At 40.7% G+C, this 141564-nt stretch overlaps 7 protein-coding genes across 10 annotated transcripts; 4 read left to right on the top strand and 3 right to left on the bottom strand.

Annotated features, from left to right (window-relative positions):
• Window positions 1-12294: 12294 nt before the first annotated feature.
• Window positions 12295-32439, bottom strand: elac2 (elaC ribonuclease Z 2). Its single transcript, XM_063472445.1, has 24 exons — window positions 31942-32439; window positions 29482-29532; window positions 29322-29392; window positions 27995-28059; window positions 27833-27890; window positions 27677-27745; window positions 27469-27573; window positions 27122-27177; window positions 26968-27026; window positions 26603-26675; window positions 26410-26522; window positions 25310-25408; window positions 25091-25229; window positions 24773-24858; window positions 24333-24454; window positions 22973-23069; window positions 21188-21326; window positions 21065-21103; window positions 20791-20900; window positions 17070-17169; window positions 16861-16981; window positions 16308-16386; window positions 15831-15975; window positions 12295-12736 (listed from the first exon to the last, which is right to left on the bottom strand). The coding sequence occupies exons 1-24, from the start codon at window positions 32256-32258 to the stop codon at window positions 12494-12496; spliced, it is 2556 nt and encodes an 851-aa protein (XP_063328515.1). The 5' UTR covers window positions 32259-32439; the 3' UTR covers window positions 12295-12493.
• Window positions 32440-33385: 946 nt separating this feature from the next.
• Window positions 33386-46340, bottom strand: map2k4a (mitogen-activated protein kinase kinase 4a). Of its 4 annotated transcripts, XM_063472441.1 has the most exons (13): window positions 45958-46340; window positions 45076-45111; window positions 44134-44166; window positions 40323-40425; window positions 40058-40232; window positions 39841-39960; window positions 39605-39724; window positions 39461-39512; window positions 39252-39379; window positions 35416-35493; window positions 34426-34574; window positions 34238-34283; window positions 33386-34139 (listed from the first exon to the last, which is right to left on the bottom strand). In XM_063472441.1, exons 1-13 carry the CDS (start codon window positions 46088-46090, stop codon window positions 34026-34028), a joined length of 1287 nt encoding a protein of 428 aa, XP_063328511.1. In that variant the 5' UTR covers window positions 46091-46340; the 3' UTR covers window positions 33386-34025. The 4 variants fall into 4 exon arrangements, with proteins under 4 accessions (XP_063328511.1, XP_063328512.1, XP_063328513.1 ...); XM_063472442.1 differs by lacking the exon at window positions 44134-44166; XM_063472443.1 differs by lacking the exon at window positions 44134-44166 and having other exon boundaries at window positions 40323-40413.
• Window positions 46341-49863: 3523 nt separating this feature from the next.
• tmem220 (transmembrane protein 220) lies at window positions 49864-51768 on the top strand. Its single transcript, XM_063470869.1, has 6 exons — window positions 49864-49984; window positions 50062-50091; window positions 50187-50247; window positions 50483-50606; window positions 50834-50893; window positions 51428-51768. The coding sequence occupies exons 1-6, from the start codon at window positions 49883-49885 to the stop codon at window positions 51558-51560; spliced, it is 510 nt and encodes a 169-aa protein (XP_063326939.1). The 5' UTR covers window positions 49864-49882; the 3' UTR covers window positions 51561-51768.
• A 189-nt stretch (window positions 51769-51957) lies between these two features.
• On the top strand, window positions 51958-56609 carry LOC134625618 (protein SCO1 homolog, mitochondrial). The gene is made up of 7 exons (XM_063470868.1): window positions 51958-52198; window positions 53881-54000; window positions 54330-54420; window positions 54577-54774; window positions 54863-54955; window positions 56040-56155; window positions 56238-56609. Exons 1-7 carry the CDS (start codon window positions 52049-52051, stop codon window positions 56370-56372), a joined length of 903 nt encoding a protein of 300 aa, XP_063326938.1. The 5' UTR covers window positions 51958-52048; the 3' UTR covers window positions 56373-56609.
• Window positions 56610-65639: 9030 nt separating this feature from the next.
• On the top strand, window positions 65640-85697 carry LOC134626534 (myosin-1B-like). The gene is made up of 38 exons (XM_063472440.1): window positions 65640-65843; window positions 65949-66092; window positions 66181-66337; window positions 68118-68145; window positions 68230-68344; window positions 68464-68556; window positions 68776-68839; window positions 69755-69853; window positions 69955-70058; window positions 70364-70502; window positions 71710-71828; window positions 72060-72209; window positions 72303-72473; window positions 72560-72866; window positions 72956-73029; window positions 74874-74961; window positions 75050-75167; window positions 75234-75357; window positions 75784-75920; window positions 76303-76558; window positions 77770-78012; window positions 78094-78270; window positions 78368-78513; window positions 79164-79254; window positions 79340-79729; window positions 79804-79930; window positions 80012-80130; window positions 82589-82785; window positions 82867-83050; window positions 83131-83296; window positions 83386-83510; window positions 83587-83895; window positions 83976-84179; window positions 84680-84805; window positions 84907-85077; window positions 85154-85258; window positions 85361-85456; window positions 85545-85697. Exons 1-38 carry the CDS (start codon window positions 65643-65645, stop codon window positions 85695-85697), a joined length of 5817 nt encoding a protein of 1938 aa, XP_063328510.1. The 5' UTR covers window positions 65640-65642.
• An 11593-nt stretch (window positions 85698-97290) lies between these two features.
• LOC134626795 (myosin heavy chain, fast skeletal muscle-like) lies at window positions 97291-118084 on the top strand. Its single transcript, XM_063472718.1, has 38 exons — window positions 97291-97494; window positions 99612-99755; window positions 99828-99984; window positions 100128-100155; window positions 100265-100376; window positions 100466-100558; window positions 100710-100773; window positions 101095-101193; window positions 101272-101375; window positions 101456-101594; window positions 101673-101791; window positions 103878-104027; window positions 104097-104267; window positions 104350-104659; window positions 104768-104859; window positions 105412-105499; window positions 105592-105709; window positions 105804-105927; window positions 106006-106142; window positions 106221-106476; window positions 106560-106802; window positions 107618-107794; window positions 107871-108016; window positions 108092-108182; window positions 108281-108670; window positions 111098-111224; window positions 111305-111423; window positions 111508-111704; window positions 113000-113183; window positions 113264-113429; window positions 113520-113644; window positions 113731-114039; window positions 114929-115132; window positions 115214-115339; window positions 115428-115598; window positions 117544-117648; window positions 117750-117845; window positions 117932-118084. The coding sequence occupies exons 1-38, from the start codon at window positions 97291-97293 to the stop codon at window positions 118082-118084; spliced, it is 5838 nt and encodes a 1945-aa protein (XP_063328788.1).
• A 1961-nt stretch (window positions 118085-120045) lies between these two features.
• LOC134626533 (myosin-1B-like) lies at window positions 120046-134884 on the bottom strand. Its single transcript, XM_063472439.1, has 39 exons — window positions 134681-134884; window positions 134151-134294; window positions 132826-132982; window positions 132710-132737; window positions 132510-132618; window positions 132336-132428; window positions 132185-132248; window positions 132001-132099; window positions 131819-131922; window positions 131599-131737; window positions 131395-131513; window positions 129372-129521; window positions 129115-129285; window positions 128715-129021; window positions 128542-128618; window positions 128062-128149; window positions 127863-127980; window positions 127668-127791; window positions 127447-127583; window positions 127030-127285; window positions 126708-126950; window positions 126455-126631; window positions 126235-126380; window positions 125554-125644; window positions 124223-124612; window positions 124008-124134; window positions 123807-123925; window positions 123533-123729; window positions 123268-123451; window positions 122678-122843; window positions 122469-122593; window positions 122076-122384; window positions 121790-121993; window positions 121031-121156; window positions 120788-120958; window positions 120585-120689; window positions 120399-120494; window positions 120177-120308; window positions 120046-120096 (listed from the first exon to the last, which is right to left on the bottom strand). Exons 1-39 carry the CDS (start codon window positions 134882-134884, stop codon window positions 120076-120078), a joined length of 5817 nt encoding a protein of 1938 aa, XP_063328509.1. The 3' UTR covers window positions 120046-120075.
• Between the last annotated feature and the right edge of the window lie 6680 nt (window positions 134885-141564).

Raw genomic sequence — 141564 nt, 5'->3', positions numbered from 1 at the left:
CAAGCAGCATTTACTTTTTGGCCAAAATATGGAAATCGCTTCTCTAAACAACCTTTGTAGTCATTTTATTTCCACTGACTTTGTGCCCCAGTAAAGTCATTTCGCTCCCCTTTGTGGTCACTCTTTATGGTTTTTTGCTCACTTTGTTTTCCTCATCCCTATCGTTCAGGAATCTTGGCCACGATACAAAAATTCCCTTTTAAGTGTGAATGTTATACAAAAATTTAAACCCTTTCATATTCCCGTTTTCATACTTATCATCTGAAAACTCTGGTATAGTAAATCCCTGTGGTAATCTCTTTTAGTCTGACAAAAGCACAGAACAGCACAGCTTTTATGCTGAAATGGTGTGTCCGATCAGATTTGCAAACACACTCAAAAACAACTTCCCATTAAACTCTGCTGTTTGCACAGTTTGAGAAGAAGAAAAACAAGCATGCAGCTTAATATAAAAAACATATAAAGGTGTGAATGTTCACAATGTGCTCTTTACTGTCTTGTCAGTAGAAAAAGGGGGGCTGACATCAAGATGAGGTCTTAATTATCTCCAGACTTCTTAAATCAACCTTTCACTTATGTCGCTGTTTAAGAAGATAAAGCAAATCTGTCTCTGTCTGCCCACCTTCCCCGAGGGGGCTGTGTTTATCTCCTCACAGCATCTCCACACAGAAGCCACTGCAGAGTGTGATTATGCTTTTCTTCTCTGCACAGCTGGATTGAAATGTTGTCACTCTTTTTCACCCGGCTTTACGGGCAATGGCAGAATTTGAGCAGCTCACTTCACTGCCGATTAGCATTTGTGAGAGAAAAGGGAAATTCTTGCATTCCTCTTTCTGGAGAGCTTATTACCCAAGGACACCCATTCGTGTTCATTCAGCAAAACCGAAAATTTCACAATCACAGCCCTGTTATTTTAAAAAGCGGGGGAAATTTTCTACCACCTCAGGATAACAAGGACACAGTACGACGAGGCGCAGATTTTCCTTCTCCTTATTACATGTGTGAGGTGACATCAAGAAGCGAGGGAAGCCTGCCTCTGAAGCACGAATGCAGCAGGACTGCACGCTGGCCTGCAGGGAAATCAAAGCTGTGGAGGTGGACGTGGAAGCTGAAGGCTAGTGGGTTTGAAAATGAAGAGATGTGCGATGTGGGACTACTCGGGATAATTGGAGCTCCTTAACAGCGTGCCGAAGGAAAGATGGAACAGGACCGGCAACATGGGGCTCCCCGTTCAGTCTGCCTGGTCATAACTTTCAGTTTTATCCCAAAAAGATCTCGTCTTTCATACAAATCACCTTCATAAAATTCCGGCTGTTGTTCTCCTCATCCTACCTGCAGCACCCTGCTGAGGTGAAATGTTTCTTTGTATTTAAAAAATTCTAGCAGTATGCATTTATTTATAACACTGGCTGGTGCACGTTTGATAAATCTAGCATACAATTATGTGTTATTTTTTGCATACAAATGACACTTAATTTGTGCACAGTGCAAGAAGATTTCCATGCACACATTATCATGGAGGCCCTGTATCTTCTTTAAATGTTTGTCATAGCATCACACTGACAAACCACCTACAGATATCCAGCACATGAGGGTTGCTCCAAAGCATATCAGTCTCCATAGACGTCCATTAAAATGTATGTTTACAGCCTGTTTTTAGCCTCTATGGATAGTTTTCTCCTTCATCACAGCTCCACAAGGGTTGATCTTTTATAACTCATCCTTCTTGGATGCTGGACTTAAGACCCCGGCACTTTGGCCAGAGCTGCCTGTAATTGGAATCAATCAGCTGCTGTCTGCTAGGAACTTACCTCCACTAACTTGAATCACAAAACAGAACCTCTCTGCAGTGTTTGTGCCTTTTGGGGCATTTTTAATGCAATTTCCTGACAAATAATATGGCTTCATGTGAGGTACCGCCAGTCTGAGAAGTTTGTGCTTCAGTTTTGGTGAGTGAAATTCGAGGATTTTAATCTAGTTTTTATTTTGTTGTGGCCCCGGGGCCTCTTGCGATGATGCTCTGTCTATTCTGTGTTGCAGGAATTGCTATTTGGAGCTGAGTGCAGAGCACCTATTTAAACTACTCCTTCCTGTGGACCTGCAGCTGACTCTTCCTGTGTCGCTGTCTGTGCCATTTCCACACACTTAGTTTTATATTTGATAGCACGGCCAAACTGGGCTTTACTCCACTAATGACTACTAACTCATGCACTTCATGTTTAGTCTCATTAAGTCAGTTCTGGTCAGTAAACCTACATAACAGTAAGGAGATAGTTTATTAGTCTGTCACAGTCCATACAGCCATAAACTGCATCCATACAAGTTAACAGAGTTTTCAAGCATTGGCTGAAAATGCAGCACTCCACTGTTCATCCATATATGGGGTCGCTCTGTTTGTTACAATACTAAGGTTATCTCCTTTCTATAATTACACAAAGTCAAAACTAGAAAAAAAGCATCAAAAACTGAAGATTCAGAGCACTTTGAAGCGTAAGTTTTGGCCTAAACTCTCAATCTGAAGACATTAAACCTTGAATGCAGGCTTGCTTAAACACATGTGCTTGAATGTCTGAATAAAAAAAAACTTCAGTAGAAGTAAGTGAAGGTTAAAAAGGTGGTACAAGAGTACAGACCATTCACAGTTTAGAAAGAGTCAGTAGGAGAAGGGGTCAATCAGTGGTCACTCACCAGCAGTGCGTCACTACTGAAGTGTAAGAATGTGATACCTGTGTATGTGGTGCCAAAGGGATATGACATGTTTGTGTTTCTTCAAATGTGGAGCTGTGGATTACGGACAAAGGGAACAGATTTCAGGACTACTTTTTGTTCCCAGGTTAGCAGAAAAACCTTCCATGCACAGCATTTCATCTCCCTCCATGAAGTGTGAAACTTGAAAGTGCTGTGTACTCGTGTACAGAGCTAGTACAAATACCTCTTAATGACCTTTAGAAAGGAGTGTGGCTTTCTATCTCTCAAACTCCATTACTGTACTCTATCCGCCTCGACCGAGCTTCATTAAATGCTTCTGCGTAAGACATCTGATTACCTCCTGAGCCTCATTCCAGCACACGATGACCTGGTCCCACAAGCTTTCCTTCACAATAATACTGTATTGACTTTCAAGTAACTTAAAGAAATTACCAGGTCCTCTGTTGACTACAACACATTTTTAACCCCCGATAGGCTCATAAAAGCCTTAAAAAACAATTCAGAAACTGTCTAATTTACAAAAGGCTCTATAAAGTGCTAAAACTAACTCTCTGATTGCTGTTGTGTGTGTATGTGTGGTGGCAGATGTCAAATTTTCCTGTTGTAGCAGAATTTGGTGCTTATAAAGCTGTTAAACATTTGTTCCCCCTGAGAGCTTATCTCTTTTTTATTTACTGTTTTTGCATGCAGGCAGATAACCAGAGGTTTTTAGGACATTTGGAGACCCATGATCAATTTATGCAACCATTATTTTTAACAATTAACCTCACTAACATCCCACAAAATACTGCAAATAGTCACATTTTGTTGTATTTTCAATTTAAACTGCTGAACTCTTTACAGTTGTTGTCCAGTGACAAATCCCCTTTGGTCAGTCCAAGTAAGAGATGATTTGCACAAGTACGAATGGAAAACGAGAAACGTGAACTCAAACAGTAAAAAGACTTAAAACTATTAACTAGCATGAAAACTGTAGTTTAAGATGCTTCATATCACCTGTGATGCACTTTTTTTAGCAAGTGCGAACATCCCTATAAAGGCTGAAACTTCGCCAGTTAGCTGGTGTGGAACATTCAGGTGCGTTAGCACAGTACCACAATCTTACCAGAAGGAAAACAAGGAGCTACATCTTAGGTTTGAATTTTGGAACAACACATAAAAGTGGAGATGTTTGTCCGTAATCCACAGCACCACATTTGAAGAAACACAAACATGTCATATCAGCACAAACACTTCACCGCGATGGTGGAGGAGCGATGATTCGAGTTTGTGTTGCGGCCACGACACCTGGGCACCTTTCAGTCATTGAGTTGACCTTGAACCTCTCTCTGCTGCATTGATCCTTTTATTGTTGCTACATGTTTGAATTAAATTAGAACAGGTCGGCATCAGCTGTGAACAAATTAGAAAGCTCTTCCATCCTGCAGCAGTATTTGATGATGGATCTCTTAAACTATCGTTTGAGCCTGATGGTCGAAATCATTTTGTCACCCACCTTCTTCACACCTATTATCCTGTTATTCCAAAAACAGCACGGCACTAATGACAGCTGTGTTTCCTGTAGTTGTGTCCAGAAATCCAAGATGCACAAAGAAGCAGCTTTTTTTAACTGTGTAAATGTGAATGGAACGAAGCCATCATCACTGTTTTTTAAATACATCCGTACTCTTCTTGCTACAAGTCATAATGTCTCCTGCAGAAAAGGACTCATTCTGAGATAATATGGTTTTGTTCTGCAGATGTGTTCCCTGTTTTCTCTCGACTGCTACCAGCTGCTTCCTCAGAATGGACATCGTGACATCGTCTATGCTCAGAACACCTGGATGGAGAGCACTGAATGGCTGTTTTGATTTGCAATTTGTTATTATTCTTCTCCTGTCTGATTTCAGTTCACAGACACACATCCACAATCCTCCAGATAATTGCTACAAGCCAGTGAGCAGTCGGGCACTGGCAGTCTCTTCATCCAACTGCAGCAACAAAATCCGTCCTGTTTTTTCTATAAGCAGTAACCAAAGCCGTGTTTGAGTCTTTTCCTTGCAGAAGTGTTTTTATGCCACCAGGTATAACAATTTGGTTTTTAGCTTCTTCATAAGCCAAACAGTTATAAAGAAGTGATGCTTCAGCCTTGCGTGTGTATTTTCTCTAATTCTTTTGCAGAAAATAAACCACATTTCTTGTTTTGCTGGCCTTTGTTTTCTCTCCTTTCTTTGCTTAATAACCACGTGGCATTCTCAGCATTTTTCCCCTACCCTCATGGATATATGCCATAGATTAACTCCAGTTCAGCATGCTGTTTGTTTTTTGGAAATGTCCAGTGCAGACTTTGTGCATTTTTAGTGTCACCTGACCTCGTATTCACAGCAAAGAGTCTGTGCTTCAGCTCTAAAGAGTGGAATTGTAGTGTTTTATGTGCATGTCACTAATTAGTAGGTATTTGTGCATTCTCTGCATTGCACTCATACTGCTGGCATTAGCTTATGATATAACACTACAACCATCCATATATCCTATTTCCTTATCCAGTTTAGGGTCATGGGGGTGCTGGAGCTTCTCACAGCTGCTGCAAAAGGCCTAAAATATAGAGACAAACCAAACCATTCACTCTCACATTCACACCAATAAGCAATTTAGAATTACCATTTATCTCAGTATACCTATCTGTGGACTGTGGGAGGAAGATACACGTAACTCTACCCATTCCAGTCGATTCAAACCAATCGTCTGCTGCTGGATCATCTTGGAGTGTGGTGTGAATCCCAATTACTGCACCACCATACTGTCCGCATCCCTACACCTCATCCAGATGTGGTCACTTGTGGCTTTAAAAACCTTTGAAACCTGAAGTTGACGTTTCAAAATGAACGTCATGGTGGCTAAAGCCATCTTTATGTAAATGTTGTAAATACTGTTGATGTCTGTGTGCATGTGGGCTCAGGTCATTGTCTACGTATATTATTCTTGTTACCACTTTAAGTAATTTTATTGTTAAATTTTATATTTTCATGGATGATGCACCAATCGGAGACCACTTTCAATTTCGTTGTACCTGTGACAATGAAAATAAAGACATTCTATTCTATTCTATTCTATTCTATTCCATAATACTGGTTTATATTCAGATAATAGCAATAAACAGAGACAGGGAGATAAAGTGACAAAGGTCCTGGGTTTGTCTTACACAAAAAGAACCTATGGCATTATTACGCTGAAAATTTAAACTGTTTTAGTAAACAAATGAGGTTTAAATAGCTGCTAAATGGGCCTAGTTCATTCACTTTACTAAATGGGATTAAATAGGATTTTATAAGCCACTATGAGGCCATTATAGATTTTCATTAACTGATACAGGCGCATCATTAAAAAGGGAAAAGTTATTAGGGTTTCCTGCAAAAATGGAGACATGCTGTAGGAATGAGTCACTGCGGTCTGATTCAGGCTTAAATGACATTTTACAGCACTTTTCACAGCAGTGGGGTCTGACTGATGCAGGAGAACTTCCAGGTTTAGAATTAACATCAAAGCATTATAATCAATTTATTACTGATGGTCCAATAAATACAAAAAGAGAGAGATTATGACCTGAATATATGATCGCGCTGTGTTGAGTGCAACACAGCAAAAGCCAGCGGGCAGTGCAAACCACTAAAATAAAAGAGTTAATGAGGGGTGTAAGTATGTGTGTTTCAGCAGCTAATGCCAGTGATATAATGACGGCTTATAATCTGTTAAATTATTCTTGTCCTGACTGAAGTGGCCTCTTGTCCTCCATCTGCATGGCACGAGTGGTCTCTGATGGTCATGTTAAAGAAGCTAAAGAGCATCATTAAATTAAAGCCTCGCCTGTTTTGTTTTTTTTTTTGCATCTTATAGGATAGCTAGCAGTTATCTCATCATACTTGAAAACATAAAGCAGCAACTCACCTTGCTGTCCCCTCTGCAGAGGTGTTAAGATGTTGTTATACGTTTTAATGATGAAATTCATCATTATTCCCCACGGACTGGACCATTAACTATATCTTTATCAGTGACCGGGTCTCAAACACTAAGCTGAGTGATTTTTGAGGAGCAAGTAATGTGTTTTTGTGCACAAACAAAGCATGAAAAATAAAGATCCCACATAATCCTCAATTTGATTGATATTTTGCTGAGAATTTCTGTGATTCACATTGAACGCAAGCCCTCATGGGACATCGATTTGAGAAGTGATGAGTAATGCATGTCAAGCATATTTTGCTGTTTCGCTTCAAGCTCCTTAATCCTCAGTGAGTCTTTATCTGAATGTCAAAATAACAAACTAGAAAAATACAGTTCACCTTGTAAAAACAAACATTTTTAATGTCTCCTCGTTCTGCCTGCACCAAGAAGGTGAGATTTGTGAGCCGACTGCTTGTGAATATTACAACGGCTGATTGTTTTCTCAGCTGGGAGAAGATCTTTATTCACATGCAGGACCAGGTGAGAGCCAGTGCTTTCCGAGCCTCCCGAGGTTTCTCCCTCAGACAGTCTGTTAATGCAGAGCAGCCATGCTGGGGCGGTGAGAGACGCTAACCCAGGCAGAACTAGATGGAATATTAATGCTCTGCGTCGCACCACCTCTGCTTTCCTTGCACAAAAGCTGCTCTGCCACTTCTGAAAAAGCCATTTTCACTGTATTCGCAACATTATCAAAGGTCTGGCTTGGATCTTTGATCATAATTTTGTAGCCTTTTTTATGAGAAGGTGGGTTGAGGCTTCGGGATTTGTTCCCTCGGGCTTTAGGCCTGATCTGTAGCGGTGGATAAAGGTATCTGAGCAGAGTGGATGAAGATGAAGATGTGAGATGGCAGCTGATGGACAGTTATGTAGAAATAGCTGGTCTAATCAGCAGGGATAGATCTTCCGCCTATAATTACCGACCTGTCTGTGTGTCTGAGATGTGCCGGCCTGGACTGTGACCTCCAATCTGAGAGGCTCCGCAAACCGGTGCCTCTTTTTTCTTCACAAGTCCCCTCAGATTACCTCACACTTTGATTCCTGCCAGACCAGAACGGGGCCGCTCTCTGAATCAGCAGCCAGGCATTAAATGTGAGGAGAGGCGAGCAGGCTGCATAATTGACTCTGGATTGAAGTGGAGGATTCAGGTGGGGAGGTGTATCTGATTGGTGGTGTCCCGCTCTGTTCAGATCTGTCTCTCCTCATTCCACACCAAATAAAGTATGACAAACACGAGTAGCACAGCTGTCTGTTTGTTAGATGTTATATTTTAATGACTTCCCCTCTCACGCACGAGCCACGCACGATGCAGATCCAGGGATGATAGCGAGGCTTCTACTGTCTTTTATTAGCCTTAATTTCTCACAAGTAATAATAAAAATAATCCCTCAAGGGGCTCACAAATACTTGCAACCACCTGTGCATATGTAGGTTTCCAAGGTAAGAGTTAATTAGCCATAGCATATTATTTGCAGATGCTACAGGCTTGACTCAACCAATTATCAAGAAATATGTTTTCTAAATCACCTCAACTAGTTTGATGCCATCTTGCAGATTGTTTCATTTATTTGTCCAGTTTTTCAAATATCTAGCTTTTTAGATATAAAATGTAACAAAGGTCAACCGAGTTTATCTTGCTGCGTGCTGAATAGAAGAAAAACTACACTCTTTACAACAGCAATGTCTCTCTAGGCTGAAGGAAAAAGTAATCAGTTCTTCTCACAGAGTTTATATAAACATTGGATGTAGTCACTGTGATGTCACCCATCATTGGTTTGTAAAGTCTTTTTTTTTTTAGTTGTTTTTCTGTTTGTTTTAGCAAAATGCATCCATAGTTGTGTGTGCAATATTACAATGCTACAGAGGTTTCTCATGTGACATTATTCACACATTGCTTGAGGAAAAATGTTTATTCCCTGACTGGTTTCGGTTCAATCGCAAAGTGTGTTTAGCATGAGATTTTTTTGGTTCCCAGCTGTTTCTTTCTTTAATATACCTGTACACTTTCTATATATTCAAGTAAAGCTGAGGTACACGAGCCTAAGAATTTCATTACAGGTAAATGTTGCTACACTATTTATTTGTACATGACAATAAAACTTGAAACGTGTTTGTCTGCAAACATTTGCTAGCTACTAGTTGTGTAGTAGCAACACTTGAGAAAGTGTAACACAAACCAGATTTGGTGATTTTTCACCTTCAATGTATAAGCTGTGCTTCAAACAGTCCCCATTTTGGTTTGTGTCACAAGTCAGCGTGTTCAATGTAAACCACAGTCAACCGGGCAATCTGTTAGCAATCTGTTAGCAATCTGTTAGCAACGTTAGCAACAGCAAGGAAGTTTTATCCCCTCACCAATTGATAACGAAATACATGTTTTTCCCTAGCAACTAGTAGTTGCCACGGGTAACTGGCCCGTCTTTAGGTCTTATTCACTTAACCCTACATTGTGACGATGATTGTCACACATCCAAAATGGCAGATACATTAACATCATGTTGTTATTGTGATTATTAAAACCCCAATACTACATATTAATACTAAGTAGTACACAAGTAAAGTGCTAGAATTTCATTTACATATTTGTTGGATATTCTGTTGGTCCAGTTAACTGCACAGGATGACCTGTTATTTGTCAGATTATACCATTAAAAATGCACAACAGCTAAAACACAGCACAGCGCTCTAGTTTAGTTACTCCAATTAGTGGAGGTGAGGTCTAGCAGACTGCCACCCACCTGTCACTCATAGTGGCTAATCACACATAATTTAAAAAGTTTATCTATTTTTCTTTTAAATGCATAACTCAGAAAAATCGGATATTGACATGCTTCCCTTTAATGCTATATTCAGACAGATGATTCAGACAAATGTTCATTCATTCAAGAGAACATGAAAAAATAAGAACTTCCAGGGTAAACTCCAGGCCTTCCGTTTAAAAGTTGCTGAAACTGTAAGAAAAAGAACTGTCCAAAGTCTCGATACATGTGAGTCTCTGAATGAGCTTCCTGCGGAGGATCGTTGTCCAAAGGGGTGCCTAATGAGCCAGAGATGCACATCCTCACAATCTGTGAGTCTTGGTCTCACATGGTCACCATTGTGGGGGAAACTTTGATGCCAGCAGGCTTCATTAGTAACCCACAAAGATTCCTTGATGATCTGGGTCTTTATTTTTGGCAATAGTGAAGCTAGTCCTGAAATCTAGGGGAAGGTGGTGAGGTTTGTAAAAACAAGCCTAATGATCAGAGGAGTTTGAAACAAACTCTGATGTTAAGAAACTGACAGAAAAAAGTCATTTACTTTCTATCTTGTGTATTTCTATGTTGTGTTGATTTCTACTATTAGTCCAATATATTTGGCAAACAAATATTGTACTTTTTAAAGCTTTAGTTTTTTGTTTTTAATTTTGCATATCCTAAAACAAATACTTTCAAGAAGTAAAAGCTTGCAATTCAGTAAGTGCCATCCCATCAGGGCAAGCAGTGAAAGCCCTGCTTGTCTAGTGAAAACTAAAAATAAATATCAATCAAAATCAAAGTGAAAGCAATCTCTCTCATTTCAAGCAGTATTCTTTCCCGTGAGCTTCTCTCATTGCCTGCTTGCATCCATTCTTTAATTTGCTGCAGTTTAAAAAAAAATACAAATAATTGGGAAAGAAAAACGAATGACTGAATACCACTACAGTCACTCACACAGGGTAAAAAGCAAGCCGGCGAAATCTCGGGTAGTCTCCTTAACTGCAGCACAAAAAATCCATTTGAATAATGTCTTCAATATTCATTTGTGGTGGTCCACTGCTGGTCAAGTGATGATTAGGTCCATCAATCCACCATTTTGACTCTGCAATGCTTATGTCAAAAGCCAATTATGAAACCTTTCTGCTTATCACGCGTGCCTCCTCTGATAGAAGCGGCCTCAGTGGTGGCAAAGGCCTCTAAATGGACTCAGAAGGCTCAGGAGCAATGCATCTTCATCTCACTGCTTCACACTCCAGAAAATAGGCTAATCGCAGACCCACCGCTCAAGCCACTAATCTCTGAAAACTCACAATTACTTCATGGTTCTGGCAACTGTCTAATCTAAAGAAAGAGGAGGGGATCCTCTTAGGAAGTTCATCTGTTCTAACTGTTGCCTTGAATTTAGAGAAGAATCACAAGTGATGGAAATGTTGACAATTTTAACCTAGACACAAAGGTAAAACTGTCATACAAGAAAAGGGGTTGCGGGAGAAGAAGGCAGTGGTAAATGTCTTCTCGGAGGGCAAGTTCGCTGTAATTGAAAGGTCAGACCTCTGAAACCAAAGTTCATTCATGCCCGCAGACTGTATGCGCCTCGTGTCATATGTCAAATCAAAAGGCAACTTTTAAAAAAGTCAAACTACAGTTTCATAGTGAGCCAGCACCTTTAATGTAGTTTCTAACAACACACCCGACCCTTCTGGTGTCTCAGTACTTTTCCTCATTTTCCTCTGCTGTGAGCAGAGGAGATTCCTGCAGCCGCCCCTCCCTCCAGTGGCAAAAGATAATAGCTCATCTCTTCATGGGGCTTATTACCATGATTTTTCCTTTAGGCCTCAGTAACAGGTACCTCAAAGCTCTGATGGCTCACTGAAGCCCCCATGTGGACCTGTGTGGAAATATTCAGCATACCCCTCGTAAAGTATCCTGGTATCTTATTAATTTTCAAACATCATCTGATGCTGAAAGAATCCAGCACAGGTTGGATTTCTTTGTTAAAGCCTTTCTAATCATTTCTATTTATTTACATCACATACTGTTCATTGATCCCCAGCTTCTCCAATCAGCCTTTTAAAGTGTTCTTGGGCAAGACACTGAACATCTGCATCTTTTGGCATTTCAGTGTGTGATAAATGACTTCAACAGGAGTAAAAGTGCTGTATGACTGTGGCTTGTTCATAAATCAAATTATTCTGTAAAAGACAAGAAAAAATAAGCTGCTGCAAGATGTGAAAACATTAGAAAAATGAACTTCTTCTGGTGAATTCCTTAAAGCCATAGATTACATAAAGGATGGAAACTGCCACCATGACAGCGTCCACTGTATTTTGGAGGGTTACCATATATGGCTGTCACCATGTTAGTTACTTTGACCATATGCTACCATAAGTAACACAGCACATCAGATGTGATCCAGGAGACACTGATAAACTCCAGGTGCCCACGTCAGCACACCTGTTTATCGACATGGCCACACCCCTCCCTACAGAATCCAGCTGGATGAGTTGTTATGAAGGGGAAACGCTCCACAGAGACTGAGCCTGTTATCGCAGCAGAATGTAAATACAATTTTTAATGCCTGGCATGTTAAACATGGGCATCCATGGGGATTGACTCTCTTTTGGTATCAGCTTCCATTGGACATTAAAGTAACTATAATGTATGCAAATTACACTTTAGCTTCATTTTTCAGCTCTGGATGTTGCCACAAATTAGCTTCAGCTGAACAGACTATATAGATTTGTTGCCATTTTTATACGAATGTAACTAAATTTAAACTCTATTTTTATTTTAAAAGTTTAGAAGGTCTGGATTTAGACGTCAAGTGAAATGGCACCTAGCAGGAAACAGATTACAAATCACTGTTGAAGGACACATGGCGAGCTTTGCTTTATTCCGTTTAACAAAAAAACTACAGTCACAGCTCAGATCTGCACAGTTAATGCAACAACCGCATTTTCTTTAATCAGACCACACAAGTCAAGCTCCAGCTCATTTAAATAAAATAACTCGAGATGCATTCATTTAGTCTCTTTTTTTCAAAACTCATGTTTAAATGAAATACAGAGGAATCAGCTGGTTTTCAGCCTCTTCGTTTCTACATGTGCTGCTGTTTCCTCCTGGTCTCTTTTAGCACCTCTGCCGACATCCGGCGCTCCAGTCTTATGCTCGCTGGTCACTTCAGAGCTGCTTCCTCTTGGACATCTCATCTCCCTCCTCTCCCTCCTCTCCTCCATCTCACCGAGCTCCTCGGCAAACAGGGTTTTCAGTGCAGGAATGAGTTTGGGGATGATTTTGGAATCATCAAAACGAATCTGTGAGTAGACGAAATAAAGGAAATTGCCACAATATTTAAATGAAGGCATTCAGAACCATTCCATTTAGACGGGTTTTTTTTTTTTTTAACCATTTTAGCTCTTTTTATCCTTATTTATACTCTTTACAGTAAATGTTTTCTATACAGTATCATTTCCTTGTTATTCTTGTATAAATGTTTGTTGTTGGTAGTTTATATGTTACAAAAAATGGAAGATCTTGGAAGTTGCAGCAATCCCCATCCAACTACTAGCATTTCTGCTAACATTTAGATTAAGAAACAGCTAAAAAACTGTTTTTAAATGTGCCTTTAACTGGAGATATTTCATCAAACTTAAAATACTCTGTGATAATTTGTCATTTCTCGTGCTTTGGTTTAGTCTTACTGGTAATGTATGGTGTCTTACAATCACTAATGAGCAAGGCTGAGAAGCCAGAAGTTTATCATGTCAGTCATACATAGGGAGAAAGTACTCATCCTCCACTAAGGTCCAGGTTTAGTCCCAGTTACGTTCTAAAAATAACCCGCGAAGTAGTCAGCTTCATTTTTTACAATTATTACAGATGTTTTAAGGCTGTAAAACCCCTCACTACACACTTTATACACTTTTCTCAGACAGGCATGAACATTTTCACACTTTTCTCTCATTTAAACACTCAGTTTGTTTTTTAGGATTTTTTGATCTATAAATAAGCGCCGGTTTTATCATAAAGCCTGCGGCATTTCCACACATAACCAGAGTCACGCAATCTTTTTGGGCCTTGAATCCTGGGGCTTTGGCTTCATCCTGAATTATAAAGGTGCGAGAGGGCATTCGTTTCCAAAATAAGCCTGTCTCAGCCATACTAAAAACTTGTTCAGGCTTATATCTCCCTTCCTTGATGATCGCTTTAAATTTGTTGTTCACCTATGCCTCTGCTCTAGAGGTATCCGCAGAGGCAGCCTCTTCATGCAGTGAAACACTTCTAAGTCCAAAGCATTTCTGAAATTTGTCAAACCAGCCCTTGCTGGCATTAAAAGCACTCGTCGATGGCCTGGACTCCGCAGCATCCTGCTCCTCGCTGTCAGCTAAAGGTTCATAAAGCTTTTTAGCTTTGATGCGGATGATGTTGGTATCCAGCGTAATGTTCTTTTTTTATGTAAATGTGACAAGCTGAACGCATTCTGTACTGTACAGGAGACATGACATGGAGGAGACTGATTGACATGGTCTACAGCCACTTAGGATGCAGAACACAATGCGCTGTTAAAAAAGAAAAAAAAAAAAAGCATGCAAAATTGTGCACAAAAAAATTTGCGAAACTGGGAGGCCGTGAAAGGTGAACCGCGTTATAGTGAGGGACCACCGTACTGAATAAAGAGATTAATCCTGTCTGGACACAATCTTTAATTTTCTTATTTAGACAGACGGGAAAAAATCAGATCAAGCAAAACGTAAAAAACAAGATGTTGATACTTTTGAAAGTATCTAAAGATATTAAAGTTAAATATTAAAGTCACCATGAACTTCAAAGTGGAGTTGAAGGAGGTGCAAAGCAGATGATATAGTAGTTAGTTAGTAGTTAGAGTAGGTAAAGTTAATTAGCAAAGAAAATCAGTCCATGACTGCAGATCTCTGCCAAGCCTGAAAATTCCTTCAACATTAAGGCAGGGCTCATCACAGAGGAAAGCCAAGGAACTAAGCTCCACTGAAATGTAGAGATGTCCTTAAAACCTTAAAAAATGTTATTTTTAAAAGTATTAATATACTGTTGTTTGAAGTAGGGCTGGACTATATCATACCGTTCACGGTAATACCGGTGTAATGTTGGGCAACGATAGGAAAATGAAATATCGCGATAGAATATGGGTAAAACGCGCATGCGCAGTGCCTTTGTTTACATGCGCACATGGTGGCGACGGAGAATGAGAAGAGCGAAAGCGGATCGTTGAGTGAAACGGATGAACCAGAATTGGTTTGTAAAAATGCTGCAACTTCAGTGGTGTGGAACTGGTTTAGCTTTCATCCGTCAGATACACAACAAAGCACTATTTTTGGTAGAGCATGCTAGCGGGCCGTCGTTATTACCGTGTTTTTTAGAAAATACGGCACACTTAAAATCAATCCTTTGATTTTTCTGAAAATCGACAGTGCCCCTTATAATCCTGTGTGCCTTATGTATGAACTCTGGTTGTGTTTACTGAGCTCGAAACGATTTTATGTGCTACACGGCGCTCGAAAATCTGTCAAATGTTTTAGTACGACTTTGCTAAGCTACAAAACCGCACCGCTTGATGGATTGTTGGAGCATTACGGCTATCGTAGGCAGGAGCCTCGCGGAGTGATACGTACTGTGCTTCAACATTATTACGGTATTGTGTGTGCATAACCTCTTTTTAAGTTTTGTGGATATTATACATGGTTATGCTGAGGATATGTCGGCCAATTTCCACTGGAAATGCCTTTCGGTTAAACTGTCAGCAAGGAATTTGCATTTGCACTGTTACATTTTTATATAACTTTAATGCACTTAAAAAAGCTGCTTGTTTAAGTGAAAATAAATTTTTTTGCACAAATAAAGTTGTGGAGTGGTAAAGTATTTTGTCTAGTGTCAATTATATCGTCAGTTATATCGTTATCGCAAATTTTCAAATGTATATCGTGATAAATATTTTTGGTCATATCACCCTGCTCTAGTTTGAAGTTCTTGCTGTTGTTGTATATAAATGTGCAAAACCTTCTCTAGGAACGCATAAATGGACCCTGCTGCTGAAGCTGTGGATGAATTGGAGAAAAGACTGTTCATTTCTGAAAGCAGAGCCGAGAAATTTCAACTGAAGCTCGGCTGAAATGAAACGAGTCAAACTTTCCAAGTTTAACTCTATGGGGACCCCTATCTGCAACACTATAGCATTAAAACTTTCAGGATTGCGTGATCATTAAGAGAGCCTCCATCTGCACATGTCTGTGGACCATGTTTCACAAAGTGTCCCCATGATGCCTTCAAGTGCAACAGTATATCTGGAAACCAGCTGTCAAATCCAGTGAGACATTATTTGTCAAAGAAATCAGACACGGCTGCTCTTACAACCAGGTCTGCACTGGGACTTACTCTCATGTGGTCGAAGGATATTCCCACCCTGTCGTTGAAGTCTTCGCTGAAGAGAGGGATCTTAGCGTAGCGCTGGCTGAAGTGGTTGAGCATGATGAAGTCGGCGTTCATCTTCATGCCAATACCGATGGCCTGGGAGGTTGTACTGTGAGAAAAGATCAGTCATAAAGTCACAGATTTACGTCACTCTTCGATGGGAACGTTGTTTCCTAAAGACATAAAAACGCGCTTTTGTGAAGACAGACGCTCACAGTGGCGCCGTAAAAAAGGAACAAAATCAATGTCAATATGTGCGGAGAATGAAGAGATTTAACAATGCGCTCAGAACATAACGGCTGCCTCAATCAGCGAGTGAAGAGAACTCTTTGCTAGCTGACACGGAGCTCCAACTGCTCTTTTTTCCTCCTCGAACATTTCCTTCATTTCCATTAAATCACCTTAAAGTACCTGCAGAGCCACACAGTTTGTTTTACTCACCTATGCCTTTTCTCTACAGCTTCCTCCTCTAGCTCATCCTCCAGCGTGGCCTCGTGGATTAGTAAGGTCGCATTTTTTCCTGGGTTAAAAAAAAAAAGAGAAAGAATGAGAATGAGAAGCCCAAATCAGAGGGAAGCACTTAGAGCTTCTTCCCGTCCCACAGGAAATCAATCAGGTGGTCAGCGTGATCAAGAATCCGCATGCCCTGTTTGTCCGGTGAGCTGAGCCATCTATAATGAACAGACTTGGGAAACACTGGCTGTCTCTGGGAGGCTTTGCTTGGACAGAATCCAGTCAAGCAATTTAAGAAGAGTCAATGAAGAGGGATCCCAGAGGAACCATTAGAAGAGGCTGCCAGCTACAAGAGTGATTGAGAGCATTAAGAAATATCGGATAAATTATTCAAAACAACCCGTGTAGTCAAGCTAGAGTCAAGATGACCTTATATGAATCACTGTAATATCGAAAGCGGACGCTCAATTTGCTATTATGTGCTTCTGCCTAGATACACTTGGGTGACGTATGGACTTTAATCAGTCTGAGTAGGACTAACCGATGTGTACGAATGCGTCGCAGGGCATGGTGTCTCCAGAAAAGGCCAGCTTCCAGCCTGACTGGTGAGAGAAACTGCAGGCAAAGGCATTCTTGCAGTGACGCACTAAACATGTGTGGAACTGTGAGACACACGGGAATAAAACGATGAGTCACTTTAAAAAGGCTTCAATAAATAAATAAACATGTGACGTTCAAATGGCTGCTGACCCGCTGCAGGTTGTTCTTCTTCAGCATCGCTTGGATGAATGACTTCGTCCTCTGTTTGGGAACCTCGATGTTGTCACACAGAAATTTATTGGGGATGAGGCTGAAAAACAAATCAGACATCCTTCAGAGAAACGACGCACTGAAACTGACTGTTTCACCTTTAAGCACAGACAAGTGCGTGCATGATTAATGTGAAGGGTGTCTTCACTAAATACAAAAACTGATATCACAAGGACCTGGTGTAGGAAATTAACAGAGAGACAACTTACATTAGACCACTGGAATTACCTTAATGTAACATAAAGCCAAAGTGCAGTTCCTGTTTTGGCCACTTGAGACTGCCTTCAAAAGCAAGTCAATCCCCATAGACTCCCATGTTAAAGGCCAACATTTTGCTGGTCATGTTTGCAGTCTGCAAAATAGGGGTGCAACGATACACAAAATTCACAGTTCGGTTCGGTTCGATACTTTGGTGTCACGGTTCGATATCTTTTCGATACAAAAAAATGTTCATGCTTTTTAATTTGTCATTTATTAAAATTATAAATATATATTTTAACTCAAAAGTAGTTTTTAAATTTAATGTTGCTGAAACAACAAAGTAATAAAAAAATAAATCTGATGGAGAAATCCCTCATCTTTGGAAAAGAGAGTTTATTACAGAGAAATGGCTCTTTCCAAAATAAAAGCTATACTATACCCTTCTTCTGGGGTATATTCTCAGCAGCATATTAAACATATCAGGTCCCCATAAGGAGAATCATGTGCTAACGGCTGTCTAAATGACTCGGGTAAAGTTTGTAGCATGCGTGCTTGTTGTTTTTGTCTGCTTCCACTTGTCTTTGCACTAGGATGATGTCGGAGTAAATGTGCAGTCATATTCATTGTGTTCCCACTAGTGCTGTCAGCGTTAATCTGAAATGACGTTAACGCCACAACACGGCAAATCTCCGTTAACAAGCTACCGCGGATCGACCCGTGCGTGGGGCTGGACGGCGTCAACACGTTAACGAGCAAACTGCGCTAACGCACTAGTTCCCACCAATGTAATTGAGCATTGCGGCACATCCGACATACTGTTTTACTTTTGTCCATGACACGCTTACCTTCAGGGTCATACGTCACATGAAGACCAAAATAGTTCCAAAGGCCAGATCTGAATGAGGGTGGGGGAGGTTCAATTTGCCATGTTGCAATCGAGCTTAGCTTCTGTCTTGCTAGCTTGCGCTGCGCTCAGTGGATCTGCGCTCGACAGTGCAGCCTAGGCGGAGTCGAACGCAGATCCACTGAGCTCTCAACACAGACAGCATCGTCAGAAGAAAAGTTGATAAAATAAATTGAAAATGTTGTATTGTTCGATACACATGCATACCGAACCGAAAGCACTGTATCGAACGGTTCAATATCGATACGAGTATCGTTGCACCCCTACTGCAAAAATGTGTTTTTGCTTCTATGGGCGAGTTTCTCCCTTCATAACAAATCTACAAGAGTTTAATTTTTAATCACCAATTCATTTGGATTCTTGAGCCGACTGATCGGTCCCAACACAGGCAGCTATAGACCTCTCCGACATGTTTTTAACTGTTGGTGCCTTTAGGAATTATATGATTAATATTATGACTTGCTACTTGGTTCAGACAAAAAAAAAAAAAAAAAAAAAAAAAAAAAAAACAGGCTTGTATGTTTTTCTGAAGTCTGATCTAACTGGCAAGGATCTCTTACCCAAATATGTAAAATAACTACACGATGACAGCCAAAACACTGCTGATGATGATTCGAAACCAGTGAGTTTCAAATGGCACAGTGTCTATGCTCATCTGTTATCCTGTTCATGGTTTCAGTCAATGCAACTTAAAGGCTGAAAGAGCTCCCGCTGCTATAGTTCAAACAATTTAGTTTACTGAGTTACTCCATAAGCATTTCTCAAAACTGTTATTTTCTATGTCTTATATTTCTATAAAGTAAAAAAACAACATACTTGTAAATTTAATTGTACAAGTGGATTCTTCAATTACAGACCTGCCCTTTTTCATTATACGTTTTACTTCTCGTCCACATTATACAGAGAAATAACCATTGCCACGCCGATGACACACAATTCTATCTTCCAGTAAAACCCACTGAGCCTGTCCAACCTTACAAACTGCCTATATGATAATAAGAAAAGGATGAGTGCAATTTTTAAACTCAAATAAAACAGAAATTCTCATCACTGGTTCAGGGAAGCTCCAGGTATTCAGTCTTCCCTAAGTCCATTCATGAAATCACCTGTTAGAACCCGGGCTGTTCTGAGTTTAGTCTGACCTTTGAGAAACATTTAACGAAGGTCAGACAGTCCTTTGTTTTTTTATCCTGTGTTTCTGGGAAGCACTTTATAATACTGGTTTTGATATGTGCAGCACAAATCATTAATAATAATAATGTTTATATGTTGTTAAGTATTTAATAGTAGTCTATGACAGTGTTTCCCAACCACTGTGCCGCGGCACATAGGTGTGTCGTGGAAGATTATCTGGTTCCGCCTGGTTAGTACTGTAAGCCAGCGGTCCCCAACCTTTATTGCGCCACGGACCGGTTCATGCCCGACAATATTTTCACGGACCGGCAATAAGGTGTCGCGGATAAATACAACAAAATAAAACTAGTGCCGGTACCGAAAAAAAGAAGATTTATTCATAACACACGTGAAAAGACCCAGGAAAACCAAGTTAACGATAAAAACGATAACAAAATAACGCTGAAAACCGATAAAAACCCTGAAAACCATACATTTCACACCTGAGCCTCAACTCTCGCGGCCCGGTACCAAACGACTTACGGACCGGTACCGGTCCGAGGCCCGGGGGTTGGGGACCGCTGCTGTAAGCGACCGACATGAGTAACAGGCAGAGCAGTTACATTCTCTTCCACTAGAGGGCAGTACAACTACCTGCTCTAATTAAATGGGTTGCCAACTGCCAGTAAAACAGAAGAAAACGAAGAAGAAATGACATAATAGTCACGCTGCGAGTGAGACAACGCAGCGCGTAACAGCAATAGATACATATTTGAAAAGAAAAAGTAGCCAGTCTGACCTGGGTCCTGGAGAAAACTCTGACCCAGATGAAGGCCCTAGCATGAGTAGTGGTCAGAAGAAAGCAAAAGAAGTATACTGGGGACAATATACCGCTATACCTGGTGCGCAGGGAAAAATGATCAATATGCTTTTTGTGCCATTTTTGTTTGGTGGTGTGCCGTGTGATTTTTCTGATGTGAAATATGTGCCGTGGCTCCAAAAGGTTGGGAAACACTGGTCTATGAAACATCACCGACAGGAATTAGCTCCCTAAATGTACTGCCTGTTATTACATGATTTATATAGTTTAAGAATCTTTCCAGCCACTCTGAACAGCTCAAACACTTTTCAACCAATCAGAAGAAACAAAATTAAAACCCCTGAAAGTTGCTGATAACATGACGACAACTGTGTTTGTCAAAAATACACCAAACAGACTTCTTTTTTGTCCAGTACACAAAAATAATGTAGTGCAAGTGGTATAATATACATAAATGCAATTGTGCTTTGGTTTTACTATTAATTTCAAATTATTATAAATGCAAAGACACAATGAAATTGTTCAGTAACAGCAAAAACAGTTCAGTTTAACTAATCCAGCACTCATAAAGCATGGAGGTGAAGTGTGTCCTAATGAGTTAAGATGTTTTTGTGTCCACATACTTGATGTGACTGAGAATCTCCTCGCAGTAGTCGTGGTACTGGTTGAGCCAGGTCATGATCTGAACCGGAGCAACCAGGAAGATCGGGCTAAATGGCTTTCCCAAAGTTGCCTGGAGGTATAGATGTGACACAGACCCCTGAATGTCATTATTTGGGAATCCTTACACAAAACAAGGAGGTAGTATATATCAGAGGTTTCTGTTCTTAACCAACCTTTCATGTCTAGAGTTTTCACTTCAATCCAGAAAAAAGAAACAGTATTTCAAATACTCACCAGTGCCCTTTCTCTCTGGTACAGCAGCTTCACCAGCCCCTGAAACAAACAGATCACAACGAGAGTAAGTCGAGCAGTTTAACTTTGTTTTTACAAGTTAAAACCTGATGCACGGCTGCTTACTGTGTGATGGTCAGCATGCAGGTGTGAGATGAAGACCGTGGCGATCTTGGACAAAGCGTCATCAACGTCATCCCCGTAGTGTCTGCAGAGCTGACCAAAGGTTCCCTCTCCACAGTCCAGCAGCAAAGACTGACTCGGGCTTCATGCGAGTACAAACAAAAGAGGCTCATTAAAGCAGAGGGAGACGAGTGAAACATGCCCAGACAAACACTAAACTGCAAACAGTGGGTGAGTACAGCCTTCTCAGTACACACGCATCATTATTCATTACAGGACACCTTTAATCAGTTTTTAAGCCTCTTAAAATTGACTAGAGACAGTGAAGCACTGTTTAAACTGTTTAAACAGTGCTTCACTGAGGATACATGGGGAATACATCATACATACAATGATGAAAACACCCGCCAGGATGCAGCAACAGATTCCTGCAGCTGAATGAGATACTGTCTAAAACTGATTTTTAAAAAATGGAACATTTTAACCTAATTTACATCAGACATAAGACTTTGTTATTCTTATTTGGACCAAATACAGTGGTAACTCAGTGCACTGAAAAATGATGCAATAACAACACGGCTTAAAGATTTAGGTTTTAAATATATTTAATTTAGGCCATTATTCAGGTCTATTCCCTTCATGACCACCAGGGGAAGTAAATAACATTGATTATCTGGCAACTTTCAAGAGAGGGATGTTCTTTACACTGGTGTGCTGGAAGAAGAAGATGCATATGGCGAAAAGCCACTTTGTAAGCTGTTTTAGAGCCTCTTGTAGTTTATGTGCTAATCCTTTCATGTTCTCCGTCACCTCCACCTTTCTACGCTCTCAAAAATCACTTAATTCACACTTTGGACATCAAACATCTTTGATATCTGTGGGAATACCTCCCACCTCTCTGTGTGTTTAAATACCACCACAAATACTGTAAGATGCAATGACCTTTCCTAAGCTAAACACAAAAGAATAATAAAATACTGAGAGATCATCTGAAGTCAGATGTAATGTCTTGAGTATGGATGGTGGAGGAGGTGGATGCACAGATGACTGTCTACGAATCTAAATGTCAGAATAGCAGTGAGTTTTAATGAAAGGATCAGAGTGATGACTACAGAATGACTTTGACAGTGTGGGAAAAGTGGAATTGATTAAAAAAGAAGACCAGAAGTCACCCAAATTCCCCAGGAAAGCAGACAAAAGTGAGAACAAAGAACTGAGGCAACAGCTTCAATTTAAAATTCAGTCCTTTTGTTATCTATGGCAGCATACTATTGCCAATATGAAACAAAAAGAAACTTGTGCAATATCTAGTCTAGGTTTAGGTCATATACTGCATTAGGTGCTTGGAGACACAGTGAATAATATCCTCTGTACTGCAGATAAAAGCTTCAGTCTGTGAAAACAACGAGAGGCTCTCGAGCAGACGGCCGGGCTGTTCGTTGACAACAGATATTTGATTGTACAAGTCAAACTCACTTTTCACTGAGAGTCAAAAGTTTTAAAAATGTGTTTCAGTCACTTTAGCAGTTCCTCTGTAACACAGAGTCAAACATGAACATAAATTAAGGATCTCACAGGATTAAGAGACGATCAAAGCTTCTCTTTGGCTTCCTGTTTTAACCGACCAAAACAAATGCAACATATGCAATCTCATTAAAATGTTGGTTCTTGATAAAAAGATGATTTTCGTCTTTCTTACATAATAGTCTTGAAATCATAAATCAATTTTTATTTTAATGTTGACACCAGCGGTGAGCTACACTATCTACCTGTCCTGAGAGATGTTACCTGATATTAACTAAAGTGCCGCTGACATTCCTGATCTTCATCGGAAGAGCTGACCCAGTTCCCAAGAAAACCACCTCTGGGTATTTTCCTCCTTGACCTGCAACAAAAACAACACAACCACACATGCACAATGAGTGAGGTCGACAAACAAAAACACATTACTAATGCAACTGAGAGAAAGAAACGCACCGGTGGAATACTTCAGGATCTAAAAAAGGTGTTGGATGCTGCTGATCAGACGTTGCTTTTAAGTAAATTAGACAGGTATGGCATCAGAACGCTTGCCCATCACTGGCTAATTCAATATTTGGATGACAGGTATCAGTATGCACATATAAATAATACAGACTCTGGTTTATTAAAAGGTAACTTGTGGGGTGCCACAGGGTTCACTTCTTGGACCACTATTGTTTACATTACATAAGTCAATGGAGTGCATTTTATCTGCTGATAACTTTTTATGTAGTGAAGATCATTTCAAGCAATGTTTGGATACTCTGGAAAGTAAACTACTGACTGGTTTGAGTCTAACAAATGATCTCCTCACCTTGGAAAAACTAAATGTATTAAAATCGGAAAACCGCTCATTAAATAACCAAAGAAAAAGTTAAGTTAAAACTGCCATAATCCTTCAAGCTAAATGTTTCCCAGTTAGTGTTAATAACAAATTAACCTGGAAATTAAATATAAAGTATCAAACCAAAGGTCTAAACTGCAATATCGTTTTAATTTGAAGACTTCTTATGCCAAAAATCACTAAGCATTTTATATTATTGACTTTCTGCTCCATGTATGACTGTATAGAGTTGTGAGGAAACACGAGGCAAACATCAACTCGATGTTTTTACTCCCAAAAAGTAAAACAAAATATGAATGATAACAAAGAAAACCTACTGAGAGTCAACAAATCCATAATTTATTTGATTAAACTCACTGAAATCCAAACAAAATATTTATAAGCTGTTTAAAATGAGGGATAATAAAAGCAAAAAATTAATTTAATTAAAACTTGTTTTTAAATTACAGCATAGAAATAACATGATTACTCAGGATTGTGCTAAATGTTTAGTGTGATGATGGTCTCGACACAGAGTTCATCCAAATCCATGTTTTATTTTCTTTTGTCCCAATTTTCTATTTAAATCAGAAACTAAAATTGCAGTCGATTTAATTTTCCTTACATTCTGACTGTTGTATTACATAAGCTGCAGCTTCAAGCTACACTCTTTCAGTTGTTCATTTAATTTCTTGTGATATTAATGAACTTAATAAAGATAAAGACAAAAATAGGGCACTGTAGATAGACCATGCCTGAGTGAATCCAACAATTTTTGGGCGGGTGCTAGTTTCCATAACTGACCGGAAAGCTCTGCAGAGCCAGCGGAGCAAATCTTCCTGCACTTGTCCACTTCTGCCAGAAAGTTTGGGACCTCAGAAGCTTCTTTCACAAACTCCTCAGAGTTGCAGGAGGGGATGGCATCTCTAACAAATGAGACAAGAGTGAAAAAGACACACACCACTGCCTGCAGAAACACTGCTGGGGAAAAAGCAGTGTTTTTTTTTTTTTTCCTCCCCCCACATCTGACCTTGATGCGCCTCTACAGTACTTGACAGAAACAATGTAGGAAAAAAAAAATAAATAAAACCCTGACACTTGTAAGATGAGGTTAAAAAAAGAGGAGGAGAGAAGAAAGCAGCTGAGAGGGGCTAGTGCAGCGCAGATCGTTTTCTATGACAAGCCGGTGCTCGGAGCTGCAAAGTAATGTTGGCTAAATTGGAGGGATTGAAGGACAAACTAACCTTTGCCACTCCATTACGGGTCTGAGCTGGAACTTGAGCAGACACTCCGCTCTGACGCTCGGGATGTGTAAGGCCGCCTGAGGCTCCTACAGGAAACCAAAAAATAAAAGAGTGTTTTGATGTTTTCTTACATGCAGTTTGGGAGCTGCGCTTTTCACTCTCAGTGTATAAAACAATGTGCTTTTACAGCACAGTACAAGTAGAGTTTAAATGCATGCAGGGATTAGTCTACTGTAAAAGGTGTAAGGTCAAACTTCCCCGTTTGAAAGGGAACGTTTCAGTGAACACCGAAATGTTTCATCTGTCCATCAGCCTTGCCTTTGTTTTGTAAGCTTTCAGTTGTGGGAAGATTTCTGGGTGGATCATGTTGAGCTGGGCCTGAATCTTGTGACTTCTGATGTTGTGGATCGTGCACGCGTGTTCATTAAGGATCAGGTGTTCTGTCGTAGATGGAAACCTGCAGAAACACAGACCACTGAGTGCTCGGTGGACAAAATGCTGTGGCAAAAAGTTTTCAGACAGAGAGAAACTGCAAACCTCTCCATCCACTTCTTGTATTGATCTGTTTTCAAAACAGACTCTGGAGTCATGTGGACCACCAATGCAGCAGGGTCCTCCGTCCCACCTGTCTGGTATCTGGAGGGGGTGACAACCTCAACTTTAGACACTTCTAGAGAATATTTATAAGAACCACACTTCCTGTCACATCATAGAAAGAAGCACAGGGTCAAACTTACACACAATAACTGGTTATTGTTGTCAAGTTAAACACCACACAGGCACTAAATGCACAAAGGCTACAGTAGCACCATTTCATCACGTGTGGCAGTGTTGCTTAGCTAAACTATTTTCATCTATCTAAATGCATCATGTGCACATATGAGGTCTTCCAGTGCAAGAAAACTGCAAAGGCAGACTGATAATCAAATTGTGACTCTTTGACTCTACGTAGCCTGATGTGGGGGAATTAGTTTCTACCAGGATACAGTATCCTTTAATTCAAAAAAAGAAAAGATTCAAGGTCCTACAAGCTCTCATGTTATCAGGTTTTTTGTAGAACCGAGTTAATCTGTACCGAACACTTTTATGACATCATGATAACCAAGAAGGGGGGGGGGGGGGGACATCATATCAAAACTTTATGACCTATTTAAAAGTTTATAACATGAGATAAACAAACAAGACAATGACCTGCAAACTGAAATCTCAGTTTAATGAGTTTGTACCATAGCTCACACTAATACACTGTAACTGATTAATGTATGCATCTCCTGTCAAGTTAAATCTTTATAATAAATATACATCACATATATGAACTGAAGGAACACATCCAATGCTGCTTGGTCTGTATCCAGAAAAACACCATTATGTTGCAAATGAATGAAGAAAAATTAGCACATTTTACTGGAAAAAATAAAGAAATTAATTAAAAAAAATCATAGATCAACTTGTTTTGCACTGGAAAAGACAAATAGTTAAACTATCCACTAGAAAGAAAAACCGCAAACAAAAAAAAAATGTTAAAACCCAAAACATTTTTGATCATTTTTTTGTCTGAGAACAGCATGATTTTATTAAAGAATAATTAAAATAGTGCTGGAAAAAAAAAAAAATGTGACTGGCAGTTAAACTATTACCTTCCCAGCTGCTGATTGGTGCAAAGAGCTCCAAGAAATTCTTCAGACGGACACTCGACTATAATAAAAACTGGTCCTGGATCAGTAGGAGTACAGACCTGCTCGGGTCGGATCTGAAAACCAGCAGCGACAGAAATGTGAGCAAGTCCAGCTTAGAGCTGCAGCCTGAATGAAAAGAAAACAGAGTCTTCACCTCTTTTCCTTCATGCACGATACTTTTCCCGTCTTTCAGAGCTGCAATGATGGGACCAATAGCAGCTGTGCCCCTTAAAGGAGGAAAGATCAGGAAACAGTTCAAATCAGACTGAAAGTGAAGCAAAGCTTCTAAAACTAAAACTAATATTTTGCATCTTTTTTTTACTCCTTTATGATACTGCAAAGCTTTTTATAGACAAGAATTGTTTCATGTAAAGTATAATTTGTGCACACCAGTATCTGCCAAATCCTTAGCCAACTCAGTACAAAGCTTTTAAACATTAGGAAAACAAAAAGTCCACATTGATAAGACAACTGGACCTCATGTTAACTTGGAAAGAACATAACAGTGATTCCACTTACACGGGCAGCCCGAGCTCTTTGGCTTGAGCAACTAAGAAGTTCCCCTTCTTTGGGTGAAGCTGTAAAAGTGTCAGACAGGTAAAAAGCAAACTGTCAGATACAATAAGCTTCAATTTGCACGTCACAGGATGGACGTATTTTCACAGCGTCCTACCTTGCAGGCAAAGGCAACCACCAGAGAGGAATCTCTTGCTGCTGTTCGCCTTTCACCTAAAATTTGAAGCATGCAGCCACAGTCGGCCTATTACACTTTTATTCACACCTCAGTCCTGACAGAAGACGGCATGAAGCCTAAAGCTTAAGATCCCACATTGTAGCTACACTTAAAATAATTTCCAAATTTGATGACGCCGATTTATTTTAAATGATTATTAATAATTTTTAAATTTGATTTTATTTTTGTGCTGGCTTTCTGTTTTATTTGAATGCTACAACCTCAGGTGGTCAAATGAATCTTATCTGTATAATACTGTATGTCTAGTCTAGCCTGCTCTGACTCACCTGGATCGTCTGCACTGCTAACGTCGGCTTTCTGTGGAGTCGCCTGAGTGGGGCTGTTCCTGCCCGACCTGTGGGAGAGTTTTCTGTCATTGTCCCTCAACTGTGCTGCAGAGACGATGGCATAAAAAAAAGATTAGATGACAAACAAACTCCTTCCTGAGTTTAAGGAATAAAAAAAAATAATCAGGAAACAGTGATTCAAACCCACCGAATATCGGCACCTGATAAACCGTCATGGTGTCATCGGAGTACGTCTCCTCAGTGTACGGTCGGACCGCTGGGACGACATGACACAGTGAATATCACACAGACGTAACACAAAAATAATGCATTTGTCTAATTTGTCTCAAGAAGTTCAACATACACAGCTTGATGTCCTCCAGTGGTCCAGAGAAAGACTTGATGGCATTCAGATAATTCTCCTGTGAGTAGGAAAAAAAAAAAGGAAGAGAGCAGATATAAAGTGAATCCTTTCACATTAAAAGCTCCTCAAGGCGTGTTTGCACTGTTTGATCCAGCTTCTCACCAGCTGTGGAGGTCCAGAGAGAACACACTCAGGGACGCCAGTGTCCTTCAAGGTTAATATCATCCCTGCAACGAGACGAGACGCAGATGAATATTATTACAGAACAAAGAGATATAAGAATATTTAATATACTGAAATTAACCAAAATTAAATAAATAGCTATTCTGTGTAATGGTTCTACTTATACAGAATATAGACATATAAATCATCTAAAGGTGCACGAATATTATTTTCATATAAAACTGAAAATAACAAGTTTAAAAAAATAAAAATAAAAATTTGACCTGTATATTCAGAAATTATTTCAAATTTTGTGCAATTAACAATCAAAGTAAAGCAGGTCATGTTTAAAGGGTCATATTCTGCTCTTTTCTATGTTTTATTCTTGAACTATGCATATATAATTCCAACCACCTTAATAAATCTCGGCTACAAGAGCTGTAGTTTATTCCAGGTCGTCGTGTGTGAGTCAGTCAATTTTCAAAGCCTCCACTTCTTAAACCAGCGTGGGTTTAAGGCAAATAATTAAGACACGCAACCAGTGTAAACAAAAGGAGGTCTCTTCATGTTTAAAGGGATTAAGGGTTCATCCCTTTGTCCAGGTGACAAAGGGATGAACCTGCTCTGCTGGAGGTTTCTTCCTGTTAAAAGGGAGTTTTTCCTTCCCACTGTCAAAGTGCTTGCTCATATGGGGTTGTATGATTGTTGGGTTTTTCTCTGCATGTATTATTGCAGGGTCTGCCTTACAATATAAAGTGCCTTGAGGCGAGTACTGTTGTGATTTGGTGCTGTATACATTGAATTGAATCCCACAGTTGCCAAGTACTTGCCCATAAGGGGCCACGACATTGTTGCAGTTCTCCACCTAAAGTTTTCATCTTAAAATATAAAACACCTTGAGATGACTGTTCTTGTGAGCTGTTGCTGCATAAATCAAACTGAGCTGCAACAGTACGAAGCACAAAATTCTGCAGGTTGAGGTGAGAGGCAGACCTCCGCCTGGGTTGGATTATTATTTCAGTGTATTTGGCTCCATCCACAGTTATCAAACTGTCCTCAGCTTCAACTGGCATTTTCATGAATGCATAGATTTTACAAAATATGTTAATAATCAAGTTGTGCTTTAAGAACCTCTCTGTTGTAAATAATGCAGAAAGACACAAACTGATGAATACTGGTGATGAAAACATTTTATTTCCATTAATGCTGAATATTACCGTCATGTATGAACTATGTGACTTCAGCTCTGTAATATATACCTGGTGTTAGTGTGGAGCACCAGTGTGATGACAGGGATTAACATGAACATGAACCTGTGTTCACTGACCTGACAAGCCTCCCACGTTCTCCCAGCTCAGTCTGGTCAGGAAGATGTTGTCCAAGCGAGCAGCTTTCAGCCTGCCACAGGAAAACATGATGATCATGCTCATTTTTTAAACCACCACACAGACTGAAATCTTAACGCTGCTGTGGCATCACCAGCTTACTTGTGTTCCTGCATGAGCCTCTGCGTTCCTTCACCACAGTTGAACAGGTACCTGCAGCAGAGAGAGGTTTGTTTTGCATAGGTGTATTTCAGAAAGCGTTGGGCGAGATGCGATCAGAACCTCTGAATTACACCAGGCGATTGGTCTCAGGATTTTAAGGGCAAGAAAGATTATTATCATGATCATTCCTGTTGCTGCATTATGCTCCACAGATTGTGTCAAAGTTCCTATTTTTCGTTTTATGCCAAACTGTCCAAAAGCATCTTATTATCATGTTGAGAAGCCTCTTCTTCGCCTACTCAGGCGATAACACCACCTGTGTGTGCAGCTGAGGACCTGAGTAAGTGCAGTCAAAGGTTTAAAGTTAGTTTTTGTTATCAGAGTTTACCATAAAGTAACTACAGCCTGCTCCACATACACTCACACTGGGGCACTTACTAATATTACCGTTACCCATACCTGCACCTAACTTTAACCCTCAAACAGGTCTTTGAAAGGGAGTGAAAAGTTCTAAAATATCATCACTGAGCCAGATACTGTATGAGAAATTACAGGAGCTGCGTGAGAAACCAGGGATGCCTCATGCTGATTGGCTAAAGACTTGGCTAACCCTCATCAAGGAGGACACTGTGGAGAAACATCTTTCTGCCTCCAGTAATAACCACAACAGACATGTTTATCCTCAAAACCAGTCAGCAAAATGTGTCCCGAGGTCACCGAACAAAGGGAGCGCCCCACTCCCCCTGCCAAAGGCAGGTTTAATGTTCTATGTTCATCTTTTATCCAGTCTATGAGAAGGTCAGTGATTGACTTTGTGGTTCTAGCGTCTGATCTGAGGTTGTTTTGGACACTTGGATGCTGGATGAGATCTCGAAGAAGTCTGTCAGGCAGACCTGGAAACCCAAATGAGTACTGAGGAGGCACCTGACCACAAGGTCTTTTTTAAGGTTATTTAATAGAAAAACAGACACCTGCCTGCTATGGTGACGCCTCCCCTCCCTCCTGCTCAGAATGATGTGTTGGTGAGGAAATCATCTCGACCTTGGCTGATGTGAGAAAAACCCCTTGCAGAGTTAACCCACGGAAAGCTGCTAGTCCAGATAACATTCCTGGGAGAGTGCTCAGAGAATGTGCAGACCACCCTAGATCTTGCCCTCACCCACCTGGATGATAAAGACACATATGTACAACACCTGATTGGAAAACTGAGCCTACTGGGCCTGAAAACCTCCCTCTGCAAATGGATCCTGGACTTTCTGACGGAGAGACCTCAGACAGTTCAGATCGCTAAAAGCATCTCCAACACCACCACACTGAGCACTGGAGGGCTGTGCGCTAAGCCCACTACTGTTCACTCTGCTGACTCGCGACTGTGCAGTAATGCACAATTCGAACCACATCATCAAGTTCGCAGATGACATGACTGTGGTGGGTCTCATCAGCAAGAACGACAAATCAGCATACAGAGAGGAGGTGCAACAGCTAATGGACTGGTGTAGAGTCAACAACCTGTCTCTGAATGTGGACAAAACAAAAGAGATGATTGTTGACTTCAGGAGAGCACAGAGAGATCGCTGTCCACTTAACATTGATGGATCATCTGTGGAGGTCGTCATTGTTGCACTTTTCTATCGCACTGTTTTGTGTCTTATCGTTCTGTTCTGTCTAGTGTTGCACTGTTTGCTTGGGGGGGGGGGGGGTTGCAAACCCCCCCCCCCCCCCTGTTGATTGTCTGTTCTATGTCATATGTAGCACCACGGTCTTGGAGGAACGGTGTCTCATTTCACTGTGTACTGTACCACTGCACATGGTTAGAATGACAATAAAGCCACTTGACTTGACTTGATAAATATACACTGATTAGTGTGTATTCATGTCTTCCAACAAACTGATGCAATCTCATAAACTTACAATTAATCCATTAAATACAAATATAACTGGGTGCTGGTCTGTGGAAGCCATGTCTGACCTCACAAATGCACTTCAGAAAGACTGGTCAGAAATTCCTATAAACACTCCCAAACCTGTGGAAAGCCTTCCCAGAAGAATTGAAGCTGCTACCGCTGCAAATGTTGGGCCGACATTAGCTTAAACCCTAAGGATTAAGAATGGGATGACACTCAAGTTCATTTAGGTGTGAAGGCGAGTAAAGTTTGAAGTAATGGATGTATCGATTTGTTAAACACCTGTCTTGACTCCTCTCCTGAGCAGAGCTAAGATATGAGGTGAGGACTCGAGGATCCACAACCTGTGAAATACCAGAAGTGAAAACTGTAGCTTTCTCTGCATCACTGCAGTAAAGTGGGTCCCAGGAAAAGCATCGCTTTGACCTGCTGTTAATGCCTGCTATTTTTGCAAGTGTGTTTACAGTTTACAGATACATTAAAAAGTCAAGTTTTTTTCTAACATACAACAGCACAAAAAATGTGCTCCAAAGTGCCTTCAGACGGTTTGAAGTACCTGTTGAACTCGGAGAACACGTAAACTGACGCAGCATTATCTCTGCTTCCAGCTCCGACCACCTGCAGGTACACGGTGGACGGTCCGTGAACGTCTCCTCGCTTGCTGCGGTTCTCTTTGGTTTTCACTCTGCGCAGCGGCTCCTTCTGCTTGGCTTTCTTCGGTAAATTGTTTTTGTTGTTAGTGGTAGTGGTGGCCATGGTCCGAAAAAGCTGAAAAACAGTCCGATGGAGAGAAGAATCACAGCGGACAGGGGCAGAGAGAGTCCTGCCGTTCACAAACAGCGACGTGAAGAGCCTCACATGGAGCCTGTTCATGCTAATCGTCTCCCGCAGTCATTCAAACCACAGCGTACCGATTAATCACATGTAAACGCGCTGAGTTAGTCTTACTTAAACATTACTGTCTTCTTTCTGATCGATTAATTACCCCACAGACGGTCTCCGCTCATTCCACAAGGGCTACCAAGTTGGTTGACACCGTAAATGACACACGTGATACTTTTTTTCCGGCATCTAGTGATGACGTTGTCAGTTCTTTATGCCGATTGGTGTCCGAGATTGTTTGGCAGAGATGTGGACCAATCAGAGCGGGGTTTTCGGAGACAGAGGCGTGAACAGAGCCTCTTCTTGAAGATGTGCTTAACGTAAACAAAGTACTTCAAAATAAAACACCTAAACGTTAAATTACACATTGTTAGCGCTTTAAAAATCGAAAATTATATTTAAAGAAAAAATAGAATTACTAAATTTAGTGCATGTAAGCAATTTTTAGATTATATTGATTTGAGTTTATTATCAGTGTTATTAATACACAATTATTATTAAACTTTTACATGTTACATAATATAAACTACACACAATATGGGTTTCAGGGTTCCTGATACCTTGCTGATATCTGATTATCTGCATGCGACCGGGTTATGTTCCCAAAGTGACCAAGAAAAATCACTGAAACACTTTCAGCCCTGGAGATCTTGCATCAGTTAATCTACCACTGAAATATGAGCAATCCATACTAGTCTCTAAGAAAATAATCCTTCTAAACTGGAAAGACAAAAAGTAGTTTCTTGTGACTCTTTGTTCCGCCCATTGCCTGTTACTGTATGTTTCGCCACTACTTTAGGTTTTGCATACATGTCATTAATATTACTACCACCCCATTAAACTCATAAAGTTAAACTACAGTATGAACCAACACAATTACAAGTAAACAGCTAGAAGTAGTTAACAGTATTTGTACACATCAAAAAGTTGTTTAAATCACAGTCATAGTCTGAGCATCTGAACGTTTTGTGCTTTTCTAGATTCACTAGGAATTGTATGGCACATGGCATAATTTAATATATTACATTTTTCTCCTTAAATAGCTGTCTTTTTGCAGGTGCAGGTCACCTGGATCCAGGCAGAACAGACACTGTAAGAGTAAAGAGGCAGAACACACCTTTAACCTTCTCTCTCTTTATTCATAAATCAGCTTAGAGTCCACTGCACAGCGAGCACTGAGTGGACTGCGGGTCCAACATAACTCTGACTACCAACACTTTTAAACTGCTTTATACCCAGAGAAGCACAGTTCCATTAAGATACCAAACACGATGCTTTCGTTACATGAAGAGGTGGGAACATTTCACAAAGAGCATAATTCCAGTATGTCGAAGAGTCTCCATGATTTTTGGTTCTATAAATACAAGTTCCAGGGTTATTTTTTCCCTCTCTTTAAATCACTGTTACTAAATCACTGAGATGTATCCTGATCAGGATGAGTCATGATTGATTGATTCAGCTGCTATTAATATTTAGGTGACTGTGCGTCTGTGCGTTTGTGAACAAGAAAGAAACAGAAGTGTGTTAATATACAGAAATGACTGAAAGGACACCACTTTTACTGCACGTGGTGCTTTTTTTTCTTCTTTTTTTTAGGCTTTACAATTCTCTTTTTAACACTGCAATAATGGGACCGAGCAAATTTACACAAGGACTTTTTTTTTTTTTTTTTTTTTTAAATTACTTAGTCATCTCTTTTTGATGCTGTCATTGCAGAGTGGTTTATATTTATGGATGAGTTCCTGTTTCATCTTGCTATCAGTCCATATACATGGGGGAGCTGGGAGAGGCCGGCATCTGATCCAGAATCCTGCAGACGTAACCGGCTACGTCGACTGAGCGCTCCTCGTACATCTGAATGAACGGATCTCTCTGAGGTGGATTAAAAAGAAACAAATTATTACATTAACTCAAACTCCTAGAAGAAAAAGAAAAACATGAAAGGTTAGGGTGACTTAACATGAACTCACCAGCAGCTCTTTGTACTTTGGCCTTTTTGATTCATCCTTTGTAAGGCTTGAGACGAAGATGAGAAAGAAAGCAGAGGTGTTAAATTATGGGAGGGTGCAGTTCAGTGATTAATCCACCGGGGGGCAGAAGAGAACACAGCACAGACTACAAAGAGACAGAAATTCTTGTCTATGGAGGTATTTCTTACCACACATTGACAAAGGCGATGAATTTGGGGGAGAAGCGCCTCTCCTCCGAGTTGCTGAGTTGCGGCGGGTCTCCTCTCACCACCTGGGTCAGCTGATCAAACACACTGTTCCACTTTGGGTAAGGAAACCGTCCCGTGGCCAGCTCATACTGAAACACATAGCATTAAAGTTCAAGCACACTGAGAGCGGAAAATTACAAATATGGCGTAAATCTCAACATTTTCTGCAGAGTTTTATCATATTGCTTTATTTATTAATAAACATTTACTGCATAAAGCATCTTTGTTTAGAGAAGAGAGCAGAGGTGCTACTCCACACTATATTTAACTGTGCTAACGGTTTAAAGGTGAACTTCAGACCCTCAAACAATGATTATGGTGCAGGTTTATTGCTCATACTGTATGCACTGTCATCATGGGCCTAATAAAAGAAAGGTCGTGCCGTCTCTGGAAACCATGAGGCTTTCAGTGATTGCCTTTTCTCTCTTTGTTCTGGTCTGTGTGTGCTGAAGGTGCAGTGTGAGGAAGCTGGAGCACCGAGTACAGAGAACCCTGTGCAAGCACAGGGAGAACGTGCAGCCTGCATGTGAATCCAGAACCCTCTTATTGTGAGGTTAGGATGCCAACCACTGTACCACCATACGAGATGTAATCCAAGAAGACTGGTTTTAGAACAAGTCTGCCACATTACCAAAACCAGTCACCACTGTTGTTTTAAACTGTATCTAACAGTTTAATATTCAGTTTGCAAGAAATTTAAGTCTTGTTAAAGTATTTGTTGATTTTTTGGGGGAAAAAACCACCCATAGCTTAAGGCTGACTCTGTTTGCCTTCAATAGGGATTTGTTGCAACGATGCCCTCTGTACACGTTCCTGTGCTTCAGTTTCTAGACCAAAAGAACAACATGCAAAATATGTAATACAATTTCCACAGTCATTTGTCCAGGTTCTTTCAGGACCTGAAGAGACGTAAGAAGAGCTGAAACTCACCAGTGTGATTCCCAAACTCCAGACATCTGAGCGGACATCGTAACCTTGCCGGGACGCGCTGGGGTCTATTCTCTCCGGCTGACAACAGAAACAGGAAGAAGCAAGCACCTTTAAATTGAACACTGGTTTTCATGGAAAAGAAAAGCTCATCAAGGGTTTTTAGTGATGGAAACATACTACAAACCAGCGGTCCCCAACCTTTTTTGCGCCACGGACCAGTTTATGTCCAACAATATTTTCACGGACCGGCCTTTAAGGTGTTGCAGATAAATACAACAAAATAAAACCAGTACCGGGAACCCAAAAAAAGAACATTTATTCATAACACACAGGAAAATACCCAGGGAAACCGAGTTAACGATAAAAACGATTAAAAAACAAGTAATGATAAAAACCCCGAAAACCATAAATTTCACACCCGAGCCTCAACTCTCGCGGCCCGGTACCAAACGGGACCGCTGCTATAAACCAGACGTGTGTTCTTTAAAGATAAAAACAGTCTGAATCACTAACATATTAGCAAGTACATTAGTGAATTAATGTTCTGAGATGATGCATCTATGCTGTTGAACTGCTGAGACAGCCCCTGAGCAGGCTTATGCTCTGACCATAAGAGATAAACAGCGTGTGTCTTGGAGTCTTAGAAAAGGCATTAACGCAGCTTTGAATCACCTCCCAGGTTGGAAAGGTTTGCCCCTATAAACTGTAACTGCTGCAGGTTTAGACACCACCAGAGGTCACTGTGAGTGTTCGGTTTAAAACTGCACACCCTTTCTTCCTCAGCACTAACAGAAAGAAAGCCCACAACCTCCACAGTGCAAGAACAGCACAAAGGATTACTTTAGTTTGGATTTTAAGATCTAACCCAAGTGTTTCTCTTGGATTTTAAGTTGCAGACAAGATGGTAAGAAAGAAATCTGTGCTTCCAAAACCAACAGCTAGCACTAAGAGCACTAAACCAGTTCATCGCCTCTGGGCATGCTTTCGCCTGCACAACGACATGCCATCAGCTCTGAGGTTCATCAGCTCGCTGCCTCCTTCCTGCCTTGTGAGGCTTCTTCTGACATTATCAACCTTCACTTTGTCTCAGAGCCGCAGAACAGACACAGGAGCAAAGTGCGTCAGAGAGCTGCAGAGATCTCCTGCTGCAGCATTGAGAGGAGGAAGCACCTCGCTGGCCCATTTACAGGCCTGAATTAGAGGCTGATGTCACCCAGCTGAGTGGGACGCTCTGCGCTGCAGCAAGAAGCTGCACGCATCTGCCAAGACTTCGTCTACACAACCACTGCACATAACGTTAGTGAGGAAATCATTAGACAGCATTTTTTTTCATATCTGGATTTTCCTCTCCAGTAATCAGATTTGCATCTTTGCCCTGAGAAACCAAACTTTATTAGGCTCTGAGCAAATCTGTAAAAGCAGAATAATTGTGCTGGATACAACCACAACAGCATTCTTAGTCAATCATCCACTACTAAACTACTAAAGTAAAAAGAAATTGGTTCAAATTTAATACTTTAAGTATCTACAGAAAAAATAGAAAATTAGCCAAATTATTACAAACTTTATCATAACCACTAAAAGCTGTGAACAAGAGCTACTGGTCCTCTAAAGTCCAACGTCCACATGCATCCGGTACAGGCTATAGCGTAAGGTAAAGTGTGTGCTCTGTTCCCAGCTGCACCGAGGTCTGTTTTTCTACGTCACTGAGCCTGTAGTAACCAGCAGCAGGGCGGTCACACACCTGGTGTGTGTGCCAGCTGGAAACCAGAAACTGGAGCTGAGATTCCTGCACGCTGAGCTCACAGCCGTGGGAAGCTCCCGGGTGACTTGGTTCAAACAGAGTCATGAATGAAGCGCCCTGCCGCGGCCTTTGGGAGAGCGGAGAGCGTGCAGAGGAGGCGGCGTACCACCGGGTCCTAATATCGCCTAACCAAATTTAGAATGGAAACTGCTGCAGAGAGACAAGGAGGGCTAGGAGGTACGGAGGGTCAGAAGGAGGTGCCCCCCAGCTGACGTAACCCTGCGGCAAAAAATAACCTCAAGCGATGATGTCATGATGAGATCACCTCTTTGAAAGCTTTGGTGTTGCATGCACACACGCAAGTATGTGTACGACACACAGTGTGATTAATGAGAATATTGTCTGAGAAAAAACAATGTGACAGATTATTTATCGTCAGGTGTTTGACCTGTACATTTTAAAAAAAAAATGTTTATCAGCATTTTAAATATTTTTTCCAAATAATAGCAACAGATCTCCAAATATTCTATTTAAAGTCTCATAAAGAACTAAAAATCCTTAGAAACACATATTAGACTGGTTCTTAAACAACTCATTTTTTCTCCTCTAACAGGATTTCAAGTATTGAGGATGGTGTTAAGACCTTCATGTGATATAACAGGCTGAACTGTTGTAACCTCTGACTGTCTGAGGAAGTCGTTTACAGTCAGCACAAAACACAGGAGGAACCTTCTTACTGATAAGTGAAATTATTTAAAATAACCAGTTAATAGTTGATTGGTCCTCATTGTAACTACTCAACAGCTAAGTTCTTGGATTTTACGAGGCACTAGAAACCTTTGAGACTCTGCTTCAAAAATTCTGCAATTTATCAGATTTTTTCAGCTGCACTTTCATGCATCGACTACTCCATTCTACCACATCCCTGTGCTGCTAAATACCAGATCCAATTAAGCAGCACAACACACTCAAAATATGCTGAACACAGGTTACAAAAAAAATTGTGGAAGAAGCAAAACTTCTTATTAGAAAGCAGAAAAAGCTTTTTAAATCCAGTCGGTGCAGTTTTCATGTTCTGGTGATCATTGAAATTAATGCTTCAAATAAGTACCTAGAGGTGCTTCAGCTCATTTCAGGGACTCTGATGTTTATGAAACCTGTTTGAAGCGATCGTTGCCGTGTGACTCGCGTCATTATCCCGTTGGCAGCAGCCATTAGAAGATGGTGAACTGAGTCTATTACGAGATGGGCAATTTGCAGGAAAAACACACAGTGAAGGTTCATTGTCTATCCCATCCCCAATCACCCCAACTATCATTTACCCATAATGCATATTGTAGGGTATATTACAGGTCTTTCTCAACCACTTTAAATTCAACTTTACTGGTGGCACTTTGTTTATTCAGTTATTCATGGTGCTCCAGTCAGGTATACAGAGAGCTTAACAAAAGCCAATTAGTTTTTTTTAACATCCCATTAACCCACCTCTGTCCTGAACTAGACTCTTACTGTGACAATTTCAAGAGATCAGCAGCTTCAGAGATACCAGAGTCTTTATATAAGGAGGAAACTTGAGGAGTCTTGAATATAAATCTTAGCATGTTTCTATTTAGAGCTCTTCTGAGATGAACTGGAACAGGAACAAAGATTTTCAAACCTCATTTAGACCTAATTTTCAGGTAAAATTGCCCCAAAAAATGAGCCAATTTTGTGTTTGTTTTTGTTTTTTAATTGAATTTTTCTAGTGATTATAAACATGTTGTTTTAATGTTTCATTGACCACTGAAATTAATGTTATTGGCTCTTTCCAAGTAGCCACAATTTCTTCCATAAGAATGATGGAAATACACAATGACCAAGATTAGAAGACACATTTTCTCCATCCTAATGTTTAACTCAAGCTGTGGTATTGTAGATGGCACTACTGGAACGTGGCTGGTTCACTGAGTAACAGCATGAATAAGCAGGTGATAAATAAAGTGGACAGTGACTGCACTACTGGTTTGTCAGAGCTGTCATTTTCCATGAAGCTCAATGGACTCGAGCCGATTTGTGGCTAGCTCTACTTCGGTAACCTCATCCTGTTACTCACCGCCATGTATGGTCTGCAACCGGCATCTCTGGTTTTGGCGATGGAGTCCACTAGCTGACCACTGATGCCAAAGTCACACAGCTTTATGTTGCCGTTCCTGTCCAGGAGGATGTTTGACGGCTTAATGTCTGAGTTAAGAGACACGGCTGGTGAAAAGACACGCAATGATCCAAATGCATTACAATGGAGAAAGTCTGGTATCCTCTTACCTCTGTGTATAATTTTCAAGTTTTCTTTTAAGTGGTTAAGCGCCTTCACAGTCTGTAATATGCAAAAACAGAGTTTAGCACAACAAGACGATAATCGGGCTTCTTATATGGATAAAATGAGGAAGACAAGTCCAAAAAACTTACAGCTAAAGTTATTTTTCCTAATATTTCTTCTGGAATCACATCATCTAATGAGCCATATACAAACTTGTAAAATTTGTCTAACGAGGTAGCCATAAGTTCCATACAAATCCAGCAGTCCCCCTGAAAAAAAAACAAACAAAAAAAAAAAAAACACAACAACAAGGAATATTCAGTCACTTGTTTCCTTTGAGGTGAGACATTATCGTTCATTCTGTAGCAAAGTGACTTTATTTCACCTCTCTGAACAGAGCACCGTAAAACTGCACGATGTAAGGACAATCACTACTTCTCATAACCACGTCCAAGTCCATCAGCAGCTGCTTCTGTTCTCTCTCGTCAACTGTTGATCGAATCCTCTGAAAATGACAAAATGCTTCCATACGTATCAAACAGACTCACAGACATCGCTCCCGTGTTCAGTTTTAGCTCAGACAGACAAAGGGCAATGATCACCTTGACCGCCATGATCTGGTTACTCGGCTTGTGCACCATCTTGTTGACGGAGCCGTAAGCTCCTCGGCCGATCTCGCCCAGATCTTTGAGATCTTCGGCTGTGAAGTCCCAGTGCTGCTCTGGGGAGATCTTCAATTTTCCCGAGGACTCGATGCTGTGTGTCCTCAGCCTCTCTCTGAGGGGGAAGAAAGAAAGAGCCAGCAAAATAACGAGAAACTGGATGAACTACATTAACAGACACAAGCCTGGGGGAAGGCTCACTCACATGTGAGGGTTCTGGAAGGGCGGCCCGGCCGTGTTCAGTGTGAATCTAGTCATGGGTTTGATGGGAGGATTGGCAAAGTTCAGCTTCAGGGCTTTACGTTTACCTGAGCGAGAGAAATGTGAATCAAACGCAGAGGAAACGACCAAACTCATCCCACATGACAGCTCCGAATGATCAGCGATTGAAAACGATACCAACCATGAAATGAGGCGACACAAGGACTGGGCAGATGATTAAATGCATCCCAACCTCCTGAAATCTATAGATGACATGCTTTTTATAGATTATTGGGATCGGAACTGGCAACCTCTGCATCACCTGCGTATTTACAAAAATACTCATCTGCAAGCCTTTGAACATATTGTTGGTAATTTAGCCAATTTTTCTAAACTCAGCTACCCCATGAAAAGACCAAAGAGATGAGTTTGTGAGCGGTGTAGCATTTCTGTTTCATGATATTCTTTACCAGAGATTGAGCCAACTTAGAAATTATTACTTTCTGGATTCAGTCCATTCATCCATTTTCTTCCATTTATCCAAGTCAGGGACGTTCTTGCAGTGAGGTTCGAACCACTGCGCTATGGATTCAATCCACATTCAGAAACTTTTGAAAGGGTTCTTTATGATTGCCTAAATGCACATCTCAATATTATAAGAAAACCTATTCCATTCAATTTTCTTTATGTAGCTTTAAATCACAACAACGGTCTTCAGACGACCCCCTATGAGCAAACACTTGGTGACAGTGAGAAGGAAAAACTCCCTTTTAAAAGGAAGAACTCTCCGGCAGAACAAGGCTTCTTTAGGTAGAAGGGAAAAAAAGGAAAATAAATATTAATGATAATTTGGAAAAAGTCTAATGTTTAATGTCTAATGTCACCATCATGAACTGCAGGGCCCCAGTTTTACAGATTTATTGCAGTCATCTTCATCAGACAACAATCCAAATAGCACCACCTGAGGTCACATGCTTATAGTCACATGGATGTTGTTACCAACTGGAACATGAAGACAGAGGTAAACAAATCTGTCTTCGATATCCTTCTGGATCCAGGGATTCAATTCATGCATGCTGCAGAGAGCATTTTCATCCCCAGTGGAGGTATACAGTTTCAAACTGCACAACAGCATTAGCATGAACACACATATTGGGGTTTATTGGATTAAAATGGGATTAATCCACCAATGAAAACAGTCCCCAACAAACGTACAACTTTTCCAGTTTAAATAATGTCTGCTTAAAACCACACTGGCTGTAGCTTTTGGGAAATCGATAAAAACACAGGCCGTTTTTATTTCTATTCAGGTTTACATTAGGAAGAACTAATGCTGACAGCTCAGATACTTTGGTCTTTTCATGGGAACAATACAACCCTCACCCAACCACATTTGTCATAAAGCTCATAATAATGGAATTTTAAAAAAAACAAAACAAAAAAAAAAAAACATGGTGGGTCTGATAACATGCAATCTAAAGTCAGAAGTTTTATACGTTTGCAGTACTAGATTGTCTTTGTACGGTAAGCAGACAATCCTGTAATATTTCCATGTTGCAATACAGACAGGGTTTTTCCTGGCTGACTAGGCGCGTAAGCATGACTGAGCAACAAACACAAGGCAATGAGTTACCTTGATTAAAAGGTCAGCGCACTTTTCTAATGTTTGTATTTTTTGCGATTTTTGAGGAAATGGACAAAAAAAATCTGATAACAACATTAAAAAGTTTACTTGGAAAACCAAGTGAATGAATCTCTTTTTGAATAAATCTACTTTAATCAAAAAATGCAAATAAATAAATAAGTGAGTGGAGCAACCTCACTGACTCAACTGCAAATTTTAAAAGCAGGCTGATACTGGTGTACAGTCAGTTGCCAGTTTAGTATCATTAGCTAAAACTGAAATGGTCTACTTGAGCAGTCCTGCAAAAAAACCTCCCTCGTGACGGTCGTTCAGACAGCTGTTCTAAGCACTCAATGCTGGCTCATCTAAACAATCAGGGTACATCAAAAAACAGAAAAACCAATCAGTCCCCTCCATTATGTCCTGGAGAACGTAATATAATGGGTATGTATCTTTATAATTTACAACTCATACATAGTAAAGAGGCGGGGCTTTTCAAAGTAAATCCGACATCTCCATTATGACACTTGATGATGTATAATAATCGTAAAAAAAAAAAAAAAAAAAAACACACCTTAAAAGTGAAAGAATGAAGATGATGAAGTTTACTTTCAGGGAAATCTATGTTATTGCTTCACACGGGTGTTTGACCTGCAGGTACTGATATAAATGTGGTGGCCTAAATACTAGAAAAATCTGTCAGTATAATGCATCCTTGAGTTAAATCCAGTCATCTGGTCCTCTGTTACCTACGACATTCTGCAGAGACCAAAGACACAAAATAACCAAGCTCCATTGGATGACGGCACCTTTCAACTCTGGGTTTAGGGGGCCACAACAGCAGAACATGGCCTAAGAATAAGTTTTCCCCAACTGGAGACTCTGCCAGACACTCCCAGACGACCCTCAATCTGCAGTTGGATGTGACAGACCTCAGACACAAGCTCTAGCTTCTTTCTTCACGAGAGGGGTGGCGTTCCATGTCCCTAACACCTGTCAGGGCAGCCGTGGACCAGACGACAAGGGCCCCCACTCAATCCGCAAGTAACCAAAACCCTACAGCTCCTCACGCAGTTGGTAGGAGTCGTAGCGGGCACTATAAAGAGGAGGATTTACTGCAGGACTGCCAGGTTAGACCGTTTGGGTGTACAGACCAAATAAAATAGCAAATGAATGCAAACTAGGCACAAAAACCAGTGAGAAATGATCATGTCACTGTTTATGTTTCTCATAATCATAACTTGCATTACCATCTGGCTTTGTGCAAAACTGAGAATTTAAAGACTCAAATTTCCAAAGCATGTCAACAGTAGATGAAAAAATACCCAGACACTGATGTTGATGCAGAGACAGAAATCCAGCATGCTGCTTAAACCACCTCCACTTACAATGCAAACAGACCAACCCAAAGATAAACATGAAGGGAGGGGGTGGGGGGGTTAAGAAAGAAAAAAATAAAATGAAATATATATTGGGAAACATGCTCCTCAGGCCAACTGCTCTGATTTCACCTTGAATCGAAGGACAGCTCACTCCACCCAAAATACCACAGGAATGCGAGTGCTGAAATTCCACTAGGTTTCAATGGAAGAAGTTGTGTGAAATGACAACTTCACAGTGTGCGTACCTTGTCTCAACAAGAAAGGGCTATGCTGGAGTGCACCAATGCCAAGGGGAGGAAAAAAAGTAACACACACACTTATACAGGCACTAGTTATGCTGGTTAGTTGCACACTAAAAACCAGCCAGATAGAGCTTCCATTGCACTTTTTAAACTGGTGTTTCTTTGGTTGGCAGAAGGGGGAGGGGGGTCCGTTGAGAGATCTCGTGCCAAAATATCAATGGAAGCTCTGAATTTTAGGCTTGTGCCGACGAGAACAGACACGCTTTTCCTGGAAGTGTGTCTGACAAAAAAATAAAAATAAAAGTCTTTTTGCACAGCACAAAAATCCTGACGTGGACAAAACAAACAACATTTCTATAACTGCATGCGTCTGTAGCCTGATATATCCTGATATCTGAAAATGTCATATTAAAAGCATCAGGTACCGGCACAAGCCTACTTGAACCCATCAGATGTTTTGACTCAGATTAGTGAAGAACAGCAGGACAGACTCCCCCATACCAGACTGTCAGGCAGAAACAAAGGGATGAGAACTGTTGATGCTGAAGCAAAAGAGATTTGGCTTACTTGGGGGAGCTCCAGACAGGTTTATCTGAAACCCTAGAGGTGAGAAGACAGCTTTTTATTTTTATTATATTTCACCTTCCATATGCCAGCCTGTGTTATATACCTCAAGAGATAGACTACTACTTTGTCAGTTTTGACTTTAACATCCCAACAACTCAAAAGCCCGAGAAGCAATTTACAAAAACTGCCCTGGCTTTAGTTTCGGAGCTGTCAAACATTCGGGTGCATCTATCGCAGGTTAAATGCATTTCCTGGATGGCAATGCACTGGCATGCACGCATGTTTATGAGCCAAGCACTTGGAGCAGGATGAGGTGTCAGTCAGTGAAGGAGGAAAAATGGCCTGCAGGTAAAACTAAAAAGGAGCGAGCATGACTTACAATCATGAAATTATTTGAACTTAAAAAAAAAAAAAACACAACAACAACAACTGTGTACATAAATAAAAAACTTTTGTTTTTCCTCTTAGGACAGCTCACCATCCATCAGCATCACGGGAGGAGTTAGGAATCGTTAGTTAGCAGCATTAAAATGAAAGATGAAATACAGTCAGGGAAAAGTAAACAGAGACAGGATTACGTGACGTAAATGTAAATATAAAAATTAAACAATCAAAGCACTTGAAGGTTATGTTATCGCTAACGTTAGGCTTAATTAAAGTGGCATCAAGTTTATTATTGTGACATCTACGAGGGCTGAAAAATGAGCATGCATCTCATTTACACTGATTACATTAAAGTGAAATACACCTAATTCCAATCAAGCAATATTCACCTTCATGATTCAGGGATTCTTACATCAGTATATTGTGAGATTTATTTTCTAAATCAGAGTATGTAATAGCTGTTTCATTTTCCCAAGAATTTACTATCCAGATTAAACACTGTATTTTTAAAGTCATCTGCTTATCTGACTCTACTAAGTCAAGGAAGTGTGTAGCTACCTGTTTCACTCTGACATCTCCAGCAGGTGTTGGACTCTGAAAGTTAAAATGAGAGACTGTTTGTACAAAAACCACAGCATAGGTGAAGAGCATTTTCGTGTGGTGGTGCTGAGAAAGCCTTCACTACTGCCTGCACAAGCAAGTATGGAGATGTGCTGCACTGAGCTGCATAAACCTGCTGCTTAATAGATCTGCAAATAATTCATCCAATATAACTAAACTCCAATAACGAATCCAGCTATTTAACTTGCGTTATTTCCATCAACGTACAGCAAATATTTCTGATAAAATCTTAATCGTTGGGCGTTTTGATAAAGTCAGCCTACGTAACACTAACATAACTGAGGTGCATGCCACCATGTACGTGTGGAAGATCATCTTCAATGTCAAGAGTGCTGCAACCCAAGTGCATTCAGAAACACTGCTCTAATCTAAGCTGAACAATGTCCCTCCACTGTCTGTGTTATTTACCAACATAAATATTTTAATAGGTTTATGTGCGATAAAGAAATATCACCGCTAGCTAAAATCGCCTGTTTTTGTAATGGGACTTGGCGAGATTATGTCCAGGCAATAGAAAAACAGGATGCAACGGAGCAATAAAACACCAAAAAAAAAATGGTAACAAGGACATTTAACTCGTTAGCAAAGAAATAATAAATTGATGATTTTTCCAATTGGTGAACTCGGAAATAACAGCTCTCCTGTCTGGGGGGGGGGGGGGATGCTAGTCCGCTCCCTTGGGAATGTTTTTCAGTCCTGGGAGTAGCCTGAGCCTCCCACGGCTAGCCTTGCTAACATTAACCTTCACTGCAGCAGAATATGAGCCCTCCCCTCCTCCTCCAGCTTCACCAGAATATTTTCCCACCGCCTCCCACTTACCCTGCATGCTGCTCATGGTGGTAATGTGCTGGGACTGGGACTGGTGCTGCTGGTGTGCTCCTGCGTTGTTGCTGCTGGGTGTTGTTGGGTTGTTAGGGCTGGGAGTCGCCATTGTTGTGTGTTTGAATTCCATCAGCAGCACCCGGAGCTGCAATGCAGAGACTCGGAGAGCAACTTCACTCCCTTCCCCACGGCCACCCTAACCGTTGCTAGGCTAACAGCCGCAAAAAAAAGGCAGGCAGCGGCGCTTGAAATGCCGTAAATTGCTACAGCTTTTTAAAACGTCAGGGCTACGTTAAAGGCCACCTTTGTACCAACGTTAAAAAAAACAAACATCCAGCCAAGCTAGGCTAACTAAACTGGCTATCCCAGAGGCTTTACGACCCGCAATCAGCTGACCAAATGACACTGACATGTCAACACCCACTGTAGGGAGGGCTAACAGTGCCAACACGAAATGCGTCGATAAATAATTCATTATCCCTGACGTTCTAAGTGAACGGACATAAACACTGGACTCATTTGGAAGACGGTGGTGAAAAACGGTACACCAGTATATTAGATATAATATGATAATTAATCAACAGACTGTTCTGTAGATCTCTCTTAAAAATACTATAAATGTGTACATAACTCTCAATTCTCATTGAAAAAGCCCTCTTCATATGTGTTTGTTTTTTGTAGACTTTCAATACTTATAACAGACAGCTGGTGTTTAGAATACAGTTGACTAAATTTTGATAACAAATATTTTTTTAATCTAGCATGATATCACTCTTCAGCACCTGCTGGTCCAGATGTTTCTGCCCCCAGTGAAAAGGTTCTGAGTTCTTTCCCTGCATTAAAATATTTTCAGTGTCAGTTAATTGATGTTAATTAATTAATTTAAAAAAATAAAACACTATAAAGAAGTATAATACAATCTGAACATCAGGTATAAAGACAAGCAAGTGATACAATTTAAAATATACTGACAGTGCTCCACTGAAACTGTCCAGTCCAAGCTTAACTTTGATATCAGCCAAACTGATTTGTTGCTGAAGAAATAAAACACTGAAATGAAGAAAACATGACCTGTTTGATATCACCTAAGAGGAGTAAATCCAGTTTTTCCATCCATTTAGAGATTAGGGTCAGTGCTTTGAAAACAGAGTGCTGGGAATAGGCTTGTTTTCAGGTGTGCCAATTAGGTGAGCTCTGACAGCCTGGGCAGCTCATAGCTGCTAAGGCAAACTGGCTGTTAGGCTAACCTCAGATTTCCAAAAACAATGGAGCACTTCTCCAAGTAGACTCTACATTGACAAATCATTTAGACATTTGAAGATTGTGTCACTACATTCGCAACTAAAAAAAAATAAAAATAAGAAAAAAAAACTTAAAGTATATTTGGTGAATGTAACAACAGAAACAGCATTTGACTTGCACTTTGTCCCATGATCCTCCATCAATACCAGTTGTGATTTTAGTCAAAATCCGTAATGGGATACCTGGCAGCCAAGTGGACACCAACACTAACTGATTGTGGCAGTCATCCATTCTCTGTCTTGACTTGCTGTGCAGGGTAACCAATCATATGCTAGAGTCTGTTGGCGATTGACAGCTTAAATTATTCCATGATGCACTGCAGCACAGGAAATACAAAATAATAAAACAGTGAAATAACTCAGTATGTTTTCAAATAAAATGAATGGATATTAATCAGATCAATTATATTGTATTTATTTATTTATTTACTGCTTGATTTCATTCATGTAACTTTATTTATTTAGTTAGTTAGTTATGTCATTTTGGCACCTTTGTCCCTCCATACATATATATTAGCGGCCGACACGCGAGCAGCAGACAGAACCGACGTTCAACAGAGTTTGTTTCAAAATAAAACACAGCAGTGCTTGGCTAAAATGTATTAGGAGTCACATCAATGTCCTTAAGAGATATTATAAGCAGGAGATATGACACAGAATCCTGAATTACATTTTATTGAATAAGAGAAATTTAATTGAAATTAAACTGAAATTGAGGTAAATTGAATATATTAGATTAAAAAAAGAAGTATCTAGTGGAGTTTCACCTCATTTTAGCTCACTGCCACATTGATTAAACCTGTTTGTGAGTCAGTGTGCTTTCAGTGTAGTATCCTGCAGAATGGGTAAAAGCGTGCCAAGAATTATCCCTCACACCTGTACATGTAAACATCCAAATTACCAAAAAGCTTTTGAACATGTTGCCCTTCTTCCTGGAATAATCTACAAGCTTCAGGCTGGATACATGTTAAAATAATAGTGCCTAAGGTTGCACTGAAGTTCATCTGAGGTGAAACCTTTTTGCTTCTTGTTATGAGCTGGATGCTGTGTTCACTCCTTATACTTCTTATAGATCACAGTTAATTTAGATAATTCTCGAAATAACTGCACGGGACATTTAAATTAATATTCAGGGCACACTTGATCGTCACAGTATAAGACAAAAAAGCAAAACGTAAAACAAGCGAAAAATCAGTGAGAAGTGAGAGAGCAGTGACCCATGACCAGCACCTGCTAAACTGTCTTGTGTTGCTGCTTCGCTGCACCTGCTGTCACTTTGATTTGCACCAACGTAATAAATTCCCAATGGTGTGTGCACACGTGTAAATCAAGTTATTATTTATTTTAATGCCATATTTACCACATACAAGCAATGTCAAAGCTACAGTTAAATTTTGTGGGCTTGAAACATCTAAACAAATGAAACTTTACTGGTATAATATAAGAGTCTGAGTCTGTTGATTTAATACAAAAGTGTTAAAGTAGTGTTTACACATTTATATTTAACAAAAGAAGAAGAATGAAAAAAAATTAAAAATCTAAGCAGCTTTGTTCGCTTTAGTTTAGATTTTCAGACATTTTTCTTTCTTTTCTGGTCTTTGTTCTGACCAGTGACAAGGTTTATACTCATGGTACTTTTATTTTGTAAAGAAATCATTGCCGCAACACCTCCGCCCGACCACCATATTGGTGCGGGGAACTATTGTAATTCCTAGTGCACTACTAAGGCATATAAATATATATCATAATCGGGATCTCCATTATTAAAATGAAAATATTTCATATGTCAGAAACGTCAGACACTGGAGAAAAATAAATGCAAACCTTCAAGTTTTCATATTAAAACACACAGAGAGAAGGAGCTTCTGTAAAATGATATTTAACTGCATGCTTTGTGTAAGTAATGTCGAAACATAGCCTGTTCCTTTTTGCGGTTTTATTTTGAACATGTTAAAATAACACAACAACAACAATGACAGCAAAGAAAAGAAAAGACAAAATTACAATAAATCAAACCTAACATGAAGAAAAACAAAACAATCCTCATCCTGATAAAGCATTTAAAGGATTTAGATCATATTTCCCTGCTGTGGAGAACTTTATCAGCATCGTTACAGTAGCAGAATATGGAAAAATTTTCCCCGATTCCATCTTTAACTGGTCTCAGAACCCCGCTGCAAGATGGCGGCGGCAAGGCGTGTCTTCTAGCAGACTAACGTCATTGCGGACTTTTGAAATGTGTGCTCGATTTATCGATCAAGGTGTCCAGGAATAAAAGGGTCCCAGGTTTATTTGATGCTTACGTACACGTTTGTTTGTTTTAGGAGATGCTTGCGGGATATGACATATTAAATTAACAATTTTAATTACTTTTTTGTGCAAATTATGGAAAATTATATAAAATAAAAGGTAAATATATAAATAAAATAAAGAAACAACTTAACAACGCGATAGTGAGTGTCGTTTACACCGCCTGTGGTCGGTGCATCTGTCAGCAGACGTGGTAGATATCGAACAAACCCCTCACGGTTTTGACAGCCTTGCGGAACTGCAGGTGCGCCTGCTTTCTCACGTGTGCACGTCCCGTTGGCCCGGGCGGGGAAGTGAAACAATAAGCAGCTATGGGAGAAGTTTGTAAGGAGAGGAAGCCGTGGCTTCGTGTTGTTTGGCAAATCTGCAACGTTTTCATGTGTTTGTTCTTCGCTCTGGCGTCGTACGTCCAGGTGAGAGTTTGATTTTTTGTCCCCTCAGCACTTCTTTGAACTGTGATCAATAACTATGTCCTGACTTCCCGCTGCAGATCAATGATCCAGATGCAGGTTTATGGATGGTAAGATTACACAAGAGTACACTTTTTTTGGTCCATGTTTTCAGACATTTTGATCTTTTTGCACAGTTTATTATAAACACCACCCTCTTTTTCAGGCTGGTTACGGCGTCCCTGCAGTCCTGTGTGCGTGTATTGTTGTGAAGCCTCATGTGACAGGTACAGGGATGAGTTTGGAGTCATTTACCAGTAGATGCTTCGCTTATTAACAATCAAGTCCTCATATGAAAGTGCATGAAGCTGGTATCTTACGTTGCTGCTGAACTTTACTCCAGTGCATTTCCCCAGTGCACGTAGCGCCACCCTGCGGCTGTATCCTGACTGTGCAGCTCGTTGCAGAGTTTGGGTTGTGATTTAAATTGTTTTGCGTTCATTATTTTTGTTTCCTTTTCAGAGACTTTGCCCTGGAGGCGTGTTGCTGACCTTCATGTGATGATTTCCAGTGCGATCAGTGCCATGTTGGGATGGACGCTGTACAAAGAGCAAATCACACAGATCTTCCAGAAGGAGGAGGGCAGGTACGCCACACCTCACCTGATCTGAGAAAAACAAACCGTTTAAGCATTTTTAGGCTCTCCATTCAAAAAAATGTGCTGCCTATCAGACGGTATAACTATAATGAAGCTTCACTTCATTAAAGGCATTCTGCTATGTCATTATAGTTTCTGTATAAAACACTAATGTAACATATTTTGCAGATTATTATTTTTATACATGGATATTTAATATAGTTTTATCCCTTTAGAGAATTTTCAGGTCTAGTTTTGACTGCATTTTGGCTCCTCCTGTGTCGCCACTCTGGAAGGTAACAGATTTAGTTTTAATCTCATTTCCATCTTATACTGGGAACTTTACAAAATATTGTTGTCTTTTGTTGTTTTGTTTTTTCTTAACTTTTTGATTTTTTTTAAACTTTTAAAAAACTTAACTTTGTATAGTTTTTTTTGTCTGTGTGTGTGTGTGTATGTATATATAATATATTATAATAATTAGCATAATTAATGTGAGATTTTTTTAGAAAAACAATTTAATCCTAGTGATTTTTCTGGTCATTTTTTTTTGTTCCTTTTTCTAAGGTAAACTCAGAGAATATCCAAATGTTACCTCATATTTTTGTGTCAAAAAATATCCTCTTCATGTTTTTTAATTTTAATCTCAGCTAATAAATTTAGCATTGTTAATTAATTTCTTTTTTCTTTTTGTTTGTTTGTTGTTTTTGTTGTTCTTCTTCTTTTTTCTGCCTACATTGGGCCTATAACTCAAACATACTTTTTTGTCCTTTATATTTCATCTGCTCTCTGTTTTCCTTTCCTCCCGCCTCATTTCCTCATTTTGTCAGAGCTCCTGTCGGGATACTCCGAGTCTCCACAGCTGCTGCCATCACAGTCTTCCCATTTGTGGCCTGGCTTTACTACCACATCAACAAGGATCTGAGATCAGACTGGCCTTCACACTGTACGACTGCCATTTAGACATCAGCCTGTTTTGGCTGATGAAACATGATTAAACACAAATCTATGACAGCTAAAATGCACTGATCCGTTTGAGTTTTTATTGAACAGTTTTGTAAAATAATTAATAAAAATAAAAAAAGTTTATTATTTAAACTTTATCTTCTGTTAAATCAAATGTAATTTTCAAGTGAAATAAAATAAATTTAAGACCAGTCTAGTCTAAAAGTAAACTTTTTCCATTCTTCGGGTGGCAGCATAGACACGGCCAAAAGAGACAGTAGAAGAAGAAGGTTGTGACGTATTTTCCTGTGTTTAGTAACCGTTCCCTGGCTACGGATCTGAGATCAGCCACTTTAGCGCCTTGTGGCCTATTTTAAACTAGCACCGCTGCAGTATAACTGATCTGAGAACGGAAGCCAGTCCGCAGAGTTCCTGTTCACTTCTCATGCTTTACCAAAGCTGTAGCGGCTTCCTGCTTGTTGTAGCGGTTCTGTTCAGGTCCAACCATGGCTCTGAGTGTGCTGTATCACAGCCTGGGCTGCCGGCTGCTTCACAGCAGAGTCTTACAGAGTCCGGCGAAGCTCACACTCGGCGTTTTACCGAGGCAGTCGGCCCTGAAACACACGCTGTCCCCGCGGAGAACTCACTGCTACCTGGTAGGTCAAACCTGCCTGTGTCCGCGGAGCTAGCACACTTCATTGAAACATTTAACAGAGTCATGTGGCAAACAGTCAGATGATCCGGTCTTTCTTTATAGTTTAACCAGGTTTTGTTTAGTGACAACAATTTCAAATAGTTTTAAAATAATTATTGGCAAATAATTTTGGTGTATGTATGGGGGGCACTCATTAATTTAGAACCATCTCCATTTACACCTGCTTCACCTCCTAACAGCACCGCCTTAACCTAGTTTGGAAACTAGATGAGCCACAGACACGGGGCCAAGACCTGGATTAAACCCAGTGCTGGACGAAGATCCATTTTCAGTCCCGTGTCAGGGAAACTGGTTGTTCAAGCTTTATTTGCCTTATACTGGGCCCTGAAATAAGCAGTTTGAGCTCTAACGAACTTTGAGCCATCTTTTTTCCTGATTGGCTGCCCCTGGTTACATTGCTCTTTGACATAATAAACATGCAGAAGTAGAAACTATGTGAGAAACGTGAGTGTTTGGAGCAGTTCATCTCCACTGTTGCCATCCTTGTGAACATTGATGCTTGGTGACATTGATGTCACAGCTGTGGGCGGTCACAGTATTTGATAAAATATTAGCTCTTGATTTCCGTGACCTGGGAAAGACAACGTGACTGGTGTGATCAGCCCATCAGGAACTTTAAGATTAAACCTCTTTGTGTCCTGTAGGGACCTCATAGTATTTTTATGTGTGTGTGTCCGGTGTGAGTTGAATTGTGTGTCATTTGTGTCAAAGTAGGCAACAAGGAGGGATTCCACACAAGATGTTTACTTTAATAAAAGATGATTTATTAAACATAAACTAACCAAGACACAAACATCAAGGAGAGTTGATACCTGGTGGAATGGAAGAGACTGAGCAGGTCACCTGGGCCGGCTTTTATAATCTGGAGAGCACAGGTCAGCTGTGTTAGCTGACGATCCTTCCTCATCAACCAGTTATTAATAACAGCAGGCCAGGACGTCTTTGATTACTTTTTATATTGACTGTATAAATGTGTCTTTTTCTAAATGTGACAACCCACCCACTGTCAAACACCACTAAATATAAAAAGTACATACAAGTAAGATGGTAATAATAATAAGGTAGCAGCTTTGGTAATGCTAATAGGGGAGTGTAGCTAATGAAGCATTAAGCAGTGTAATTATTACGCTGGTGCATATGTAATGCCTATTGTATGTAAAGCTTACTGTCACAAACCTGGGTTTTAGATTGAACCTTCAGGGCAGCAGCGAAATCCAGCGTCTTTCAGCTGAGACAAGAGGAGAAGATAAAAGACATTCTGTCGAAAGGTCACTTTAAAGCAGTAACCTATGCCTCATTTATGAGCGCTGAGCTGTTAGAGGTCCAAGAGTAGAGATCACTCTCAGTGCAGTTATCATTGCTGCAGAGGGGGGCGCTGCTCTTCCTGAAATCAGAGATAAATGCCTTTGTTTTCAAGACTTACAGCAGTGACTTTAAGTAGTTAAGAGACTGCTTTAACATTACTGCCCATCTTAGCAAGGAGAAACACATCAGCCACATTGATGACACCACCCCTATATCCACTGACCTCATCATTTAAAACTCTGGCCATATTTAACTCCAGCATTTTTATATTTTATGACTTAAATCAACTCACAGCTTCCTGTGCTTGCTCATTAACAGGTGAACGTGAGTCAGCAGCACACCTGCAGAGCAACGCAATGGCAGAATCAACACAGCTTAAGAACATTTTCCTCGATGCCTCCTCCACCCTCATCAGGAGATAAGCCAAAGAAGTCTGGGGTAAGAGTTAAACGTTTATGTTACAGCTGATCCCCAACGTGATCAAGTCCATTTGTTCTCAATTGAAATTTTCGGACATTAACTAAGTTTTAAAGGTTTCTTTTGTCATATAGGCCAGGGACATGACTGACATTAGGGCCTGTAGTAGCAGTCTGTAGCAGTCTTCTCCCAAACTCAGCTATAACTGATTTATTTAAGGTGACCCAAAGGATATGGAGCTGTTAAAATAAGCTTACCAAGAGTTTATTTGCAGGTAGAGAATGTCAAGACAAATATCTGTATAACTATACCTGTTCAGTCCTTTTGCTTCCTTTGTGCTCTCTTTGAAGCCTGTGACGTGGAAATCTTTAGCAGTAACGTTTGCCATCGGTGGTGCACTGCTCGGAGGGATGAAATATTTTAAGAAAGAAAAGGAAGAAAGTAAGTATTTCACTGGTTAATGCGCTCTAAGACTAAACTTCAATGCCTGTATGAAAAGAAACAGCAGACAGACCGTGTATTTTATAGATATAAAGGTTAAATAAAGTGATAGGGGTCCTACATGCCCCTCCTCTGTGACTTTGTTGTAATTGGCAGTGATTGAAAAAGAGAGGAACAAGTCGATAGGGAAGCCGGCGCTGGGAGGCCCGTTCTCACTCATCGATCACAACAACAAGCCCACCAAGAGCGAGGACTTCCTCGGCCAGTGGATCCTCATCTACTTCGGGTTCACTCACTGCCCCGACATCTGCCCCGATGAACTGGAGAAGATGATCGAAGTGGTGGATGAAATAGGTATTTAAACCGTTTTTTTATTTGCAGCGAGAAGTCAAAGTCCTGATTTTACTCAACATCTGGCTTTTTTTTTGTTGTTGTTTTGCAGACAAAATAAAAACTTTGCCAAACTTGACGCCGATCCTCATCACCATCGACCCCGACAGGGACACACCAGAGGCCTTAGCTACATATGTGAAAGGTAAAAACGCAACGTGATCAAACTGTGCCTCAATACACGCACATGACAATATTTTCCACTATGATATCACGGCTCCATCTTAGTTTTCTGTAATTGATCTTCTCAGAAGAAAAGCAGAGGTATCAACTGAAGCCCTGCTTTCATAGAACTATTAGACTTCTGCTGTAGTGATGTGGTTGAATATGACAAATAGAATATTTTTAATTTTCATAACAAAGACCACCTTAGTGCTCCTGTGTGTGTATTTATATGTACAAACACTCTTTTATAGCTAAATACTAAGTCTGATAAACTGATGCTAGAACCTAACAGCATGTCTTTTATCCTGTCTTCCTTCCCTCACCCCAACCAGACTGCCGCCCTCCCTGAGCCTGGTTCTGCCAAAGGTTTCTTCCTGTTAAAAGGGAGTTTTTCCTTCTCACTGTCGCCAAAGTGCTTGCTGATAGGGGGTCATATGATGGTTGTGTTTTTCTGTGTATATATTATCATAGGGTCTACTTTACAATATAAAGCGCCTTGAGATGGAAGGAAAATCAACACATTTCAGTTCATCCAGTGGTCAAAAATAACAGCAGACAGACACGTGCAGACATTTCTGTCAAGTAACATAACACAAAACCTTTACTGTACACAGATCGATCGCCCTAAAAAGCACTCTGAGCCAGGATCACCTGATGGTCAGACTGTGAGAGGACAAGAATTAATTCTGTTTGGTCTGTTTGTGCTTTTTATGGTTAATGATTGAGGAAAATAAGAAATAATGTGACTTATGTGAGCAGTGTTGCAGTGGTTAGCACTGATGCCTGACAGTGAGGTGGTCCTGGCTTCTGTGTGGCCTCGAGCTCCAATGACACTGAATGGGATAAGTGTTGAAAGCAAAAACAATGCAGGTGTGCACAGATTCAGATCAGGGACAAAAAGTTGCAAATAAATAAAGTTTTTGTTTTTGTGGTTGCAGGTCTGCAGGTGACAGTGGTTTGTGTTGATTAGAGCTTCTTGATAAAATCTGATTATTATGCCTTCATTTAGCTGCTTTAATCCTATGTTTTTAGGTGTTAAACTTTCTTACTGTCTCATCTTTCAGAGTTTTCCCCAAAGCTGATCGGTCTGACGGGAACGACGGCTCAGATCAATGAAGTTTCCAGAGCGTACAGAGTGTACTTCAGTCAGGGGCCAAAGGATGAAGACAACGACTACATTGTGAGTTGCCGTCTGCTCTGAATCAGCCCCCAGAACTCGTGATTTCCTTCAGTTACTAAGTTTATGTGTCTGTCTTCTGTAGGTCGATCACACAATCATCATGTACCTCGTGGGACCCGACGGAGAGTTCATGGATTATTTCGGACAGAACAAAAGAAGTGTGGAGATCACCAACTCTATAGCGGCACACATGAGGAGGTTCAAGAAGGGAAAATGAGCAGCAGCCCATTAAAGCGGACTCATCCTCAGGCGTGTCTTTGCACCACTGCTGTCTTATCTGGGCTTTTATTTATTGTGGATACACTACTCCATAAAGATACATATCTGCAGTGACACTCGGTGGTGTGCAGTATGCCTGATATTTGCATTTTACTTTCTATGATTCTGTGATCATTTTGCAAACTGTGGAATAAAAAACAAACAAACCCTACACACAGCCAAATGAGCTCGATATAGATTTTTTATTTCAAGCTTGAATGACAAACATTTAGCTTCATGTTTTTAATGTTTAATTTTTAAATTAAAAGTGGACCTATTTTTTTTCTCTTAATATTAAACATGGCTAAAGTTTCAAATAATGTGTCAACATGCATGTGCGTCACACAAGGCTTCAGACTCGGAAGACTAAGGCTACGTTCACACTGCAGGCGAAAGCGCAGCAAATCTGACTTTTTTGACCCTATGCGACCCATATCCGATCACGGTATGACAGTGTGAACGGCACAAATCCGATATTTTCAAATCCGATCTGGGCCACTTTCACATGTGGTACTGAATCCGATACATATCTGAAGTTTTAGAAAGCGACTGCTGTTTGAATGGTCATGTCGCATTAAATACATCTTTTACGTCACTGACACAAGACAGACGCCAATTATCAGCGCCCGAGAAGACATCGTGAAACTGATGGGAAGACAACGTTAGAGAAACGTGAACATTTTATTTGTACTGTATAATCTGCAACTATCCTTTGAAGCACCGCTTCTCTCTGAAACAGCAATAAGGATCATTATTAGGCCATATGTAAATAACAAAATAACTTTATAACTTAAAGCAAAATTGGGAAAAGTAAAGTCCGAAACAAGTCTTTATATTGGTCTGGGTCTAAACAGCGCGTTGTGTGTGACGTCTTCTTTTGCGCATACGGGCCTGTTTTCTTTACCACTGTTTCCTCTGTAACATGCCACAGACCACGTATATCTATAATGTGTTCACCTTGAGTAGCCAATCAGAAGAACTTGGCCTTAAAAGGAGAGTGATGTGGGCTAAAACAGCTTGTTTCAATGAGAGGATTGGAGGAACTGCACCAAGGCCCAGTATAGGCTAAATAAAGATTGTTATTGAACAGAGAATCATGCAAAGCTGCTCTAGTTGGGTACAAGCTGTAGGATCATGAATGACACCACAGCAGGCTAAAAAATATTAACTTTGTTCACTTACTTTTAAAAAACATGATGTTTAATGTCTTAACATATAGAAAAGAAAAAGATTGTGGGTGATTATGGATTTATTTTTTAAAGCTCACTTTGAAACACTTAACATTGAAAAAGAATACTGTAAACAAAGATGTTTAATATGTTTAGAAAAAGCCAGGAGATGAGATGTAAAGGAGGACACGGAAGTTGCTTGTTTGGGAGGGACAGCGGACGGGGAGGAATTGAAGCAGCAGAGGGAGTCTGCAGGTCACACGTGAGCTTTGAAAACAAGCAGTAAAATCTTAGGCTCTGTTCTAAAACCCACAAGTAAGCAGTTAAAAGCTATGAGACAGCTCGACGTGCTCACATCTCTTACACCACTATTTTTCCTGCTAATACCAGAAAAAAAGCACAAGTTGAGTCGGAAGAAAATAAAAGCATGCATGACCTTTTCTATGACTGCAGGTGAAAGGAATGACCTATCCTAGTCAGACAAAGCTGGACTGACTAACCCTGTCAAAGGACAACTCCCGTACGAGCCTTTTGTTGCTGGATTGCTGTAAAAAGAAAAGCCAGCGTCTGCACACACATACTCATTCCTCTGGGGATCCTTTTTTCCTATTTTGAACAGTGCACGACAAAAATGAAGCAATAAAACGATGAAATAACACTTAGTGAAAAAAATATAGACAGAGCAAAATGTGTTGATGACTCTGTGCCTGCAGTTTTATAGACTGCAATTAAAATTAACTTTAGGTAACATTTTTTTAAAAAACTGCAAGCAGGTGTTTCTTTAAGTGCAGCTGCAAAAATCTACAATGAGACCGGCTCTCATAAGAACCACCCCAGGAAAAGAAGAGCAGCAGTTACCCTGCAGCAGAAGATCAGCTTCCAAAAGCACAGCAGTTACCAGTACCTCGGGTCAGAGCTCACCTCAGTACTTTTTGCAGTTCAACAGGAGACACATCACAAGGTCTGTACATGTGAAAATGCTGCAAAGAAATTAATGAGGGACCATTAAACTGATAAAAACTGCTGAGATAAAGAAACAAAATAATGTGTCTAACAGATGTTAGACTCGTGGAAACCTGGACTTTGGTCTGACGTCAGATCACCTGTTTTAATTAGATGCTGAGAAGGTGAACAGATGGTGTCTGCATTAATCGTTACCATCATAAAGCATGGAGGAGACACTGGTAGTGTAGGGATGAATTATCTACTGAAACTGTTGGACATCTTTTCAGAATTTGAAATCACCATGGCTACCACAACATCCTGCGGCGATGTCCCGTCCCAGCTTAGCGGGATCAGTTTTTTAAGAAGGAGGAAGGAGATAAAATACCCCCAGGCTCTGTGAGGAGCTCACTGAGCAATGGCCTCAGCAATCACATGACCTAAATCCAGGTGAGTTTAGGAGTGAATTACAAGCAGCCACGAGGAGTGTGCAAAGGCAGTATGAAAGCACAGGTGTTTGTGATGTTTTATAGCTTGGGAGACTTCAGTATCATTCTACACTGTAAAGAAAATGAGTGAATAAAGGTGGCAGAGAGAGAAAAGAAACACTCCAGCAAATAGACAGAGACGGAGAAGGACAAACTCTTGACCTTTCATTCTGGAGGCAGCTGCTCAGACTATTGAGCCTCCAGTATTTGGACTGATTAATTAGGTGACAGGAAGAAACTGTGTGGATGGATGGAAACTGTTTTCATAGGCTGGCAAGAAGTCTAATTCACCAAACACCAGCAGTGGGAGTAATTTTTCCACTACAAATGAATGTTCAAATACCAGAATTTCAGATTAAACCATGTAATCTGTCTTTCAAGTAATCTATTATTTGGTGATTATTTTCTAAGGCAGGGAGATAGAGTGTTTAAAGGAAAAATCAATGGGTTAAATCAATGGGTAGGAGAGGTGCACTCAGCAGTGTATAGACTGGTGTGTTCTACTGTAGCAGGAGCTGGATGTTTATGTTGACAAAACTTTATCAAATCTATTTTTTGTAGATATTGTATTACCTGGTCTTTCCAATATTCTTTATTTATTTCTCATTTCTCCTAAATTGCTATACTTTTGTCTCTCTTTGCCGTCACTGATGTTGCGTATGATAGTCTTTTATGTTTTGAGAGAGGTTTAACATATCAAAAATATTTAGTCTTTGTCAACTTGTGGGGCTTTATGCCCAAAAATCATAGCTATCTGTATCAGTCTGTGAAATATTCCTTCAAGATAGACTCGTCTGATCATCTGCTGATGAAAATTTAATTCAAAACACTTTCACCTTATTGGTATTGTCAGCGAGTCCATGAAGACTGAGCTCAGCCATAATGCATAAATGTTTTTAGACAGCCCTTATCCACAGGCTGATTGTATCATTAAAAACCGCACAGTTCACCGTTTGCTGGATAATTTCCACCGTCCTTTCCTTTGGAAGAAATTCTCAGCCATTATGTAATCATGTCTAACAGACAACAAAGAGGGACTGCGATCTTACCACCAGCCAGTATTGATTTATTAATATCCTTTCCGCCTGTGCACCTGTTGTAGTTCCTCCTTTGGAAATCAGATTAGAAAAGCAAACACAGCAGTCGCTTGGCCCTCCGAGGCCAGACACCACGCTCATTCCTGGAGGAGAGGAGCCTCTCAGCGCTGACCGCTCTGTGGACCATTCACAGGGGGACACATTGATTTCTGGATTAAAAGGCTCTTACACAGAATATATATATATATATATATATATATATATATATAGCATCAGCTTCTCTTTTGTGTTTTTATTTATGATATTATTTTGGTCAGCTGATTTGATTTTTGTGCTTTAAATACACTTGAAAACTCGTTAATACAGACAAACTATACATTTTTACACAATTCAAACCTCATGTTAGACCTCTTTGATATGCACCAGACTGAGGAGGAGGATTATGAACACTAGGGTGCAGATTACAGTAGTTGCTTTTCTTTTTGTTTTGGGGGGATTTTCTCCACAATCAAAAAGTTATCAACAGTTTGTAAATGATCATATCTTGCATAACTGTGGCACAAAGTTTTTGAGGTTTGGTTTGGGCTTCTTGAAGTACATTAGGGATGCAATATATCAGGAAGTAATATTTTCCTTTTCTCTTACTGTTTTTAAAATTTTCATTCTTTGTCAGCACTTTGTTTGTTGCTTTTTGTTGATTTTGTTGTTTCTTTTGAATGTATTCTCATGTTTCGCACTGATTTACTGTCACAACAGTGCTTCACTCTGTTGTACATCTGTTGGCAGAAGTGTAGTGTAATAATAAAAATAAAGAAATATAATAGAAAATCTGCTTCTGTGCTTTCTTTTTACTTTCTTTTTACTTCTAACCGAAGAGGAGTGAAAGCTAAAACTAAGCTTCATTCAGACTGACAGCACGGTTGATCTGCGATGCTTTCAGGCTCCATCAACACCTTCCACTATTGCTCATTGTGTGCAGATCAATCATGTTGTCAATCTAAATGCAGTGGAGTGCTTTCTTTCTTTGCTGCAGCAGCTTTGGCTCAGAAATGACACAAATCTGTGCAGGGCTTAATCCTAGTCCAACAAAGCTGACTATGAGCTCAACAGAAAGCTTCTTGCACATGTTTTGTGGCAACATGATTAGATTTTTAAAGCATTTATTGGACGTGTGCTTTGCAGTAGTTGTACTTTGATGAGGATCCTCTTCTTTCCCATTGATCTCCTCACCCTGTGTATGTGCGCTCATCGTCAGATCTGTTTTCCGTCGGGTCAAAGCTTCGGTCTCTGCACCGCACAAGCAGCTGATGGGGATTTTCTCCCTGCTTCTTCTTTTTCATCCCGCAACCCTTAAATTCATATCTCATGGCCTTTTCACAGTCAGACTTCCACATGCACATTTGCTGCCGTGTTGAGACATGACAGAGGGGTCGGGGTAGTGTAAGTCCCTTTGCCTGTTAGGCCCTCGCTTGTCTTCCCAAAACCAATTATAATCACAGCTGTTGCCAGACCTTCAAGTGACATTAGGAGGCTATTAAATCAGCGCCAATTAGACTGTCTGTGATGCACTCCCAGACAAAATGCCCATATCATACGGATATTCTTTCTCAGTATTACCATATCATTTCCTCTGCTGTGAGAAGGAGTAATTATAAAAAGTCAAAGTTCAATCCATCAGGCGGTATTTACCCTCAAATGGAATGCAAGAGTTGAGAGGGCCATTTGTTTATGAAGCATGTGTTACAGTTCGCTGTTGTCATAATGCTTAAAATGTATGTTTATTACAAGAGGAAACTAGCTAGTACATCACTATTATTTGTCTGTAAATGCATTATTAATCTATGAAATTACAGTGAACATTCTTTTATCATTTCTAAGGTGTCTTAATCAAATATTGACCTACAGTCTAAAGTTTAAAAAATGTCCCAGTTTTATTTGTATGAAATCGTGGGCTGTAGTTCTATTTTGGAGCCTGAGATTTGCATTTTTCCATCTCCATCTTGTTTTCTTGAAACTGGACATGATAAACTGGACACCTCATGCTCATCAGCTAATGACTTCTGATTGATCTATTGTTAGCTAACTGGCATATCCTGATTTATCCCGCTTTCTGACATAATAATAACTGTAATTTACTAAATGACTTTCATATTATATTTAGCATCAGCTCCATGGTATCATCACATTCACTTTAAATGTGAAAGCTACCCGGAGCCAGCATCAGAGGGTCACAAGCCTGTCTATTCCTAGTGCCAGTCCTGATCCCTGATAAACGGAGGGCTGTGTCAGGAAGGGCATTCTCCATCAAACTGGTGCCAAATCAAACATGCAGATCCAACCCCTGGGAAATAAGGGAGCAGCTGAAAGTACCATCTTCATATTGTATTCATTATGACTTTAAACAAGTGAGTGGGCCCATAAACTTTGGGGGAAAATGTTGACTCAGATCTTAAATCAGTTGACTATTATACAGGCAGAGGAGCCTCCTCTTGCTGATCATTAAAAAAATGCAGGTTTAAGGCACTTCTGCTTTGACTTCACTTTGCAGACCGAGAAGATATGTCCAGCAAGTTTATCATGAAAGATAAAGATCCAAAAGTATAAGAGAGAAGGCAGTAGCAATCAATCAACACACACACACACACACACACACACACACACACACACACACACACACACACACACACACACACACACACACACACACACACACACACATGTCTGGTTTGCTATCCTCGTGGGGACATCCCATTGACATAATGCTTTCCCTAGCCCCTTACCCTAACCCTAACCATTAAAAATGAATGCCTAACCCTTACCCTTACCCTAAACCTAACCATAACCTAATTGTAACCCTGACAGTAAAACCGCATTTTGAGTGTGAAAATTGCTTTCAACCCCGAGGGGACCTGGATTTTGGTCCCCACGGTGCAGAAAGTCCCCACCAGGATAGTAAAAGTCAGATTTTGGTCCCCACCAGGATAGTACGAACCCGTACACACATACACACACACACACACACACACACACACACACACACACACACACACACACACACACACACACACACACACACACACACCTAATAAACAAGCACTTGGCGACAGTGGGAAGAAAAAACTCCCTTTTAACAGGAAGAAACCTCCAGCAGAAACAGTTAGGGGTGACAGAGACAAGACAAAACACATACTCTGGAGCAGAGCCAGAGATTAATAATAACTAATCATTAAATGCAGAGTTGTGTATAAACAGTTAAAAAGGTGAGTGAAGATGAAACACATATCCAGCCCTAACTACATGCTTTATCTAAAAGGAAAGTTTTAAGCCTAATCTTAAAGTAGAGAGAGTGACTGTCTCCTGAATGCAAACTGGGAACGAAAACGACTCGAAGATTCCTCACAGTGTTACTGGATGCCAAGGTAATGCCATCCAGACTATTATTCTGGTTGGACACCATGTTATTAATATTTTTAGTGGTAAATACAATAACCTCAGTTTTATCTGACTTTAGAAGCAGGTGTTTACGTGTTTAAGGCATTCCTGCAGTCAAGCTAATTGGTATGTGCCATCTGGCTTCAGAGGTAGATAAAGTCGGGTGTCATCTGCATAGCAGTGAAAAACTATGCTTTGTCTTCTAATGCTACTGCCTAATGGGATGCATGTATAATGTAAACAGAATTGGTCCTAGAACAGGACCGTGTGGAACTCCATAATTTACTGCAGTGTGTGTAGAAGATTCCCCATTTACATGATTAAATTGGAGTCTATTAGGTAGATATGACTCAAAACACTGCAGAGCAGTACCTTTAATACATGCTCTAATCTCTGTAATAAAATATTATGGCCAAAAGTATTGAACACTGAGATCTAGCAGGAGAAGCACAGAGATGAGTCCACTTTGTTACTTCACTAATCCTGTTTCTGTACTTTGATGAATTCTGAAACCCGACTGAAACTCTTCAAATCAGAATTAGTTGTCAGTTAAATGTTTCTCAGTAAATTATCCGAGCTTCCGTCCTTCTTCAACACATGATTTAACTAAAGTTATGTTTACAGCATTTTTTGCTTTATTTGACTCTTTAAGTTAAATTTATTGAGATCATAATCAAAGTTTCTAAAAGTTAAAATTGTAAGACTCAAGCAAATTAAGGAAATCTCAACATTATCCTGACTTTGCTGTGGGGAAGTCTGAATAACACTGGATCCGAAGATAAAACAGTCAGCTAAGCTTCCAGTAAGTCCTGCCTTAACACTGCAGTCATATCCTATAAATGCAAACACACATATCTGCACCATATTATCTTTGGGGATGGAGACACATTAATAGAAACTTGCTCAAAGGATTTTAAATGGATTTATGGTAAATCATGTTAGCCAGGACGCAGCTTCTCACTGATTCTGTGTCAGATGCACTAAAGCATCTCATCCCATGCAATACTCCATTAACTCTTCTACTGATTTTTAATAGAATTCAGAAATCCTGAAAATATATTCCTCCCTAAATGCTTAAAGTTATAACCTCAAATAAAATATACGTAATAAGTAAATGTTGTGCATTTAAAATATAAATTGAGGAAAGTAGATTATTTAAATGATATCATATCATCACCACAGTAGTCCAACCTGGATGTGGCATTGAGTTCTGACAACTCCTAGAAGACTAAACTTCCATATTTAGCTTTTCTTGTGTCATATCAGTTCGATAAAGTGTTCAGTGACTAACTGATACACCGTGTTAGTCTCATGATGATTCTTAAAACGTCTGGGAGTTGTTGTAATTTCATGCGTTATTAAACACTTTAAATTGACATTTGAGGGAGATAATTGTCTACATTTCTTTTTTTTTAAGTAAAAGAGAACAAATGTAGTGCTCTAAATACTTTCTGCATGCATTGTATTACTTTACTTGATGTTAAAACACTAGAGACTCAAGAGCTTTGTTAATTAATCAATATGTTGGTTAATATGAATAAAAAGCAAATACCTATTGTTTTCTTTTAAATAAATGTGGTTAAATGCTCGATGTGCTAATGTTGCCCACCTATCCCAGCTGCCTGTGTGTGACAGGCTCTGCTCTCCAGAGTTTTAGCGAAGCCCCAACAGAGCTAATCTTCCCTGATCCCAGAAAATTAGGCCTGCCATGTTGGGACAGTAAGCTTCCAAAGCTGTTGTCCATGCCATTCATTGCTTTTTAATGAAAGTCTGAAGGATTACAATTGAAACAGTTTAAAAGTGACACAATACACCTATATATAGACAGTTTGAAATACAAAATGGACATACTTGCTCATCCAAGGTGGCATGAGAGCCAGATCTCCAAATATAGGTGAAGCAGAACCCCCGACCATCTCTTATAAAAGCTGTCAAAGTCTGGTGAGGGTGTCTAGTCAGGTGTCTGTGGTCACCATTGGAAAATTAACAACAGTACAGACAGTACAGTAATTTTTTTTATGATTTAAAGGCTCTAAAACTTCTGGGATTCAAGCATTCTTTGGAAATTCTGACTCAGGTAAGCAACATATTTTTTTAATTTCTCGTCATCTTCAGTTCACTTTTAAACTATTTTTTCATCCTTATCGCTCAGCTCAACAAAATGAGTGACACGGACATGGAAGTATTTGGGGTAGCCGCCCCATACCTCCGTAAATCTGAGCGGGAGAGAATTGCAGCTCAGAATGTGCCGTTTGATGCCAAAAGTGCCGTTTTTGTGCCTCACCCGAAGCAGGAGTATGTCAAAGGAAAAATCAGAAGCCAGGATGGCACTAAGGTCAATGTGGAGATTGAGGATGGAAAGGTGAAAGATTCCAGCTATTATTTGACTATTTCTGACATCTTATATCTGTTTTTCTGTCTTTATCTGTCATTTTTTACAATGTATCTTTTTGAAATCGTACTTCAGGTTGTCACAGTGCATGTGGATGACATTCGGCCAATGAACCCACCCAAGTTTGACAAGATAGAGGACATGGCCCTGCTGACGCATCTGCACGAACCCGCCGTGCTTTTTAACCTCAAGGAACGCTACGCTGCCTGGATGATTTATGTAAGGACAACTGTGACTCACAATGTCTTTAACTTTAATTCAATACCAACAGTCTGTATTCTGGGGGTTTTTTTTCTTGTTAATTCAGACCTATTCTGGGCTCTTCTGTGTGACTGTGAACCCTTACAAGTGGCTGCCAGTCTACAACCCAGAGGTGGTGGCCGGGTACAGAGGAAAGAAACGCCAGGAGGCCCCCCCACACATCTTCTCCATCTCTGACAATGCTTACCAGTACATGCTTACAGGTCTGGGCCCATAGTATTGTTATTGGCATGACTAGCGTCATGTTTGTATGCATTTTTTGAGTTATATTAACAGTTCAATTAAAATTGTGTATAGTTTTAGATAATTAAAAGCATAATTACTTTAAAATGTTTGATGTACTATCCAATATTTACAAAATGCAAATTAAACATCCTAAAAAAAATCACAACAAAATGCAATGAAATGCAAAAGATCAGTATTAAATAACCGAAATTATAGGCATATATGCAAAAAAAAAAAAAGCAATACTCATACAGCTTTTAAGAAATACATAAAAAGTCCTGTTAACATGATTTTTTTCTTACTTTTTACCAGGTCCAACATGTAATTACAATTTTGCACTGACATAAGCCAAAATAATTTGTATTTACTTATTTCTTTAGTTATACTTTTATTGTGAAAAACAAATATTAGTCCTGATGTGAAAGGTGGTGTAAGCTGTTTCTGTGTCGTGCACATTGGATAAATCTAATTATCAGAAGTGCACAAGTTAATTATATTGTGAGAAAAAGTTATTTATCTTGTACACACAGGATAATTAAATAGTAGAGCAACTTAATTAACATGCTTCTCCAACAACTGCAGATGAAAGCAGTCACCTTATAATAGAGACTTTAGTGATTCAGCTTTAGTTTCACTTCAGACATAAAATAGATAAACAGGAATCACTGACAGCTCAGGCTTCATGTTACACAGTCCTCCATGGAGACCTTCAGCATGTGAAGCAAACGGTGTGTATGCGGAAGAACAGAAGAAGTTCTTATGCTTCTTATGACCTTCTCAGGTGGAACTACAGTCCTGTGCTAAAGTCTTGAGCCACCCCTTATTTCTTTAAATCAGGGATTTGGAACATCAGGCCTCAAGGGAGAGTGTCCTGCAGGTTTTAGATGTTACTCTGGATCGACACGCCTGAATCAAATGATGAGTTCATTATCAGGCCTCTGGAGAACTTCAAGACATGTTGAGGAGGTAATTTAGCCATTTAAATCAGCTGTGTTGGATCAAGGACACATCTAAAACCTGCAGGACACCGGCCCTCGAGGCCTGGAGTTGCCCACCCCTGGTTTAACTGGTCAGTGTTCAATGCCTTAAACCAGAGGTGGGGAACTCCAGGCCTCAAGGGCCGGAGTCCTGCAGGTTTTAGATCTCACCCTGGGTCAACACACCTGAATTAAACGATTAGTTCATTACCAGGCCTCTGGAGAAAACATGTTGAGGAAGTAATTAAGCCATTTAAATCAGCTGTGTTGGACCAAGGACATGTCTAAAACCTGCAGGATCTGCAAACCTGACACACACAAAACAAACAAACAAACAAACAAAAAAAACACCCTCTGAAAATGGTCAGGTACAAGGACTGGACTGAAAATGGGTGTAAAGGCATCCAGTCTCCAAAGACAAACTGTGAAAGACCTTTAGAAAGCTAGGAGAACTGTTGCTCGAGACCACTTTAAAAAAGTCTGGCTCCTTGGAAGTAAGATATAAAGAAATGAAGGCTGGCTGGCTCAAGAATTTTGCACAGATTTGTATGTTGCATGACTTGAAGCACTTTTTATCTCTCACTCATACATTCCTTTCCTAAATAGATGCACAGGGGACAATTTATTATGTAACTAAACCATATTGTTTTTTAAAAATTAGAATAAAAAATTATAGTGAAATGAAACTCTAAAGACTAAAAAAAGTTCAAAGCTTAAAACCCCACAGACATGCATCAGCCCCTCAAACTCCGATATCATCCACTTTCTTTCTTCTCTTCAGATCGAGAGAATCAGTCTATCCTGATCACGTAAGTATGACTTTATTAGCTGTTTACTTTTGCGTTCTGCATATATTTCATTCCCATCGTTTGTCTGATGTCACATTTTATCAGTGGAGAATCTGGTGCTGGGAAAACAGTCAACACAAAGCGAGTAATCCAGTACTTTGCAACAATCACAGCAATGGGAGAGTCAAGCAAGAAGGAACAACCGGGCAGTAAAATGCAGGTTCAGTCCAATTAATTCGTCTTCTAATTATCTAGAGATGAAACATGAGCAGAAAATTTGAGAGCTTTTACCTTAATTTAAATGAAAAGAACTTGAAATGTCTTTTTATTCTTCTGAAGGGGACTCTGGAGGATCAAATCATCCAGGCTAACCCTCTGCTGGAAGCTTTCGGGAACGCCAAGACTGTGAGGAATGACAACTCGTCTCGATTTGTGAGTTAAGACCAGCCGAGGCTGACATGAGAAAATTCAGCTGTTATAATGACAAAAAAAACCCCAACTGATTATATCAGGTGATGTGAGCTTTAAGAATAACTTCAGAGTTTTGTTTTGTTTTTTTCTTTAAATGTAGTTTATTTAGCTTAGAGCTTGATTACCAGAGACGTCCAATGGTCAAAATAGTATCCCAGCTCATATGTTAAACTTTTCCAGGGAAAATTCATCCGCATCCACTTCGGAACAAAGGGGAAGTTGGCATCAGCTGATATTGAAACTTGTAAGTGCCCATTTTAACAGTTAATAATAATGATAATTAACTGCAACTTTTCTATCACGAATTTTGGGACAGACTTTATACAAAAGATAGGTATAGCCACAGTGAAATCACGCTCTGGTTTAAGGCTTTGGCTTTCACTGTCTACCCAAAGAATATGATAGGTGATTATTCACAGACATCTATGTTTTCCACACAGTGTGCCCAGCTGTTTGCCAGGAGTGTGCCGGTGCAGAGGAGAGGTGATAGGAATGCCCTCCTCATCCAAAATCACTCAACGTCACAGCGAAATCAGAAGCACAGGAGACATTTTCTAAATCAACTAATGTTCTACCTGCAGTAGACACCTGTCCAATCTAGCTGTATAAACTGCTCAGTTAGAAGCCTAAGTTGGTTGAAAACTGATGAAAAATCTAGTAAAATTGAAATCAGTCATTATAATAACATTAAGGTATTGGCCTGATAACAGTGAAATGTACAAAATGAACATCATGTAGTTTTAAATATGACTTGAAACCAGTGACTGACATCATAAGCTCACATTCAAGGTACTGAAGTCATACATCAAGTAATCATTAGACTCCTTCTCCCCATAGACTTCCATATAATCTGACTGCTTTCTAGAAGCAGAGAAGTCGCCCCCTGGTGGTCATTAGAAAGAACGCAGGATTAATGCGCCTCATTGCCTTTATTTTTCAGACCAGAGCCCTTTTTTAATATATTTTGTTTTATGCCTGAGGTCAATTAATGAAGGTCTTCTTATACATTTTCGATCAAAATCTAAACTTTATAGCTGCAAAACGTCCGACAGAGAGTGAGGCCTGAATGTGAAGTGACTGTGAATATTTTTTTGAATAATTAATATTCTGCTGTCTGTCCAAGTTTTGTGATTTGTGTTTTATTTCTGGTTATTGTCAGACCTTTTGGAAAAATCCAGAGTGACTTTCCAGCTGCTTGCAGAGAGGAGCTATCACATCTTCTATCAGATCTTGTCAAACAAGAAGCCTGATTTAATCGGTGAATATACCAATCAATGAGCTCTAAATGGTTGTGACACAGTTTCCATGGCGTCTGGTCCTGCACAGAGCTGTGAGCTATTTTTCTGTGCCTCATTTCAGAGATGCTGCTGATAACCAGCAATCCTTATGATTACCCTTTTATCAGCCAGGGGGAAATCACTGTGCTGAGCATCAACGATGCAGAGGAGCTGATGGCCACAGATGTAAGTGCAAAATATGCACAGAAATGTGGAATACAGGCTGAAGCCATGCACTTAATTACAGTATTTTTTACTGATATATTTTGACATCAGATGAAAGACTTGAAATACCTGATTTTTGTTGGTTTTTAATTTTATTAATTAAGTTATATGTGTAAATAATTATGCATAAATGTATTACTATTAATTTGAAAAATAAATCAATGCACAACATCAACATATCATTACATTTAAATGCTTAAAATCATGACATTGGCACTAAACTCAGAGAAGTGATCACAGTTCCCATGTCTGTGTCTGTTCTTCAGAGAGCCATTGACATCCTGGGCTTTAGCACTGAGGAAAAGGTCGGCATCTACAAGCTGACGGGTGCCGTCATGCACAACGGGAACATGAAGTTCAAGCAGAAGCAGCGGGAGGAGCAGGCCGAGCCCGATGGCACTGAGGGTGAGACGTCTGAGGTGGTGCTTCCACCCTAATTTAAAAACAAAGCAGGCATCAGCGGGACAACTTTACAGCTTCACTGTGAATTTTGTTCCAGCTTTTACTTTTGGGCCCCACAGCTGACCAAAAATAGGACGGCAATCTCTGTTTAACCAGGAAGAAAAAAGGTGTTTGGCGAGTGATTCCATTCAATGTTTTTGCTGTCTGGGACCAGTTGCAAGTAGCTGCAGCCACCAACTGGTCACCAAGAAGTTTAGCTACACCACCTTCAACCAGCTTTGGTCGCCCCGTATGAAGCACCTTGTCTCAGTCCAACTGAACTGACTGCGGTCAATTTCAAGGTTTGCAATTAACCGCCATCCTATTAATAAACGCAGACCGCAAAGATCTAAATATTCAGTCAGTCTGTGCTCATGAGCACAACTCGGCTGCTCCATCAAATAATGAAACACACATGGACTGTCTGATGCATGTAGGTGCCAACTTGATCCCCAAAACTGAAACAGTCTGACTCTTGTTGCCATTTTATTGCTGTCTTGACAAGTTGACTTCACATGGTCACTGCAGTCTCCAACCACTGTTTCCCCCAATGTGACTGTAGCCTTAGATTTCCACATTATACCTCTGCTAAATACACTGAAACAGATGTATATGTGACACAGAGGGGCCTCTGTATGATTTTGGTCAGTTCAAAATATTTTTAGTTGGTGAATCATCAGTTTCCACAAAGTGTTTCAGAGGTCTATGCATTTCCTGCTTTGAAAGCTTCATGTAGGCGTGATGTGACACTTGAATTTGCCCCCTTTGTTCAGAATAGGCCTTTGATCTCAGGCACTTCCACTTATTTCTTTCACTCTTATGATACTGCTTACTTTGCAATGTTCTGCTGGCAGCATGAGGCACTGCCATATCTCGAACAAATGAACAAGGCTGCCATTTCCACCCGAGAGTCATCTGAACACAGCACACAAAAAGTGAATTTGCTGAAATAGAGGTTATTTTTAAATTTTGCTTCGTTTGTTTTTGATTCCTCATATTTTTATGATTATTTTCAGTTTTAATATGAAATTTTGCTGACCTGCATTATCCATCTGTCTTGTTTCTTAACCATTTATCCAGGCTAAGGTCATAAGGGGCTACAGCGAGTTTCATCTAAAATGCAGGGTACACTCTCCCACTGACCTTCCCCTCTGTGTTATCTCTCCTGCAGTGGCGGACAAAGTTGCCTATCTGATGGGTCTGAACTCTGCTGATTTGCTGAAAGCTCTGTGTTGCCCTCGAGTGAAGGTTGGGAATGAATATGTCACCAAAGGCCAGACTCCACAGCAGGTACATGATGTTTCCACAGCTAAAAACGCCCACTAACCACAGCCCATCTGTAAGCATCCAGTTTTTTTAAACCTACTTTGAATCAGTACAGACAGAAAGCATTGTAAAACCTCCCTCAAGCTGGAGTTGAACCAGCAACCTAACGATTCCTGTTATTACACCCCTACAGTCCGCTGTACAAGCTGAGCTATTAAAGGGAACACAATGTGAAAATGATGTCTGATTTTTCAGGTGAACAATGCTGTGGGCGCCTTATCGAAGGCCGTGTACGAGAAGCTGTTCCTCTGGATGGTCACGAGGGTCAACCAGCAGCTCGACACCAAACTTCCCAGACAGCACTTCATTGGCGTCCTGGATATCGCAGGGTTTGAAATTTTTGAGGTGAAGGGGATTCCTGCAGAGATGAAAAAACATCAAATCCCTTTAAAAATATTTCTGATTGTTTGATGGGTGAAACGTTTCTGTTTGACGCAGATAAACAGCCTGGAGCAGCTGTGCATCAACTTTACCAACGAGAAGCTCCAACAGTTTTTCAACCACCACATGTTTGTGCTGGAGCAGGAGGAATACAAAAAGGAAGGGATCGAGTGGGAGTTTATTGACTTTGGCATGGACTTGGCTGCGTGCATTGAGCTCATTGAGAAGGTTTGTTTGCTTTTTTGTTACCTTAAATATTCAAATCAAGAGTAGAAGACAGGAATGAAACACTAATCACCTTTTCCGCCTCTCAGCCGATGGGCATTTTCTCCATTCTGGAAGAGGAGTGTATGTTCCCGAAGGCCACAGACGGGTCTTTCAAAAACAAGCTGTACGACCAGCACTTGGGGAAGAACAGCATCTTTCAGAAGCCCAAACCATCCAAAGGAAAGACAGAGGCCCACTTCTCCCTCATGCACTACGCCGGCACTGTCGACTACAACATCAGCGGCTGGCTGGAAAAAAACAAGGACCCGCTGAACGACACCGTGGTGCAGCTTTACCAGAAAGCTTCCCTAAAACTGCTATGCCAGCTCTTTGCCACATATGCATCAGCTGATGGTATGCCAGCTCTTTAGACATCAAACACAGATGAGAGATTGAGATTAGATTAAGATTTCACCATTTATCTCATGTGGGTTTTTTTTTAGCTGCTGCTGATAGGAACAAGAAAAACTACAAGAAAAAGGGGTCCTCCTTCCAGACAGTTTCTGCACTCTTTAGGGTAAGACATAGACACAGTATGTTCAGTTATTATTTACCTGTAAATCTTTTAAAGTTTTTTAAAATAAACTTACATGACACAGTTTTTCTGTATTAAGAACTGGAGCAGTGGTAGTTGTAGTAGTTTCTTCTTTGTCCATCAAAAATTGATAAAAATAATACAACTGGTTGATATTTGTGATGAGGGACTACAAGCTTAAAAGCTTGTCTGGCCTTCTATACATTCCCTGAATAAATCATTTGTTTTTGTTGTTTTGCATAAATTTATAAAAATGTAACATTTAAGGACACGTAGAAGAAGACTCACCAGATAATAGAATTTCAAGTCATTCCTCCTTCTTTTTTCGTCTGCTCCATTTAGAGGTCACCACAGCAGATCGTCTCTGTTCACCTCACCCTATCTTCCTCCTCCACACCAACCCTCTGCATGTTCTCCTTAACTACATCCATGAATCTTCTCTGTGGTCTTCCTCTTCTGGCAGCTCCATCATCAACATCCCGTCTCCAACACATCCACTAATCTTCTAATCCTGTCCATCCTGCTCATTCCTAATCCAGATCTGAACATCTTCAGCTCCACCTCCTGTCTTTTTGTCAGTGCCACCGTCTCTAAATCATTCATCACAGCAGGTCTCACCATCTTTTAAACTTTTCTTTTCACTCTTGCTGCTCTCACAAAGGCACCCCTGACACTCATCTCCACCCACCCTGCCTGTCCTCTCTTCCTTACCTGTTTTGTGTACTCTCCAGTGCTTTGACTCTACTTTCACTGCATCTTCACCTTTCCACCTGCCTCCCTCTCATTCAGACACATGTATTTTATCTTGTTTCTACTGACTCTCATTCCTCTTCTTTCCAGAGTTTACCTCCACCTCACCAGGCTCTCTGTCACTACAGATTAGTGGTCTGAAGTTTCCCAAATTCCCAGACAGCTCTGGATAAATGGGACTAATTAACTGCTCATGTTTGAACCATAAAATAGATTATAGCACAAAAATTAATAGAAAAAAAAAAGAAAGCCAAGAAGCTATAGTTGTTGTTTTTTTTCGACGAGCCATCGTGACATGAGACCTCAGTTCATCCAATTTATTTTTCTTGGATAAACTAGGGGTCCAAGAAATTAATAAAACAGTTCCTCGTGATAATGTTTATTTGGAAACTTGCCTCAGAGTTTTGCTCCTCCATGAAAGAAATATCTGCTTTAATGCGTAACCTTAGCTACTGTCTGTTTATATTGAAATTAACTGAGTGTTAAAAGCAGTTTGACACTTTGTGAATCACACATTTGTGTTGTGTCAAGTTAACTGACAAAACTGTGTCTGTACAATAAATATTAATCTACTGCCAGCAGTTTATAAGCTCAACACAAAGAATTTTTGGAGTTTCTTTTTATCAGACATTAAAATATAAAGATGAAAAAATCTTACTTAGTGCCATTCAGAGAGTGTGGCTTATTATACTAATATTATAATAGCCTATCCCGGGAACTCTGTGATCCAGATTCAGTGACTTTTAGTGTTTCTCACTCAAGAGCATCTGCATCTCTGCATTGCACTCACACAGTTTATGGAAGCGACCGGCCAACCAAGCTTGCTAGCATTGTCTTGAGCGCTAAATCATGCAATCTAAAAATTGTCATATCTAGTAACAATGCTACAGTCAAAGCTCAAGAATAATGATTCCAAAAACCAGCAGGTAACATCTACTGTTAATGTGATTTCTGTGGTATGGGTGTTATAATGTTAACAAATCAAATCACTTTTATTGTCACATCGCATGTGCTGGTACACTGGTGCAGCACATGTTATCATCAGTCCATCTGACTGAAAGCCTGATGTGTTGCAGGAGAACCTGAACAAACTAATGGCCAACCTCAGGTCAACACATCCACACTTTGTCAGATGCATCATCCCAAATGAGACCAAGATACCAGGTAAAACAAACAGGAATAGACAACAAATAAAGAAAAACATTTGAACTGAAGTTACCCTGTGGGGAAAAGTTACCTCTGTCTGTTGTAGGAATCATGGATCACCATCTGGTCCTTCATCAGCTGCGATGTAACGGAGTGCTGGAAGGTATCCGGATCTGCAGGAAGGGATTCCCCAGCAGGATTCTGTATGGAGATTTCAGGCAAAGGTAACATGTAATTTGTTTGAAGAACTGCCTCGAGTTTGAGACTAAACCTCCACACGTGTGTGACAGATACAGGATTCTGAATGCCAGCGCGATCCCCGAGGGGCAGTTTATTGACAGCAAGAAGGCCTCCGAGAAGCTGCTGTCGTCCATTGACGTGGACCACACCCAGTATAGATTCGGATACACAAAGGTATGTTTAAAAATATATATATATTATATAATATTTCAGCTAAAATAATTTGAAATTGCTAGCAGGCAGCACAATGATGCCTCACAGAAGGTCCTGAGTTCAATTCCACCATCAGGCAGGGGCCTATCTGTGTTTGCGTGGGTTCTCTCTGGGTAATCCGGCTTCCTCCCACATTCCAAAGACATGCAGTTAGTGGGGTTAGGTTAATTGGAAACGCTAAATTTCCCATAGGTGCAAATGGTTGTCTGTCTCTCTGTGTTAGCCCTGCGACAGACTGGCAACCTGTCCAGGGTGTACCCTGCCTCTCGCCCTAAGACAGCTGGGTGGGCTCCAGCCCCCACGTCATCCTGACAAGGATAAGCAGAAGAGAATGGATGGATAATTTGAAATTGAAGAAAAATTTGACTTATCTTTCTCAACTTGCAGGTGTTTTTCAAAGCCGGCCTTTTGGGTCTTCTGGAGGAGATGCGGGATGAACGTCTAGCTGTGCTGATGACTCGAATCCAGGCTGTAGCCAGAGGTTACGTCACCAGGCTGAGGTTAAAGGAGATGATGAAGAAAAGGTCTGGCACATTTTTTTTTCTTTTGGATTAGTGGATGTAAACTTTATGGAAAATTAGTCGAATGAAAGACAGAGAAAGTTAGATGGAGTTGAACACAGGCAATTTCATAACTGCGTCCTTTATGGTAACAAATGAGACTATTTCTTCTAAACTGACATTAATTATGATTGTAATTGCAGTCGTGGTCTTTGTCCCACATTAAAAATGGCAAGATGATTTCTAATTTTTACTCTGCTTTCCTTCATTTTTTAAGCTACTCTGACATTGTAGCTAGTGAAAAAGTCAGGAATAACCTAGATAAACCTTTAAAAGATCAGAAGATTTTCTCATCACCTTCACATCTATAACAAATTCTTCATTGTTTTGCTTTTTCACTCTGTAGAGAGGCCGTTTACATCATCCAGTACAACATTCGTTCATTCATGAATGTGAAGAACTGGCCTTGGATGAAGCTCTTCTTCAAGATAAAGCCTCTGTTACGAAGTGCAGAGGCTGAGAAGGAGATGCAGACCATGAAGGAGGAGTTTTCTCGACTCAGAGAGGAGTTGGCAAAGTCGGAGGCCAGGAGGAAGGAGCTGGAAGAGAAGATGGTCATGCTCGTGCAGGAGAAGAATGACCTTTACCTTCAAATACAAGCAGTATGTAAACACTCAGCCCTGAGTGGGACAAAGTGGTCTGTTTGTATTGCTTTTGTTCTGCCTGATTTAAAGATCAGATTAAATTAAAAGATGATCAATAATGAGGTAAGATAAGAACTAGTATAATTGATCACTGCAAGGAAACTGGAGGAAAACAAAGTTAAAATAAGAAGAAAGCAGACTGACCATGATGTTAAACTTAAAGGAAATAATGCTTATAACAGCGTTACGACATATTAAGGTTTGAGTCAAAGGTTTCTGGTGTTGGTACACAGAAAAAAGCCCACTACTACTACTGTGGTAATCTCTATTAATGCAAGAACAAGTGATGTAAAGAAAATGCTGGCCTATCTTTTATTCAGACATGAAGGTCAGTCAGTACATGATTTATTTAAGTACTGTGAGTTTACCTATGCAGGCTGTGATGCTCGAGGAAATGAAGAGCAAGAGGTCTCTCTGCTGTGCAGAATAACGCCATTAGAATCACCATCCTCTGAAATTAGAGCTCATGTCAGCACTTCCTAGAGTTCGAGGAGCTGTTGAAGGAAGCGTGAATGTTTCCTCCATGCTGTTAAGAAACCACTAAAGAGAAAAACGAGAAAAAGAGCTGCTGGGAGCAACAGTGAATGGATGATGTGGTAAAACGAGACTGACCCCTGTGCAGAAATAATCTTCAGTTTATTAAGGAAGTGTTAAATAAGAAGAAAATGACCTGACAGGATGTTAATCTGAGCGCTTTGAAGAAACGAAATGTGGAGGGACTGCACAAACACATCACTGGAACATTTCTGCGGCCTGATTATTGACTGCCAGCTGCTTCCATATAACTTTCTGAGGGAATTCATCGTTGATTTGAATCCAGTTTGAATCAACACACAGTTTGGATCTGACTCAGAGCTCATCCAGATCACTGTGACTGAGCGTCTGCTTCAGCTCCGCCGACATGAAGACAGACACAGGAAATAGCTTGTAGTATTCCATTTAAAAGTTTTCTTTATACCATCACAGAGAAAGGGAAATGGTTGGCTTCTGCACCATCAGCAGGCAGCTCAGCTATCCTTAAAGGAAAATAGAAGATTCCAAACAGATCCCTGTGCAAAAAACATGAAATACGAATATGTGTCCAAACTTTAGAAAAAAGAATAACTATTAACCGAGGTTAAATTAAAAATTTACTGCACTATAACAGTCATTGTGTCCCGGTTCCTCAGGAGAGAGAGAACCTGTGCGATGCTGAGGAAAGATGTGAAGGCTTGATAAAGAGCAAGATCCACCTGGAGGCCAAAGCCAAAGAATTCTCCGAGAGGCTGGAGGAAGAGGAGGAGGTCAACGCTGAAATCACCGCCCAGAAGAGGAAGCTGGAGGACGAATGTTCTGAGCTCAAACGGGACATAGACGACCTGGAACTTACCATCGCCAAAGTGGAGAAGGAGAAATATTCCACTGAAAATAAGGTGCCTCTGATGATTTCTGTTGTCTGAACTTTTAAAGCTTTTGTTTTTAACAAAGTTGCAAATAAAGGTTTCTCTCCTTAGGTTAAGAATTTGATCGAGGAGTTAACGACTCTTGAGGAAAACCTGTTGAAGTCCTCAAAGGAGATGAAAGCTTTGCAGGAGGTGCACCAGCAGACTTTAGACGACCTCCAGGCAGAGGAGGACAGAGTCAATTCTCTAATAAAGACAAAGACTAAGCTGGAGCAACAAATTGATGATGTAAGTATAAAAAGGCTCAGTGCTTCTTAAGCTGAAGCCAGCACGTAAACTTGTAATGTTAGCTGCAGACTTAGTGATTGATGTAAACATCCTGCAGTTGGAGGGGCTGGTGGAGCAGGAGAAGAAGTTGCGTGCCGACTTGGAGAGATCCAGAAGGAAACTGGAGGGAGATCTGAAGCTGTCCCAGGAAACCATCATGGACCTGGAGAATGAAAGGCAGCAGGCGGAGGAACAACTGAAAAAGTGAGTTAATAAATAGATTACTAAAAAAAAGATTTCTCCAAGCAATGAATCCGAGCTTTTACCTCCTAAACTCAAGAACATTCTGTTCAGCAGTGCACGTCCAGACAAAAGCTTTTTATTCCTTTTTATCTAAAGTTGACCTTTTGCTGTTTTACCTCCTAAACCACAGAGTGAATCCTCATCCAACTATCCCTGTTTCCTATTTGAAATGTCAGCTAATCGTACCACCTTGTTGTATTGAGCCCACGCAGCAGGTAGCAAAGCAGCAGATGTAATAATGAACAAAAGTCTTTTCAATATAAGCAGGAAGAGTTCAAAAGGACAAAAATCCAGACAATCGACAAGATCACAGAATCATCACAGAGGCACAAAGTGAAGGAAAACAGACACAGGTGGAAACAACAGGACTTTATGGTGACACAACAAGGTTTAAATACTAATAAAATAATTTTTAAAAAACTAATAACAATACTCTTTAAATTTACATTAAATTACATTAATATTCAGCACCATCCCACACTTACCAAGGTTTTGAAAAAACAACATGCTCCATCCATCTTTTATATACAGTCTGTGGTTTGTATCAGTGGAACTTTGATCTTATAAATGGAGTTAAATATTATCTGAACCTGAAATCATTCTCTTCTCAGGAAGGACTTTGAAATCAGCAGCCTGCAGAGCAAAATTGATGATGAACAAGCTCTTAGCACTCAGCTTCAAAAGAAGATTAAAGAGCTTCAGGTGTTTATGTAATTGTAGCAGTCTCAAAGTATCGAGCACTTGATGTTCAGTGTTATGATACCAGTTTCATGTGTTCAAATTGTAGGCTCGCACTGAAGAATTGGAAGAGGAAATTGAAGCTGAGCGTGCAGCTCGGGCCAAAGTGGAGAAGCAGAGGTCTGACCTGTCCAGAGAGCTGGAGGAGATCACCGAGAGGCTGGAAGAGGCCGGAGGAGCCTCCGCCGCTCAGGCCGAGCTCAACAGGAAGCGCGAGGCTGAGATTCAGAGACTGCGCCACGAACTGGAAGAGTCCACCCTGCAGCATGAATCCATCGCTGTTGCTTTACGCAAGAAGCAGGCGGACAGCGTCGTGGAGCTCGGTGATCAGATAGAAAACCTTCAAAGGGTCAAGCAGAAACTGGAGAAAGAAAAGAGCGAGATGAAGATGGAAATCGATGACATGGCAAGGAGTATGGAGACTGTTCTGAAAAGCAAGGTAAACATCTGTCTGCAGAGGGGACTTTTTTCTAAAATCTTCTCTTCTATTGTAACCAGAGCTCTATGTTTCAGGCTAACGTGGAGAAACAGTGCAGGAGCCTTGAAGATCAAATGAATGAATACAAGACCAAAGCAGATGAAGCCCAGAGGTCTCTTAGTGATTACACTACCCTGAGTGCTCGACTGCAGACAGAAAATGGTAGGTGTTTAATTAAAAAGGGATAAAAAGAACATTTTAGATCTCAGATAGGTGAGCTTTTATTCTTTTTGTCCTGGACAGGTGAACTTAACCGTCTGCTGGAAGAAAAAGAGTCCATTCTGTCCCAGGTGAACAGAGGGAAGACTGCAGCCAGTCACAAAATTGAAGAGATGAAGAGACTTTTGGATGAAGAAATCAAGGTCTGAAAGGCACAACAAAGACTGATATCAAGTCACAGCAATGATTTAGAGTTCTTAATAATCTCTTGTGAACGGATATGAGAAATTCAATCTCAAAACCATCAGCTATGATGGTTTAGCTGTTTATTAGCTTTTTTTATATATCTATCTGCATTAGGAAACAATGACTGACTGAACTGGATGTTTTGGCCACAGATATCAAAAATTTTAGGAATCATTTAGTTCATTGGAGCCAAACCATGTGACGGTAAATAAACGTGGCTCTGATACCAAGTTTGATGCATGCAGACTAATTTTGCAGTCCATGACTGCAATACCTCGACTGACTCTTTCCAAGACAGGTCAGTAATTTATCAAACAGACATTTATCACTGTCTTCTCTGTGTACAATATAGAAAGCTGTAAAGCTGTGATTAACATATTTGTCTAACATGTAAAAGCCAGAAGAAAAAATTTGTAATTGGAAATTACAAATTTACAAATAGGTTTATTAATATGTTCTGAATGTGTAAAGAAGGTGCATTTTTACATTTAGCCCAAAGGGGGCAGCATTCAGTATATTCTGAATGATAAGAAATAGCCATGATTGATCTGAATGATTTTTAATGACCAGCAGGGGGCGACTCCTCATGGCAGGAAGAAATATTTTCACGCCCCATCTAAACAAAACAATGACAGAAAAGCCGAGCTGTGACTTTATTTAGATAACAAACTCATTCTCAATGAATCCTTAAGTAATTGTTGTTTTAAACAAACAACTTTCATTTCAAACAACTATTTGTAACTTTTGTCACTAGCCTGCTTCATTAGTCTGCACCACTTCTTCAAAAAAGCAACAAGTTAAACAGAATGTCAACATTGCCAAACATGGAAAAATAAAGTTCAGTCTTAGTCTTATAAAAAAAAATTCAGAAACTTTTGAAGAGAGATGAAAAATATATAATTTAGTGAGCGTTTAATACTATTCACTCTTATTGGCTGCAGTGAGCCTGTTTTTGACTGCAGAGCTGTGGCGGGGCATGGTCTGGGGCGTGGCTGCAGGGGAGGAGAGCACACCTGAGCAGCATCTGCAATCTCGCCTCGCTGGCTTAAAACAGAATGAACTAGGTCCTGTTTTTGTTGATGATGTGTGTAGGCTGTAGCTGAAAAGCTGCAGCAAAGAAGTGTACTGAAAAGTGTGAACATGTGGGTCGGTCTCTGGTGTCCCAATCCTGGGTTTCAGCACCACTGTAAACGATGCACGACAGACCCGACCATATGTTCACACTTTTCAGTCAACCCGTTCTCACTCCCAAATCGTAACATTTTACGCTAGGTGACAAATCGTCAAATCGCTTTAGAAAACACTATTTCACCTCATTAAAGTGCTGGTTAAGGTTAGGAATAAGGTTATGGTTAGGTTTAGCGATAAGGTTAGGTTTAGGCTTAGGTATACGGTTATGGTTAGGTTTAGGCATAAGGTTATGGTTAGGTTTAGGGATAAGGTTAGGTTTAGGCGTAGGGATACAGTTATGGTTAAGGTTAGGAATAAGGTTATGGTTAGGCATAAGGTTATGGTTAAGGTTAGGCATAAGGTTATGGTTAGGCTTAGTGATAAGGTTAAGTTTAGGGCTGCAGTACAGGGCTGGAAACCGCCGCGTACCATAACAACGTGGAAGGTCACCTTTCGCGTTCCTCAGGAACGCCGCAGGACGTGACAAAACGTCGGGATGTTACGCCTCGGGAGTGAGAACGGGCTGTTTCAGTACACTTCTTTATTGCAGCTGTCGACTTGCACACGCGCCTGCAGCTTTTCAGCGGATGCGCATATTATTAACGTAACTGCCGCAAATTTCTTTGTTCCGCCGTAAAAGTGATTCCGATGTTAAACATTACTTCTGTATGACTTTTCTGCCAGGTAACTTGCACCCCACCTGTCAGAACTCTGCGCCCCACCCACTTTGAGAAGCACTGGTTTAGAGTAAAATCTAGCAGCTGTTCTGTCACATTATTGTGTCCCCAACTTTGTGAGATCTTTGTGGGTGACTTCATAATTGGATCTGAGAAACAACAGAATCTGAAGTCAGCTTGATAAAGCTTCACAGCCAGTTTCCGCTCCTCGTTTAGTTGTTTCTGTCTTGCCTGTTTCTCACGGCTCCTTTCAGAGAGAAACCTTTAAAAAAGCATCTGTACCGCATCTGCTCAGGATGAAAAATAGAGCCATGTTAGAGATTAGCTGGTGAACATTTAGCAGCTAGAGTCGGGAGACCAAAATCAGACTTCAAAGGAATTCAAATGTTGCTCCATAAATATTAAATGTAAAAGTTGCCTGCAGTCATGACTCAGTGTGATTCACAGCTGTAGTCACAGCTTGTTCCTTCTGTTCCCAGAGGGCAAAAAAATTTGTTACTGCGTCTCGGTGAAGCAGTTTTAAAAGGCATGAAGTAGTTTTTTTGTGTATGTTTTTAAATTTCTTTAGACAAAAAACGCCTTGGCTCACAGTTTGCAGTCATCTCGTCACGACTGTGAGCTCTTAAGAGAGCAGTATGAGGAGGAGCAAGAGGCCAAAGCTGAGCTGCAGCGCTGCCTGTCCAAGGTGAACAGTGACGTGGCTCAGTGGAGAAATAAATACGAGACAGACGCCATCCAGCGCACCGAGGAGCTCGAGGAGGCAAAGTAAAAAACCTCACAGTGTGTTTCTTGGGTCAGCGCTGATGGGCTTCTTCTGCTTTAACGCAGTTTATGTTCGGTTCAAAGGAAGAAGCTGGTCCAGCGGCTGCAGGAGTCCGAGGAGATGACAGAAGCAGCAAATGTCAAGTGTGCATCGCTGGAGAAGACCAAGCAGAGGCTGCAGGCAGAGTTCGAGGATCTCATGGTTGAGCTAGAAAGGTCAAATGCAGCAAATGCCACCTTAGACAAGAAACAGAAGAATTTCGACAAGGTGGGTCTTTCTGTTTTGAAACATGTCCTCATTTGTATCATCATAAGGCTACACTGATTACACGTGCTGCTTCCTGCCAGGTTTTGGCTGAATGGAAACAGAAGTATGAGGAGAGTCAATCAGATCTGGAAGTCTTCCAGAGAGAGTCCAGAGCGCTGAACACAGAACTCTTCAAGCTGAAAAATTCATACGAAGAAGTCTTGGATCACCTTGAGAGCATGAAAAGAGACAATAAAAATCTTCAACGTAAGGCTTCTGCAGGAAATAAACTGCTGTTTGGGTTCTGAGAGGCTGCAGTCAATGTTTTACATAAAGTGTGTTGATGTGTCTTTTAGAGGAAATCACAGATATCACCGAGCAAGTTGGACAGTCCACCAAAATGCTCCGTGAGCTGGAAAAAGCCACAAAGCACGCCGAACAAGAGAAGAGAGACACCCAGGCAGCTCTTGAGGAAGCTGAGGTATTTTTTCGCCCCAACAAACTTTAGCATTTTATAAAATAACAACAACATTAACTGCTGTTTTCTCTCTCTGAAGTCTTCCTTGGAACAAGAGGAGGCCAAAATCCTGCAACTTGAGCTGGAGCTGAACCAGATCAAGTCAGAGGTGGAGAGGAAGGTGGCAGAGAAAGACGAAGAAATCGACCAGCTAAAAAGGAATTGCCAGAGAACAGTGGACTATCTGCAGATCACGCTGGATGCAGAGACGCGCAGCAGGAACGACGCTGTCCGGATGAAGAAAAAGATGGAAGGGGATCTAAACGAGATGGAAATACAGCTGGGTCATGCCAACAGGCAGGCAGCCGAGGCAACCAAACAACTGAGAAATCTGCAGACTCAGCTGAAGGTGCGTGGGAACTTTTTCTGTTCTGGTTAAAAATTCTGGGATGATATTTAAAATCCCAGAACTACTGCCTCCATCCTCAGGACACCCAGGTCCATCTGGATGAAGCCCTCCAACGTCAGGAGGACCTAAAAGAAGAGCTAGCTATCATAGAACGCCGCAACAATCTTATGATGGCGGAGAACGAGGAGCTGAGGGCGTCGCTGGAGCAGTCTGACAGAAGTCGAAAGCTCGCTGAGCAGGAGCTGATGGAGGTCAGCGAGCGTGTTCAGCTGCTGCACTCTCAGGTGAGAGCGCAAAATACAGAGTCCATTTTTTAGTGTATGTGCAGCTTCTGAATATTGTGTGTTTGGTTTTCACATCTGAGAAGGTCCTCAGATGATAAGATAATGACAAAATATATGGCTCTTTATTTATGAAATCTTAAGTCTAGATGATTTGTGGGATTTTCAGAGAACTGGACTTAATCAATAGTAAAAATAATTTTTATTTGCAGTCTTTCTGTGTGTAAATAGTTGAAAATAAGCTCTATTTAAACCAACTGCCCAATAAAATCTGGTTTTATATCAGCGATGTGTAACAAACACACGAAACATCTGCAGTTTGATTTAGGAAATTATGGATCGAACTACCTCCTCTGTGTTTTACAGATGATGCGTTAAAGTTCAGATTTTCAGCTACTTCAAGCTTTTCTCTTCATTTCTCTCTTTAATTTTGACACTTTCACTAATGTAAGGGACCCAAAGACTTCTTTCAATGTCATATTTCAATGTTGTTTAATGACCAGAACACCAGTCTCGTGCACTCTAAGAAGAAAATGGAGGCTGATTTGACTCAGCTGCAGTCAGAGATGGAGGAGACCGCGCAGGAGGCGAGGAGCGCAGACGAGAAGGCCAAGAAAGCCATCACGGATGTGAGTCTCCTCCTCAAATCAATTAACTGCGCTGTCACTTGAATGAGGGCTGCTGGACTTTGAGGCTGGATTAAAATTTCACAGTTCACATTTGCATGCAGGCTGCCATGATGGCTGAGGAGCTGAAGAAGGAGCAGGACACCAGCGCTCACTTGGAGAGGATGAAAAAGAACCTGGAGGCCACGGTGAAAGACCTGCAGCAGCGTCTGGATGAGGCCGAGCAGGTGGCGCTTAAAGGAGGGAAGAAGGAGATTCAGAAGCTGGAAGCCAAAGTACGATCTGACAGAGAGCAGGGGCACACGCCGAGAAATTAAAGCACAAATCTAAACTAAATGTATTTCTATTAAGGTCCATGAGCTGGAAAATGAGTTGGAGGCAGAACAGAAACACAGTGGAGAGGCCGCAAAAGGTGTGAGGAAATATGAAAGGAAGATTAAAGAGCTCACTTATCAGGTAACAAGTCTGTTACGTAACAAAGCAAATTTCACAAGCTGCTCAGAGAAGGAGAGAAAATGTTCAAAGAGATGTGAGAGAAGCACTTCTGTTTGATTTCAGGGTGAGGAGGAGAAGAAGAACTCGGCGAGGCTGCAGGATCTGGTCAACAAGCTGCAGCTCAAAGTGAAAGCATATAAGCGGCAGTGTGAGGAGGCGGTGAGAGAAAGTCCTTAAACACTGTGAGAAATGCAGGCGTGTTATGTAGACAAAATACTCTTCTTTACTGTGGCTCTCTGAAACACAGGAGGAACAAAGCAGCATCCATTTGGCTAAGTTTCGGAAAGCGCAACATGAACTGGAGGAGGCAGAGGAGCGAGCTGATGTCGCAGAGTCCCAGCTGAATAAATTAAGAGCGAGGAGTCGTGACGTTGCTGGTAAAGGGGAATCGAAGTCTTAGGAAATAGAAATCATCACAACTTCCAAAAAGTCCCTGAACAAATGGTTGTTTTCAGCTTTGTGACAGTACATTGTTGCATTTTTTTGTATTACTTTGAAGTGTTTTTATTGTGATTAAGAATTAACGTTTACATTTCTCTGAACAAAAAAAGAACAAATTGGTTCTGCAAAATCTTATGATACAAATAAGCTGAAGTCAAAAAGTCAATTTTCCACAGGAATGTTTGTAGCTGAGTGAAGTGACCTGAAAGTATGTGCGTGGGAGCAATAATATGAGCTGGAACAGTTCTCCAGTGCTTTGAAAGAGGATACACTGGACCACATATTATGAAAGGAAAGGTGGTAATGCGTCCCATCCCATCAGACATGCTTACAAAATGTGTTTTCCATTTCATACCATAACCCGTTGATGTGTTTTGAACCTTTGCTGACAGACTGATAAACCCGCTGACGGTTATGCTGCTGTGATAAAATCAGCTTCTTATGAAGTTGTCTCGTGTTATTTAAAAATAAAGATTATGAGACATTAAGTTTCTGTTAGTGCTGTCTCCTGCTGTTTTAAAATCATAATTACTTAATTTGAGCTCAGTCATAGAAGGCCTTAATAAAGGCAGGAGTCACACTGGATCGGCTCTCCGGCAGGAACAGAAAATATAAATGAACAGAACAAACACTTCAGTCCAGTTTACAAAATTAATTTCCTTTTTTAATTTAAAAATTACAATCTTGGTAATGAAGAACTGATGGTTCTCTCTTTTATGATCTGCATGTGATAACACCGAGCACATGGTATCTGAAATGAGCTCTTTATGGTCTATCGTCAGGATGCTGTAGTTTGAGCACAGCAAACGCACATCTCGACATCTGTCGTGGCATTAAAGCTGTTCTCTTGGTTCTCGTTCCCTGAGTCCTCATTAAGTGCTTTCATGTGGTGGTTAGGGAAAGAAATACACAGTTAGGCCCATAAGTATTTGGACAATGACAGATTTAATTTTTTTTTTACCAAAACAGTGTACCTTAAATCAAATAATAACTGCAGTTTTTCAGTGAGATGAAAAACCAGGATGTTTAATACTCGGATGAAAATCTTTTAGTCTTCTGCGCTCTCTCGGGCCACTTGGTATTCCCGAACTGGACAGTGCATTCCTGGATGTGGACTGTTTGAGTGAACAGTTACTAATTGCGAATTAAACACTTGGAATCAACTCTGTATTTTTGTTTGTTTGTTTTTAATCTGCTTCATCTGGCCAAGAAATGGCTAATATTTGTTTTACAAATGGTTGCAATTTCAAAAGAATTAATGCAACACTTCTGTTGAATTGCGTTAAAGTGGACTATCTTCAATCAGATCTCACTCTAATATCTGCAGTACAGTGTCACTTCCTGTTCCTGTTAAAAAGCACGGTAGTGTTTTGTGTAGCTCAGGGGTGTCCGACTTCAAGCCTCGAGGGCCAGATTACCTCCTCAGCATGTCTTGGGCTGTGTCCCAATTCAGGGTCTGCACGCTTGAAGTACGCACACTACGCGTACTACGGACGGTGCGTACTATAAGTACGGGAAGTGCGGAAGTGAGAGGCTTGTGAAATGGGACGGTCTAGCCTTCGTCGCGCTGTTCAGGTTGCCTAGCAACCATGATACTAACCGCGAGAAACGTGTCATACAGCAGTGTGTGACAGAAATGAAGGAGAAAAAATGTTCTGTTGGTCCTTCATTTTTGTTATGACATCACTTTGATTAGTTGAGTATCTGAGGCTGAGACCACAGGACTGTAAAACATGATAGTTGGGCTTCATTTCTGTACTTAACAGTCATTTCAATATTAGTTAGTAAATAACAATTAGCTAATGTTGTTCATGAGACTAAAATCATCTCACTGTGGTAATGTAAATATAATATGGCCAACATTATATGTATTGTCAGATTATTATGGTACATATATATATATACATATATATATATATATATATATATATATATATATATATATATATATATAAAAGATAAGATAAGATAACCTTTATTAGTCCCACACGTGGGAAATTTGTTTTGTCACAGCAGGAAGTGGACAGTGCAAAAGTTATGAAGGACACTTAGAATAAAATAAAATAAGAATAAATACAGTACACAACTGTACAGAATAGAATAAAAATAGAATACTATATACAGTAGAATAAAATAGAATAAAATATACAATAGGATAAAAATAGAATACAAATGCTATATACAACAGAGTGAAAAATACAACGGTGCCAGAAAGATTATTGCACATTTGTGTTATTGCACATTTGTGGATGTGTGTGTTTGATCAGTTAAAGTCTTTGTTGTGGAGTCTGACAGCAGTGGGGAGGAAAGACCTGCGAAATCTCTCCGTCCCACACCGTGGGTGCCGCAGTCTCCCACTGAAGGAGCTGCTCAGTGCTGTCACAGTCTCATGCATGGGGTGGGAGATGTTGTCCAACAGGGATGACAGCTTAGCCACCATTCTCCTGTCACTCACCACCTCCACTGGGTCCAGAGGGCATCCTAGAACAGAGCTGGCCCTCCGGATCAACCTGTTCAGTCTCTTCCTGTCCCCAGAAGAGATGCTGCCGCCCCAGCAGACCACACCATAAAAGATGGCTGAGGCCACCACAGAGTCATAGAAGGTCTTCAGGAGTGGGCCCTCCACTCCAAACGACCTGAGTCTCCGCAGCAGGTACAGTCTGCTCTGCCCTTTCCTGTAGAGGGCGTCTGAGTTATGAGTCCAGTCCAGTTTATTGTTCAGATGAACACCAAGGTACCTGTAGCTGTCCACAGTCTCAATGTCCATACCTTGGATGTTCAGTGGTTGCAGTGGAGGATGTTTGTGCCTGCGGAAGTCTACCATCAGCTCCTTGGTTTTACTGGCATTGATCTGGAGGTAGTTCAGCTGGCACCAGTCCACAAAGTCCTGAGTCAGTCCTCTGTACTCCTTGTCGTCCCCATCAGTGATGAGGCCGACTATAGCAGAGTCATCAGAGAACTTCTGCAGGAAGCACTGGGTGGAGTTGTGGGAGAAGTCTGCAGTGTAGATGGTGAAGAGGAACGGAGCCAGAACCGTTCCCTGTGGGGCCCCCGTACTGCAGACGACCCTGTCCGACACACAGCCCTGAGTCCTCACATACTGTGGTCGGTCGGTGAGGTAGTCCAAAATCCAGGTAGTGAGGTGATGGTCCACTCCAGAGTTCTCCAGCTTGTCCTTCAGAACCGAGGGAAGAATAGTGTTGAAGGCACTGGAGAAATCAAAGAACATGATTCTCACAGTGCTCCCAGCGGTCTCCAGGTGAGCGAGGGAGCGATGTAGGAGGTGAATGACGGCATCATCCGCTCCAATGCCAGGCTGGTAGGCAAACTGAAGTGGGTCCAGTGATGAGCTCACAAGGCGACGAAGCTGAGCCAGGACCAGCCGCTCCAGGGTCTTCATCAGGTGGGATGTCAGAGCCACCGGCCTGTAGCTGTTGAGGTCCTTGGGGCGTGAAGTCTTTGGCACTGGTACAACACAGGAGGTTTTCCAGAGCTGTGGGACTCTTCCCAGCCTCAGGCTCAGGTTGAAGAGGTGCTCCATCACCCCACACAGTTGGTCTGCGCAGGACCTGACGACCCTCGAGCTGATGCCATCTGGACCCGCTGCCTTCTTGCCATTAATCCTCCTCAGTTCCCTCCTAACCTGGGTGGTTGAGAGAGACAGGCTGGAGCCTTGTGTTGATTGTGTATTGGATGCTGTTGTTGGGGGTGGGGAGGAGTGAGCAGGGTGAATAGAGGAGGTGTGAAGTGTCTGAGGTGTCAGAGGTGGAACAGCAGCAGTGGGGGTGGGTGAGTCTGCAGCCGATGTTGGAGACTGCCTCATGGCTGAATCAAATCTGTTGAAGAAATGATTCAGTTCATTTGCCCACCTCACATCCCTCCCAGGCAGAGAGTTCTGATGTTTGTGGCCCGAGATGGTTCTGAGGCCTCTCCAGACTTCACCAACGTTATTTTGCTGAAGCTGGTTCTCCATCTTCAGCCTGTAGCTATCCTTCCCATTCCTTATCAGTCCCCTCAACTCTCTCTGCACCCTTTTCAACTCCTCTTTGTCTTTGGATTTGAAGGCCCTCCTCTTCTGCTTGAGGACAGCTTTAATTTCCGGGGTAATCCAAGGTTTGTTGTTGGAGAAACACCGTACAGTCCTGGTAGGTACGGTGTTATCCACACAGAAATTAATATAGTCAGTAATGCATGTGGTAAGGCTGTCGATGTCCTCTCCGTGGTCGTCACAGATCACCTCCCACACAGTTGACTCAAAACAGTCCTTAAGAGCTTCCTCGCTCTCCTCCGACCATCTCTGCACTGTGCGGGTGGCTGGTGGCTCCCTGCGCACTAAGGGCTCATACACAGGGACAAGGTGCACCAGGTTGTGATCAGATCTGCCCAGGGGAGGGAGAGGTGATGAACTGTATGCCTCTTCAGCATTGGCATACAGTAAGTCCAGTGTTTTATTGTCTCTGGTTAGGCAGGTCACATACTGGGTGAAGGTGGGCAGTGTGGAGTCCAGTGAGGCATGATTGAAGTCCCCTGATATTATGAGGAGGGCTCTCGGAGATTGTGTTTGCAGTCTGCTGACCACTGAGTGGAGAGTGTCACAGGCTGCATCCGCGTTGGCCGAGGGGGGGACATACGCTGTTATCGCGATAACATGCGAGAATTCCCGGGGCAGGTAGTACAGACGCATGCTAACGGCTAATATAATATATATGTATATATATATATATATATATATATATATATATATATATATTACAGGATATATTACAGCAGTGAGCTTGATCTCTGGGTCAAAGATTAAAGTTGCAGTTATTTATATTTCCTATCACCTTAAATCTTCACTCAAAGACAAGTACCTTTGACAGTGTATATATAGATGTATTATACATAAGAGACAAATATTGTTCGTCTGATATGTTGGCATTTGGCTCAATGCTTACATATATGTGTAAAAACAAAATGTACGAGCTGTGATAACTGTTGCTGATAGAATGAAGAGTAGACTGATATATTAAATATTCCTTTATTGGGTGAGAAAATCAGACCATGTCATAACTGCTTTAAGTCACACAGAATAGATATCAGAGCCTTAAACAGGCTGACTTCTGCTAAATGGGTCAAACTGGGCAGAAAGTCTACAAACACATAACATCCTTATAGAATATCATGTAACACTATAGATCAACTTACCTCAAAATATATAAAGCATATAAACAATTACAGCAATATGATGCAACAAACACAGCAGTGCTACTAATCCAAAATACTCAAAGCTTCATAAACTGAAACAAACATTTATTTTTAGCTCCATTCTGCTGCTGATACATACTTTAGGTTTCTGAATATTAAACTTGTTGCTGCCTTTCATAGTGTGTAACTTGAAGGCCCTGAGTACTTTCTCCCACACTGAAACACTGGAATGATAACATTATTTGAACATTACCTAATAAGACTGATTCAGGACAGACAATTAGTTATTTTAAACTTTTCTAGCAGTCCTTCACAAACAGGGAACAGTCTGTCTATTCTCTCCATCTGTCAGCTGCCGCTGGCTCTTCCTCCTCCTCTTCCTCACACACTGCTGAGTTTGTCCTGGTGGATCATCAGGGGTGCAAAGCCTCACAGATGATGTGCAGCAGTGGGTCCCTCAGTCTGTCCTCACTCTGGACACTTGCAGTTGTCACACATGGAAATCAAATGTGTGATAAGCTGCAGGATTCAAACACAAGTGTAACTTATAAATACATGTTCATACTTTTATTCCACAATCAGAGAGAAAGAAACAGAGAGAGAGTGCAGGACAGACAGACAGGTGACAGTCTCAGGTGTATACACTGCTACAAAACAGCACAAGAGAAGGAGGATTTAGTGTTTGTGTTATTACGAGTGCTAAACAAGAAGAGTTCCCAGATGGTACAGTGGACACATGTGTGACTCCTGTGATTAAAGCATCTTTCTTTCAGCTTAACAAGTAAACCGTCAGCTCGTTCAAACACATGTTAAAGTCCGTTTGGCTCGACACCACCGAACAGAGGCAGCAATATAACATAGCTAACATTAACAGTGCAGTGAATCCTGCTTGTGCCGTGATATTCAGGACTGCAAATCGAGCAGCATCACTGACTTTCAGCTTGTTGTGTTTGTGGATATATGACTGACTTTAATTATCCATAAAATCATCACATTCTCTGTAAGATTAAGGTCGACTATTGAACGGCGTATATTTGAAAGTAAAGACTTTAAAACCAAGTTAGTACAAACATCACTAATGTCACATAACTTTGCCAACATGTGGCCAACAGTAATGTTTTAATGTTCTTCATTATTCAACAGTCGCACATAAATAAGTGACATAATATTCAGTACTTACTTTTGCCAGTTCACTCTTCAGCCACTCCCTTCTGCCGTATTTTGCGGCAAAATTATCCACACCCACCGCTGCGCTATGAATTGTGGGATATATGGGACCACGAAGCATGCACCGGACCACGCTTGATATTTGGGGAAATCGACGGCGCATTTGGAGTATGCATTTGAAGTACACTTTGAATTGGGACAGCCGTCGTCGCGTGGCGGTGACGTATTCGCACTTGAAATGCGTACTTCAAGCGTGCATACCCTGAATTGGGACACAGCCTTGAAGCTCTCCAGAGGCCTGAACTAATCGTTTGATTCAGGTGTGTTGTCCCAGGGTGAGATCTAAAACCTGCAGGATCTCACCTTGAGGCCTGGAGTTGGACACCCCAACTCACTGTGTCTTCAGGGAGTCGCTAGCTTAGCTCAGGTTGTAGTTGACTCGCTAGCAGTATGGCCTCTTCACCTGTCCCTCCTACAACTTCCTGCTCTGTGTGTAAGAAGTTTATTACAAGTACAATGATACTTGTAATAAATGTCACCTGTTTACAGCTTTGGAGGCCAGACTCACTGAATTGGAGACCCGGCTCCACACCCTTGAAAATCCAGTAGCAAGCCAGGCCCCTGTACTCGGTGCAGGCAAAGGTAGCTTAGCCAACGTTAGCTCTCTCCCAGCTGATTGTCCGGAGCAGCTGGGAAAACAAGATGACTGGGTCAGGAGGAAGTCTAAACCAGAAGTCCCTGGAACAGCACTGACACGTTCACGTCTCGTCTCTTCAGCAGCTTAAAACCGAGTTCTTCCTTCCCACTTTGCCAAGTGCTGCTTATAGTAGGTCTTACCTTACAATAAGCACCTTAAAACAGGACCTTAATAAAATTTTATATAAATAAAATTTAATTGAACTGAATTTAATCAACCATAAAATACTTTTTTTTTTTAAGGGGTGAACTTTTAGACTATTTTTCTTGCACGTTTTATCTTTAGTTTACACATTTCTGCTTTGTGTAGGGTGTGGAGCAGGATCCACATGCATGCACAGTCAGGGTGAGGCTGTTGTGGAAAATGACTAAACTGCATAGCAACAGGGAGTTTCCTTTTGCAGAAAGAAGACATCTGATTGGAGCAGAGATGAAACATTTGCAAGACACAAACTGCGGCTCCTCCTCAACTTTTTAACCAATCACATTCATGTATTGTTTTTATTGTATTAAAAAACATTGGCACACTTTTGTCCATCCAGCCTGTGACAGTGCAGAGGGACGTTCATGGTGCTGTGAGATTTTAACCTTCAACCGTTTAAAACATTTTGAAAACGTATCTTTCGAGTTTGCTCATCTTCTCCCAGAAACGAACACGACAGTCCCCAATTTTAAAAATGGAAAGTTTTAAAATGGAAGTTATTAACAATATGTGGGAATAAAACTGGTACAGATAAACTTCTGCAGTGGCCAGATTTGTGCTGATTGTGCCTCTCTCTTGGCTTTGCCCCAGCTATGAGCAAAAAAATGAAAATAAAATATTCTCTTGTAAAATTATATTAATGAACTGTTGCTTAGTCCATTAAAATAATAATAAATAATAAAAGTAATGCATTGTTTATTTCTGTTTTTCTTACTAACAACAATCAGGAAAACATTACTGGGTTCAAAACTAAACTTAAAAACAAGACTTACACGTTACAACAAAATAGAAGAAAATATGCAAATAGCTCACAGTAAAACATACAGAGTGATTGGACAAAATGAATGCAGTAAAACAGCCTGTTCCCACTCAGCTGCTGCTACCACGCTAAGGATTTCAACAAAAAAACGATGCACACAGCCAGCATTGAAAAGCTGCTCATTAGCACTGCAGACACTCACCAGTTCAACTGTAACATTATTATCGGCTCACAGCTACAGCAGAAAAGCAGAGGGCTGAGATAAAAGCCCTGAACGCCACAGGCCTGAAAATCAGTCATTGCAGAAAAGCAGCTAATTTGGCCACATGAAAATCCACCTTTTTCCCCTCCTGTCAGCACCGCAGTGACCAGCAGCAGCTGCTATGGTCATGACATTTGTAGAAATCCGTGTGAAGCAGGGCTGGAATTACCGCTGCACATGTGTGACTTTGAGCACAGGAGGGTTACATACAAGTGCTGAAGGTAACCTCCAAGAGAGGAGGAGGAGGAGGAGAACTTGAAGAGCTGACAACTTGTTTCCACTGACAGAAACAGGATGCTAAGTGGACATACGGGGCAAAGAGTGTCCACCAGCTCATCAATATTTTAGTCACACTGTGGGGTTGTTCATTCACCTCGAGCACAGGAGCAGCAGTTTAAAACTGCTGCTGGATACTCAGTCAGAGGTTTATACAGATATTTAAAACAAGAACATAAAGAGACAAAAACTAATCATTAAAAACTTGTTCAGTTTGTGGTCTAAGCGTTGAGAGGCCTTATGACTGTCATAATAAACTTTATATAGAGAGCGAGTTTTCAAAATCCATATTTTTAAGACAGTGATAATCAACATTTAATAACAGTGATTTTTCTTTCAGGGTCTGAGAAACAGTGGGATACTTTTCATTAAAATTCACAGAGATGAGAAATTTGACCAAAATATATACTGCTTAAAAGAAATTAAAGAAAGCCATTTTGTGTAGCATCGGGTCAGTTACATAGCTGAGGGGGGTGTTAATTAGTTTCAGCTGCTTTGGTGTTAATGAAATTAGCAACATGTGTTCTAAAGGGAAAGAGACAAGCCCTAAAACAGGAATGGTGTTACAGGTGGAGGCCACTGACGTTTATTCCCTCATGATCTTTTCTGATTGTTTTTTCAGTGGTTTCCTGTCAATGTCACTACTGGTAGCATGAGGCAATACCTAGACCTTACAAAGGTTGCACAGATAATTCAACTCCTGCACGTGACATTGCCAGAAGGTTTGCTGTGTCTTCCAGCACAGTCCTGAGAGCACGGAGGAGATTCCAGGAAACTGGCAGCTACTTTAGCTGGACAGGATCATAGAAGGCCCTTAACCCTCCAGCAGGCCACAGTGGGAAAGTCTCTGACCAGACAATCAGAGGCAGACTTCATGAGGGTGGCCTGAGGGTCTGACATCCTGTATTGGGTTTGTGTTAACTGCCTGGCACTTGGAGTCTGATTGGCATTTACCATAGAATACCAGAATTGGCAGGTCCACAACTGGTGCCTCTGCTGGGTCTGGAGAACATTGTTGGGCACGACTGGTTTGGTGGTGGGTCAATGTCGGTCGGGGAAGTAAATCCATGGAGGGACTCTGCAGGCCTTCCAACAGCACCTTCACTGCCATCAGGTATCAGGATGAGATCCTTGGACCCACTGTTAGGTCCTATTATGTATTAAAAATCAAAATGGGCTCTTTCTGGAGAGTAAAATGCAACATCTCACCATAAATATGAATCAAGAAAAATGTCTCATTTAAATTATATAAGACAAAGCTGACTGTTTATCAGATTTATGTGTTCATATTTGACACTTCAGTTAATTTAATTTGCTATTATTGTTATTATTACAAAGCCTGTAAACATACATTCTTCTGGACCGTAAGAGTAGATGTGATATATTTTCAAGCTGACAAGCTGCTGTTCACACCTGCTCCCGTGCACTTCTCCCTCTAATATGATGACATATTAAATTACAGACACTCTCCCATGCTTAGTCTAAATGTGGCACAAAGCGGTCACCGTGTATTTCCATACGCCTGTGATGTTCACACGGCCTTCAGTGAGGCACTAGCTGAACTCTGTTATGTGTTAACTTGTAATCAAAGCAGACAAACCAGACACGTTCCCCCAAGGTGGCTGACTGTCACCAACTTTAGGAGTCATCTAGGCCAAGAAGCATCTAAATGTGAATAATTTAAGCATAAAGCACAGTGCCAATGAGTTAGACCCAGAAACCAATGCCTGCCAATATGTTTGTATTAAGGTATATACAAAAATAATTTAAATGTAGAACTCATGTGATAATTATTATTAATTATTAATCAATAATAATTGTCTCTGGGTTATTAATTGCATTTTTGTTTGACTTTTTCTTTAATTATAAGCTGTTTTTTTCTATCAGGTGATGCTCGATAAACTTATATTTAGTGCATAAAAAATAACAAGCATTAACCCGCCTAGCTCTGCAGTTCTCTAGTATGCAAAAGCACACTGGTATAAATAAAACGTTTTTGGAATGCAAAGTGACAACATTGAACAGGCATGACAAGAATGACATGATAACCTTTGAAAAGTATTTTCTATGTATTAATGGCACATGTAAATTTGATAGAGTGCAAAAGATTGGAAAATAGATAATATACCATTTAGAAAGCCATATTTTTGACCTTTTGCTAGAATATATCAGTATTTGCTAGTCTTACACTGAAGATATAGTGATGTGATGGTCAATGCTACTGAGATCATAGATTACACTTCTTTGATGCACATGCATGGACTGTACTTTAAAAGAATTGAATGTGAGGAAATATGATAAAAGGAGAAATAACGGTGTTCTTTAATCTCTCTTGACTTTAAGCAAGTTAATCCAAACAAGGTGCTTTGGAGGTGAATGAGCAGCTGGTCCTTGAGTCCAGTATGAACGTGAAAGTCACAATCATGCAGACAATGTTTATGTCCGGTTTATGCCCATTAATAAATACAATGACAAATTCTCCCACTCCAAATCAAAGCTGTCACGCTGAATAACCCGATTAATAGATTCATCATGCGTTAAATGTGACGCGCGTCCTGCAGATGGAGCCGAGACAGGCCTCGACAGTATGGAAGGCATGTAAAAATAGTTCTTGAGGATCATCACCTGCTGCTGCTGCTGACATGTTCTTCTTACCACAGCGAGATCCTGTGCCATATTTAAGTGTCAAGCAGAGATCGATAATGCAGAGAGATTGACATTTGGACAGAGTGACATTGCCAAGTTTGGAGCATCCGGTTTGCTTCAGCAGCATCTCGATAAAAGGAGTTTCAACCTCCTGCTGGAACACCATCCATCTACTCTTCTGGTCCCTGTCAACAGTGCTGACTCAGGACTGCGTTTGTTTTTTTAATCACTTGTAGCCCTGTCATTTTTAACTGGGTCTAGATAGCTGGTGGGTAGAGAAAATACAGTCATTCTCCCGCAAACTATTTTTAATTTCCTGACGTTCCTTTTTTTTTTTTTAAAATTCAGATATCATCATGAGCAGCGATGCTGAGATGGCCCAGTACGGGCCGGCAGCCATCTATCTCCGGAAACCTGAGAAAGAGCGAATTGAGGCTCAGAACCGTCCGTTTGATGCCAGAACAGCCTGCTTCGTGCCCGAACCCAAGGAGCTGTACATCAAAGGTGTCGTCCAGAGCAGAGAAGGTGGCCAAGTCACCGTGAAGACCGAAGCTGATGAGGTGAATATCTGTGCAAGCGGCGTCATCGTACGTAGCAACTCTAACATTAATCCATGAAGTCTTTTTTTTGGAAAAGGCCAAAATTAGTCTTTGTGTGTCAGCAATAAATACTGTTTTCCTTGTTTCCTGATTGCCAAGACTTTGGAGAACAACTGAGTAAGAAGAGAAATTACATAGTCTGGTAGTCCAGGGCCAGGGTTAGGGTTTTAAGATAAGATAAACCTTTATTAGTCGCACTCGTGCAAAGTTTTTTGGTCACGGCAGAAAGTGGAGAGTACAAAGTTAAGAGCAGCAAAAATTAAGAATCTATAGAATAGAATGAGATAAAATAGAATAACATACTGTACAAAACAGAATCAAATACTATGTTGTATCAGAAAAATTGCACTTGGTAATATTGCACATCAGCGAGACTAGGCGAAGGCTACCATGGTGTATTGGATGTGTGTGTGTGTCTGTCTGCGCATGTGTGGTCATCTGTAAAGTCTTTATTGTGGCGTCTGACAGAAGTTAGAAGGAAAGACCTCCAAAATCTCTCCGTCCCACATCGTGGGTGCCGCAGCCTGCCACTAAAGGAGCTGCTCAGTGCTGTCACAGTCTCCTGCATGGGGTGGGAGATGTTGTCCAACAGGGATGACAACTTAGCCACCATTCTCCTGTCACTCACCACCTCCACTGGGTCCAGAGGGCATCCTAGAACAGGGCTGGCCCTCCAGATCAGCCTGTTCAGTCTCTTCCTGTCTCAGGAAGGGTCACTGAAGTTATTTCAATGACCCTCCCAACAGTCCATCAGACAATTTGTTTTGGAGCACAAAGACCAAGTCAATGCACGGGCCAGCGTGCATGTCACTTATCAAGCCCTCTGCGCCATGTGTTGCTCCACCAAAGCAGTTAGAGGAGAGAGAAAGCGAGAAGAAGGAAAAGAAATAACAGAAGAGAGAAAAGGGTGCACGGATAGACGTGGGCAATGCAACTGCACTGACATCTACAACTGTGCCAGATTCAGTGTATCACGCATCCTCATCTCCCTCCATCACTCCTGCAGGGGAAGGAGGGAGACAATAGTAAAGAAAGGTCAAAACTTCTAGAGATAGAGCAAAGATGGAGGGGTAAGGGTAGCGAAAGGGTTGGAGTGAGGAGGTTCCCAAAGGTCAGTACCACTTAGCCCAATTCTGAAAAAGGTTAAGATCAAAGATGAACAAACCAGCAACATGTAAATCCAAATGTGCCAATATGTATACTTCTACTACATAAACATACATATACGTAAAGCTAAAGAAATGTCATTTTTTTTAGTGGAGAGTTTGAAATTATTTGTCTTATCCAGTGTGTAACATTTTGTCTATGAGCATTTTCCCCAAAATAGTGTCATTATCTTTTTGGCACTTAAAAAACATTGAAGGTTCCTTAATGTTTGTTGATTTTTATGCTGTGTCCTTCTGTCCTTCAGTTTTGTTAGATCTTCTTTAAAAATGTTTTCATCTTTCAGCAACTATCGCCATCTGATTTCCAATCTTCTGCTGAGACTTTAGTTTGAACTGTCCTTTGTTGTCATTGCAAACACAAAACGGGGTCTTCCAAGTTCATTTTGTGCTTCTACAAAACTTCTCAGCTGCAGATATTTAAAGAAATAATGTCCTGTTCAGAGTGAAAAGGAAAACGCGCATTTAGATGATAAACCTAAAGCAGAAATGCTCTTCTGCTCTTCCAGGTTATAAGAGAATCTTTTTCTTTGAAGTTTTTTCTCACATGATACCAAATTTTAATCACATTTAACAAATGATCTAGCCGTCTCCTTTGGGTGGTTTTTCCACTGTGTCAGAGCATAAACACACCAGGCAGAGGTAGTTTATGCCATGTGTGCCCACTGAGAGATATCATTTGTTAAAAATTAGAACATAATGAACCTTACAGACTAATAGCACAAGAATAACTTTGGAGATTTTTCCGGATATAATCACATACAATCAAAACACAACTACAACAGAAGCAAACGAAGTCCAGCTCAGTAGCAGCTAATAAAATAAAATATTTTGCTTTTCTGATTCTTTGAGTTTTATATTGTGCTGAATCTCATCACTCCTCTTTCCTTTTCTCTTCTCCATCCACTCTTACAGATTGTAACAGTTAAGGACGAAGATTGTCTTCCCATGAATCCCCCAAAGTACGACAAGATCGAGGACATGGCCATGATGACGCACCTCAACGAGCCCTCTGTGCTGTTTAACCTCAAAGATCGTTATGCAGCGTGGATGATTTATGTAAGTAATAAACGACATTCTCGTCTCTCTATATGACTCGCTGATTTGTCCCACTTATATTCTCCTCTGCAGACCTACTCTGGGCTCTTCTGTGTCACTGTGAACCCTTACAAGTGGCTGCCAGTTTATGACCCACAGGTGGTGGCAGCCTACAGGGGGAAAAAGCGCATGGAGGCCCCGCCACACATTTTCTCGGTTTCTGATAATGCATATCAAAATATGCTTACAGGTGAGAAAGAGAAAGACTTTTTGTGAGCTTTTAGAAGAATATTAAAGACAAACCAGCAGTTCACATGGCTGTTTTGTACAAATTTGTACTGAAGTACAACTATATTTATTTATTTTCTACTATATCCATGTTCTCCCCAACAGATCGTGAGAACCAGTCTGTCCTGATTACGTGAGTCTGAGCATGGAAGCTAAAAACGAGCCTCATATTCCAAAATATTACAAAATGAAGTGCTTTTATTGACCGACTTCAAGTATTGTATTATATTCTGTCTTCACAGTGGAGAATCTGGTGCAGGAAAGACCGTCAACACCAAGCGTGTCATCCAGTACTTTGCGACAATCGCAGTGTCCAGTGGTGACAAGAAGGATCACTCTACTGGAAAAATCCAGGTAGTGATAGTGAGACAAGAATCCAGCTCATGATCCGAAGCCTGGATTTAATACCAAATCCCAAACGTGGTGCTGGTCTTGTTTTTCAGGGGACGCTGGAAGATCAAATCATTTCAGCGAATCCCCTGCTGGAAGCCTTTGGGAATGCCAAGACTGTGAGGAACGATAACTCCTCAAGATTTGTACGTTTTTAAATCAGAAAACAAATTGTTAACCAAATAGTGAAAGATGTGTAATTTAATTGTTTGGTGGGTTTTGGTGGGTATAAATCCAATGGGTGACATTTGTATTATGTTTTCCTTGAGGGTTTTCACAGACTTTATATTTTTACAGGGCAAATTTATCAGAATTCACTTCGGAACTACAGGAAAACTGTCTTCTGCTGATATAGAAACTTGTAAGTTTGCTTTTACGTAATTGATTCATCCTCATGTAATGGCAATTTTACTTATATAGCACATTTAATTACATGCAATCTCAATGTGCGTAACACAATAGACAAAACCATAAAAACCTGCATAGGTTTACAATGACTTAAGGTCGTTTAAAGAAGTCAAAATATAATAAAACAAAGGAAAAACCCCCAAAAAAGATTTCATTTGAGGAACAGTTAAATGATCTGCAACAGTTAAATGAGTTGCAAACATATGTACATGCTATCTAAACAACATATACTAGATGGTTGGGATTGTTAATTATTTCCTGTAAATCCATGTAGATCTGCTGGAAAAGTCAAGAGTGACTTTCCAGCTGTCTGAAGAGAGGAGCTACCACATCTTCTATCAGATACTGACCGGGCACAAGCCAGAGCTTATAGGTAATGTGAGCATATTAGGTCTTAAAGCATGATTTAACTTTAGGACATTTTTATAAGAAATGTTCTGTTTCTCCTCAGAAATGCTCCTCATAACAACAAACCCGTATGACTTCCCCATGATCAGTCAGGGGCAGATTTCTGTGGCCAGCATCAATGACAAAGAAGAGCTGGTGGCCACGGACGTGAGTCAGCTCTGCAGTTCTAATCATTTGCAATGACATACAAATTTAAACTTTAGCTCATTATTTGTCATGTTTCACAGACTGCCATTGACATCCTGGGCTTCAGCAGTGAAGAAAAAGTCTCCATCTACAAACTGACTGGCGCTGTGATGCATTATGGGAACATGAAGTTCAAGCAGAAGCAGCGTGAGGAGCAGGCCGAGCCCGATGGCACTGAGGGTGAGTCCTTCTGCCTTTTCATTATCAATAAACACACCATGGATGTCTTTATGTCAAAGAAGTCCTTTTGTCTCTCAGTGGCAGACAAAGTCGCCTTCCTCATGGGGCTGAACTCTGCTGACCTGCTGAAAGGACTCTGCTACCCCAGAGTGAAGGTGGGGAATGAATATGTCACCAAAGGTCAGACAGTCCCTCAGGTACAGTAACAGCATAAAGACTCTTAAAGCGCGATAGCTTGGACTGATAGTTTAAATTATTGCACCAGAGGGGAGGGAATGATGCAAAGAGAAGTGTTGTCGCTATCCTTCTCACATCAGCAGGAAAACAAATCCTGTGATCAGAGTCAGATCTGTGTGAAGGGCATGAATGTTTCATAAGAACTGTCATCTCCAAGGACTCCAAGATAAAACCCAATGACAAAAATAAAATAGAAAATTAAAAGTATGTAAAGCTCACAGTACAAAGATTTCTAATGGACTTTAATTTGATGAATCCTGTTAGGTGCTGGTAACATGTTCACTGGTTCCCATTATTCCACCTAATCAGGGAGATTTGGTGTTTGATCATCCCTGTGAAGTTCATTTCCACTACTTTGCTGAATCAGGGATAAGCTTCAGAGCTTAATAAAATCTCTTTGGATTTTACATTTGTTTTGGCAGATAGAGTTGTCTGCCTCACTTGTTAGGCCCCCAGGTGGAATTAAAAATACTGATAACTTTTTCCAGTCTAAGATAAATAGCAACTAATAATTGCAACAGTTGTACTAACTAGGCTGTCAAGGACTCACATTTCTCTGTGTAAGAAATACATAATGCGGATTCAAGGGCTTAGACAAAATACAGCTTTTTTGTAGGCATAATCTTCCTGCATTTGTTTGCTTGGGCACCTTTCTATATACATGCAAAATAGCAAGAAAAGAAGAGAAGCGCAGGTGAGATGGACTGTAGTTGGATGCCAATTTACTAAAGTAAAAAGTCTCAAAGTCCCATCAAAAACAACATTAATTGGTCTTTGCTCCAGCAGAACTGCTTTCCGAGTCTGACATTTAAGTCAATCAGCACCTGTTAAAGACTGAGTCCTTATAAAGGAACTCAAAATAAGCTTCTTTCAGACCATATAAACAATTCCTTTAAAGTCCAGCCACAATGATGTCATTGCCATGTATTAAAATGTCATAAAGTGATGTTGTGTAATGTTCTCCCCAATCATACAGTTTTGCTAAAAGGTGGCTGGAGACTGCTGCACAAAATTATTGCAACCTTGTATAATGAATTTAAAATGGCAGTAAGACAAATCAGTGTGTGATTGAATATCAGCTTGTAATTTTTATGCAAGCTGTTTGTGGTAATTTGATAATTAACTATGATAAATGTGCAAAAATATCAAATCTGTTGTTGTCTACATACACATAAACTATTATTTATAGTCAAGCCAGAACATCATAGTCCTGAAACAGAAGCTCTTCCATACACAGTGACACAGTTGCTGCAGGACAGATATGTAACTGCAAATGGGAATATAACCATAATACAGTCAGTTGGTCCAATATTGCTTTTAAGAGACACATTGAAGACGAGTTGCACTCATTGGTGCACATTGACTCAGACTGATTGAAACATTTGCCAGCCTGTCTGCTTTTATGAATTTGTCAACCATTTCCAAACTTTCACCAATACAGTCACTGGGCAACTACTGACGTTTCCTAGTCAACAGGAGGTTGCCCACCTATTTGGTTTCCTCTAGTGTGACAGAGCTAACAGCTCTTAGACTATGTTCTTGTGTAATTAGCAGACAAAGAAAAATGTATCATCTGGCAAAAACTACACTCAAAAAATTTTGGGGGGGATTTACTTTAAAAAGTGGTTCCACACAAATGTATTAAGGAACTCTAAAGAAACAGTTTGGGTTTACTTAAGTCATTTGTGTTATTTCAGTGAAATATTGTATTTTTGCAGGTTAACTCAACTGATTTTCATTGAGTCGGGTCAAATTAATACTAACACTAATTTAGTGGGTTTATTATGAGTTAGGAGTACAAGAGGATTCCTTAAAACCAACAATAGTGATGTTTCTTTTTTGTGTGTGTACAAAATCACCCTGCACTGATGTCAGTGTCACCTTAATGAACTGGCTAACTAGCCTGAACAGTATTGTAGACTGGATAAAGTGCAAGAAGCCCAGATTACCTTGGTATACTTTCCTTTACAGCCTTTAGCTATCTGTAATTGTATTTTTTGTTTTTCCCACACAGTATTTTCTTACCTACTTTGTATCATTAAAAAGGTCGCCAATGCAGTCAGTGCTCTGGCCAAATCTGTCTATGAGAAGATGTTCTTATGGATGGTCATTCGGATCAATGAGATGTTGGACACAAAGCAGCCAAGGCAGTTCTTCATTGGCGTGTTGGACATCGCTGGATTTGAGATATTTGATGTAAGTTTCGACTCTCGCAGTCAAATATACTCTCTTTCCTATTTGTTGAATTCTGGGTTCTTGTTGTAGTTCAACAGCATGGAGCAACTCTGCATTAACTTCACCAACGAGAAGCTGCAACAGTTTTTCAACCATCACATGTTCGTGCTGGAACAAGAAGAATACAAAAAGGAGGGAATCGACTGGGAGTTTATTGACTTTGGTATGGACCTGGCAGCCTGCATTGAGCTCATTGAAAAGGTGGGATAAACATTCTGATATAAATGCATCAGATCTCATTTTGGACACCGTATCTCATTTGTTTCCATTATGTATTCAACAGCCAATGGGCATCTTCTCTATCCTTGAAGAGGAGTGCATGTTCCCCAAGGCCTCAGATGCTTCTTTTAAGAACAAACTCTATGACCAGCATCTTGGCAAAACAAGTGCTTTCCAGAAACCAAAGGTTGTCAAAGGCAAACCTGAGGCGCACTTTTCCTTGGTGCACTATGCCGGCACCGTGGATTACAACATTAGCGGCTGGTTGGAGAAGAACAAAGACCCACTGAACGAGTCAGTGGTGCAGCTGTACCAGAAGTCGTCAATGAAACTGTTGTCGTACTTGTATGCCTCTTTTTCCAGTGCAGAAGCAGGTGCATTATATCTATCTCACACACAGAAATAAACTTCCTGAATCTGAAAATCAGTGGGAACTTCAAACCTTAGACATGCAAACTAATATTTCTGTTCCTTCTTTGCAGAATCAGGTGGTGATGCTGGAGGAGGCAAAGGTGGAAAGAAGGGAGGAAAGAAGAAGGGAGGCTCATTTCAGACAGTGTCTGCTGTTTTCAGGGTACAGAAGTGATCTGTGGAAAGTTAACTTTCACTGTTTTGATTTTTAGGGGTGGTGATCCTCCAGTAAGCAACACAATTTGAATACTAATGACTTGTTGGGTTGGTCTTAGAGAAATTTGTGTCCATAATCGTGGCAAAGCCTCCTCGTGTTTACTTCAGTTGTTGTTTTTGAAGTTGTTGGTCTAATGGATGGGGTATCCCTAACCTTTGTTTTCAGTAAAACCAAAAAATAAAAACTGCTCATTGATCAAATCTGCTCAAAAAGATGTTGCACATTTATGTTCAGGTCAGATCAGGTCAGGTCGCTGACATCACTCCACTTGACAAATGTTGGCCTTTTGACAAGTTTTATAGTCTCTTTTTGGATGTCAAGGACCTTCAAATTTGACCTCATTTCCCAAGAGGACGAGTCTGCGATTCCTTTTGATAGTCTAATTTTCCAAGTTATGTGTGCCCGGTGTGAATGCTAAACTGAACTGATTTTGGATTATTTGCACCTTTATTCTAAATGTGTGATAACATCAGAGATCTGGTAATTGTTCTTCTGCAGGAAAATCTCGGAAAGCTAATGACCAACTTGAGGAGCACACATCCTCACTTTGTCAGATGCTTGATTCCAAATGAGATTAAAAAACCAGGTACACATGAAAGAAAACACTTATTTAAGACAAAAATAATACAAATTATTACCTGATTATTATTATAATCTGTTGTGTCAACTTCACTGCAGGTGTCATGGACAACCACTTGGTCATTCACCAGCTGCGCTGTAACGGTGTACTGGAGGGCATCAGGATCTGCAGGAAAGGATTCCCCAGCAGGATCCTTTATGCCGATTTTAAGCAGCGGTTGGCACTGATTACAATTCAAAAACAGCTAATAATGAGCATTTAACTAAATCATTAGCGTTTATGATTGCTCCCATTTATCCACATCCAACAGATACAGAATCCTGAATGCCAGTGCCATCCCAGAGGGACAGTTCATCGATGGAAAGAAGGCTTCTGAGAAGCTTCTTGGTTCGATTGACATTGACCACACACAGTACCGGTTTGGTATCACAAAGGTATTTGTCCAGAGTGTTGTGACGTTCTAAAAGCTTTTAGGTACAAACTGATCTGTTCATACGCCATATTGTTTGCAGGTGTTCTTTAAAGCTGGCTTACTCGGCACTCTAGAGGAGCTGCGAGATGAAAAGCTGGCCTCTCTTGTGACCCAGACTCAAGCTCTGTGTCGTGGCTATCTGATGAGAAAAGAATTCTCCAATTTAATCGCACAAAGGTGGCCCATCATTACAAATACTCCTCAGTAATCCTAAAAAACAACCACTGCAGGGAATAAAAACTGTATGTTTTTCAGAGACTGCATTTGGATTCTCCAGTATAACCTGCGCTCGTTCATGAATGTCAAACACTGGCCATGGATGAAGCTGTTCTTTAAAATAAAGCCACTTCTAAAAAGCGCAGCAACTGAAAAGGAGATGGCAACAATGAAAGAAGACTTCATCAAGTGTAAAGACGATCTGGCAAAGTCAGAGGCCAAGAGAAAGGAGCTCGAAGAGAAAATGGTTTCTCTGATGCAGGAGAAAAATAACCTCCTCCTGCAAGTACAAGCTGTAAGTGTCAAATAACATTCAGTCAGTCAAATCAGAGTTCACGCACTCGTTATTAATGCTGGTATATCATTTCATTTTCTCAGGACTCTGAAAATCTTTGTGATGCAGAGGAGAGATGCGAAGGTTTGATCAAAAGCAAAATTCAGCTGGAGGCCAAACTCAAAGAGGTGTCAGAGAGGCTGGAGGACGAAGAGGAGATGAACGCAGAGTTGACCGCCAAGAAGCGGAAACTCGAAGACGAATGTTCTGAGCTTAAAAAAGACATAGATGACCTGGAGCTTACGCTGGCTAAAATTGAGAAGGAGAAACATGCTACCGAAAACAAGGTTTGTGATTTTTAATGGACATTTTAGTTTTGGTGATAGGCAGGAAAAATCTTCTGTGAATTATTCTACATGAAGCATTGTCATTTTTTATGTTGAACACTTTCACGTGAAATATGAAAACCTGATCAAACTTAATGGCAGTTCATGTAGAAACACCCTCAAGTTTGTGGATTTATTTTGAACAATCTGTACAAATACATGAGTGGTATCAGTAAAATGCTTTTTACCTTGCCTTTTCTGCTTTTATATAGATCAAGATTACCAAAAACAATAAGGGGCTGCCTTGTTGCAGCTCTGTGCACTTAGACACCATGATTGCTAAGAGCTAAATGATAATATTTGCATGTTTGCAGCCGGATTCAGTCCAAAACGGCAGAATGGGAACAGAGACATAACTTTAATTTCGTGAGACATATTTACCTTTATTCATAAAATGACTACTCAGACAATAAGAAAAAAACATGTTCTGATAAAATGGGTTTTAAAAAGTTTGCATACAATGACCCAAATTATATATATTTGACTTTTATTCAATATAACTCAAAGTGCAAGACTGAACATAGGAACTCATCAGGAAAGTACAGAGCTGAAGTGTAGTTTCACAGATATCGCCCCCTGGTGGCCATTTAAAAGAATGCAGGTTTAAGGCACCTGTGACGGCTTCACTTTTTAGACCAAGAAGTTAATGTCCGTCCTTCACCCTCTATGAGTCATGTGACAAAAATCCATCTACTGTTTCAGTCTCATTGTGTGTTCTAGGATTCTTTTCTGTTTGTACTCTGATGTTCATAGCGGTGACCTATGACCTATTGCAGGTTAAAAACCTAATGGAGGAGCTGGCTGGTCAGGATGAAAACATGACCAAACTCAGCAAGGAGAGGAAAGCTCTCCAAGAGGCTCATCAGCAAACACTGGATGACCTTCAAGCAGAGGAGGACAAAGTCAACACTCTGACCAAAGCCAAGTCTAAGCTGGAGCAGCAAGTGGATGACGTGAGCTGGTGTGACTACTTTCAGACCCCGGTGTCGCTAAATATCTCAATTAATTTTGTGCAATTTGCTTGTAAAGCTTGAAGGTTCACTGGAGCAAGAAAAGAAGATCCGCATGGACCTGGAAAGGGCTAAACGGAAGTTCGAGGGGGATCTGAAGCTGACGCAGGAATCCCTCATGGACCTGGAAAATGACAAACAACAAGCTGAGGAGAAAATTAAGAAGTAAGCTTTTGCAGTGGTTTTGTGTTCAAGTGGAAATGAATTGATTAAATACTTGATATCTTCTTGTCTTCACAGAAAGGAATTTGAAAACAGCCAGCTGCTCAGCAAAATTTCGGACGAGCAAGCTATAAACAACCAGCTCCAGAAGAAAATCAAGGAGCTCCAGGTAATAAAGTTCACAGTTAGACCATAAATTAATAACACTGCTAGAAATGACCTGTTTAACTCTTGGTGATGCCGTGTGTTGTGTTTTTCTGCTTTCAGGCTCGCATCGAAGAATTGGAGGAAGAAGTTGAGGCCGAGCGGGCGGTCAGAGCCAAGATCGAGAAGCAGAGGTCTGACCTCGCCAGGGAGCTCGATGAGATCAGTGAGAGGCTGGAGGAGGCCGGAGGAGCCACCGCCGCCCAGATCGAGATGAACAAGAAGCATGAGGCTGAGTTCCTCAAATTGCGGCGCGACCTGGAGGAGTCCACGCTGCACCATGAGGCCACGACGGCAGCTTTACGCAAGAAGCAGGCGGACAGCATGGCCGAGCTGGGTGAGCAGATCGACAACCTCCAACGAATCAAACAGAAGCTGGAGAAGGAGAAGAGTGAACTGAAGATGGAGATTGATGATCTGGCCAGCAATATGGAAACTGTTGCAAAAGCAAAGGTGATGTTGCTGAACTCCACTTTTTCATCCTTAGGCTTTGCTCAAGTAGTTCAGCCACAGTTTTGACGATATTTTGCTTATTCTTCTTATTCTTATGCTTCACTCTGATGGATGGCAGGTGGGTGGAGCTTCTGAGAATATCATGTTAGGTATATTCAGTCTTGTCGACGTCATATGGAGAAGAAAAGTAGAAAAAACCTCCCTGAAACAGAACATTTAGGGCACGCTGAAGCCTGACCTTGATTTAAAACTGTGCTTTTAAGAATATTTATGAAGAAGATAATAAAGCACATTATAAGTCCATCTTAATTTGGGACGACCGTGGTTCAGGGGGTTGGGAAGCTCATCTTCCCAGGAGGTGGACAGGACCACTGGGGAAACTGAACCACTGGGGATCGAAGGTTGCCGGTTGCCAGCTCTGTCTGTCCTGGTCGTTGTGTCCTTGGGCAAGACACTTCACCTACCGCCTACTGGTGTTTGCCAGAGGGGCCGATGGCGTGATATGGCAGCCTCGCTTCTGTCAGTCTGCCCCAGGGCAGCTGTGGCTACAACCAGTGTTGGGCAAGTTACTTTGAAAAAGTAATTAATTATAGTTACTAGTTACTTCTTCAAAAAAGTAACTGAGTTACAAATTTCTAAAAGTAATTAATTACTTGAAAAGTAACTATTGCGTTACTTTAAAAAAAAAAAATGTTTAACCCTCTGGGCTCCAGGTAATAATTGGCCATTTTTAACCACTTCTGATTAGACCTCTACATTTCACCTTCACCTTTCAAACTATTTACTTTGCCTTGTTTGGTATCATTCTTTTCAGCACAACCGCACGTTTCTGAATTTACAGTTACGTTTTCATTTTGACATACTGTATTAACACAATTGATCTAAAATCAGACAGAAAACATCCGAGTAGAAAAAGTTATATTTTTAACAATCACAAACATGTTTATTGAATCATATTTCATAACTTTAAATGCAAATATAAATTGTCAATTTTAAAATCATATGCACAACAAACAAAGTTACTTGCAGCTATTTACCTTTTACCCTCTTTTTTTTTCAATAACTATTTCAAACTATTTATATAACAATCAGCTGTTCTGCATTCAATATGTACATACTCGCTCTCTCTCTTTTTCTGCTGTCTTTCTCTCTCTCTCTCTCGTGCCACTCCTAAAACTTCCCCCTCTTCCTAAACAACCAAATGTCATGTTGACATATCATTTTTTGATTGGTGGACATGGTGCATTTTTCCACCAACACGAAAGGGCGTTTTTTTGTTTTGTTTTTTTATTTTTTTGGTCATAAGCAGAGAGTGCTTGCTAGCGCTGTCCTTAGACGTTAAACGAGACGAAACTATTGAGGAAAAAACGCCAGGTATATATTGTTTATCATCTACATCAGCTGTCCCCAACCTTTTTTGCGCCACAGACCGGTTTATGCCCGACAATATTTTCACGGACCGGCCTTTAAGGTGTCGCGGATAAATACAACAAAATAAAACTAGTACCGGTACCGAAAAAAGAAGATTTATTCATAACACACGTGAAAGGACCCAGGAAAACCGTGTTAACGATAAAAACGATAACAAAATAACGCTGAAAACCGATAAAAACCCTGAAAACCATACATTTCACACCCGAGCCTCAACTCTCGCGGCCCGGTACCAAACGACTCACGGACCGGTACTGGTCCGAGGCCCGGGGTTGGGGACCGCTGATCTACATCATGGTTTTACGTGGTCTATCAACACAATTTAAAAAACTGGTATATATCACCTTTTTGCTTTGTCATCTTGAAGTGGTCATGTGATTGGCTTACCACGACTACTTTATTCTTCCTCAGTCAAACAGCAGCACTCGTGCGATTGTTTTGCCCCTTTAGCTCCACGTGTTGTGCCAAAAAGTGATCGTGATTGCCGTCCGCGGGAGCGCGCGCAGCTGTTTAAAGCTGTAGCGCGCAGCTGCTTAAAGCTGTAGCGCCCAGATTACTTACAGCTACTTCCGTGCAACATATATAATGAGCGGTAAGCTGAACACAGCTTCAACCGTCTGTTTGCTGAAAAATAGTAACGCGACCGCACCGCATTTTCTTGTTAGTAACGGTAACGGCGTTGTAACGATAGAAATAGTAATTAGTTAGATTACTCGTTACTGAGAAAAAGTAACGCCGTTAATAACGCCGTTACTTGTAACGCCGTTATTCCCATCACTGGCTACAACTGTGGTTTGCCTCCACCAGTGTGTGAATGTGAGAGTGAATTAATAGTGGAATTGTAAAGCGCTTTGAGTGTCTCGAAAAGCGCTATATAAATGCAATCCATTAATATTATTATTATTATTATTATTATTATTAATTAGTTTTAGTGTGAGAAGAGGAACAGATTTAACAGCTTGAATATCTCATTTGTGTTCATTTATATTCTTACAGGTAAACCTGGAGAAGATGTGTCGCTCACTCGAAGATCAACTCATGGAGCTGAAAACTAAAAACGATGAAAACATGCGGCAAATCTCCGACCTTAGCAATCAGAGAGCCCGCTTTCAGACTGAGAACGGTAATTCCTCCTTTTTTTAGAGTCAATAAAATGACAGATCCTTGATTAAAAAGCGTTCTTCTCTTCTTTGGCTGCTGTAGCTGAATTATCCCGACAAATGGAAGAGAGAGAAAGTCTCATCTCCCAACTGACAAGAGGCAAACAGGGATTCACAACACAGATTGATGAGTTGAAACGACTGATTGAAGAGGAAACGAAGGTAATCAGCATCCACACCTGCAAACAGCTGGTTTACTTCACTCTTTTCACGCATGGTGTTTCATATTGATGTGTTCCTCTGCAGGCAAAAAACGCCCTGGCTCACAGTCTGCAGTCAGCTCGTCACGACTGCGATCTCCTTCGGGAGCAGTACGAGGAGGAGCAGGAGGCCAAAGCCGAGCTGCAGCGCTGTTTGTCTAAGGCGAACTCGGAGGTAGCCCTCTGGAGGAACAAATATGAGACTGATGCCATCCAACGCACCGAAGAGCTCGAGGAGGCAAAGTAATTAAACAACGAGAACGGATCAGTGCATCAGGCTTTGACTAAATATCGCTCAGTTTTAAGCACTTTGATATAATAATGAGTAAACAAGTAATTGCACATTACTATTCATAATTTATTTTTGCTTCCAACAAAGCACAACACTTAATTTTCCACATCTGTGATTTCCTAATAATCTTCTAATGCATCTTTATAACAAGAAAGGAAAAAACTGGGTTGAGTTAGTGCATCTACAGTCAGCTACAATCAGCGTAACTAAATCTACAAAAATATGACTGTTAGACTGCTGCAAGAGGATGATGTAGGGGGCACAAGCTTCCAAAGCTCCGGGTTGTCAACCCAAAGAAAAACATGAACCCTGCGTTAATCTGGACTCAGGTCCTAGCTGGCACTTCTGACCTCACGGGACCTTATCTGGTAAGACCAGTTATTTAAAAAGACAGAAAGATTTGAACTAATTTAGAAACCTAAATTACTTCACTTACTGTAACGTTTCCTCCATCTATGACAGATTTTCTAAAATGTTCTCATGTGATTAATTGTGGTTTTCAATCATTTTTCAGGCAAAAGGCTGAAAGACCTGTTAGATGTGTTTCACTGTAAAATATTACAATTAGAAATGGAAAATTACAATAAAATCAAAACGTTAAAAAAATCATACATGACCCCATAAAACTTTCCATTATCCTCACCAAGCCGATGGGCCAATTCCTGTAGAAATACGAGGCTAGGATTAATATTTGACTTCGCTCCTTCACTTGAGGTAAAGGATTAGAAAGATTAAAAAATAGTTAAAAGAAAAAAAAAGAAGAAAACCTATTTTAATACAAAGGGTGAGAAGTGAGTGAGACTAAAACTGGAGCTTTAAGGTAAAGTATGGGCTGCAGCATTTTGGAACAGCTGCAAATATTTGATTGGTTGCAGTAAAGTTAGTGAGTCTAGTCTACATGAGACAAAAGTATGGAGGTGTTAAAAGTGCTGAGGAAGAATTATATCGTGCTCATGACTGGATGGCCTCTCCCCATCTTTATCTGTGAGTTCAACTTTCTGCCACCTCACAGAGGAGGGTCCTGGATTTGAACCCGGAGTTTCTCTGGGAGCTTTGGTTTCTTAGTTAATGCTGCCTAACCTTGTGATATCTAGGACACTCTCACAGATGACACTCATAATCTCCAGTAGTTTGCTTCCTTGTTAAATAAAGGCTGAAAAAATGCGTCCTAAAACACCAACACAACACACAAAAGAAAAACTAAGACTCTTTTTGATTTGAAGTGAAGTGGTTTTACTTCTGACAGGAAAAAGCTTGCCCAGCGTCTGCAAGAGGCTGAAGAACAAATCGAGGCGGTGAACTCAAAGTGCGCCTCTCTGGAGAAAACTAAACAACGGCTTCAGAATGAAATGGAGGACCTGATGGTGGATGTGGAACGATCCAACAGCTTAGCTGCTACACTAGACAAGAAGCAGAGAAACTTTGACAAGGTATTATGTATTTATTATATTAATTATCACACACATATTACAGCATTAATTCTGACCAGCGAATGTCTCCCTGAGCTCAGATTCTAGCTGAGTGGAAGCAGAAGTACGAGGAGTCTCAGGCTGAGCTCGAGGGAACTCAGAAAGAGAGTCGATCTCTGAGCACCGAGCTCTTCAAACTGAAGAACTCCTATGAGGAAGCATTGGATCATCTGGAGACGGTGAAGAGGGAGAATAAAAACCTGCAGCGTGAGTCAGATCAGAATGTTTTGTGTGGCTCAACAACTTTAAAAAAGTTTTTTTGAAAATTTCTTGCAATTCTGATTTTCCAACACACAGAGGAGATCTCAGACTTAACAGAACAACTTGGGGAGAGCGGAAAGACGATTCACGAGCTCGACAAATTCAAGAAGCATGTGGAAACGGAGAAATATGACATGCAGGCTGCGCTGGAAGAAGCTGAGGTATAACTCAAAAGGAAGTGAGGAAAATCAGAAAAATACTGCATTCTTACCATTACAGTGTGAAACGCAACCGAAATGTTTTTAAGGCTTCCCTGGAGCAGGAGGAGTCGAAGATCCTGCATGTACAAATGGAGCTGAACCAGATGAAGGCTGAAGTCGACCGGAAATCAGCAGAGAAAGACGAGGAGATCGACCAGATGAAGAGGAACTATCAGAGAGTGTTGGAGTCCATGCAAGCCACTCTGGACGCCGAGGTCCGCAGCAGGAACGACGCTCTGAGGGTGAAGAAGAAGATGGAGGGAGACCTGAACGAGATGGAGATCCAGCTGAACCATGCTAACAGGCAGGCAGCCGAGGCTCAGAAACACCTGAGGAACATACAGGGGCAACTCAAGGTACAACCACACATTAATACTTTTATAACATTCACAAAAGGGGTGTTTTTTTTTCACCCAAAACTTTAAGAATACTTGAAAGCGTGTTTGTATAAGCAAAATAGAGACAGGTTTGGAAGATAAGAGTGGAGTAACAAGATCAGAGTTTAGAGAGTAAATGGCGAGTCTTTGCATATAAGTTCCATGCAAACTACAGGCAGCCGCAGCAATCAGAAGGACATTTTTGCTGCAGCATCCTCTTAGCAACCAGTTTCACCTCAAGCAGCCACTCACCAACCAGTCTGAGAATGAACATTTATCCCTAGCAACCGGAGGTTTCCAGAAGGTTGCCGACGGGTCTCTAGGCCTGTGTGGCTGAAGCTTGAAGAGCCAAAAATTAGACCAGGGCACAATTTTAGCTCAACAGTGGAGCAGGCCAAATGAAGAAACCCAGATTCGATTCGAGACCCTTTGCGTGAATCTTCATTGCCCTCTCTCTCTGTCACCTTTTAATACAAACAAAACCTAATAAAAGTGACAAAAGTCCAAAATAATTCTTTCTCAGATTAACATGAAATACAAATGTTAACATGAAATGTCTCTCCATCTTGTTTGTTTCCTACGGTTTCACTCGAGCTCCTTTGGTTATCGCTTTTTTGATTTAAAGACACCTGCTGCTGCCACTAAATGTTTATGTTACCGAACCTGAATTTCAGTTTAGTTCACATAGGAACCTGCCTCATATGAATAGGAAGCTAAATTAGCTTAAGTTATAACCAAGCTGATGACCAAGCTGTTCCATACACTGTAAATTGTGACCTGATGCTCAAGTTAGACAAGTGTTGGTCAGTGAGATCTCACAGGTGGGCAAAGACAAATTAACTGGACGCTCACCTGAATGCATTTCCAGGATGCCCAAATCCACCTGGATGAATCTGTGAGAGGACAGGAGGATATGAAGGAACAAGTAGCCATGATGGAGCGCAGAACGGCCTTGATGCAGGCCGAGATCGAAGAGCTTCGAGCTGCTGTGGAGCAGACGGAGCGCAGTCGAAAAGTGGCTGAACAGGAACTGATCGATGCCAGCGAGCGCGCGGGACTTCTGCATTCTCAGGTAGGCTGCTCACCAGTTCAACAACCCATTCTGACCTGCAGAATTTACAGGTCACAGTCTTTTTTTAATTATCTTTTGCAGAACACAAGCCTTCTAAACACCAAGAAGAAGCTTGAGGCGGATGTAACTCAGCTTCACTGTGAAATAGAAGAAGCCGTTCAAGAGGCCAGGAACGCCGAGGAGAAGGCTAAGAAAGCCATTACTGATGTATGACACTCTTACAGGGCTTTTATTTTAGTTATCACACGTCTGATTATAATAAAGATGTGATGTGCTCATGGTTCGGTGTCTCTAGGCTGCCATGATGGCGGAGGAGCTGAAAAAAGAGCAGGACACCAGCGCTCACCTGGAGAGGATGAAGAAGAACCTGGAGGTGACGGTGAAAGACCTTCAGCACCGATTGGATGAGGCCGAAAACTTGGCCATGAAGGGTGGAAAGAAGCAGCTTCAGAAATTGGAGGCCAGGGTGTGTATGGCTATGAAATTACATTTTAACAGTGGGAATAAAAATTCCATTAACATGCTTTATTTTTAGAATTCCAAAGTTAATTTATAAGAATCTGCATCAAAATATGCAAGTTACTAAATGTCAAGCCACTTGTATTCTTATAACAAAATTAAACTGAAACAGGTTTGTGGTACAGTAGGTGGTCTAACAACCCTTTTTTCATTTTAAAGAGTGTGTAAGATAATCTTCGCTAAGTCCTTAGCAAGTCTTAAAATGACACAAATACAACCACAGATGAACAACAACAGATTATGTAATGCATGTACAGTGGAACCCCGACTTATGAAATGAATTCGTTTCCAAGGGTCTTTCGTAAGTCGAAAATTTTCTTAAGTCGAAGCACCCATCGCGCCTTTTGAGTGAACGATAGGCTATAGGCTAATTGCTAACTGCAACAACAATACGTCGTTCAAGTGGAACAGCGAAGCGCAGGTACGAAAGCCAAGGGGGTTGTCACATGATTCCTACAATGCCCACACATTGATTGTGGGCATTGTAGGCATTCTGGGCTCAGCCAATCAGAGCCAGCGGATTTCGTTACGTGGGCATTTTGCCGTAACACGGGCAGAAATATTGCCGTTAAGTGCCTTCGTAACTTGAATTTTTCGTTAAATGGGGTATTCGTAAGTCGGGGTTCCACTGTATTTATTTAAAAATTAATTAAATAATCTAAAATGCAGAAGCAGTATGTGAAAAACTAAATACGCCCTTACTGTTTCCATAGGAATTAAGGGGGAAAGTAGCAGCCAGGTGCTGGTAATCAAATGTACGTCATTTATTGGTCATCAGTAAAAAAAATAAGCACCTCTGTGAAAGCTGAAGTTTTGGCATTTTGCTGGTCTGTAGGATTCAGATGTGTTAACAAGGTTCCAAGGAGGAAAGACATCAGTAATGATTTTAGAGAAGTAACTGTTGTTGCCCATGAGTCTGAAAAGAGTCATAACACCATTTCCAAACAAAGAAAATATTATTCACCAGTGGAAAACATTTAAGACAGAGCTGCCAGCCTTCCCAACAAATTTACCCCAAAGTCAGACTTTGCAATCCACGAGCTTTATTGCAGACTCTATGGGCATCAGTTAGCATGCTACATTTTCGTTACTGTATTTGTCTGGAAGGGCTCCCACGGGAAACCCTCATCTGTCTAAAAAGAGCAGGGCAGCATGGTTTTGGTTTACAAACGTGCAGCTGAACAAACGAGAAGACTTCTGGAACAATGTCCTTTGGACAGGTGAAAAAATTGAGATGTTTGACCATAGTGCACAAAACCAAACACCTCATAGCAGCTTTCAGCACGGGAGTGGAAGGCTGTTGATTTGGGCACCTTGCAGTCATTGAGGTGACCATGAACTCCTCTTTATACCAAAGTGTTCTAGAGTCAACACGTTTGTATAAACAGAAGTTTGTTGCCCTAATGAAACAGGGCAATGATCCAAGCACAGCAGCAGCAAATCTCCAACAGAACAGCTGAAAAAGAAAAGAATCAAAATGGTGCAATGACCGAAGTCCAGACCTCAACCTGAACAAGATGCAGACAGCTGTGCATGAACCAGTGCTGCAAAATTCAATGAACTGAAGCAACATTTTAAAGAAGAGTGGGCGAAAAAGCTGCTGAATCATGTGAATTATTGTGTCTTTGTTTTCATTAGATAGCTATGACACGGTGTAATATTTTACGTGCTGCTGTGCACCTGAGGTTGTATTTAATTCATTTACATTTTTTATGCCCTGACATGAAAAACCAAATGTGGAAACACTTTCGCGTTTTCACATGAAAACTGTGCTGTAAAAGTTGGTTGTAAACATGTTTACACATTTTCAGTTAAATCAAAGCCCTACAGAAAACTGTACAGAAAACTGAAACCTCACTGTAACATTAAAATCTACTTCCTGACATCCCCAGGTCCGCGAGCTGGAGAACGAGCTTGAAGCCGAGCAAAAACGTTCCACTGAGGCCATCAAAGGGGTTCGAAAATATGAGAGGAAAATCAAAGAGTTAACCTATCAGGTAAAGTTAGCTGGTGTTTTTAGCACTTACAGGGATGAGAATGGATATTTGTCTTTTCTTGTCTCTCCTGTTTGTAAGAGATGTTCATCTTGTGTTTTCAGTCCGAGGAAGACAAGAAAAACAACATTCGGCTGCAGGATTTGGTGGACAAACTCCAGAGCAAGATGAAAGCCTACAAGCGACAAGCTGAAGAAGCTGTGAGTGAATCACTGTCGGCACAAATATATTCAGAGATACAGTGAAGTGTCAGAGTGCCATCACACTGAAAACAATTGTTCCCCAGGAGGAGCAGGCCAATGTGCACATGGCCAGATTCAGGAAGGTTCAGCATGAGCTGGAAGAGGCTGAGGAGAGAGCTGACATGGCCGAATCTCTGGCCAACAAGATGAGAGCCAAGAGCCGTGAAATAGGCTCGAAGGTACTGCATTCGATGTAGACTGTAGCTACGAGTATTTAGCTGTTCCTCTGAAAGAATAACAGGCATGCACTCCCCACCATATTAGGTTTAGGGCAGAAATATGACACAAGCAAGCACTCTGGAAAGTAACAGCTATGTGTTTTCTTATAAATGGTTGAAAAATTAATTGTTTTTTGCATCAATTTGCTTGTTTTCCAGGCCCAGGAGGGACAGGGCGAGTAGCAGAGTGCACTTCACCAGTGCAGATATATAAAAGTTCATCGATTCTTACATTAATATCATAGCATGTTAACACCTATTAAAATAAACAAGGCTTAACGAGTGGCATAAATTCTCTAGATGCTTTAGCTTGAAGTATTTATGTCTCAGAGTAATTAAGCGACTTATTTAACACATAACTTCTCACACAACCACAGCTCCAAAGTTAATGACTTTAATTGAAGGGGACACCTGTGGGATTGATTATATAACATCAACATCACTTCATTTAATTGCTGGCATGAAAATACAAGACGCTGGTCTCCTGTTTTCTAAAGGTCAGCAGATGCTTTCATTAATTATAAATCAACACTAACACTTATACACTTCTAACTTTACACATTTGATGCTTATAAGATGCCACTTAGAGACATTTAGGATAATAAATTTGTGTCAAAATAAAAGAAAAAAGGGGAAAGGTGTTGATGCTGTTTTGCTCCATGTACCAATTTCATTCTTAAAACATTTACACACCAGCGTTTTTTCTCTGGCAGTAACTGCAGATCAGAAACTTAAAAGCAAACTAGTCCGCAGATGTTTCCCGGTTTTGTAGGAACATATCGTTTCTTTGGTCTAGCACATAAATAGAGTTTGCTTGGATGTGCGCACATTTGCTCTTGTCTTTGAAATGCCTGTAAGTAACTATTAATATTGAAAGTGTGCAGAATGGAGGCTGGAAGATGCATTTATGAATTACAAAGCATTTGGTTACAATTTTCCCACCTTTCTATCAGTGATCAAGATTTTGCTCCTGGGTCACTTTTCAGTTTCATAATTTTTGGTGAGAAAAGTGAACCAGAGTGCAATGATTTAATTTATATATAAGTTATTTTATAACTTCTCAGGATGGCAAATGATAACATGCAATAAATGTTTCTGTAAAATTCTGAACAGAAATAGAAATATTGAACAAAATTAGATTTTTCTTTTTGTTATTTTGACACAAATAGCATCCTGTAGAATTTCAGCAGCATGATGCTAATCTGCACCAAGCAGCTCATTTTAACAGAACATCTAAATGTTTAGTATCCAGAACTTCCAGCACGTCTAGTCTTTCCTTTTTGTCCCAGTGACAGCCTCTTTTTTTTCTTCTTCTCTGGTCTTACCTTTTGTCTGTCTTCAGTTTTAGAGCAGCATTAAACAATTTTAAAATCAAACCTACTTCGTCTCATGTTTGCTCCGACCCATTCAATCACAAGGTCTCAGTTTTTATTCCATATGCATCAATAGCCATTTGTATTAATGGACACTCTTTTTTAAGATTAAGGATTTTATTATAATTGAGGCAACACACATTCAATAACACAACACAAATACATTTAAGCAAATACAGAAGATAACTGCCTCGCTTAAGGTTTAAAGTCACTGTGTGCATGACGTGAAAATTTGTTAACCTAACCTTACTAAATGTGTGTCTTTGGACTGTGGGAGGAAGCCAAAGACAGAATTTTTATTTTTCAGTTATTAAAATATGAGCTGCTGGCAGGATGCTGCTGCTCGTTGTCATGTTATCATGGCGGTACTGCTCTGTAACTGAGCACCGCTTCATCTTTTTATCTCTGATTTTGTTCTCCACCAACTTTAGGTCTTTATCTGAGAATTAAGTCTTCTTTTCTTCATACATAAATTATACCCACAGTGGCTTTAAATGGAAGAAAAACACACATTTGATTAAGAATATGTTGTAAATGAGCTCAAATGAGTTTCAGAGACTCAGCTTTCGATATCTTCTTAATGCCCTTTAATCGCCGCTACTCCCCGCTATCTTTTACCTGAAAATGAGAAGAACAAGAAGTCATTAGCGTTTATTACAGCGTGTTTAAGGTGCATTAGCTTTGGCTGATTCGATCACCTTGCTCGTGTCTCGACTCTTCACTTTCATCTTGTTGATCTGGGACTCTGCGATGTCGGCTCGCTCTTCGGCCTCCTCCAGCTCATGCTGCACCTTCCTCAGCTTAGTCAGGTAAGTGTTGGCTTGCTCTTCCTGTTAACAACCAAAAAAAAAAAACTAAATGAAATTCTCCAAATTTTCCAAACATCTAACTACAATATGTTTGACAGAAAAAAAACTCACAGCTTCTTCAGCCTGCCTCTTGTACGCTTTCACCTTCAGCTGGAGTTTGTCTACCAGCTCCTGCAGTCTCATCATGTTCTTCTTGTCCTCCTCGGACTAGTTTTTGGTGACAGAAAAGAAACGGTCTCCATTTTTTGTAACATTTGTAAAAACTTTGCATTGTGAAAGTGAACAGGGTTTTTCTACCTGATAGGTGAGCTCCTTAATCCTGCGCTCAAGTTTACGCACACCTTTCACAGACTCAGAGCCGTGTCTTTGCTCCGCTTCGAGCTCATTCTCGAGTTCTCGCACCTGGAAGGGCGAAAATGTTTGGTCATCAGTCTCGCGTGTTTTTGAGCAACACCCTCCAGTCCCTAAAGCCGATGAAAGATTTTATTTGGTCAGATTACCCTGGCTTCCAGTTTTTGGAGTTGCTTCTTTCCGCCTTTCATGGCCAGGTTCTCGGCCTCATCGAGGCGCTGCTGCAGGTCTTTGACAGTCGCTTCCAGGTTCTTCTTCATCCTCTCCAGATGAGCGCTGGTGTCCTGCTCTTTCTTCAACTCCTCCGCCATCATGGCTGCCTGAAAAAAAGGAATAAAATGGCTAGCATACTGCTGCATCTTCTAGGCTTACACTGAGAAAAATCGACTTACATCAGTGATGGCTTTCTTGGCTTTCTCCTCAGCGTTCCGGGCTGCTTGGACACTATCATCCATCTCACTCTGAATCTGAGACAGATCCGCCTCCAGCTTCTTCCGACTGTTGAGCAGGCTGGTGTTCTGCAGGCGAGGATTTGAATTAACATAAGAGGGACAAATAATGATGATGGTTTCCAAATGAGTCGTGATACCTTCACAGGACATTGAAAATATTTAAATAGATGTCGTTTCAGAGAAAAAGTGGATGCTAACTGGACGAATTTACCACCTGTAGAGCTACGACTGCTTCGATCTGAGAAAATTAAAAATCTGGTTTGAAAAGGTTGCCAAATATATTTTTATTTGTTCTACTAAATCTACTGAAAACTTATAAGTAAGAAAAAACAAAGTACTGGAATACTTTTGAGGTTTGTACCCATTACTGACAGACACTGACACAGATTTTCGTCAACAAATTTATGACCTGACATCGATTAGCTAAATTAGATAAATTATTTGCAGGTTGCAGGTTTCACTGATCTCACCTCAGGGAGAGCAGCCTGATCATTTAATATCATTTACTGAATCATTTAGTCTGCAGGATGCCTTTCATCTGATTGCACATTCTTCATAAATATAACTCCAGTTCCTGGCCTGACCCCCAACATTTCTCAACCCTACCACCAACTCATGGTCAATCCGCTGTCCGTTGTGGTCATGCCATCTACTGCTAATAAAAAAATGTGCGCACATGTAAAACTGGTGGATCTGAACCTGTGAGTGTAGCAGCTGCACTCTCTCGCTGGCATCCAGCAGCTCCTGCTCCGCTAGCTTGCGGCTCCTCTCGGTCTGTTCCAGAGCTGCTCGGATCTCCTCCATTTCAGCCTGCACGAGGTTGCTCCTGCGCTCCGACATGGCCACCTGCTCTTTCATGTCATCTGTGTTTCTCAGGGCATCATCGAGTTGAATCTGGACCTCCTAAACAGAAATGTTATAAATAGAAGCATGTTCTTAAGCTGAGGTAATAACAAACTTTTCTCGGTGTCTACACGCGGCCCACCTTGAGCTGAACTTGAATGTTCCTCAGCTGTTTCTGGGCCTCGGCCGCCTGCCTGTTAGCGTGGCTCAGCTGGACCTCCATCTCGTTCAGGTCTCCCTCCATCTTCTTCTTCACTCTGAGGGCGTCGTTCCTGCTCCGGACCTCAGCATCCAGATTGCTTTGCATTGTGTCGATAATTCTTTGGCTGTTCCTCTTCAGCTGTTCGATCTCCTCGTCCCTCTCAGCTAGCTTCTTGTCCACCTCAGACTTCACCTGGTTTAGCTCCAGCTGGACTCGGAGGATCTTGGATTCCTCGTGCTCCAGTGAGCCCTGAACAAGGAGATGCAGTAATAATACCCAGAGACAGCAGAGTTTGTTTAAATACATATGATGTCATATTGTTCTTCTACTCACTTCTGCCTCCTCCAGAGCCGTCTGAGCCTCTAACTTCTCCTGCTCAGCCTGTTTCTTTGATTTCTCGAGCTCGTGGATGGTTTTCCCCATCTCTCCCAACTGCTCCGTGAGATCCATGATTTCCTCTGCAGTGAGAAGGAAATCATGATAACGATCGACATTTTTCTGCATTATTAGAGATTAATATAAAAAGGGGGACCTTGACATACGTTGCAGATTTTTATTTTCCCGTTTGAGTGTCTCCACTTGTTCCAGGCATTCCTCAAAGGCATTCTTCATCTTGAAGTTCTCCGTGCCCAAAGAGCGAACATCTTTTAGAGCTGACTCCAGCTCTGCTTGACCCTCCTCGTATTTCTGCTTCCACTCAGCAACAACCTTTACAATAAAAGGCTCATATATCAGTAAATGGTTTCAGATAAATATATCACTTTATTGTCAAAACATGATGCTGCTTGCATATGGACACTCAACAAGACATCAGGTATCATACAATCTTTATCCTTCCTTTGGGTCTTTGACACCAGATATCCTCTAAAATGCTGCTAAACAACTGAGCAGTGTTAGCAGATTGCTGACAAATAGTTATGGCTTGAACTGAAGTCAGTACTTTAATTATCCTACGAGTTTTGTCTCGTTAACAGCTGCGTAAAGAGAGGTTTGGGAGTGTTGACCACTATTAAAGTAATTCTCACCTGTTCCACTCTACCTTCCTCCTGCAGGATATTCTTCTTACTGAACCTCTTAACGAAGGCATCAGTCACATCAGCATGCAATTTAGGATATCTCATGAAAACCAAACCTTGTCAAAGTTTCTCTGCTTCTTGTCCAAAGTGGCAGCAGCAGCGTTAGACCTCGCCACATCCATCATTAGGTCCTCCACCTCTCCCTGCAGCCGCTGCTTCGTCTTCTCGAGAGAGGAACACTTGGAGTTAACGGCCTCCACAGCTTCTTCTGCATCCTGCAGACGGAGGGCTAACTTCTTCCTGTAGGAGAAATTCGGGTCATCATTAGCACAACATTTAAAGACTCTCTGGGTTTTGAAGTGAAATGAAGATTGTTCTTACTTTGCCTCCTCGAGCTCTTCGGTTCGTTGGATGGCGTCTGTCTCGTATTTAGTTCTCCATTGAGCCACCTCGCTGTTCGCCTTGGACAGACAGCGGTGCAGCTCGGCTTTGGCCTCCTGCTCCTCCTCATACTGCTCCCTTAGCAGCTCGCAGTCATGCCGTGATGACTGCAAACTGTGAGCTAAGACGTTTTTAGCCTGAGCAGAATGAAAGCGACACCATGAACACACTAAACTGCCAAACATTCAGGCTAGTGTGTTTCGGCACAGCTTACCTTCACCTCCTCCTCGTGAAGCCGTTTCAGTTCCTCGATCTGCTGAATGAAGGCTTGCTTGCCGCGGGTTAACTGTGACATCAGGGACTCCTTTTCTTCCTGCTGCCGAGACATCTCAGCTGGATGGGAGGTGTAAAGAGAATTAAAGCAGGTGTATCTGTGACTTTATTTGACTTCCAGCTTGTTTACTTTACTCCTTACCGTTTTCTGTCTGAAGCCGAGCTTTCTGGCTCGAAAGGTCGTTAATGAGCCTCAGATGCTCCTCCTCTTTGGTTTTCACCTCGTTCAGTTGATCTTCAAGTGATCGGCACATTTTCTCTAAATTGATCTTCAAATTTAAGAAAGCAAAAACATAAACCTTGTAATGTTTTTACATTGAAGTGAGCGTAAAGACAAAGACAAGTTTAATGACCAACCTTTGTTTTTGCCACGGATTCCATATTGCTTGACATGTCATCCAACTCCAGCCTTAACTCACTCTTCTCTTTCTCCAGCTTCTGCCGGACTCTCTGCATGTTATCCAGCTGTTCTCCCATTTCGGCCACACTGTCTGCGTGTTTCTTGCGCAGAGCAGCAGAGGTAGCGTCATGCTGCAGCATGCACTCCTCCAGCTCCCTGCGAAGTTTGAGGAACTCAGCTTCACGCTTCTTGTTCATCTCCACCTGAGCGGCGGAGGCTCCTCCGGCCTCCTCCAGCCTCTCGCTGATCTCCTCGAGTTCCCTGGACAGATCAGACCTCTGCTTCTCCACTTTGGCTCGAGCCGAACGCTCGGCCTCGATTTCCTCCTCCAGCTCCTCAATTCGGGCCTGCGTTGCAAATGTGATTCAGGAATTTTATTTGTTATTTAAAAATGGTTGCGCCATTTAAATTGAAAGCTTTTAGTGCATGTGTGGTATTTATTAACCTGGGACACAGACATCCAGTTCATGTGGCTAACATTTTAGTTGTGGGAAAAACACCTGACCCACTTTTCTAAAAGTGGGTCAGAGCAACTTGTACCTCCTTTTTTGTCAGCTTGGTTCTTTTCCCAAAGATCATGTGAAGCCAGTTCTTCTTGTTGCTTTTGTTAAAACCAGCTCACATTTTGCCAGTTTTGATAATGAAACATTACACAGAAGAAACTGAAGTCATGTCTTTGTCAGATTTTTTGGGATACGGCCCCTCCTGTAGCCACTGACGTCAGTCTTGTGGAGCCTTCTTTATTTATTCGCTTGCAGAGGTTTAAACCTGACTTATTTTCATCTTCTGCCTTCCTGCCTATTTTATTTACAATCTATGACCTCAGTAAACACTTTCCTGATTATTTTAAAGTTTCAATCACTAGTTTTAGGTCTTATTGAACACAAGACGTTTATTTTGTAAACTATGGTCCCAGTTAGTGTCACTATCAGGATGCAATGTCCAGTGATGCTACAGCCAGTGTCCATCTTTTGTGTACAGGCTATAGGCGCTCCAGTCTAAGGAAATGTTATTGGCCATAATGTTTTGGACATCATCGGAAATCAGTTGAATGCTATTGTTGAAAACCGCTACAGAAAAGCACAGAATCAGCTTCATATTAGTGACGTTGCAGTGATGTGCAACCTGGAGATAAAATGTACTGTATCTGTTATGTTATGTTTCTACTCAAAGCAGAATAAGTAGATATACAGTAGATGAACCTTTCTCATCTGTATCATTATATTATCTGCCAATAATGTAAATCCTGAAGTGGACACCAGCTCAGGTAATTCAAAACAATTCTCACATGGAGTTCTTTGATTTTCTTCTGCAGCTGACCACTGAGTGCTTGTTCGTCTTCTATCTTTGACTGCAGTTGTGACAACTCAAAGTCTTTCCTGTAAAAAAAAAAGGAAAACTCGCTGAATGCTTGAAAATTGTCATTTTTGAAGCCTGAAGGGTTAAAAAGAAATATGTTACTCTGAGGGAGCTGTCATTATTTCATGTTGACCACGTTCAAGAACAAAAAGGGGTCCAACCCAGTAATAGCAAGCAACCTAATAAAGTAACCAGTGAGTGCACAGTGCCACATAAATGAATATATAACACACATTAAATAGTGCAATAAGCTGTAAGCAGTGAGATTAAAGAGCTGGTTTGAAGAATGTGTTTGCATAAAGCTGCCTGTGTACAAACTTTATCATCTCCACCAGCTCTGGTCCTTTTGGTCTCTTATGTTTGGGAGCATGAATGTCAAACAGAAACCAAAACAGTGAGCTGGGAGATGATAAAACTTTGCACAGAGGGAAACTACAGATTCTAGCGATAATTCTTTGTGGGTTTGTGACTCACAGCCCCTCCATTCACAGCTAACACCTTTATTTGCCCATAAACTGTTAACTGTATCTTACAAACTCAGTTTCCTATATGTATAAAGAAAATAACATTTTTAAACACTCTTTTCACCACCAAAACATTGAGTCCTTACTTTTTCAGCTTTTCTTCCAGCTGTTGCTTGTCGTTCTCCAGATCCATGATTGACTCCTGAGCAAGTTTCAGGTCACCCTCCAGCTTCCTCTTGGCTCTTTCCAGATCCATACGGACCTTCTTCTCTTGCTCCAGTGAACCTTCCAGCTAAAGATAAAGCCATCTTACACATCTTAACAACAGCTGTACACTTCAGTACTTCTGCATGCAGGGTAACTCACATCATCCACCTGCTGCTCCAGTTTGGTCTTGGCTTTGGTAAGCGCGTTTACTTTGTCTTCCTCAGACTGCAGGTCGTCCAGTGTTTGCTGATGAGCCTCCTGCAGGGCTTTCTTCTCTTTGGACAGTTTGGTGATGTTTTCATCTTGGCTCATGATTTCTTCTACTAGGTTTTTTACCTACAGCGATGATTAAGAAGGAAGATATAACAATTCTCCTCTACTGAGATGATACAGCAGTTGATTGGAGACTCACCTTGTTTTCTACTGCATGTTTTTCCATCTCCACTTTAGCTAAGGTCAACTCCAAGTCGTCGATGTCCTTCTTCAGTTCAGAGCACTCGTCTTCGAGCTTCCTCTTCTTGGCGGTCAGCTCAGCGTTGATCTCCTCCTCATCTTCAAGTCTCTCGGTCACCTCCTTGAGTTTCGCTTCCAGCTGGATCTTGCTTTTGATGAGTCCTTCGCACCTCTCCTCTGCATCCAGCAGGTTGTCAGCCTCCTGATATCAAGATTGTGGGCTAACATTATTTCTCAAAAGTCACAGCACCCACGTGGACAATAAGTGGTTCTTAACTTACAGCCTGGACTTGAAGCAAGAGATCGTTCTTCTCTTGCACGATGGAGACCAATTTCTCTTCCAGCTCCCTCCGACGGGTTTCTGATTTGGACAGATCTTCCTTGAGTTTTGCAAAGTCCACCTTCATATGGGCCATTTCCTTCTCAGCCTCAGCACTCTTCAGAAGAGGTTTCAGCTTAAAGTACAGCTTCATCCAAGGCCAGTGTTTTACATTCATGAAGGAACGGAAGTTATACTGGATGGTGTAGATTGCGTCCCTGTCAAAGTAGAAATTTCATTTCATTTAAGATGCAGGTTTTAGCTGTGATGGATCTATAAAGCATGCAGGGCCTGTTGGCACAGCTTATAAGAGTTAATGTATGATTTCCTCTTTCTTTGTTTTTAGTCCACCACACATGAATGCAGTATGCATCTTTACTTTCTGGCCATCATCTTCTGATACTCAAGCCGGACGAGGTATCCGCGACACAGAGCCTGAGTGGACATCACGACCTGTGCCAGTCGCTCATCTCTCATCTCCTCCAAGGCACCGAGCAGGCCGGCTTTAAAAAACACCTGAAATGAAAGGTCATTACCACTCTCACTTCTCATTGCTCTTCTTTAACATTTAATCCTTGTCATATGTTAACAACTAAAAACCTTAGTGTGTCCAAACTTGTACTGCGTGTGATCCACGTCGATTGAGCCAAGGAGCTTCTCCGCAGCTTTTTTGTTATCCATGAATTGTCCCTCTGGAACTGCGCTCGCGTTAAGAATCCTGTACCTGTCGGAGAAATGATAAATCTGAGTATAAGACCAAAAGTTATGAAATATTCAAAAGCTTTGAGTGTTTACCTCTGCTTGAAGTCACCATAGAGGATTCTGCTGGGAAAGCCTTTCCTGCAGATCCGGATGCCTTCCAGCACGCCGTTGCATCGTAACTGGTGGATAACGAGGCCGTTCTCCATTATGCCTGTTATTGAAGGCAGTAATTATTTTAGTTGCATTACTGTGGTTATATAAATGTCAAAATAAGTGGATTATTAAAAACTACCTGGTGTTTTGGTCTCGTTTGGTATCAAGCAGCGCACAAAGTGAGGGTGAGTGGTTCTCAGATTGGTCATAAGCTTCCCAAGATTCTCCTGCAGAAAAAGCAACACATGTAGAAGTTTTGTTCTAATAGTTTTGACTTCTTTTTAAACTCAGGAATACTTTTTTGTTATGTTCATGACTAGCAGTTGCTTAGCAATATTCAAGATTACCCTTAAAAAAGGTTTTCTAGGATGCACTGCAAGGTTTAATTTGTTAACCTTGAGCAAATCTGGGGCAACCATTTAAAATACAGATGAAGGAAACTACACCACAAGCTTAATTCCCCCCAAAAATTTGTGCAGAAAACAACAGGTTTTGGTGTTACCATTTATTTTTTTTAATATACTATTAAAAAATACAATCTTTCCTTATTTAAACTGATTTCCAGGATGATTTTTAATTGATGCGCACCCTAGAAACCACTGGTAAATTTTTATGTTACCCTGAACAAAGCCGACACTGTCTGGAAAGATGCCCCCTTCTTCTTGGATCCCTTTTTGGCTCCTCCTGCAGCTGTCTCTGCATCAGTGACACAGTTTAAAACATAACACGACCATATCATGTTAATAAACAATCGAGCGCTAGTGGAAAAAATGGGAAAAAAGGCATACTTACCATCTGATCCAGAGTAGTGGGCGTACAGCATGGCCAGTATTTTGACTGATGACTTCTGGTAAAGTTGCACCACCGACTCATTGAGCGGGTCTTTGTTCTTCTCGAGCCACCCGCTGATGTTGTAGTCCACGGTGCCGGCGTAGTGCACCAACGTGAAGTGGGCTTCGGGCTTCCCTTTGACTGGTTTGGGCTTCAAGAAGCAGTTGTTCTTGCCAAGATGTTGGTCATAGAGTTTGTTCTTGAAAGACGTGTCTGTTGATTTTGGGAACATGCACTCTTCCTCAAGGATGGAGAAGATGCCCATTGGCTTGGAAACCCAAAATTCTTGTTAATAACATTCTCGCATTTGAAGCATTAAGTTTGATGTTTCTTATTTTTTAAATCATACTGCATATAATACCTTTTCAATGAGCTCAATGCAGGCTGCCAGATCCATACCAAAGTCAATGAACTCCCAGTCAATCCCTTCTTTTTTGTATTCTTCTTGTTCCAGCACAAACATGTGATGGTTGAAAAACTGTTGCAGCTTCTCGTTGGTGAAGTTAATGCAGAGCTGTTCCATGCTGTTGTGCTAAACACATAAAATATTTTATTCAAGTAAATACACACATTTCTGTAAGATTCTGGGGAATGTACAGATATATTTTAAACACCCACATCAAAGATCTCGAAGCCGGCGATATCGAGAACTCCAATGAAATGTTGTCTGGATTGCTTCGTATCAAGCTGCTGGTTGATTTTTGCGACCATCCAAAAAAACATCTTCTCGTAGACTGATTTTGCAAGGGCACCAATAGAGTTGTACACCTGGAAAGATGGTGAATTATCTTCATACAGTGCTGCACAAAAGACATCTATGTAGTTCTTTGTATGATGTGACCTTGAGTGTCATTTTAAAGGCTAAGCTGAGGAGGATGCAGCATAACGAGATAGACAGATAGCCTCGCATCTTGGCCTCATTTCAGTATTATTGTTGTACAGACTGCATGCATCATGTTTGATGTCCTACCCAAGTTAGTTCGTTCAGCGTCACACTTCAGAATCTCAGAGTGTGTAGGCTGCTTATGCTACAGTCACTCCAGGGAAAACAATGGAGGGGGCCATGAAATGCACATCAGCACATATTGATCACAAAGTGCTGCCAATATTATGGGCTCAAATTGTGGTCATAAATATTTTGTACTTGTAAATCAGGATTTGTATGTGTAAAAAGAATTTGTGCGTGCGTAAAAAAGATTTGTGTGTGGACTTAGCCAAAAAATACGTGTGAAACTCTGCACTCAAATTTCAAGTTACAAGTACAAATTTTGACCCTATTTTTCTTCCTTTCAGCTGATTGGTCAATGTCATGTCAATCACAAATTTAACTATCCAATCAGAGAACAGATGGGTTTGGCTGTCGGAGAGGCGCTTTTTTGAACTGCAGGTCCTTGAAGGGTAATACATGTATATAAATATCCGATAGAAGCTAGGTCCCCTAACTTTCAGTAGCTGTTGAAAGGATAAAGTTGTGGTATATCAGTGGTTAGAAATACCATTATTACTTTAGGATTTGTTTAACACAAAGTCAGGGCTGACCCGGGACCATTGCTGTGAGTCACAGTGCGCAGCATAAAGGTACTTTCACACCAGACGCAGCATGTGCTGCTAATGCTAACTACTAACTAAAAGCCAAGGATCCAGAATTTGTTGCGCTGGCTGCTGAGCTCTGTGGGTTTTTGCAGCAGCTCTACCTGTACTAGATGCACCTGCTCCTTGTCGTTTCTATCTCTGACTTTATGTCCTCTACAAGAGTTTCTGGGGGTTTTTTTTATCTTCGAATGTTCAATAAAAACATGTATCGCTAATTCATAACGAAGAAAGCTTTGTAACTATCCCCACTAGTGAAGACTGTCATTTCGACAACACTGCCCCCCTAGGTCCGCAGCGCTGTTGAAAAGGCTCTGGAGATCCCTGTATTAAGCACGTAAACCTGTGACACAAAAATCACCAAACTCGGACCACCACACACTGTTTTCCTTCGTGGTGATGAAGGAAAACGCTGGGCTGGCATGTAAAAGGGCATTTATTCCCTCAGGACCTGAAGCTCCATAAAGCACCCCTCCAATAGCCAAACCCATCTGTTCTCTGATTGGATAGTTAAATTTGTGATTGACATGACATTGGCCAATCAGATGAAAGGAAGAAAAATAGGGTCAAAATTCGTACTTGTAACTTGAAACTTGAGTGCAGAGTTTCACACGTATTTTTTGGCTAAGTCCACACACAAATCTTTTTTACACACACACAAATTCTTTTTACACATACAAAACTGATTTACAAGTACAAAATATTTATGACCACAATTTGAGCCCATACAATCTGGCTGCGTTTACAATTCAGACAGCATTTCTAAACATTCGCCAATCTGTTAAATGTCATTCAGTCAGTCTGAGTTAGATTGCTGTTGTTGGGGGACAGGTTGCTTCCCTACAGGTGACTTGTGCAATTGCAACCTCTGGATGACAAGAGACTGAGGATGTTGGCCAAACAATTGTTTGGCAAATTCAGAAAAAAGGAAATCAATCACCATAGCAACCGCTGATTTTTTTACATAGTTGCAAAGAGGTTTCCATCTTGTTTTTACTCCAGTGTGACTGAGCTGTTATCAGGATGAAACGCTTTTAGATTCTGACCTTACCTGCTGAACATTTTGCCCTTTGGTGACGTACTCATTTCCAACCTTCACTCTGGGATAGCAGAGGCTTTTCAGCAGATCTGCTGAGTTCAGGCCCATCAGATACGCTGCTTTATCAGCCACTGCAGTGAAAACAGAAGAATATAGATATGTGACCTCATTCATAGCTCTTTCTTTTGTTTGTTTATTTGTTTGTATCGCCCTCACCTTCAGTTCCCTCTGGCTCAGCCTGCTCCTCCCGCTGTTTCTGCTTGAACTTCATGTTCCCATAATGCATCACAGCACCGGTGAGCTTATAGATGGATGCTTTCTCTTCAGAGGAGAAGCCCAGAACATCAAAAGCTTCCTGTATTATTTTTTTTTAAAAGAGGCCAAGTCAGATTTGAATGAGCTGTAACTCAGTTCAGCGAGCTCTTAGTCCACTCACATCTGTAGCAATTAGCTCTTCGGCGTCATTGATGCTTTTCACACTGATTTCTCCCTGACTGATGAAGGCAAAGTCGTAGGGGTTGGTGGTGATGAGAAGTAGATCTGAAGGGAAAGAAATTAGGTTTATGCAAATGAGCATTGAGATCATCAAATAAGTTCAAAAACAATTCATCAGCTCACCTATCAGTTCAGGCTTCTTGTTGCAAGTAAGCTGATAAAAGATGTGGTAGCTTCTCTCAGCCCGCAGCTGAAATGTCACCCTCGATTTCTCCAGCAGATCTTTCAGAAAGAAAAAAACATTTTACTCTTTGTGGAAAGATAATTTACCTCATTCTTTATCCAAACTTAGTGAGTATAAACCTACACGTCTCAATATCTGCAGATGCCAGTTTACCAGTTGCACCAAAGTGGATTCGGATGAATTTACCCTGTTCAACACAAAAAAAGGGGCATCTCATTTCTCACAATCATCTGGGAAATTAAATCAAAGTGTAAAGTCCCCGAGGCTCACTCACAAAGCGAGATGAGTTGTCATTCCTCACAGTCTTAGCATTCCCAAAAGCTTCCAGCAGAGGGTTGGCCTGGATGATTTGATCCTCCAGAGTCCCCTGATGAAGAGCGGACCTTCACGTAAATCTGATGCCCGCTGCACTCCGAAACACTGACTGACTGACCGCTGATGAACTTACCTTCATTTTGTTATTTGCCTCCTTTTTCTTGTCTGAAGACACTGCAATTGTTGCAAAGTACTGAATGACACGCTTGGTGTTGACAGTCTTTCCTGCACCAGATTCTCCACTGAGGAACAAAAAAACCAAAAAAGCCATTTCACCTAGGAGTCATTTGATGCAAAGTCCTCGTAAACAGAAACAGTCTCTGTTAAACTTACGTGATGAGTATAGACTGATTTTCACGGTCTGAGGACAGAAGAAATGGAAGTTAGAAAAAAAATGTAAGAAAAATATAAGAAACATTCCTTTTACAGAGATGTTTCTGCTTTGGCACCTGTGAGCATGAACTGATAGGCGTTGTCAGACAGGGCGAAGATGTGAGGGGGGACTTCCATCCTCTTCTTTCCCCTGTAGGCCTGGACCACCTCTGGGTTGTAGACTGGCAGCCATTTGTAAGGGTTCACAGTCACACAGAAGAGTCCAGAGTAGGTCTGCGTGGGAAACACCGAAGAGGCTTTCAGGTTTTCGATTACAACATCAGGTGGCTCATTGCAGCTGCATAAGTAATTCAGCCTTCAAATCTGCATCACAGCAAAAGTTATATTGACCATATGTGGAACATTAGTCTGCTTCATTAAAGCAGACTATTTCATTAATTTGGTTTGGGGTTTTTCTGTCCTTTCTTCTGGGGCTGAAAATTGAGCTAATGTAGAAGTGCAGTTCCTCTAATCTCCACACAAGGCAGACTCAAGTCCCCACAGACTGTCACGTTAACATGCCAAACCTCACAAGATTTAAAGTATGTTTAAAATATGTTTCCCGCTTTAAAAGATTTTTATCGAGGGGTATTTTTTATTTATTTCTTTTTGTGTTTTATTTGTTTTCATATCTCATCCATTTAGATGTTGATAAAGCTTAAAGTTAGGCCTGCAGCTGCTTTGATTGACAGGTGTGCCGACACAGGTACCTGTAGCCATTAGCTATCAATTAGGCCTCATAATGAGTGAATGAATGGGACCTTTTGGAGAATGTGTCTTGCTGTGAGTTTTTAAAAGGCCTAGCAAGTTTGTGCTGCATCTATATATAATTCTAGCATTTTCTTACTATATTACTGAATGCCAGTTCACAGGTATCTGTGTGTGTGAGGTGAATCTATTCAGAAATAGATGGTGAAACTTATTTCTCATTGTGCATATGTCTGAGGGGCTAAATTACTGTATAAATATTAAAAACCGTAGCACAACTACCAAATTAGTTATACTGTATGAAAACTGATAATTTCACACTTTAGGTTTTTATAGTATAGATGAAGTATAATGTATTTTTTAATGTAAAGAAACATCTCAAATTGAATTTTAGCTGATTTTTAACATTATGGATCCACTCTAATAAAGTAAAGTATATTCCTAGTTGTTGGGATTTGTGAACATTTAAACTTTTAGTATTTTTTACAAAAATAATTCATAAAAAAATGACAGTAGCTGCTAGTTTAAGTTTGCATTTTTACTTATATAACTTGTGAAGCCCAGAGTGAAGTTATCTGTTTCTAAACAATCACACTGCAGCTTCTGAATAATCTGAAAATCTGGTTTCCAATTTTTAACGCCTCGCTGTTTTAATTAACTCTGCGCGCAGCTTTATATTTTATGTTTGACTTACGTAGATCATCCAAGCTGCATATCTCTCCTTGAGGTTGTACAGCACAGCAGGCTCGTGGAGGTGTGTCATCATCACCATGTCCTCAATCTTATCAAACTTTGGGGGGTTCATGGGAAACACTTGGTCCTCTCTGACAGCTAAAGTCTGGAAAAAAGAAAAATATTGGAATATGATGCCCAAAGTTAAGGGAAAAACGGTCCTTCAGAGGCCAAACGCCTGCAGGATAATTACTGCCTTTACATATTTTAATAATGTGGAATCACATTTTCATTCAAATTATTACTTTTGTGGAAACTGAAGCAGCATTTAGGGCTTCAGGCAAGATTAAATGTCTCAGTTGAAAGCCAGAATAATAAAGTTCAGGAGGTTCTTTATTGCAGATTTTATGACAGCTGTATAAAATCCTTCTAAAATATTAGAAAGAATAATGTCCTTGTGAGACATCTCATATACAGAAAGCTCTTTTTTTCCCAGGCTGTGTTCAGTTGTCACCAAAGCAGTTTATCAGAGCAACACTTCAGTCCACCCACTCTGTCATCCGCTGTCTTCACACTAACTTTGCCGTCTGCCCTTTCCTGGATCTCAGCCTTGACATACATCTCTTTCTCATCGCTCACAAAGCACGCCGTCTTGCTGTCAAACGGCCGTGTCTGAGCCTCCGTCCTCTCCTTCTCAGACTTGCGCAGGTACTGGGCAGCCACCCCAAAAATTGCCATTTCCCCATCAGTGCTCATTTTCTCCTAAATCAAAGATTAAAAAAAAAACACCAATCATCTCTTGAATTAAAAATTATGTCAACATAACACTTAAAAAATGCATCCTGAACATTATCATACTCACCCACTTTGCTGCACAAGTACAGGGACAGAAACACTGAACAGTTTGTCTGTGATCAGGTCCAAACACAAAGTGTCTCAGCTTTTCCAAAACTCCACCGCAGAAGCTGTTAAGTGGGATCGTTACCCTGCGGTTTTACCAGTAGCACTGTCCCTTTTTATATTACACCATTGTCCTTGGTGTGAAGCCTTCTTCCTTTACTTGGGCATGCACCGATAGAGTTACACAAACCTGCTGCCCATCGCGGATGAGGATGGATCATGGATTAAACACAAGGTGCAAGCTACAGTTATATTTAGATCCAGACACCTTAAAATGTCCCAAATGGAGAATAGTACACCGGGACAAATAGAATATTTAATGTAAATTGTAAGATTTGCAACACATGAAAACACAAAATTTTGGCACATGTGAAGCTGGCAAAGTAAAAGAAAAGTGGACTAACCAATTAAACAGTTGAATAAAAAATAACATGATGGAACAGAAATAAAACACAAATTTATTGGGCATGTATTTACACAAATTGTAGTTCTGGTTTTATATCAGATCAAAGAGAGACATCTTAGGGACTGAAGCTCCGCCCACCCACCCACTTTGTTATCATGAGACAACCAGTCAGAGGAAAATTGTCTGAAAGGGAGAGGAGATAAATCAGCTATAAAAAAGAATGAATAAGACAAAGAAGGATTATTTTGAACTATGAAAATATAAATCATGCAAAGCTACTGTAGAAAATTCCTAAAATAGTAATATGGAGGTATTAATGAACATACCAGGTCCAAAAATAAGTAATTCAGTCAGCCTTGACCTTTTTTATCCTCATTTTGTTTACAAGAAAAGTTATTTGTAAAGTCACCATTTAAAAGTATTAGTATTATTTAAACTGGGAAGGCCATAGGAGTACTCTCTTGAGTGCCCTAATTACGATACAATAAAACCATAAAATGAAAAAAACATACATAAAACCAATACAAAGCTATTCAATGAACTTGTAAATACTGAGAAAAGACACTTGATTTTAGAGAAAATCTGACAGAAAAGCCAATTGAAGTCATGTCATCATTGGCCAGTATTTATGCCATGTTGTAATCGTTGTTTTGGGACACTGTAACGGTTATATGCTTACTCGTGTTTTCAGACATTTTCTGGCTACACTGCACTGCAATCCAAAGTAAACTGTGGTTCTTTTGGTCAAAACTTCTTCTGTTTAATGCTTCCAAATAAACAATCAATCAAATGTGTCCCCTGATTAGCCAGCATGTTTTAGGGGTTTTAAACTTCTATTTTGGTGGATAAAGCAGAAAGCGATGATTAATGTCCGGACACGAGCAGGCAGACAACCTTAAAAGTGGATTTGAAGAGGATTGATTATATTCCTTTTAGAGGATTATTGCAGGCAGCTGGTGAGGAAATAAAGGCCATCAAAGCCTGAGTAGGATACTGTTGTTTTAACAATGAGCCGTGGCAGTGCTCCAAAATAAACAGTCCGGTGCAAGAAGTGCATTGTTGCTCATGTGAGAGGACGAGAGCTGCTGCCAGTTGTTTGTGGCTAAGGTTTCAGGAGAAGCTTTTGCTAAAGGTTATAAAATCAAAAGCAAGGTGAAGTAAGGGACGGGATTTTAACCTCGCGTCTGGTTTCACTTTGATTGCAGTTCTCTTTGAACTGTCTCTCTGTGACGTTCCAAAATGGTTACAAAATCACACAACACCAGGAGATAAATAGACCTTTTAAAGCATTAGAGGTTTTGTTGAGCGCATAAAAAATCCATTAAATCTGAAGGATGTACCAAGGATGTTTTTTTTATTCAGCAACAGCTTGAAAGGTACCGAGAAGGAGACGAGAAACCTGGTCGTTGGGTAACAAACTTTTTTTTAAATCTGGTGAATAAACCGCTTGTCCATGATTGTGAAACCTTCAGATGTGGTGGACATTTTGACATTTGAGTCTCCACTCTGTTATAGAAACTTCAGCTCCTTTATAAAGTTTCCTGCTGGGACCCCGGATCCTGGACCAAAGATGGTGGAAAGCAGTAACCATTACCAGCCAATAACCATGATTCTGGAATATTAAATCAACATGACACTGATCTTTCCATCGAGTTTAAAGAAGTATGTCACTGTCATGCGTCACATCCAAACATTTTAAGGTTCTTGCATTTGATTTTTCAGACATGATACAACCTTAAAAAACCAGCACTAACAAGAAAAATGTGTTTTTACAGTTTATTGTCAGGCGTGTACGAGATTGTTCCCCTCAACTCGTCTCAAAACAGCTCGTTAGTGTCTTGATGATGTAAAAGACATTAATATTAGATCTCTTTGGATCTTTTCCTTTCCAACGAGACATCCAAGTTCATTTGATCTACTCTAAGAAAAATGACAACCTAACAAAAAATGACCTAGTTTTCTGTTTTTTTTCTCTTTATTTTGAACTTTTAGACCAAGCAGCTGTATACTCCAGTGACAGAATGAGGAGAAGACGCAGAACATTGGACAAACATGGAAATTATGTTTTGATTAATTTAATAAACTCATTTTGCCTGGAAACATAAAATAAAAATGTCTATTTATGGATCAGTAAATGCAGTGTTTATATTTGATTACCTGACCTACATTTTAATGTCACTTTCTGTATCCACACTAAACTCCAAACTTAACATACAGTGAGTTTTTCTTTCTCTTTGAATACTGTGAATTACAAATCCATGTTTTATTGTTTTGTCACTGATGGATGAAATACAGAGAAAACATGACATATCAAAACACATCAACACTGAATTTGATTTCACAGTAATGTGTCAGGGCTGGGTTGGTGGCCCAGTGTTTTGAATTATTTTGTATTGTTGATTTCTTATGTTCCTATAATGTTAAATTCATGTGTTATCCTTAAGTTAAGGGGGTAGGTGAGTTGTTTTGTATTTGGGATTACTTATGAGATAATGTTACGTTCTTTTATTATTATTATTAGTTTGTCTTGGTTGAACCTTTAGTCTGGTTTATGTTTTTTCTATGCCATCTTGTCTATGTAGGTTCCCCTTATATCTCTCGTCTGTCACTCCCTCTCTCTCTCTTGTGTCAAGCTTGTGTTACCATGGCTATGTCCTGTTTTATTTTGAAAGTCTTGTGTGCCCATGTTCAGTGTTTTTGGTTTTTCCTCCCCTGTGGTGTTCAGGTTCTTTTGTGTCAGCTATGTTTCCCAGGTGTTTCCTCTTCCCTCATTACCCTTCTGTGTATTTAAGCCACTGTCTCCTTCAGTTTGTTGTCAGTGCGTCTGTTTTCCTCCCTCCATGTCACGTCAAGCGTTCAGGTACTTCATGATTCTGTTCAGGTCACGTTTCATGTTTTTTCTCATAGCTTCTCGCATGCTCCTGCCCAGAATCATGTTCATATCTTTCTGTCATAGTTATCACAGTCTAGTTTTCTGAGTTTAGGTTTTAGTTTAGTTTTCGCCCCTGTTCACGTTTGCTTTATTTTGTATTCGTTGTTTTTTTGGGCCAAGTAAACGGCTCGCCTCTTGTTAAAGTTCAGCTCTGTCTCTTCCGTGTCCGCATCATAAACAGACCGGCTTCGCAGCCATGACAGTAATGTGTCGTTATTGTGTTGCGAACACTGAGCTCAAATGTAAAACAAAATCAGCTGTTGTTTGCTTTGATAGTCAGTATGTCAGCAAGGCTTTTATAGTTAACTAACAGTAGATGTAAAAAATATTTTATTTGACTCAAATAAGAAAAAACTCACCTTTGGGGGGTAAAAATGAAGAAATAACTGAAGCAATATTTCGTGACTATGTCTAACTGGTCAAATTTGCAAACGCAGAGCTTAAAGGAGGCACTGGGATGTCTACATGACTGTTTTAAACTTAATAAAATAAATTAAAATGAGAGAAAACAAAGCATTTTTAAACCTAAACTAAAAACTAATGAAATTGTATCATTCTGTATGTCATATTTGTTCAGAACTAGTTTTTCTTTTTGATACAGTATACATATACATACATATATTAATACAGCTTTACTGTATTTAAATTCTTTAATTTTAGGGCTTTAATTTTTGCCCTAAAATCTGCCCTCGTGCACGTTCATGCACATCTGCACAGTGCAAATTCATATCTGTGAAATCCTGCAGGGCCGGAGGTGCCGCAGCCACAAGCATCTTTATTCTCTGAAAGGGAGAGACAGACCTCGTCTGTCTGAGCATGAGCAGTCTGACACTCAATACATGCAGAGCTAATTCAGTTTAACAGAAGAGAACAAGCCGGCGAGACAGAAAAGTTCTTGTTGTCCCCCTCCCGAACATCACAGCTCCGTCTGACAGTGTCCGCTTTTGTGTTTCCCAAAAACAGGCTGACAACCACTGGCCTTCTCTGCTTGACAAAGCTTCATAGAAAATGTCCCGCATTGATCACAACCAAAGCATGCCTCTCTGCCAGGCCTTTCATTTGGTACAAGCAGGGGAAAAAAGCCTCTTAATGAAAAAGATATTCAGTGTCTCTGCTCCCTCTGTGTCTTGAGCTGTGACCCTGGAGAGACGTTGGATCATTTTGGACAGTAATGAGCTCTAATAATCCTTTCAGTCTCTTCATTCGTTTCCACTGGCTGGATGACTGACTGCTCCTCAGCTTAACAGCATGGTAGGAGCTTTATTTTAATTGCCTTATGTGATTTAAAAAAAGGAGTAGCATCAAATGGACTCTAATTATTAAAAGGACATACTGCAGCTGTGTGAAACCTTGTATTTAGTTTACCTTTTTACATCTAAATGAAGCAGAAATGGAGACATATAGCAATTTTTTATGATTCTAAGAAAATTGATTTAAGTTGATGTGAATATTCAAAGTTCCCGTAAAAAAAGTACAAACAAAGGGTGTAAAAGCTTCATTTTCTAAGGAAACACATTTTGTGACACATAACCTGATGTGCACCTCCTGAGAAGTCTGCAATTATTGTGACTGGCCTGTTCTGCACCGTCGATTCCTCCTGTGCATTTCCGGCTACTTCTGCGTCACAGTTTTGGATTTATCAGTGAGAGAATAACAATTATCGCTACAGTTGAAGGAATTATAATCGCTGCATCAATATAAAGACTCACAAATGTCGGCAAATTACTGGAGGGAGATCGCTGAAATTATCAGAACACGTATGAGGGAAAGAAATGGAAAAACTTGAGGGACAAATATCTTTGCATTTTATTTTTTTATGTTGCCTGGCAACACATGTACAGCATCCAGTCCTTCCTTGTTATTGTGTGAGTCCGCTGATTAGGGTTAAAAAATATCAGCCACAAAGATTGGTTATCTTACCTGTAGGAGCACCAACTGCAAGTTTGGGACCTTTGATGGACTGTGGCTCACCGGTTGGAGTGACCCAGTGTAATGCTGAGCAGCAGCATGTTTCCCATTATCTACTATCTCTCTATCTATCTCTATCTAGTTCCTGCATTTGTTGAAGCTCTCACTGAAAACATTATAAATCTCTAAATTTTATAATCATACAGGTAACCAGAACTGAAGGATGCCTAACTTGTTTTGGCCCTGAGGTGTGAAGATAAACCCTTATCATTAGATTCTTACCAGCTGCTGATTTGCTTATTGCATTGATTTCACACGTCCTCTGGCTGGCAGTGAACAGTGCAGCCCAGTGATATCTGAGCTTAAAAAAACCCACACAGATCTGTATGATATCTCAGCCCAATCCCACAATCCTCTGGGGCTCTGCTCTTAATGTTATCCTCCACTTGCGTTAGGGCGGTTTTCTCTGAAAAGGCAGAAACTAACAAGACAGGCTGTGTAGACCTCTCGCTGCTTTCCATGAGCTTCCCCTGGTTGATGAGGGCTGACGGGGAGAGAAAGGAAGCACTGAGATCTCCCACTACAAAGGAAACCAGATTAAGGGGTCTTAACTTTATTATATGCTCCATAATAACATTTAAAACACTTAACACCAAACAAAGGGATTCATCTTAGACTGCATGAAGTAAAAAAAAAAAACAGACTGTGAGCAGCAGTAAATTAAGGTCTTCCACAGAAAATATGGGTGGAAATAATTTCAAATTGGGACATCGCTTCACTGAGTAGTCAAACTAATCTCAAATCTATTTGAGGCTCTTAATCTGAATGTGGTTTTAAAGCAATCTTAAAATATCAAAAAGAGAAAAGCACCAGTGTATAATTTTAGACCGCTCCGACAACATCTAAAAGCACAGTTTCTCACACGGTTTGTTTCTGTGCCCCGGGGCAGCTGCTCAGACTTTCAAACAGAAGCAATTTTAAAAACAAGAGGAAGCCTTGGGGAGGGTGTACAACCACTCCACACAGGACGCTGGTTTAGAAAAAGCAAAGAAGAAAAAAGAGGAGGGCCCGGAAATTATCTCACAGATGCCCTACTCAGTCCGCTGAAAGGCTGATTTGTTCTTTCTTTCTTTAAGCAAGAAGACGTCTTCTTTCCTGTCGTTTAACGGGAGGCCACAGCCCTGCCAGCACTTCTGTGATGAACAAGATAAACACTCCAGTTCCCTGGAGCTGTGCTTCCATCAAAAATAGGGAACTTTTCCTCCACTTTGTTTCCACCGCTATCTAAAG

This window comes from Pelmatolapia mariae, linkage group LG4 (assembly GCF_036321145.2).
Source record: "Pelmatolapia mariae isolate MD_Pm_ZW linkage group LG4, Pm_UMD_F_2, whole genome shotgun sequence".
NCBI lineage: Eukaryota > Metazoa > Chordata > Actinopteri > Cichliformes > Cichlidae > Pelmatolapia > Pelmatolapia mariae.
This window is presented reverse-complemented; position numbering and strand designations above follow the sequence as displayed.

What these genes read in the sequence shown, in the direction of transcription:
- map2k4a (XM_063472441.1), bottom strand. Translation starts at nt 46,090, where the DNA reads ATGGAATTCAAACACACAACAATGGCGACTCCCAGCCCTAACAACCCA. An exon ending in CACCATGAGCAGCATGCAGG is followed by an intron (nt 45,112 to 45,957) that starts GTAAGTGGGAGG and finishes TTTAACTTTCAG; the next exon opens with AGTCCAACACCTGCTGGAGA. An exon ending in GGAGTTTGGGAATCACACTG is followed by an intron (nt 34,575 to 35,415) that starts GTGAGTTTCAGC and finishes TATGTGTTTCAG; the next exon opens with TATGAGCTGGCCACGGGACG.
- LOC134625618 (XM_063470868.1), top strand. Translation starts at nt 52,049, where the DNA reads ATGGCTCTGAGTGTGCTGTATCACAGCCTGGGCTGCCGGCTGCTTCAC. An exon ending in CGAAGTGGTGGATGAAATAG is followed by an intron (nt 54,775 to 54,862) that starts GTATTTAAACCG and finishes GTTGTTTTGCAG; the next exon opens with ACAAAATAAAAACTTTGCCA. An exon ending in CTTAGCTACATATGTGAAAG is followed by an intron (nt 54,956 to 56,039) that starts GTAAAAACGCAA and finishes CTCATCTTTCAG; the next exon opens with AGTTTTCCCCAAAGCTGATC.
- tmem220 (XM_063470869.1), top strand. Translation starts at nt 49,883, where the DNA reads ATGGGAGAAGTTTGTAAGGAGAGGAAGCCGTGGCTTCGTGTTGTTTGG. An exon ending in CAGATGCAGGTTTATGGATG is followed by an intron (nt 50,092 to 50,186) that starts GTAAGATTACAC and finishes CCTCTTTTTCAG; the next exon opens with GCTGGTTACGGCGTCCCTGC. An exon ending in TGTGAAGCCTCATGTGACAG is followed by an intron (nt 50,248 to 50,482) that starts GTACAGGGATGA and finishes TTTCCTTTTCAG; the next exon opens with AGACTTTGCCCTGGAGGCGT.
- LOC134626533 (XM_063472439.1), bottom strand. Translation starts at nt 134,884, where the DNA reads ATGAGCACTGATGGGGAAATGGCAATTTTTGGGGTGGCTGCCCAGTAC. An exon ending in AACATGCAGTAGAAAACAAG is followed by an intron (nt 126,632 to 126,707) that starts GTGAGTCTCCAA and finishes TCATCGCTGTAG; the next exon opens with GTAAAAAACCTAGTAGAAGA. An exon ending in AGAGTCGAGACACGAGCAAG is followed by an intron (nt 120,097 to 120,176) that starts GTGATCGAATCA and finishes TCTCATTTTCAG; the next exon opens with GTAAAAGATAGCGGGGAGTA.
- LOC134626534 (XM_063472440.1), top strand. Translation starts at nt 65,643, where the DNA reads ATGAGTGACACGGACATGGAAGTATTTGGGGTAGCCGCCCCATACCTC. An exon ending in TCGACTGCAGACAGAAAATG is followed by an intron (nt 79,931 to 80,011) that starts GTAGGTGTTTAA and finishes TGTCCTGGACAG; the next exon opens with GTGAACTTAACCGTCTGCTG. An exon ending in CAGCTCTTGAGGAAGCTGAG is followed by an intron (nt 83,511 to 83,586) that starts GTATTTTTTCGC and finishes CTCTCTCTGAAG; the next exon opens with TCTTCCTTGGAACAAGAGGA.
- LOC134626795 (XM_063472718.1), top strand. Translation starts at nt 97,291, where the DNA reads ATGAGCAGCGATGCTGAGATGGCCCAGTACGGGCCGGCAGCCATCTAT. An exon ending in ATGCAGCGTGGATGATTTAT is followed by an intron (nt 99,756 to 99,827) that starts GTAAGTAATAAA and finishes TCTCCTCTGCAG; the next exon opens with ACCTACTCTGGGCTCTTCTG. An exon ending in GCTGAGGAGAAAATTAAGAA is followed by an intron (nt 108,017 to 108,091) that starts GTAAGCTTTTGC and finishes TTGTCTTCACAG; the next exon opens with AAAGGAATTTGAAAACAGCC.
- elac2 (XM_063472445.1), bottom strand. Translation starts at nt 32,258, where the DNA reads ATGAACAGGCTCCATGTGAGGCTCTTCACGTCGCTGTTTGTGAACGGC. An exon ending in TAGCAGTGCAGACGATCCAG is followed by an intron (nt 27,178 to 27,468) that starts GTGAGTCAGAGC and finishes TTCAAATTTTAG; the next exon opens with GTGAAAGGCGAACAGCAGCA. An exon ending in ACCAGAGAGAAAGGGCACTG is followed by an intron (nt 20,901 to 21,064) that starts GTGAGTATTTGA and finishes CTATACCTCCAG; the next exon opens with GCAACTTTGGGAAAGCCATT.